This window comes from Canis lupus, chromosome X (assembly GCF_048164855.1).
Source record: "Canis lupus baileyi chromosome X, mCanLup2.hap1, whole genome shotgun sequence".
Taxonomy (NCBI): domain Eukaryota; kingdom Metazoa; phylum Chordata; class Mammalia; order Carnivora; family Canidae; genus Canis; species Canis lupus.
Genome location: NC_132876.1, coordinates 118,418,509 through 118,561,348, shown reverse-complemented (window position 1 = coordinate 118,561,348; position 142,840 = coordinate 118,418,509). Strand labels below are relative to the sequence as shown.

General features: G+C 48.3%; 1 protein-coding gene across 3 annotated transcripts; it reads left to right on the top strand.

The window, feature by feature from the left end:
• The first annotated feature begins 21,725 nt into the window (after positions 1 to 21,725).
• WWC3 (WWC family member 3) lies at positions 21,726 to 142,297 on the top strand. Of its 3 annotated transcripts, XM_072817171.1 has the most exons (23): positions 21,726 to 22,338; positions 61,950 to 62,059; positions 67,401 to 67,604; positions 79,319 to 79,395; positions 80,540 to 80,619; positions 92,284 to 92,413; positions 95,608 to 95,751; positions 100,016 to 100,089; positions 113,261 to 113,503; positions 116,119 to 116,208; positions 117,210 to 117,775; positions 123,243 to 123,363; positions 124,135 to 124,209; positions 125,010 to 125,096; positions 126,138 to 126,330; positions 127,406 to 127,570; positions 127,926 to 128,077; positions 128,580 to 128,745; positions 132,316 to 132,480; positions 135,313 to 135,405; positions 137,124 to 137,351; positions 137,965 to 138,092; positions 139,490 to 142,297. In XM_072817171.1, exons 1-23 carry the CDS (start codon positions 22,055 to 22,057, stop codon positions 139,554 to 139,556), a joined length of 3,642 nt encoding a protein of 1,213 aa, XP_072673272.1. In that variant the 5' UTR covers positions 21,726 to 22,054; the 3' UTR covers positions 139,557 to 142,297. The 3 variants fall into 3 exon arrangements, with proteins under 3 accessions (XP_072673272.1, XP_072673271.1, XP_072673274.1); XM_072817170.1 differs by lacking the exon at positions 139,490 to 142,297 and having other exon boundaries at positions 21,727 to 22,338; positions 137,911 to 138,022; XM_072817173.1 differs by lacking the exons at positions 21,726 to 22,338; positions 61,950 to 62,059; positions 67,401 to 67,604 and adding an exon at positions 74,695 to 74,746.
• Positions 142,298 to 142,840: the final 543 nt, after the last annotated feature.

The following is a 142,840-nucleotide window of genomic DNA, read 5'->3' as shown; positions in this document are numbered from 1 at the left end:
TATTTAATTAATTTATTTATTTTGTCAGTTATTTAAAATGTCTTTTTTTTTTTTTTTTTTAAGATTTGGTTTTTAAGTAATCTCCACACCCTATGTGGGGCTGAACTTACAACCCCGAGATCCAGAGTTGCATGCTCTACCGACTAGGCCAGCCAAGCACCCCTACAATGTCTTATTTTAAATGATCTTTGTTCAGAAACTAAAAGGAAGAACTTATAAATTTTTCTAGGAAATGGTATAAAATCCCAGCACGGGAAAGGAAGGAAGGACAGAAGGAAGGAAGGGAAAGGAAAGAATTATAAAATGACATTTGAGAAAAATAGATTTGCAGCGTACATGACAAAGAGCTGATTTACCTATTTTATGCAGAGCTTGGAATCCAAAGTCAAAGAAAGAAAGATGAAGAAAGCAGATGAAAAGCCCAATAGGAAAAAAATATGAAGTAAACAAAAGGGTACAAAGAAACCTAAGCCACCAAGCAACAGGGAAAAAACGTTTATACTTCTACAGTCATAATAATAAAAGACATGGTAATAAAAGACATGCGAACCAGAACAATAATGGAATAGAATTTCTTACCTTGCAAATTGCCAGAAGTTAATGGAAGACGTTGAGTGATACCAGGTGGTGTGGAGATGGCCGAGCGGGGGAAATGAGTACGCACACCTTGTTGAAAAGCCCAAAGGGATGCATCTTTCTGAAGGACGATTTGACATTATCGATGAAAATGATAAATGCATGTAGCCATCGAACAAGACCCTGTTTGGAATTTACACTATAGAAATATTTACGTTATCTCACCAAGATTACACATATATGATATTTATGGCACCATTTGTTATAGCAAAAAAACCCAAAACAAAAACAGAACTTGAAGCTACCAAAGTATCTGAACGGGGGTCAAATGACTAAATATTTGTAAAAACAGAGAGGCCTGATGATAGGTAAACAGACCAAGAATCAAATACCAAAATCAAGTTCAAGGTGAGCACCCGAGTAGCAGGAAAGTAGACTTTATACTGAGAGACTTAGAGCGCCCTGATCTTTGAATGCCCCCTGCCTGGGGATTCAGAATCCTGAGCCAATGGTGAAGCGAGATTCTGTGTGATTGTTTTCCCTTTCTTTGTAATTTTCTGGGTGCTCTAAATTTTCTGTAATGAGCGTGTATCAATGCTTAATAATAAAGTTATATAGAGTTTATTACTATGTAAAGAACGCTTTGGGATTTTTGTAAATTAATCTGCCTTCATAAGCGTTCTTCCATTTCTCCACGAGAGGGCGGCATAAGCACGCCAAATAGCAAAGGCGCTTTCAAGGTATTTGGTCTGAAATTGAACGCAGCTGTTAATTGCTCAGTTGTGCATTTCGATGTGTTACTTGCACAAATTGTTCATAAAATTGTTTATTTGTTTTTTTGATTGTTTATTTGTATGCTAAAACGACTACGTAGTCACTGTAAAAACTGATATCTGGGAGAAAACGCAAGTCATCCATAGTCACACTCCTCAGATACGGCCCGATTTGACGATCTGACACTTAGCTTCATGTTTATAGATGTGTGATGAAAAGAGGAAGATACCGGTTTGTTTGTTTGTTTGTTTATTTATTTATTTAAGTTCAATTTGCCAACATAGAGCATAACACCCAGTGATACCGGTTTTTAAAATTTATTTATTTATTTGAGTTCAATTTGCCAACATAGAGCATAACACCCAATGCTCATCCCCCCCAAGTGTCCCCCTCAGTGCCCATCACCCAGTCACCGCAATGCCCTGCCCACCTCCCTTCCCACTACCCCTTGTTCGTTTCCCAGAGTTAGGGGTCTCTCCAGGTTTGTCACCCTCACTGATATTTTCACTCATTTTCTCTCCTTTGCCTTTATTCCCTTTCATTAATTTTTATATTCCCCAAATGAACGAGACCATATAATGTTTGTCCTTCTCTGATTGACTTATTTCACTCAGCATAATACCCTCCAGGTCCATCCACGTCAAAGCAAATAGATACCGGTTTTTAAATAAAATGCGCCCACCATACAATTGTTCTGTGATCTCTCCCTTTCACATCAAACGTCTCTTGAGCATCTCCCGGTTCCTCGAAAATCTTTGCTATGGTGATTGTGAAAGGTTGCATGGTGTTCCAGCCTGTGGACACATTGTGCCTTGTTTGACTGACTTAAACTGGCCATTTAGGCTGTTTTAACCATCTTTATGTTTTTTTAATATTTCATTTATTTATTCATGAGAGACACAGACTGAGAGAGAGAGAGAGGCAGAGACACAGGCAGAGGGAGAAGCAGGCTCCATGCAGGGAGCCTGATGTGGGACTTGATTGATCCCGGGACTCCAGGATCACACCCTGGACCGAAGGCAGGCGCTAAACCGCTGAGCCACCCAGGGATCCCCATGTTTTAACCATCTTTAAATTTAAAAAGATCTCCTATGTACAAAATATACATGGAAAAAGAACGGTCACCCAATGAGTCACTGCCCAAAACTGAGACTTGTTAATTTTTGCTATCTTTGCTCCAGATATATTTTTGAACATTTCATTTTAAGTAATCTCTACGTCCAACATGGAGCTCAAACTCACAACTGTGAGATCAAGAGTCTCATGCTCCACCGACTGAGCAGCCGAGGGCCCTGGCTTCAGATATTGCTAAGAAAGAAAAGTTTACAGGTAGAGTTGAAGGTTCCCCTGCCCGGTAAATTTTTATCCTTCCATCCCAATAGTCACTTCAAATGTGAAGTTGGTGTTTATTTTTCCAATCCTTGATCTTACGCTTCAATTACAGAAGTTATGTTTCATAAACCACGTAGTACTGTTCTGAGTTTTAAAATTTTGCACAAAAAACGTAATCATGAGGGCATTTACTCTATTCACTTAGCATGATTTTGAAATTTACTCATGTAAATATAGACCCAGTTCATTTTAACTGCTCTAAGATATTACCATTTATAAATAGAATTAATTAACACGTTTCCCTATTGATAAGCCTTTAAGTTGTTTCTAATAATTGAGGATGGCTGCTTTGAGGGTGGGACAGGTGCACAGGTGTTCCTCGAGGGGCCCAGAAGGCTCGAAGAAACCAAACTGAGGAGTTTGGCATTCCAAGAAGGGTCGGTTCAAAGGGGTGCTCCTAGACAAGATTCCATCAAAATCCTAGAGGAGAACACACGCAACACCGTTTTTGAACTCGGCCACAGTAACTTCTTGCAAGAAACATCCACGAAGGCAAGAGAAACAAAAGCAAAAATGAACTATTGGGACTTCATCCAGATAAGAAGCTTCTGCACAGCAAAGGATACAGTCAACAAAACTCAAAGACAACCTACAGAATGGGAGAAGATACTTGCAAATGACGTATCAGATAAAGGGCTAGTTTCCAAGATCTATAAAGAACTTCTTAAACTCAACAGCAAAGAAACAAACAATCCAATCATGAAATGGGCAAAAGACATGAACAGAAATCTCACAGAGGAAGACATAGACATGGCCAACATGCACACGAGAAAATGCTCTGCATCACTTGCTATCAGGGAAATACAAATCAAAACCACAATGAGATCCCACCTCACACCAGTGAGAATGGGGAACATTAACAAGGCAGGAAACCACACATGTTGGAGAGGATGCGGAGAAAAGGGAACCTTCTTACACTGTTGGTGGGAATGTGAACTGGTGCAGCCACTCTGGAAAACTGTGTGGAGGTTCCTCAAAGAGTTAAAAATAGACCTGCCCTACGACCCAGCAATTGCACTGCTGGGGATTTACCCCAAAGATACAGATGCAGTGAAATGCCGGGACACCTGCACCCCGATGTTTCTAGCAGCAATGGCCACGATAGCCAAGCTGTGGAAGGAGCCTCGGTGTCCATCGAAAGATGATGGATAAAGAAGCTGTGGTCTATGCATACAATGGAATATTCCTCAGCCATTAGAAACGACAAATACCCACCATTTGCTTCGACGTGGATGAACTGGAGGGTATTATGCTGAGTGAAATAAGTCAATCGAAGAACAAACATTATATGGTGTCATTCATTTGGGGAATATAAAAAATAGTAAAAGGGAATCAAGGGGAAAGGAGAAAAAATGAGTGGGAAATATCAGAAAGGGAGACAGAACATGAGAGACTCTTAACTCTGGGAAACGAACTAGGGGTGGTGGAAGGGGAGGTGGGCGGGGGGTGGGGGTGACTGGGTGACGGGCACTGAGGGGGGCACTTGACGGGATGAGCACTGGGTGTCATCTATATGTTGGCAAATTGAACACCAATAAAAAATAAATTTATATATAAAAAAACAAACAAAGGCGTGCTCCTCTTCAGCTCGACACGGTACTGCTGAATCACGCTCCCAAATTACTGCAGTTTCCAGGTCAGCCAGTCTTTTTAAAAATTTTTTGAATTCCTTTAAGTTTATTTATTTATTTGGGTAATCTCTACACCCAGTGTGGGGCTTGAACTCACAACCTCAAGATCAAGACTCGTGCACTCCTCCACCTGAGCCACCTGGGGCCCCAGGTCAGGCAGTTTTGAGCTCTCCTCTGTTCACCTCCTCTGTGTGGTGGGACATGTAGCTTTGAGACTCTTCCAGGTTAAGCATCTTTTCCTGTCATCGGCCAGTAGGTTTTGTCCTTTGCGAATTTCCTACCCAGAGCCTGTGCTCTGGATTGTCTTTTTCTTATGATTCGTGTATGTTTTATACATACTTCTGATTCAGGAGGGGCCTCTCCAAGAAGCCCGTGGCGATGTGGGGGCCCAGTAATTTAAGGAGAACTTACTGGAAGGACTGTTTACAAAAGCCGGGCCAGGTTGGGGCCAGAGATGGGGGGTAGTGCGGCCCACCAGGTGGGCACCAGCGGGCAGCTCCCAGGCCCCTAGCGGTCGGGCGAACGTCGGAGGAGATTTGTCCCCGGGTTTCTGGGGTTTCCACCCAGTCCACAGGGCAGTCCCTGAAGCTTGCTCAAGGATGGTCAGGTGGCAGCCAGCCCTGAGAACTGGAGACAGCCGACGTGATAAAGGCAGAGAAGAACCTCCCCTCCCGGACACATTCCAGGATCCTAAAGCCTTATCCTGCCCTCCGAGACCTTTGCTCACCTCCCGGTGTGGCCCCAGGGGGCTTCTGCTTGCATTCCAGATAGGGTCATCGGGGGGGGGGGGGGGGGGGGGGGGGGCGCCCCGGGCCTGATGCCAGCTGGCTTTCCTAACTCGGATTCCTGCCTTGCCGCGCACCGCCCAGCCCGCCCCACCTGCAGCGAACCTCGCCCCGTGGGAATCGGGGGACCGGCCGGTACCCGCTCGGCGCAGGGCCCTGGTTGCTGCTTTTTGCTGTAATAAAGTCTGTGTCTCTGACCAAGGCCCTGGTGCTTTCCGTCAAGATACATACACGGAGGGACCCCTGGGTGGCTCAGCGGTTTGGCGCCGCCTTCGGCCCAGGCCGTGATCCTGGGGTCCCGGGATCGAGTCCCGCGTCCGGCTCCCCGCAGGGAGCCTGCTTCTCCCTCTGCCTGTGTCTCTGCCTCTCTCTCTCTGTATCTCTCATGAATAAAAAATAAAATCTTTAAAAAAAAGATATATAAGTGGAAAAAATATGTATATGCTATGCAGGAAAGGCATCCAGGGCGGCGAATGGTTTGAGCTTTGCAAACGCCTTCTCCCCAGCTGTGGCTCGTCGTCCCTCCGTGATATGGTCTATTTGATAGCCATAGGTTAGGGAGGTGTCCAGACTTGCTCTGTATCCTCTTACGGTCCGTCTTTGTAACTGTTCCACGCACGCATGGGCTAACTGTGGTGTGCTGGCTTCTGTGCACGCCCCTGCAGCTCAGGGTAAACCACGACAGTAACAGTGACTAGCTGGAGCAGGGTGTATCTGTGGGTTGGTTAAAAAGAAAAAAGTGGAACGACAATACTTGACAATAGCCACATGCAAGAGGGCAGGCGTTCCTGTGAATTAGAATGTTCTGGGCTTCTGTATGTTAGTAAATTGAACACCAATAAAAAATAAATTAAAAAAAAAAAAAGAAGGGCGGTGGGTGGGAGTGAATGGGTGACGGGCCCTGGGGGTTATTCTGTATGTTAGTAAATTGAACACCAATAAAAAATAAATTAAAAAAAAAAAGAATGTTCTGGGCTGCGAGTGTCAGAAACTGTGACTCGGCTGGATCAGACAGTAGGGAGACTTAGAGACCTTTTAGCAAGCCCAGATGTAGCTGTCCTCAACGTTGGTTGAATCTTCAGCTTCGTGATGTCATTATGGACCTAGACTTTTCCATTTCTCTTCCCTACTATCCTTGGTTTAATCAACACGTTGGGAGCAGGACATTTGTAGCAGTTCCAGGTACGTCATCCAAACTCGACAATGTCAAGAGGAAGAGATGAATAATACTGTCCTATGACTCTTTCTTAAAACAAGGGGAGACTTCTCCCAGAAGCCTGCCTACCTGATACATAGCTAGAGTTGGGTCACACTGGTTTTCCTGAAAACAGGACGAACAAGGCAGGAGATAATAATGTTACTCACACTGAGTTGATTCTTGGAGCAAGAGAAGGAGTTGGCTTTCCCTTCAAGAGACTTGCTGTGCAGTTTGGGGGTGGCTGCTGAACAATATTTGGATTCTCTCAGGTAGAAAGGAGAGTAGGTGGATGCTGGGTAGGCAACCCAAAGCTTCCGCTATAGGTGACCAAACTCTCAAATTCACCAGTAAAAGCCAAACAATCCAATTAAAAATTAGGTAAAATCTATGAAGAGGTATTTCACTGAGGAGGATACATAGATGGCACAGATGAGAAAGTGCTCAACACCCCTAGCCATTCGGGAAATACAGATCAAAACCACAGTGAGAAAAAAAAATTAAAAAAAAAAAAACCCACAGTGAGATGTGATTGCACACCCATCAGAAAGCCTGAAATTTTAAAACAGCAACAACACCAAATGCTGACGAGGATGTGGAGAAACCTGATCACTCTTTTTTTTTTTTTTTAACATTTTATTTATGCATTTGAGAGAGAGTGTGTGCTGGGGTGGGGCAGAGGGAGAGAGTGTCTTCATCAGACTCCACACTGGGTATGGAGCCCGACTCAGGACTCGATCTCACGACCTTGGGACCCCCACCTGAGCTGAAACTAAGAGTCTGATGCTTAACCGACTACACCACCAAGGTGCCCCAAACCTGAATGTTCCTATGTTAGCGGTCGGAGTGTAAAATGGTACAGCCACTGGAAAAAACATTTGGGCAGTTTCTTGAAAGGCTAAACATCCACTTAGCCATACGAAATTCAAATTTCAGAGTCAGAAAAAAAAAAAAAAACAAATTTCAGAGTCAGTAAAGGCAGTTAGGGTGCACAGCCACATCCATCCACTGATGTATTACGGGAGTATGTGATGCTGTGGCCACTTTCAAGCTACAGCGGCAGAGACGAGTCGTTGGGACAGACGTACGGCCTGCAGTGACTAAAAGATTTACAGTCTGACCATTTCCAGGAAAGGTTTGCTGACCCTGCCTTAGGTAAAATCAGCCCCCACACAAACACGTGGTGGTTAATCCCGCGATGATGCTCACCATTCCTGAGATCAAATGGGCCACGATGACATCCGACAACAGGAATGAATCCCACAAACATAAAGCTGAGAAAAAGAAACCAGATACCCCAGAATACACATGGTACACAGCCTAGTGACAGAAGACTTCAAAGCAGGCCTGACTGACCCACGCTGAGAGGGCTCAGGAGATGGAGACCCCCCAGGGATGGTTCAGCGAGGGGACGAGGCCAAGACACGTGTGTCTCGAGGGCTGATCCGGTGCCAGGGCAGTGGGTGAGTTCACTCTGTAAACATTCGCTGAGGTTTGCACTTAGGATTTACACACCTCCTTGTAGTAAGTTATGCTTCAGTGAAAATGTTAGGGAGGACACAGGGTTGGGGGTGCCCCTGCTTGGCCACATCTGGGAACGGGTGGTTAAACCAAAGCAGGCCCAAGTTTCTTCTGTATTTGCTCACCTTCTCTCTCTCAGCCCGTCTTTCCTATCTCAGCCTCCATCGGTTCCTCCCTTTTGTCCCCGCTGAGCTAGGGGTGGGGGGACACGGGGACTCCTCTCATGGCAGACCTACTCTGTGAGCAGAAGAAGCAGGTTGCAGGTCTGCGCTTTTGTCCTGGATATTTACCGCCATGCGACAAATCACCTCCAAAATTAATGGCTTAAGCGACAATACTTTATCATTTGTTCATGATTCTGTGGGTCAGGCAGGGCTCAGCTCGGCTCCATGTGGCCTCAGCTGCACTCATGCGCCGGACTGCACAGCCCGCTGACACAGAAGGTTCAGGAAGCCTTAAACTTATCCAGTTGGCTCCCCAGTGTTCCTTGCCACAGAGCTATCCTGGGCTGCCTTGTAGCATAGCGGTCTCGGAGTAATCAGACTCCTTCCACGGTGGCCGGCTTCCGAGAGCAAGACAGCAGAAGGGCCCCTTCTCTCAAGCCTGGGAATGGAAGCCCTAGCACATCACTTCCACCCAGTTACACTGGTCAGAGTGTAAACAGACCCCCTCCTGATATAAGGATCAGAAAGGCATGTGTGACCTTCTTTAATCCACCCAGAACTTTATCTAGGGTGATAGGACTGGAGTTGGCTGGAGCTTAGCACACTTCCTGGAGCCCTCGGGTGCTAGGGCTCCACTGATTAGAGCAGAAACCTCCCAGCCCCTTCCATGTCACGGGAGACTCCTATAGAAACATCACGTTCCAATCACCCAAGCGCCATTTGCCTCAACTCAATCACAAATATACACATAATTGAATGATTTAGAGAGAAAACTTGCAGAAAATTTAAATTTTCATTGAAAACAAATGCTTCTGGGTGACGGGCATGAAGGAGGACATGTGATGTGATGAGCACTGGGTGTTCTATGCAACTGACGAATCACTGACCTCTACCTCTGAAACTAATAATATTCTATATGTTAATTAATTGAGTTTAAATTAAAAAATAATTTTTAAAAATTGAGATTTCACCTTTGGCATCTAAAAAAGAAGAAGAAAGAAGAAGAAGAAGAAGAAGAAGAAGAAGAAGAAGAAGAAGAAGAAGAGAGAAAGAAAACCGAGTGCAAAAAAAAAATAAAACTCGGTACTGTGTACTCCATTGAGCAGCAACTCAAGCAGCAGGATATCACCGTGACAGTGATGAGTGCTGCCCGAATTCTTCTCTAAACTGATGCTTCCTAAACTGTCAGGAGTGTGGGACTTGCTCGGGGATCTTGTTAAGAAGCCGATTCTGATTCTGTAGGTCTGGAATGAGGTGCAATGGTGCTGCCCTGTGCACCCCGGAGTATGACTGTCAGTAAGGTTGGGCACAGTGGAATTCAAACAATCGGAGATCAGGATCTTCCAAAGCACACGGGGGCCGCAAACAGGGTTATTTGGACCCTCCAGCAACACTCCCTAGTTAAAGTAGCACAGAGTTAAGCTGATCCTTTATGAGGAACCTAAACCAGTTGGTTAGGGGTGAAATAATTTATTCAGAAGACAGCCAATCACACACACATACACACACACACACACACACACACACATCTTTAGTGGATGAGCACATGACAAGGGCAGAAAATTAGATTCAGATTATGCAAAAGAACAGAAACATAAGCACCTAAGGAGGAATGCACCTTGACTCATATCAGACCTTATCAGCTCTAAGCAAGATCTGGAGAGCTGTGTAAGGTTACTGAATTTGGGTGGAATTTATTTGGTAAACAATATTGGTATTTGTTCATATTATTGCCATAGGCTTGCAAAGACGGACTTGTGCTTTTTAAAATGTAAGCACAGTAATTTGTACATTGTACAGCTCTTCAGAAGTGGTGATTACAGCCCTCCAATGTGTGTATGTGTGCACGCGAGCAAAAACAGATTTACTCCATTTTACAGATTTAAGAATCAATTTATTTAAGTTACAGGTTCAGGGACGCCTGGGTGGCTCAGGGGTTGAGCACCTGCCTTCAGCTCAGGTCCTGATCCCGGGGTCTTGGGATCAGGTCTGGCATCAGGCCCTGCAGGGAGCCTGCTTCTCCCTCTGCCTGTGTCTCTGCCTCTTTCTCTCTCTGTGTGTCTCTCATGAATAAATAAATAACATCTTTAAAAAAAAGTTAGAGGTTCAAATGCCTTGTTTACCTTAACCTTCTAAGTTCAGGCTAGAAACCTCATTATTCTTTTTCTTAATTCATTTTTAAGTCAGGTAAACAGTAGCAACCATTTTTAAATACTTGATCCTACTTTCAAACTTAGTTAATTAAATACTGTCACGAATTTGCAAGAACATCTAAAACGTAGTGTGGGAAAAAATAAAAAATAAAAAAAATAATAAAACTTAGTGTGGGGCGCCCGCCTGGCTCCATCAGCACAGGGTGCAATTCCTGATCTCAGGGCTGCGAGTTCAAACCCCACGTTGAGTGTAGAGGTTACTTAAAATAAAATCTTAAGAAGACAAAAACCAAAAAGGGCCCAAAACACTCCACACAACTTAGTGTACTGCAGTCAGTTTCCTTTTTAATCACTTCAACCCTCTCAATTAACAAATACATTTCCAAGTATGCAAATAATTTTTAAGTAAAGCTTAAGTTTTTTTAAAAATGTTTCAATACTGAAAAAGAAAAAAAAAGTTCCAATACCGTAGATAAAATTAGTTTTCAACTAAAATCACAAGTTTAGATTATCTAATTATGCATTTTACAGTGGTTTCCAAGGCTCAGGAAAATCCTTGTAATTTTACAAATGCATAAAACATCAAAGAGGTACAGATTCTTTCTTCACCCCAGATATGAATCCTACAGTTTTGATTCTTTTAAATTTCTGTACTTTACCTAGATTCTCGAGCTCAGAGCTTCATCCCCATTACAGACATAATTAGCACCCCAAGACTGAGGTTGCCTACGCAACCAAGATCCGGGCTGGCCCCTGGCTAGATTCTTGTCAGTGACCCTAATGGGACACGTGAAGCCTATTAATGATTGCTTTGTCCACGATGCTGTATTTCATGGGAGGTGGTCCTAAGACCCTGACCCTCAGTTTTTTTCTTCTTTTTTTAAGACTTAATTTTTAAGCCACCTGTACATGCAATTTTGGGCTTGAAGTTACAAGCCCGACATCAGGAGTCATGTGCTCCACCGACTGAGCCAGCCAGGCACCTCCCGTCCCTTGGTTTTAAGCTGTACCCACTTTGGGGTTTGCTGTGCACCCATGGACATTCGTAAGACTGGCAGCTCGATCCCTTGACTGGATGTTACATTTACGTGGTTCTCACAATATGGACTTTTCTCTCCAGCTCCAAAGACCTTTGCACTTGAGGAATCCTGAGATGTGTAAATACCCTTTTATCTGCTAATAAGACCTTGGGAATCTGTGGAATCTTTCTAGAGGCTTTGATCAGACTGGGTTTGGATTTTAGGGCAGGATTGCCTAAGAAGTGGTGGTGTTTTCTTCCCTAGAGGCACATCAAGTCTGGGCACCTCTCTTTTTGTGATTTCAGCAGGAATGCATGCTTTTTTTGGATATTCCAAATTACATTCAATTTTTAATACCTCACATGGCTCTCTCTGAGCTGTGGTCACTAAATCTGGGGTCATTTTACTGATAAGGTGTGATGTCTATGATGAGCAAACTACTTATTTATTCAGTCAACAAATATTTGTCAATGACCTCCTCTCTGTAGATACACAATAGAGAACACAAAGTACTCTTTCCTTCTGTTACTTCTTGCCCAGAGTTTCTCAACCTCTTGTACTATAGTCCGTGGCCTCTACTCACTGGATTCCAGTAGCACCCACCCAGCTCCATGTCTTGACAACCAAAATTGCCAAATATCCCTGGGAAGTAAAATCATCCCTGTTGAGATATGCAGAAAACATCCTAGGGTGTCTCGTTTTTTTTTTTTTAATATTTTATTTATTATTCATGAGACACACACAGAGAGGCAGAGACACAGGCAGAGGGAGAAGCAGGCTCCTAGAGAGGAGCCCGATGTGAGACTCGATCCCAGGACCCCGGGATCACGCCCTGAGCCGAAGGCAGACACTCCACCACTGAGCCACCCAGGCGCCCCCATGTCTCTGGTTTTGAACAAAAAAATGTTAAGTCTTTATCAATGTGCAATACCTGGCCTGAATCACATCCGTGGCCGGCAAAATAATGCCCCCCTCGAAGATGTCCAGACACATCTGAATCCCTCAAATCTACGTTTCTTTACATGGCATATGGGACTTTGCAGATGTGGTTAAATTAAGGATCTCGAGATGGGAAGATAATTCTGGATTTTCCAGGTGAGCCCAATGTAATCACAGAGGTCCTCATATAAAGGAAGCAGGAGGTGAGTGCTGGGGAGGGAGGGGTGAGATGTAAGCTGAGGGTAGAAGAAGGACCCAATTGTTGGAAGGGGCCATGAGGCAAAGAATACAGGCAGCCTCTAGATGCTGGAAAAGGTAAGGAAACAGAACCCCTTGGGAGCCCCCAAAAGGAATGAAGTCCTGCCAACACCTTAATTTTAGCACAATAGACCCATTTCAGACTTCTGATCTCCAGAACCTTAAGAAAATAAATTTCTGTTCTTTCAAGTCACTATGTATTTCCAGTAGTTTGTTACAGCAGCTAGAGAAAACTAATCCAATATCCAAAATTCAGATGCCATTGGCTCAGCTGTTTTTACGAAGTTTGGTGGAATTCAAACATTTTTGTTATTACGGAAATTTTAAGCATATATAAGTGACAGAGAACAGTGTAATGAACCTCCTTGACCCACCACTGGCTTCAACAATTATCAACTCCCAATGACCTTGTTTTAAAACCACTCACTCCTGCTCTCTGTCACCTGTATTATTTTTAAACAAATCTTGGATATATCACATTTCCCATAATTATTTCCAAATGCATTTCTAAAATGTATGGACTCTTAAAAGTAACTGAAATATCATTATCCAACTTAAATAAAAAGATAATAATTCCTTAATACGGTCAACTCTCAAGGAGTGTTCCCATTTCCGGTTGCCTCATAAATATTACAGATGTTTTTTCCAGTTGGCTTATTAATCAGGATTCAAATAGAGCTCACACCATGCTACTGGCCGTTCTGTCTCTTTACTCTCTTTTTCATCCACCGGCTTCCTTTCCATCTCTCTTTTGTTCCCCTCGAAGTGTATTTTTGGAAGAAATAGGCTCATTGGTTGGGTAGAGTTTCCCCAGCTGGGATTTTGCTGGGATAGCATCCCCGAGATGTTAATATATTCCTGTGATGTCTGTATTTTCTGGAAGCTGGTAATCGGGTTTTGATCCGATTCAAGTTTGACTTTTTGGCAAGACTGATCATGGGCGGTGTGTTCTCCCACGGAAGCGAGGCCGGTCTGGCCAGCTATCTTTTTGTGATCTCAGCAGCCATCGAAGCTCAACGCCAGGATGCAGTCAATCCGTGGGGTGGGCAGGGGCTTCATTCAGATTCTGGTTCCATCACTCCTACTGCGGGATTAGCTGAACGTTTTCACAGAGAGGCGCTTCTCGTACGTACAGATCGGACACCCGGTGGCCCAGGGTAGTTCTGAGCTTTGGGCAGCACACGACGGCAAATGCGGACATTCCTGGCTTGCTCCTGGTCCCCACTGGACGTCGGCCACTTCTGTTTATGGGATGGGGTCTTGGAGCTGAGTGTGGCATACCTGGGGCTCCTGGGTTTGGTGGGATTTCGGCGGGCTGTCGTGGTGGGTTTCTGTTTTCTGGGATTTCCTGGCATCGGTCGGGACTCTGTGGACAGAGTTTTATCGATTCTTGTCTCCATGAAGCAAACAGCAGAAGCCTGGGGACAAATTTCTGGGCATATTAATTTTCTGGGGCCGCAGTAACATAGTACCATAGACCGGGTGGCTTAAAATAGCTGAAATTTCTTCTCTCACTGTTCTGGAGGCTAGAAGTCTGCAACCAAGGTGCGGGCAGGACCACACTCCCTCCCTCCGAAGGCTCTGGGGGAGCATCTGTTCGGTGTCTTTCTCCTAGCGTCCGGTGTCGCTGGCAATCTTTGGCATTGATTGGCTTGTAGATGCATCACTCCAATCTCTGCCTCCTTCATCACATGGCCTTCTCCCTGTGTGTCTGTGTCTTTTCTCCTGAGGACACCAGTCATATTGGGTTAAGGGCTCACTCATCGCCGATATGACTTCATCTTAATTTAACTAATTCTATCTGACCCTATTTCCAAATAAGGGCACGTTCACAGGTACCAGGCATAGACTTGAACCTATCTTTGGGGGGACATAATTCAACCCACAACACCAGGGCACCCAGGGCGTAGGAGCAGTGGACGTTCTTCTTGCCAGCAATGTCCTGCTGACCTTGGAGAGGTAATCGGCCTGGCAGAGGAGCCTTGGGGAACAAGTGGTTTGATTTGCAGGGACAGGGTCTCTTTCCCCAAAACAATCTTCTGTGCTATCACTGAAAATTGCTGTCCCTGCAGAATATTCGAAGGACACGGCAACCAGAAGTCAGAGGCTGGACAGGGCCCTGTGCTCCAGAGGACTTGTGCTAGATTTGATGCTCTACTGTCACCATGTTGAAATTCTTCATTTTTTTTTTTTTTTAAAACAAGGCACCTGCTATGGTCTGAATGTTTGTGTGCCTCCCGAATTCAGATGTTGGAATCCTAACCGCTGATGTGATGGCATTAGGAAGGTAGGATGGGAGGTATGTACGTCATGGTGGTGGAGTCTCTTCAATGGGATTGATGTTCTTTTATTTATTTATTTTTTACAAGATTTTATTTATTCATTTGTGAGAGAGTGAGAGAGAGAGAGAGGGAGAGAGAGAGCGAGCACACCAGCAGGGGAGAGGGCCAGAGGGAGAGGGAGAAGCAGACTCCCCGCTGAGCAGGGAGCCCAACTCAGGGCTCGATCCCAAGACCTTGAGATCGTGACCTGAGCGGAAGGCAGACACCTAATAGACTGAGGCACCGGGCGCCCCAGGGTTAATGTTCTTTTAAAAGAGACCTCCCAGAGTCCCCTCACCCCTTCTGCCACAGGAGGAGACAGAGATCCAGAAGAAGGCCCTTCCCCAACCGTGCTGGCTTCCTGATCTTGGACTTCCCAGCCTCCAGAACTGTAAGGAACGAATTTCTGTTGCTTATGAGCCACTCAGTCTGTGGTCTTTTGTGAAAGCAGTCTGAACGGAGTAAGACAGGGTCACGTTCCCAATGCGCACCACAAAACACACACCACAGATCATGTGGCCAGTTCTGGGCAGGGACACCAGGTGAGGAGAGGCATAGGAAGCGAGGCAAAAATCAAACGTTGTTTACAGCGTAATTGGCTTGGGGCTGGCTTTCTGCCCATTTCTTCCTCTGTGCCAGGTAAGTCTGGCTGAACTTCGCGGAGACTCAGTCTGAAGTTGAGTGACAGACCCGGCTCTTAAATGTGCTGATCACGCAGAGCAAGTGTGAACGTGGCTGTGATCATACTTTGCTCAGTGACTGGAGTAGGGCTTGGAACTTTTTATTTTATTTTTTATGTATTTATTTATTTGGGAGAGAAAGGGCAGGGGGGAACAGAGAAAGCACCGCGGCAGAGGCAGAGGCAGAGGCAGAGGGAGAAGCAGACTCCCCTGCTGAGCAGAGAGCCCCGATCCCAGGACCCCGAGACCACGACCTGAGCCGAGGGCCGACTTCACCGACTGAGCCCCCCAGGCATCCCGGGCTTGGCACCTCCTAAATGATAAATAAACCCCTGTTGGTTACGAAGTGAGGAGAACCTTAGATGGCTCTTTGAGTGGACATTCTGAAATGGTTCACCGCCAGCCCCGTGGCGGCCCCCGTCGAGCGTGTCGCCCGGCTGTGGAGGGTCCGGGCTGGGCCTTCCAGCGAGCTCCCGGGGCTTGCCGCCCGGAGACCCCCTCGGGGAGCAGGAAGGGCTGCAGACACACGCAGCGACTGGTTAGAGAGTCGGAAGAGTGACTGGTAATTTATGTGTTGACCTGACCCGACCGTCGGGTGCCCGGATATTCCGTCAAACATTATTCCAGGTGCTTCTGCGAGGTGGCTCCTGGCTGAGATGAACGTTAGAAGCAACAGACTGAGGAAAGCAGCTGTAGGCGGGCCTCATCCGATTCCCCGAAGGCCTGAACAAAGCAGAAAGAGGGACTCCCCGCGAGTAAGAGGAACCCCTCCTGGCTGACGCGTGAGCCAGGGCGTCGCTTTTCCTGCCCTTGCACTCGAGCCGCCCGTCAGCTCTTCCTGAGGCCCGAGCCCCCGGGCCGCGGGTGCCCCCCTGCACACCTTGGGGCTCGTCAGCAGGCTGCTTACGATGACCCTCTCTAGCCACCTTTCTCCTGTCGGTTCTGCGCCTCCGGAGACCCCCGAGGAACACGGAGGTCAGACGGGAAGGCCAGGCCGAGCTTGCACCCGAGGCCCGGGGCTTTCGCGGTGGCCAGATCGCGTCGCACGGGGGCCTCGCAGTCTCGGAGCCTTGGTTTCCCCACCGTGAGATCTAGGCAGCGCCACGTCGGTCGGCCGACGTGACACATGCGCCCCGGGGCTCTCAGACCGAGGGGCGTCCTGTGCACTCTGCGATGCGGGCAGCCTCTCTGGCTTCTGCCCCCTGCGTGCCCGGGGCACCCTCCTCCCAGAGCCGCCCCCGACACTGCCACCTGTCCTCCGAGGGCCAGATCGTCCCTGGCTGAGAGGCGCGGACGCGTAGCAACCACCACGTGCACTTGCAGGATCGCGGCTCCAGGATCCAGCGAGGTTAGCTGCGTTCCAAAGCCGGTCCATCCATGCCACAGAAGACGCTAAGTCGTAACACTAGTGTTGTCAAATGGAAAAATAAATGGTTCACGACCCAGAGGCTGCTCCTTTCCGTGTTGCATAAATCCTCCTTCGTGTTTCTGTAAGCGGGAGACGTCCAAGCTGCTCGGCTTGGCTCATAAGGCAGAGGTCTGCAGTTTAAGAATCTGTTTTTCCAAATACACAGGGGACCGGAGTCCTAATCCTGAACCAGAGAGCCCAGCCAGGAGGACGCATCTTGTAGTATGCTGGCTCAGGGCGGCTGCGTCTTCCGAAAATTGTGGCCTGCCTGGAATACATTTTCGGTTTACTCGTTAGCATTTTGTTGAACATAACCCGTGGGTTGGGAAGGAGAAAAAGTAAAAATGTAGCCTTGGGAGGGGAGACTTGGAGAGGAAGGAAGTGGGTGGTTTGGAGCATTCTAAGTTTGGGAGAGAAATTGGGCTGACGTTTTTTTAAATCTGAATTTTAATAACTCAGGTATGAAAGGAGTCCACCTCCAGCCTGACAGCCACGACCAACTCTGAGAACATTCTGGGAGCTGACACAGGGCAGAAAAATGCGCTCAATTGGACCAGACACAGGCTGCCGGGCTCATCCACGCAGCTGACTTTTCCGGAATACCCTGCATGTTTTTGGAGTGGAAGATGAGGAAATGGGAAAAACCTGAATCTCCAAACCGGCTGCATCGACCCATTTGAGAAAAGCGCTGTCAGGCTCTCAGTCCACACTCAAAATCTAAACAACTTCTGATCACAAGTCAAATAAGTGTCTGAAGTTAAAGACATAAAGCCACAAAGTAAAGCACCAGGGAATAACCCCATCCTGTCCCCATTCCGGTCCCCCGAGCCTGCCGAGGGGTTCCGGGGTAGGGATTTTGGGAATCCTTTCTTCCTTTGCTGTCCTGGAACCGGCAAGACAGGAATTAGCAGGAACTACATCCAATCTCCTCCACAGCTTGTGCATTTGCATTATTTAAATATATGGGAAGTGCCCATAATTGAGTAATTATTCTAGCATTTAAAGAATGCCAAACAATGAGCCATTTCTTCTTCAGACCCAATCTGGCCCACTTCCGGTTTCCTCTCAGTACAATGTGCAGAATTAGCCAATGTGTCATTTCCTAGAACACTTGATTGTTTATACAAGTAAGCAAGACTCCTTTGGCAGTCTTTATTTCTCTCATTTTAGACCCGATGATTGTGGCCTTCATGGTACTCCCTCTTCTAGAAGCTTCTCAAGCATCGAAGATGTATAGATGCAATGTTGTACCTTCTCCTCTAAAATCAAGATTATCCTTTGGGAAGAGGGGTGGTGGGAGAAGGTGGAATGTCACGGGAAGGGTAAAAATCTTCAAACTCTGCGTTTGCTCGTCTGGCATGCAAAGAGTGTGCTGGTTTTGCCCCTTAACAAGCATTTTAAAGAAAATATTCTGCAAGCTATATTGAGGGCATTTTAACCATTTCAGAAAAGGGATTTCCCAGAAGGTCAGCGCAGCGAACAAGTGTTTGTGCCTTCATCACCCAGAGCCTAAGTGGATTTTTCCTGAGCGGTTTTTCCATCCGAAATCTCGGGGAGAGGATAGATCACTGCAATGTTTGTACTTCTGTTGTTGGCAAGGCTGTGGTTTTAATACAGAGGCAAAAAGGAATGCATAATTGTGCATTCAGCTCAGACCAAAGACTTCTTCCGCTACAGTGTCCGGTGTGTGCCTATGTTTTTAGTTCCACATGGAAAGCCCCGCTTGACTGTAAGAAAGACGGGCCTTCTTCTCGCCGACAATTACCACGGGCTACAAGACTTCCCAATTCACCGCGGTGCTGGGGAGGCCGCACTCCCTTCCTCGACCACCCCACCGCCTTCTCTTCGTTGTTTTTTTTTTTTTAAGATGCTATTTATTTATTTATTCATGAGAGACGCAGGAGAGAGGCAGAGACGCAGGCAGAGGGAGAAGCAGGCCCCCCGTGGGGAGCCCCATGTGGGACTCATCCCGGGACTCCAGGCTCCCTCCGGGCTGAAGGTGTCGCTAAACTGCTGAGCCGTCTCACCGCCTTCTCTGCCAACCCAGCTCCCTGCACAGGTCTGCAGGGACGCCCAGAGGCCCGGCAGATCTTCCAAGTCAGAAAGGATTAACGGTGCTGTCAACAGGCCTCAGGCACCCCAAGTTCTGGCCTCTTCCATTAGTTAGCTCATTTTAGGAAGAAAAAGGCAGCAGGCCTGCTGTGCTTCTCTGAGTCAGAGAGGTCCAGGGGCCACGAGTGGGCATGTGGCTAAAGCTTTTTCAGTGAGGGTCTCCCATCTGTCTTCACTGGCACGCCATGTCCCCCTATTTCTGAACTCTCCTCTAATGTGCACACGGAATTAGGAATATCTGCAGACGTTGTCATGATGATCAAATGATTTATATTTGCTCAGTGCTCGGCAGACAGCAAGCGCGGCGGACCCTCATAGGTCAGGCTCCCCAGAAGCAGTGCCAGAGGTGACCATGGTCAAGCGAGTGCCGGACTGGGGGTGTGCTCGCCGAAGGGGGTGTGGAGGCGGGAAGGGTGGGGGGGCAGCTAGCAAAGCCATGGCAGCCCATGGGGAGCTCTGGAGTGTGGCCCACTGGAGTCTGTCCCACAAAGGCAAGAGGACGGGCTGTCCCGCAGCAGAATCAGTCCCTAAGGGGGGGGGCATAATAACCTCTTAGACGTCTGTCAGCCAAGGGTGATCCTCCAAGAAGGCTGTGCGCCCCAGCCAAGGAAATCTGGGTGGGATGCCGCATCTGCTACCAACATCAAGTATTGGGTGCCAGCAGCTCCAGGTGCCAAGGGGACAGGGCTCAGAACTTGGGAACCTGGAGACCTGAGCCTCAGTTTCCTCATCTCAGGTGTCTTCCTTGGAGTCTCACGGGCCTCCTGCATCCTCAATTTGGGGATGAACCTGAGTTTCATTTGTAGACAAATCACAGTCATAAGTGCTTATTTCTTTGTGGCATGGGGGGTGCACAGACTCAGTCCTGCTCTCTGCAGCGTGCCAACACCTCGCACAGCGCTCGTAAGCAGTAGGTCTGTAGCACAGTCCCACTGGGTACCTAAGGTCTCCTGTCCTCAGGGAAAGCCCATCCATGCTTGCCTCTCAGCTCCCACCTGGGTGTGGCCCCCCCACCCCCTACTCTTTACCTGATATTCTCTCTTCTTGCCTTTCCTTGTAGGAGTCCTTTGATGTGTGGGTGTGTTCTCTCTCTGTAGGGGCTGCTTCACTCTAACACACTCCAGCCCCATTCAGGGCAGGTTCCAGCGACAGTACCCAGGTTTGTGAAATTCTGGAAAGACAGGATGCCTGGGAGGGCAGACCCGCAGCTTCAGCCTGGCCATGCTGGGTGGCAAAGTGACTTCGGGGTGTGCAGGAAGAGAGAGGAAAGGCAGCGGCAGCCCCCTTGGCAGTAACGCATGCCAACCAGAAAGGAAAACGTCAGAGCGGGGATACTTGGCACTTGGGCATCCCCTGGAATGTGCGAGATCAGGAAATATTAGCCTTTTTGTTACTCTCCCTACCTTTCCCTGGGACATTTAATAACCATTCACGTTTAACTAAAAGGACTCTAGTGGTGGAATTTCCGGCATATAAGTTTTGGGTGGGGGCAGACACTTGGGGAATAAGGAAGTTCCTGTGTTGTGGTGGGAGGAGGGGAGGAAAGACCTTCCTTAGGTATGTCCCAGTGAGCGGTCTCCAAGAACATTTCCCCCTTATGAGAGTAATATTATCATTTTACGAACAATTTGGAGGGTAAATAATTTTTAAAAAGCCACCTCACTGAAGGAATGCAAACTAGTTTTGGAAGGTTTTCCTTCAGTCTCTTCTCTGTATCTAGATTTGGATCACACTGACTTTTTACTAGCTGTTTTTATATCACCGTAACAGTGTTTTAAAACCTTCCTGATAACTTTCCTGTATTTCCTGGCTTTAAGTCTCGTGGCCAGGGAACTCGAGTAGTTAAGTAGCTGGGACACTTGGAGCAAGAGAGAGCCCCAAAGTTGGGACTTCAGTTTCTCCAGCTTGTGACACGGGTGGAACATAACGTATCATCAGATTTTAGGGGTTGACACAGCTTCCTCCCCAGCAGTGGTCAACTTGAGTCTCTGCTCAAACTATCAGATCCTTCAGTCTGGAAGGTGGAAGAGCTTAAGGCAGGTCAGGGGGCCTGGCCCAGAGCGGGGACTTCGGATCAGCCCTTCTGGGGCTCTCCTGGCGGGGATGCCTAAGTGGCCACCTGTCCAGCTCTCGGTTACAGGTGTGTCGCCCCAGCTCCACGCAAGATGACTGGCCACGGGCTCCCCCTCGGCCTCCCCTCCGGGGCTTTACCCGCCTTCGCGGGACCATCTTGGCTATTCGGGAGACCCAAGGCGCAGTCCCCCCGCCAGTGGGCAGAGGGGCTTTGGAAGTCTGGGGGTGGGTAAAGCGAAGTGACCGCCCTCTCCCCCGGGAATTGTTCGCGTCCCCGGAGTGAGCCCCAGGCGGGCCGCGCCTGCAGCTCGGGTGGGGTGCCGTCTTCCCGGCCCCCCTTCCTCTCCGCGGTGGCCCGGGGGCGGACGGACGCGGCGGCGCCCATCCTGGCCCCCGCGCGGTTTCCCGGCGAGGCCGGAGGAGGGAGGTGATGGAGTGGGAAGAGGGAGGAGCGCGCGGAGCAGGAGCGGGAGGAGGAGCTGCAGCGGCTGGGGGGCGAGGGAGCCTCCGGCCGGGGAGCCGGGGGGCAGCAGCAGGAGGGGGCGGGGGCTAGGGTTGGGGAGACGGTGGCCCGGGAGCCCCGGGGGAGCCTGGAGGCGGAGCAGCGGAGGGCGACGGCGGGCCCGGCGGCGGGAGCCGGCGCCGCAGGCTGGGGGACGGGGCGGAGGGGCGGGGCCGCGGGCGGGGCGGGGCCTGCGTGCGCCCCGCCCCTCCCGACCGGGCCGCGCCGAGGAACGAAGATGGCCGGGCGCGCCGCGGGAATCGAGGGGCCGCCGGCAGCGGCGGCGGCGGCGGCTCCGGGGCTGTGACTCCACGCGTGGCGGCGATCCGAACGACCCGGACGGGCGGGCGGGCAGCGCGGGCGGCGACGCGCAGGGCCGGACGGGCGGCGGGCGGGCGCCGGTGCGCGGGCGCCGGGCGGAGGATGCACCGGGCGCGGCGGGCGGCTCCCCGCGGCCGCCCCCGCGCCCCGGGCGCCGGGCCTTAGTGCTGGCGGAGGACGCGGCGCGCGCGGGGCGGCCGGGCGGCGGCGGCGGCGGGGCCCGAGCGGTCATGCCGTGGTTGAGCGGCGGCCGGCGGCGGCGGCGGGGAGAGCCGCGGGAGGCCCCGCGGGAGCCGCCGCCGCCCGCGCAGCCCCCTCGGGAGCAGCCGCCGTCCGCGCCCCCTGCCGCGGCCCCCGCGCCCCCCGCGCCCTCTGCGCCGCCGCCGCCGCGGGCCCGGGAGAGCGCGGAGCTGCCGCTGCCCGCCGGCTGGGAGGAGGCGCGCGACTACGACGGCCGCGTCTTCTACATCGACCACAATACGCGCCAGACGTCGTGGATCGACCCCCGCGACCGGTAAGAGCGGGGGTGCGGGCCGCGGCCGGGGTCCCGGCGCTCCATCCCTCGGGCTCTCGGAGGGGATCGAGGACGCCGGCAGGCCTCCGGGTCTGGGCGCAGGTCGCGTGTCTTCGGGGGGGCCCCGGGCGAAGATCTGGGCGCTCCACGCCCCCACCCAGGGGCCTTGGACGAGGTTCGAGGCGCCCCGTCTCCGGCCTCGAGCCCCCGGAGTGCGGAGCCCCGGCCGCCTCCCGGCCCCCGCTGCGGGGCCGACACAGTGACTTGGTTCCCTCACGTCACCCGCTGACCGGCGCCTGGAAGCTGGTCGCCTGGAATTTCCTCCCCCGGAGCTGACGGATAGCCCTCTTTTCCTTTTTCCGCCTCGGCCTCGCCCATCCCCGCCGGGCCTCGGCCGCCCACCGCCCCCGGCCCCGCGGTGGCCAGATGAGCTGTCATCTTGGAGCATAAACGTGCGCTCCAGCTTCGTGGTGTGGGTTCCTTGTCTGGCGGGCTCAGCCTACTTTCCATCCAAAGACTGGTGCCAGATGGGCCACTCAGGGATTCCCAGTTCTCTTGGAATCGGGAGACTCTGCTCCCAGACTATGATGGTTGCTCTTTAGCGCCTTAAAAATTGAGTTAAAATTCTGATTGAAGTCGCCTTGTGTACTGCAGCCAGAATGCAACATGATTAGACCCATATGCTTTTGCAGTAAACGAAAAACAAGAGCTGAATTTCAGGTTTCCTTTTTGTGCAAGATGTGAACAGGGCACTAAGTTGTCTTAGTATTTATGTGAATATACCATGGAGTGAAACATGGATTCTTCTAAAAGCACTACCACATTGCATTTGATTAAGTTCATGTAATGATGCTTTTCCTTAACTTTCTGTGTGATTGCTAATTTCAGTGGTTCTGCTCTTTTGGAGAGGTGCTTTTGTGTGTGTGTGTGTGTGTGTGTGTGTGAGTGTCTGTGCACGCACGCACCGCGTAATTGGGAATTCTGTTGAAACTAAGTGTTTCTAGTGGTTACCTGATACCTTGTCCTGTCTGCAGCAACTTCTCTCTGCACTGGGCCGGGGTGCTAGAAAGGAAATACTGCAGGCTTCTCAATGATCTTAAGACTCAGGACAGGCTCAGTGTGATGACATTGCTCCTGCTTCCTCCTTACCTGCACAGGAAAGGCAGTGCTGCATGGCACTGGCGTTTGAAAATAAACTTTGGAGGAGGGAAGCTGTTGCATTATTGTTTGAAAAATCTCTCTGGGTTCAGATAGGGAAAAACAAAACAGCAAAATGAGCGTGTTTCCCTAACATCCTCCCTGAACACAGCAAACTTCTGGACTCAGAAACTTAGGTAAATCCTAGCACACTTTTATGGGTTAAAAAGATGCTTAGTTATTTTGAAAATCAGGTGAGATCATATAATAATTTTACCAAAGGCTAGAGCCACAGCTGTTTGATGAAGTCTTGGATGGTTCTGGAATTGGTGGAACTGCTTGGAATGTAGTGCCCATTTATGCTGTATGTCTGCTAAAAACCCAAACAACTGGAAAATGAACCAATTAAAAATACTGTTTGGCTTAGAAAAGGCTAAGGTTCATTTTATGAGGGTAATATAAAACAGTTGTGGCTACATTGGAGTGGGGTTTCAAGATGAAAAATATAAACGTGCAAATTTCCATTTTAATGGTACGACCCAGGACATAGGTGAGCAGACCCTACAGGAGTCAGCTTGTAGAGTCTTCCTTTCTCTGTGTTTCATATACATTTCCTATGTTCTTTTTTCCAGAAATCTGTTTGTTACTGAATGACATTTTCACCCTTTGCAGGCATCACTTATGTTATAGATTTTTTAAAAGTCCCGTTTCTAGTGCTAAAAGTGTCGATTGAGTGAGTAAAAGTGCATAGTTTACATTTTTTTGTAAAGTAAAAACATGTGTATACTTTTATGAGACATTGTTTTTATAGTGAGTGAAAATTCAGCAGGGGATAGCTTGCACTTCAGCTCCCATAATACCTTGCCCGAAATATGTATGGAATGTTCAGCAAGCCACAAACATTTAAGTGGAGTCTACCGAAGGGTGTAAATGGCGTATGGTGTAATAGCCATTCTTCTTCCTCTTTCAAAACAGAACCCTGCCGTTTTTTATGGGTGACTGATTATCCTTTAAAGTTGTAATTGATTTTTATTATATGGAAAAAAACTTTGTCAGAGTACATTTTCTCCATGTGCATCTGACAGTTAAAGTCCTTTTTGAGTTGTGTTTGATTCGCGCAAGTGGAAGACGGTGTTCAATGATTTTCTCCAAACAGCTTCCAAATAGAGAACTGACAGGATAGTAGCAAATAAATAAATAGGCTTTTAAAGAAAATGAAATTATGAAGGAATAAATGAATGTAGTAGGTGTGGTGAAAATTGATGCTGACTTAAAACATTATTTCACATACAATTTAGTAAAAACTGTCATAGTGTAAGATGAGGCCCTGTAAACACAGTAACTGAGGGCCAAGGGTTGTAGATAATCTCTTCTAGAGTTTTATAGTAATTCCCGTCAATGTTGTGTGTAATAGCATTTGATATTGGCAGCTTCAGGGTGTGTGGGTGAATTACTGTAGTTGTAATTTCTTTTTCAAGTCACAACCAAAAAGTTGCAAGCCTAAGGAAATAATCTTTACAGATGTGGCTACAGATGTATAAAAAAATCTCAATGTTTACAAAATGGAATTTTTTGGTTTGATTTTGAACCCTCCTTAGGCTTAAATTCACTATCTCCGCAGATCAGTATTGTCTGTATAGTTTTCATTCTTTGCTACGGATTGTATCCAAAGACCTTGTTAAAAAATATAAAGTTAATTGATCGTTTCTATGGCTGGCAGTTTCTGTGGGTGAGTCTTGCCTGGTTCACATTGGTCACACGTATGTATTCTACATATATTCACTCAGAGTTCAGTGATCACTCTATAAGAAGATATTTGCTATTTAGGCAGAAAACATGGAAAGAACATTTTTGCTTCCTTTGAAAAAATTTAGTGCCTTCAACAGTGCCTGTGGGTTCTGTTGATGTTGTCTTATATGTGGACTGAGTGAGTGAAACTGCATGTTCTGTTCTTGGAGCTCAGTTGAGATTACAATGCCGGACTGCCAAGGCCGAGCAGCCAGTCCAGAGGATGGTGGACGTATCACATTTGAGATCAAAGCGAATGTGAATAATCCTGATGACGGTGGAAGGCCCAGATTATAGCATGACATAAACTTTTAGGGACCCATTTGTTCACGAGATGGGATTTGACCTGCTCCAATTGGAGAAATTCTGTGGTATATTAAAATTCCTTTGAACAAGCTATTTTATGGAGAAAACAATCCATGGTTTGGGAAATTGCAAGGCCGGAGCCCCGTATAACAGAGTCGGATGACATCATTGCCACCTCCTTGCGACCTTTATTTAGTATTAATTAATAGGAGGTTTACTATATTTACTCCACAGAGTCTATTTCTGGATTATACAAACTTTCTGAAAAACAAGGAATGATTTCTCTATTTTTCATTTTTTAAGATTATAGGTACTGTTTGTATGAACATGGGGGAGCGTCTTTGCTTTTAAGGCCATAAGGGGTGGGCTCCTGGTGGAAGAATCTTTATCCATTTAGATCATCAGCAATCATTTCTTGGTCTATTCTTGGCTTAGTATCGGTCTTTTTCTTTCCTTCCTTCCTTTTTTTTTTTTTTTTTTTTTTTTTTTAAGAAAAGTGAATGGAAAAGTCATTTCTGAAAATAGATCCCGGATGTTTAGAAATCTCTAAGTTTCCTTTTCTCCCTTTTCACTCTGCTCTTGCAAGTGGGAATAATGTATTCCACCTTCTCTGGTAGGTTCTGCTTTAGGAACCCATGGGTCAGGTGACGTGGTAAAAGCCACCTGGCGAGCCTGGTGAGCTTCTTCTAGCCCAGGTCCTTTTGCTGATGTTGGTTGCCTTCCCAATACATTCAATACAATTGATCTGATGGAATAAAGCCGAGTTAGGGCAGCCCCGGTGGCGGCCCAGCGGTTTAGCGCCGCCTGCAGCCTGGGGCGTGATCTTGGAGACCCGGGATCTAGTCCCACGTCGGGCTCCCTGCATGGAGCCTGCTTCTCCCTCTGCCTGTGTCTCTGCCTCTCTCTCTCTGTGTCTCTATGAATAAATAAAAAATAAAAAAATCTTAAAAAAAATAAAGCAGAGTTAAATTCTTCTGAATTCACTTGTTCCTATTTAAATCCAGTAAAGTGAAGAAATATTTACAGAGATTCTTGGCCTCCCGCGTTCTAGTAAGGCGGATGGAGACCGAGTTTTCTGGGAGATGGGAGACAGACACAGAAACGAAGACAGTGGTCACGAGGTGGTGATGGCTTCTGAAAAAAGGAGGGAGGGCTCATTTGAGCTGGGGGCAGGGGGGCGTTGTCTTTATTTTCTTCCATTGAGGGTTTCTGGCGCTTTCTGGGAGCTGGGGAGGAAAGGAAGGAATGTGAGGAAAGTGCCGGAGGCAGGAAGTGCCTGCGGGCTGTTGGAATAAATGAGGTCAATTTCCCTGACCCAGCCTCCGGTGAGGGAGGTGTGACTGGGGCTGGAGCACGCCGAGCTGGGAACCCTCAGCTTGGGAGTTGGAAGTGCTAGTCTTGTGCAAGCTCCTCATTTCGCACTGCAGGGCCACAGCTACGGGGACGGGGGACGTCCTGCTGGCAGTTGGAAGCACAGGGACTTGAGCTGAGTCTTCTGGCCAGGAATCGGTGCCCTTTCTCGGGTGCCACTCAGCTGCCCAAACCCCTCCCACTTTGAAACATCCTGCCCCTGAGTCATTCATTCATTCATTCATTCATTCATTCAAACTGTTGCACAGCCTCTGTGTCTCAGGTGCTCGTGCTCTCCTGTCTGCCTGGATGCTTCCACTGAAAGCCCACAGCGGCCACACAGGGTGTAGGTGGGCAGATGATGAAATAGGACAGGGAGGTTGACTTAGTAACCTCACTGTCCACAGCCAAAGAGGGCTCCAGAGCTCTCTCTGGCTCCAGAGCTGAGCTCAGATCTACTACCTGGGCTTGACCCTCCCTTCACTAGGGTAACTGTGCCCCTTGTACTGTGTCATACCCACCAGTTATTTTTTTTATCTTGCATTCATTGTTAATTGATATTTTGCCCCACCACCTCCTTCATGGAAGGTAGAATAATGGCTCCCCTAAAGATGTCCATGTCCTAGTCTCTAAAACTTGCTAATAAGTGACCTTCCATGGCAAATGACATTTGTCGGTAGGATTAAGTTAAGAATCTTGAGATGAGGTGATTATTCTTGGTTATCTGGGTCTACCCGGTGTAGTCATGGTCCTTATAAGAGGGAAGCAGGAGGGTGGTTTTCCCATTGAAAATGGAAGCATCTGGTCAGCTTGGTGTCTTTGAGAACAATCACAGTAGCTGACATTTGTGGCGTGCTTAGGGGTACCATGCTAATAAGCTTTTCACATCTGTCTTCTCCCTGGCTCCTTACAACAGCCAGGAGTCCTTGTTCCTTGTAGATTTGAGCCGGGGAGCCTCACCTTAGGCGCCAGGTCATCTGATGAGTAGCCAAATATGGGGTGGTGGGCAGGGGTGGATCTCCAAGAGAAGAGACCAGTTGGAAACTCTTGGGAGGTCTTCACGGATGGCGACAGGCCCTGAGCTAGAGAGATGGAGGGCAGTAGGACATTAGAAAAGGCAGGGATGATATCAGAGAAATTGTGAAAGAAATAAGGAGTGCACGGGACTTAGCCAATACTTGAATTACGGCAGGTGGGATGGGGAGCTCTAGAAAGATGTGGTGAGGGCATCTTGCAAGGGTGCTTGTGGAGTGGTGGAATCTCCAGTGTTTTCTATCTGGCGGGTTCTCTTTTTTTTCTTTTTATTTCTTTTTATTCTTTTTATTTTTTCTTTTTATTTCTTTAAAGCTCAAGGGTCTAAGGAAGAGAGGGGGGAGAGGAAGGGAGCAGGTTAGGGCAACCCCTGGGCAAGAAGCCCAGCACTTGGGCAGGTGGGCCAGGGTGCCAGGCGGGAGAGCCTCCGAGCAGCCTTACGTGCCAGCCTCGGCGCCACCAGGAGCTAGAGCACTGCCAAGGTGCCTATGGCCTTTCCAGGCCATGTGGAACTCAGGACAGCAGAGAGCCACTGTGCGAGATGAACTCCTTCTGCCCCTTGGAGCCCTGTCCCATGGAAAGGTGCCCGAAGGTACCTGTCTCCCGCATGGGGGAGGTCTCTGAGCCGGTGGATCACCCTGGATTCACCCTGAAAGTTATCCTCACTTAAAAAATTTGAAAAAAGGGATCCCTGGGTGGCGCAGCGGTTTGGCGCCTGCCTTTGGCCCAGGGCGCGATCCTGGAGATCCGGGATCGAATCCCACGTCAGGCTCCCGGTGCATGGAGCCTGCTTCTCCCTCTGCCTGTGTCTCTGCCTCTCTCTCTCTCTCTCTCTGTGACTATCATAAATAAATAAAAAAAAAAAACGTAAAAAAAAATTTGAAAAAAGATTTCCATACCATCAAATGTACTATTTTAAAGTGCACAGTGTAGTGGTTTTTAGTAAATTTGCGGGATCGTGCCCCCATCACCACTGTGTGATTCCAGGACATTTCCCTCGCCCCAGAAAGACACCCCATACCCACTAGCAATCTCTCCTCGCCTCCCTGAGCCCCTGGCAGCTGCTCATCTGCTTTCCGTGTCTGTAGATCTGTGTGTTCTGGACATTTCATCTAAGTGGAGTCATGCACTCAGTGCCCCCCCCCCCCCCACCAGGCTTATTTTGCTCAGTGCGATCTCCCCGCTGTTCGTGCGCGTTGCCGCATGGATCGGCCCTTCGTGCCTTTTCACTGCCAAGCGCTGCTCCACTGAGCGGCTGGGGCCCAGGTTGTTCACTGCCCCGAAGTGCCCGCCTTGTCCAGGTCCCCTGCAGAATGCCGGAGCTAGCCCAGCGGCAACTCCAGCCGTCGTGCTGGGGGGGTGGGGGGAGGCGGGGAGGCCCACCTGTGCGCATCCCCAGCGGCAGGGCGGGAACACGACCCGTGTGTTGCGGGCCCGCGAGGTCCAGGGCCGCCCGATCGGTGGCGGCGGTGGCTTGCTCTGGCTCCTGGGCCCCGGCCAGCCTCCCCCGCGCTGTGCCCGGCGGCAGCGGGCGTCCTCCGAGTCCCGGCCCCTGCTCGCGGTGCCCAGGGAGCCCCGTGCTGGAGGCCGCGGATCCTGGCCGCTGCCCGTAGCCCCGGCGGCTTCCCGTTTCCAGCGGCGCTGGCGCAGCGTGGAGTGTTCCCACGTGGGCTGCGGTGGCATTTGCAGGTCGGTCCCTGCGCTCGGCCTTCCGGTGTCCTAACGGACCTGCTCATCCCCGCCCTTGTCACAATGTTTTCTTGCCCTTTTTCCCGGTGTCTGTTAATCCAGGGACGTGTCCGTTAGCCCGGGACGGTCGGGCGAGCTCGGATGAAGGCTGTGGGGGCTTGGGACGTGGGTTCGGGGCGTCCTGGCTCAGGACGGCTGGCATCGGCTGCCGGGGCCCCGGGCCCCCAGGTGCAGGTGGGGCCCGGCGCTCGAGGCCGGTGCGGGGACGGCGGGGCGCAGCGGCACACGTGCGGCCCCTGCCCCCCTTCTCCCTCCCTCCCCGGGATCGCCCGTGTGCACCCTGGCCTGCTGCTCAGGGAACACGCACATTTTTAAAGAGGGGCCGATGCTGTCCTGACGGGGGGCCCTTCCGAAGCCCGTGGGACTTGCTGGTGAGGTCTCACGCACTTCATATGACCTATCAACGGACGGATGCAGCCAAAGCCACGGGAAACTCCGTAAAAATTCCTTGTTTGGCATCACGGCGCCTCGCAGTCCTCACTTGGCGCCTCGCTCCCGGCACAGCTGTGCGTGGAACCGACTGGCCGCCCTTCCAAGTGCTCGGGCCCACAGGGACCTGGGCTGTTTTTTCTATTACACGGGGACCCCACTGAAGCATTCTTTTCCTGTGAGAATGAAACAGTGCACAAATATGCAGAACACATGGAAATCCCCACCCGCCCCTTCTCAGAGGGAACCTCCGGGATCAGCCTGTGGTGTGTCCTTCTAGTCCCTTCTCTACACTCTACCCAAATACATGTACATAGGGCTGGACCTTTGTCTTAGGATTTTACATAATTGGGATCATACTGTCACCTTTTTTCCCCTGTGACTTGACACTTTCATTTAATAATAGGTCTGCGTGCTGTTTCCACTACTGGAATACACAGATCCACCACCATCCTTTTAACATCTTTTTTATGGAGGGAACTTTCACATAACAAAGTCACCATTTTAAGTGAGCAGTTCCGTGGCACTTAGCGCAGTTGCGGTGTCGTGCAGCCACCCCCTCTTTCCAGTTCTAAAACCTTTCCTTCACCCCAGAAGGCAACCCCGTCCTGGTAAAGCGGCCCCTCCCCACTTTCCCCTCCCCACAGCCCCCTGCACCCCCCAGGCTGCTTTCCCTCTCTCCGGCTTTGCCACTTCTGGATGATTCCATCTAAATGGAATCGTGTGATATGTGGCTTTTTATGTGGAGCTTCTTTTATCTAGCTTCAAAAACATTTGAGGTTCACCCCCATCATAGGAACCTGGTTTTTTTGCTTCTGCTTTTGTTTTAACACAGGGACATGCCCTCCTGTGATCCTGAGGGCAGCTGTGTGGCCTGCGCCCATGGGAACAGCCAGCACACTTGAAAAAAAACCAATTGACCATCAAAGACAGTTTCGCTTTTCGTTTGTTCCTTACTTTAGCCTTTGATTCATTATGTTGAGAAAGAGAGAAGTATAAAATCTCTCACATGTCTTTTTACCATTGGGGACAGAGAGCCAAAAAATTAAATGCATAGTAAGACTTTTCAGTAATCTAGATGCTGGGATGCCTGGGCGGCTCAGCGGTTGAGTGTCTGCCTTTGGCTCAGGTCGTGATCCCGGAGTCCAGGGTTCGAGTCCCACATTGGGCTCCCTTTAGGGAGCCTGCTTCGCTCCCTGCCTGTGTCTCTGCCTCTCTCTGTATCTCTCATGAATAAATAAATAAAGTCTTAAAAAAATAATCAAGACGCTGCCTCTGTGCGAGGTACCATGGAAAATAACAAATGAACATCATTGAGGACTGGCCCTTTCCCTCAAGGAGTCGAAGATACAGCTGGGGAAGCAGAGAGACCCTCCGGAGTAATAAGCCAGAGTGGAAGCGGTCACCAGCGTGCTGCCAGGGCCGCCCTCGGGTGCGAGGATGCCCAGGCTCTGGGTTAGCTCCTACCACCTGTGCCCTGCTGCCATGCAAGTCCTGGAATTTCCTCGTGCCTGGATTTCCTTACTTGTGCAAGGAGGATGATAATACTTGTTGTTAGTCGATGAACTGATTTAAGTGTAAATTATTTCCCAGACGTCATGGCTGGCCCCGGGAAATCCTAGGACAGGGGTTGGTCATCAGTAGCCTACAGACTGAACCCGGCCCACCACCTGTTTTTATACAGCCTGCAGGTGAAGAATGAGTTTTCCACTTTTAAATGGTTGAGAAAGAGTAATAAGAGTGGTGTTTTGTGAAATTTATGTGAAATTCAAATTTTAGTGTCCACGAATAAAGTTTTGTTGGAGCTTAGTCATGCATGCTGTAGCTGCTTTGGAGCTGTAACTAACTACAAGGACAGAGTTAAATTGCTGGACAGAGACCAGATGGCCCACAGAGCTGAAAATAATACTGTGTGGCACTTTACAGAAAATGTTTGCTGACCCCTGATCTTAGAATACAGGGTTAATTAAGGTAACCATTAGTCAGTGGGCTTGTACGGAGTGGGGCACAGGATGAGACCTGCAGACCCTGGTGGGAAGTCTAACCAACCAAAGGAAAGGAGCTCAGAATCATGAAAGCCAGTGGGGGCCTTTTAGTCAACGAACCCCTCTGTAGAAACTTCTTTTTTATTTCCAAAGATTCTATTTATTTATTCATGAGAGACAGAGACATAGGCAGAGGGAGAAGCAGGCTCCAGAGATAAAGTTAGATGAGAGCATTTAAATAATATGCAAATCAAGATTAAGATGCCTGGAAAATAACCATATTTGGAAAGATTTTCATTAGGGGCATCTATGTGGCTCAGTTGGTTAAGCATCTGGCTCTTGGTTTCGGCTCAGGGCCATGAGATTGAGCCCCGTGGGGGGGTGGGGGGAGGCTGCTTAAAGTTCTCTCTTCCTCTCTTCCCGCTCCCCCCCCACGCGTGTGTGCGCACTCTCTCTCTCTCTCTCAAAAAAAAAAAAAAAGGATTTTCATTAGAAACACACATTTAATTCTGGGGATCTAGTGTACTGCATTATGATTATAGTTAACAGTGCTGTATCCTCAAATCGCTAAGAGAGTAGATCTTAAGTGGTAATTATGTAATGTGATGGAGGTGTTAGCTAATGCCATGGTGATAATCGTATTGCAACATAGAAATATCAAATCATATCATTCACTTTAAACTTACACAATGTTGTATGTCAGTTGTATCTCAATAAAGTTGGAAAAAATAGAGTTAAAAAGCTAAGATTTAAAGGTACAAAAAGCTTTAGTTCTTGGGAGAATTTGAGTAAGGGATTCATTCTTTTGTGCTCCTGGGTAAATGGATCCCCCCCACCTGTACTTTAGGAACTTCAGTGGGTTTTAAAGGCCCATGAAGAGAACTGTGTGTGCGCACACATGTGCTACTTGGAACATGCAGATGCAAAGAAGAAATGCAGCCATTCTCTACCCCTCCACGCCCCGCTCTTGCAGATCAGAAAAAAACCCCTGGGACCAGTGTCATTAGCCTGTTCCTCTTGAGAGCAGACTGAGTGGCAGCCCAACCTCAAACCACCATGTGATTCCAGGCAGCACAACACACAGAAGGAAATGAATGTGAGATTCTGTTTGTAGAGCATTCTCGACATAATAACATTACAGAGATGGAGAACAGATTAGTGGTTGCCAAGGGTTAGGGATGGAGGCTGGGGGACACGTGGCTCTAGAAGTGGCTCGAGGGAGGCTCGGAGTGGCGAGATATTTCTCTGTCGTGATTGTGGTTATGGAAGCTACACATGTGGTAAAATGGCACGGAGCTGGTACATATACACCCAGCCACTGACACACGCAGAGGCACGCCTGCAAACTCAGGATGAGCTGTGCGGCGATTGCAGTGGTGTCAGGTCCGTGCTCTGGCATGGTGCCAGGGCTGGGCAGGATGGGACCCCAGGGGGGACTGAGTGAAAGAAACCCCCCATACATGTCTTTGCAACTTTCTGTGAATCCATGATTATTTCAAATTTTTTTAAAAGATCAGAGAATGAAGGGACCAAGCAGTTAGTCATATATTTTTTTTAAAAATCTAAACCATCTCCTTTCCTTTAACTTATTTAGATTTTCTCTGCTTATTCACAGTACAGAGCACGTAGTGGGTCCTCAGTAAATGTTGAATGCACTTATGCACATAGACATGGGTTTTACTTATTTGTATATTTCAGTATTTCACTTAGTTTTTCTCATATATTCTAGGGTTCTCAAGAGTACCTGTCAGCTGTCAGAGCCCCCATTTTGTTAGAGTGGCCACCCTTGTCTTGACCTAGGGGATGTGTCCCTCTCTCTAGCTCCTGGTGAAGTCCTGCTTGCTCAGAGCCAGTGGGTCTCAACTAGGCATGATTTTGTCATCCCCCCCATTTGGAATGTCTGGAGCCATTTTTGACTTTCACAACTGGGGGCGGGGACGGGGTATCACTGACATTTCAGAGGTAGGGGCCTGCAGTTGGCTGGGGCAGGAGCACATGGCCCCAAGCCATGTGAGCCATGTGCACAGGGGGAGGTGTGAGACGGGCATAGTTGAGGACCAGGCTCTTTGTTCCGATAGACCTATATGAAAGTAACTCCTCCTCCTGCTGCTGGATGTCCTGTCTCCACTCCACTTTGGAACCGGGCAGTTACATTTGCCACAAAACCCAGGAGGGAGCTGGCTGAGAAGCTGCGGGTGGCAGTGGGGAGAGGCTGCATCCTTGGTACGGTGGTTGGTGGCTGATTTAAGGTTCTAGAGCTACCTACTTGCAGCACCTTTTCTTACGTGAAATGTGAACTGACAACGTCCACCTAGCCTTCAAAGCTGGTGGAATTAGGGTTTCTATTATTAGCAACCAGCACAGGTGTCATCACCCCACAGGTGTGGAGCCTGCTTAAGATTTTCTCTGTCCCTCTGACCCCCACTCTGTCTAAAAAAAAAGCAAAAACAAAAACAAAACCCCACAACTTTAAAAAATGTTTTTGCACTCCCCAGGACGTCCTATGTTAGCATCGTCCAGGAGTTTTGCCCACTGTAAGGGGAGAATATAACCTTGAACAACCCGGTAACCGTTACTAGGTTAAAAGATAGATGGTTTTCATGAAGGCAACTACCTCTTTCATTCAGAGGACTTTAGCTTCTGGGACGATTTATTAGCACTGCGGTTTGTTTTAGAATAGTTGATGTGATACCTGATTATGTGGCAGTGTTTGGAGTAAAATGAAGTTGTGGCTAAAGGACCAATTAACAATTGAGCCTTCACATATCAGCATTCTTACCTTTCACACATTTTTGGAAGAACCTCTTAAAATTATAGTACATGCTTTTGTTACTTAGATATATTAAAGTGTGACATTTTCTTGACAGTTAGGGTTTGGATGGGTGAACAGGGGCGTTGGTATGTCCCGGGATGTACTGCTGACCATAGGGACCGCCCAAGTGTGGTTAGCCCCAATTTTGGACTTAGAAGGTCTTGAGTCTGACTCTTGGCTCTGCCATTTGATGTGTGCCCTAAGGCAGTATTTGGGCTCTCTGAGCCTCAGTTTCCTCTTCCATAAAGTGGGGGCACTCAGATCAACGTCTAGTGCATAATAGACACATTTTGATTGTTTTTGTGATCATATTAAATAGTTATTCAGCATTGTGAGTCTTTAGTTCTTTAGTGTCTTTTTTCTTTTGCCCATCAGACTTTGCTCCCGCCGTCATATCACTTTCCTTGTAGCCCTGTGACCCTGGAGGCCCACCAGTGTAAAGACAAGCACTCAGATTTCATGAAAACTATTTTTCTCTCTGCTTGAAGGTGTTCTTTGCATGTTTTTGGTTTTGTGGCTGGTTAAGTTGCTGGTAATGAAATGTTACTAAAGAGTTAACAGATTAAAAAAAAAAAAGTTAACAGATTAGCGTAAAGCCAGCACACTTCTTTGGTAAAGGACTAAATAAGAAGAAATATTTTAGGCTTTATGGGCCACGGGGTCTCTGTTGCAACCACTCAGCTCTGCTGTTGTAGCTCAAGAGCACCCAGAGACAATCCCTAAATGTGGATGGGCCTGGCTGTGCTTCAATAAAGCTTTATTTATAAAGATAAGAAGCAGGCTGGATTTGGCCTACGGGCTCTACTTTGCCAATCCGAGAATGATGTCATGCTTGTTTGTGTACCATGTTAACACATCCAAAGCTTTCACGCGTTTAACTTTCATTATTGTTATGTTAGCTTAGATACAAATCAGAAAATACCTCAAATATGTACAGAATTATTGATTTCCAGGTTTTGGTATCCTCTTGTTCTGGAACTTTGTATTTGTAGCACTCATTGATGTTGGAGACTCTGAAACAATTCACATCATATGATTAGACCTTGCTCCATAGCTAATGTCGGATACTTAGTATTGGACAGGTATTAAGAATAGGAGAAGTTGGTTCAAGGTCAAGATGTTCAGCTACATCTTCTCAGCAACCTTGTGCAATATCTATAAGACAGTTTTCATATGTGTATTAATAGCTTTTGGCTCTACATTTAACAGATGAACGTACTTTGGGGATGAAATTAAGTTTACCCAAATCACCGTGCTGTTTGGGCCTTGAAGGGGACTCTCAGAGCACATGTCCATGTCCATACCAGCACCTCCGGAAAGTCCTCCCTCTTGTGGGGCTCACATGCCAGTGGGGGGAGCTGGGAAAGTGGGTAAAACGGGGCTCCAGGGAGGCAGTGCTAACCATGATCAGTCACTTTAGCAGTTACCTTAGGTATTTTCCTAGCAGCATGTGGCCAGAGCAGTAAAAGGTATTTTCCACCCTTAGATTCACCAATTCCACTAAAACAAAGGCTGTTGGCTGGGGGTGGTTTTGCCCTCCAGAGGACATGTGGCAGTGTCCGGAGACAGTTTTGACTGTCCCAGCTGGCAGGCACGGCTTGGGACTGGCACGTAGCAGGTGGAGGCCGGGGCTGCCGCTCACATCCCACAGCACGTGGAGCCACCCCACAGCGGAGGTGACCCGGCCCGTTCACGTCAGCAGCACTGGGGCCGAGGGCCTGCCCTGGGGGAACGCAGATAAATCCTTCTCAGACACCCTGGCTCCTGTGGGGCTCACACTGCAGTGGTGGCAGGTGGCGATGGCTGACCCCATCGGTACTCACTCGGGAGAGCCCTCCGGCAGGGGCAGGTGGCCGGGGGTGGGGTGGGGGGAGGCCTCGCTGGTACGGGGGCCCTTGCGTGATGCTTGCAGGTGCTGAGGAGGAAGCCTGGCAGTGTCTGGGGGCTGAAGCTTTTGGGGAGAAGGAGTGCAGGTGCCAAGGCACCAGTGATGGGGGGAGTGGTTGGGGCCAGGTGGCTCCTGAAGGGCCTCGTGTGCCCTTGCGGGGACTCTGCCTGTGACTCCCAGCAGGTCAGGGAGCCTTCTGTTGGGGGACTTACCATCCAGTTGGGGTCTCTCTGCCTACTGTGGGGGTACTGAGAGGGAGGGATCTGAAGCAAGAAGACTGACAGGTAGTAGTGAGGGTGCTCCCAGACCTAGGCATGGTTTCTTAAGGACCCGGACCCTGGGTTGCACTTGCCTGTCTGCTGGACTCCGCTCCTGAGGCCCTCCCTCAGAGCCCTTGCAGGCTTGGAGAAGCAGGGTTTGGCCAGAATTGAGAGTGTAGCCGTCACATTTGGATCGGCACAAAGGAGCTGAGCCTTTTGCCTGTGCTGTTCCAGGAGCTTTGCTCCTGGTGGCTACGAGGAATTCCGTGGAACCGGAAATGCACAGCGGATGTATTTCGTTCTTGTTATTTTAGCGGTTGAGCTGTGTGTGGGCTTAAAGAGTATGTCTTAAGAGAAGACTTTAAATATGCTTTTAGAATGCCCCTATCATGTTACAGATACTTGTGTTTAGAATCTGATGTTTTATTATTACTTAAAAAAAAAAAGTGGCGGGTAGTTGCTTTCTAATGGTTGGATGATTTGGGATCTAAAATGATAATGCAAGGGCAGCCCGGGTGGCTCACCGGTTTAGTGCCGCCTTCAGTCCAGGGCCTGATCCTGGAGACCCGGGATCGAGTCCCACGTCGGGCTCCCTGCATGGAGCCTGCTTCTCCCTCTGCCTGTGTCTCTGCCTCTCTCTCTCTCTCTCTCTCTCTCTCGCTCCTCTCTGTGTGTCTCTCATGAATAAATAAAATAAAATCTTAAAAAAAAATAAATAAAAAAATAAAATGATAAGGCACAAGCCCATGGTGGCCAACTCTGCAGAGTATTTTTCCCCACTGTGACTTTTCTTTAGAAGCACTATGGTGCCATTTGTTTGCCGTATGGAAGCTACTTCAGAAGGCATCTCATGTAGATCATTCTGTGATCGATCGGCCTAGGTTAACCCAAGATTGTCATCTCTTTAATCTCAGTATTAAGAGCCGAGACACCAGAAACCAAACCCTTCCTCCTCCGGTATCATAAACCTCCCAAATGTCACCATGCAGATGGCATATTGACAAAAATGTCGAGGATTACCAAGAATAGCTTCTTGCATTCACATGTGTATCTCGGGGAGAAGGACAGAGCAGCATTTCCATTTAAAGTGCCACCGCAGTGGCCAGAACCAATCATTCCTCTTTGAGCAACTCTCAACACTCAGCTCTATCTTGGAGCTTTTGACATGCTTACTTCCAGCTTTTAACTATGAACTTATGCACTTATTGTGCCTTTAAAATTATGAATATTTTTCTTATGCCATATATCACCCAGCTCCTTTAAAAATATGGATCACTCTAGCGTTTGATATAAACACATAACTGATAAAACCACGTTTTCCCTGAGTCATCGTCAGCATCTCATCTGAAATCTAGTGCCAACTCAGTATTTTGGGATCCGAAGTCTGAGTTTCCTTCAGGTGGGCTGATTTTTATCTGGTGTAAAGGGGAGAAGCCTATTGCTTTCTTGCCATCTGTTTTGGGGTGCTTGGTAGCCACTTTTTCATTAGTTGGAGTGGCTGTCATCCCTTTTTTGCACCAGTGAAAATAAAACCCTGTCATGCTACTTTGGGGATGAAGGTTGCTTTTGTCATTTTCAGGGCTATAAAACCATGTGGATTAATCCCAGCCAGGTGGTGGGGAAAGGAGCAAGAGCTAAGCTGGTTCTTCTACCTTCCTGAGCTGTGAGATTAGTTTCTGGAACACTCTCCAAGCTCATGGTAGTTCAAAGACAACTTGGTTTGAACCTAGCACTGGAGCTAGACAGTGTCCTGGTGAGCTCTTCATTGATGGTGCCTCTGAGTCTTTTCTCTTTTTCCTGTGGTCTTTTATTTATTTATTTTAAGATTTTACTTATTTATTTGAGAGAGAGTGTGTGTGTGTGTGTGTGAATGGGAGGAGGAGCAGAGAGAGAGGAACAAGCTGATTCTGCACTGAGCGTGGAGTGGAGCCCAACTCGGGGCTTGATCCCAGGACCTTGAGATTACAACCTGAGCCAAAATCAAGAGTTGGATGCTTAACCGACTGTGCCACCCAGGTGCCCCTCCCGTGGTCTTTTTTATGTTTCACTGGTATTTGGTTGCTTTACCTCTCCACCCAGAGTTAAAGAAGGTGCTTTGGCATATTCTAAACTATGAAAATAAATGAAAATGAAAAATTTTCCATGAAGCTGACCAATGACATAATGGTACCACAGGCATATGAGTTACTGGAATTGGTTTTGTGAAGCAGTTGGCTGGTCATGTTTCCATGTTTGCAAAGCTGGGAGGTGTAAGAAGTGGTTGGGTTTTTTTTTTTTTTTTTTTTTCCTAATCAAAAAGGTAGCCCTGCAGTGAAGTTGATACATTCTTGTATTAATTAATGGGTTTCAAAGAAACTGAAGGGAAGTTCTTTTTTCCTCCTGTGCAAGTAAAGGTGAAACAGGAGTGTGATCTTCAGGCCATCGTTCTTTTGATAGTTAGGTATTACACTTACTAGATAGATAGGATCAAAGTTAGAACTTTCCAGAAGCAAGGAAAATAAAGTGCTGGAGAAAGTGTCAGTTGCAGCGCAGTTTGCTTATAAAGGAGCAAACGAATACAACGTGCAGTGGTCCTTCGTGGTAACTCCCTCCACGCTAGCGGAACTGTGTAATAGGACAATGTCTCACCATCTCCGATCAGTATTAATACGACGAGATTTCTGAAATACGGTGCGTAGAAGTGGAGCGGCATAGGCTTGAAGCCACGAGCTTATTTCTGTTCGAAGCGGCTCTTGCTCCGCAGCCTCCTGCAGGGATCTCAGACTGCGTGTTGCCATCGACAGTCAAGTGGCCAGGTCCTTCCTGCTCGACGCCGTCTCCAGCCACGGGTGGTTAGCCAGCTTGGAGTGAGAGCAGTGTGTCTATGGTTGGGCTGGCCTGGGCCACAGTGTCAGTGTCACCTAACCCCTTTGGTCCTGGTTGGTTCCCATGAGAGCCTGCTAACATTGGCCCTTATTTCACGTTTGTCGTGAGCATGCCATGGTCGGTGCTCCTTGAGGACACCTCCACCGTGCATTCATCTGTGTGGCTGCACTGCGGGTCCTTCCACATACTAGGGACAGGATTTCAAATCCACACTTTCCTGGTTATGTTGCTCTCAAGTGCCTCATAACTGATTTCATCACCGCTTTCTATTTCTGAGTGATACATATCTATATTTTTAAAAACTCACTGATTGGGACGCCTGGGTGGCTCAGTGGTTGAGCGTCTGCCTTTAGCTCAGGGTGTGATCCCGGGGTTCTTGGATCGAGCCCTGGATCGGGCTCCCTGAGGAGCCTGCTTCTCCCTCTGCCTGTGTCTCTGCCTCTCTCTGTGTGTCTCTCATGAACAAATAAATAAAATCTTAAAAAAAACAACTCAGTGATTTTTTTTTTTTCAGAGGCAGGGAGGGACAGCGTGTCATACTCTTTACCCATGATGAGTGTGGCATCGGATAAAACCTTGGGGTCTTAGCCACAGAAAGGCTTTCATTTCTCTTAAGTTGCACATAGACATATACGGTATCCTGACCTGGTCCTTTAAATCCTAGATACCAGATTAACTTAGGGGGCTCTGTGTTTGTGTATATTTGTGTTTACACACGCGCACACGCGCACACACACACGTGCGTGCGCGCAGCCCCACCCCGGGAGATCCCGACCGGCGGGGCCCAGGACGCCCCGTCATCCATCTTTGTCCTGTTGGGAAAGACTGGGGTGAAATTCACAGAACACGAAATTAGCCACTAGCCATTTTCAATGGGTAAGTCCGGGCAGTTAGTACTTTCACGGCGTTGTGCAACCACGATCTCTATCTAGTTCCAAGGTATCTTCACCACCGGAAAGCAAACCTTGTCCCCGTTAAGCAGTCACTCCTCATTCCTTCCTCCTTTCAGGCCCCGGCTGCTTATCTGCGTCTGTTGTTTGCCAGTCCTGGCCATAGCAGAGAAATGGGGTCATGGAATATGTGGTCTTTTGTGTCTAGCGTGATGCTTTTAGGGTTCATCCGTGTTGTAGCACGTGTGGGGGCTTCATTCTTACGGACGCATACCATGTCACTGCGTGGAGGGAGCCCCTCGTGTTTATCCTGTCATTGGTTGCTGGACACTGGGGTTGTTTCCACCTCTTGGCCGTGCTGACCGGTGCTGCTGTGAGCACGCACTACAGGTCTCTGAATACCTGCTTTCAGTATCGTTGGGTATGTAGCGGGGTTGGGTTTGCTGGGCCGTCTGGTGATTCTGTGTTTAACTTTCTGAGGAGCCGCCCCACCATTTTCTATTCCCACCAGTAGTGTAGGAGGGTTCCGGTTCCTCCACATCCACTCCAGTTCTCGTTGTTTTCTGTTTTCTGTGAGCTTGTTTGCTTGCTTTTTTTTAAAAAAAGATTATCGTAGTAGGGATGCAGTGGTATCTGTTGTGGTTTTGATGGGCATTTACCTGATGACTAATGATAGCATCTTTTCATGTGCTTGTTGGCCATTTGTATACCTTGGAGAAATATCTGTTTAAGCCTCTTGCTCATTTTGATGTTGGGTTGTTTGCCTTTTGGTTGTTAAATGTGACGATTTGTTCCTACATTCTGAATACTGGACTCTCATCAGACATGATGATTTGCAACTGGTGTCCATTTTTGAAACGTTCTCCCGGTGGGTTCCAAGAACCATAGATCTGGACCACTTATTCTTTTTTTTAAAACTTTTTTTTAAATATTTTTTATTTATTTATGGTAGTCACAGAGAGAGAGAGAGGCAAAGACACAGGCAGAGGGAGAAGCAGGCTCCATGCACCAGGAGCCCGACGTGGGATTCGATCCCAGGTCTCCAGGATCGCGCCCTGGGCCAAAGGCAGGCGCCAAACCGCTGCGCCACCCAGGGATCCCTGGACCACTTATTCTTGAGGTATCCTACAAGATACCTAGAAAGCTTTCTAAAAACAAATAAAACCCCTCCAAAATGCAACCACCCACCTTTAAGCCACCCTGGGGTTCTGGTAAGCTCCCTCCTTCCCCAAAACACAAATAACTACATGCAAAGCAATAGTTAGAGGTGACTAATGACCTAACTGAATGGACAGGTGTCATTAAAGCAGAGACTCCAGCATTTCCATAGAGAATCAGCTAGCATCAGCTCCCTACTGCCCTTTCTCCAGAATATTCTGTGTAGGGCATTTATTAAATGTGCAGTAAGCTGCCCTTCATCATGCTCACATGCATTCCAGGATGTCCTGGCTCTTCTGAAGCGCCAGCACCAGGACTTGCCATGTTTGGCCTCTCAGGAGGTAACATTTCGTCTGCCTGTTTCTTCTGTGCCCCGGGGGAAGGGCACCTCGGCGTTTGCACATAGGCTGTTGAGCTGGGCACTTAGTATTTCTTTTCACTTTCTTCTGATGGAGAGAGCACTGTTGGTGTTTGCTTGAAACATCATTTTAATCATGTTAATGTGGAATATTGAGGTTTTCCACTCTAAAGGAATATATTATCATCCTGTTTTCTACCATCCTGTTTCCTCTACCTTGTGTACCCTTAATTCCAAAGGATGGCTGAAGGCTTGGCTCAAAACTGAGAAGGTGGGATGGTTGTGGGCCAGTTGATGGAACTTTCTAGTGAAAGAAGGTCTCATCGGACAGGGCATGGGGGTGGAGAGGGTGGGATCCCCAGGGCTCTTGGCTTCGTAGGGATCTCTTAGGAGAAAATACCTTCTGCTGATCTGGCCTTCCTGGTGGGGAGTACCCTTTATCACCCTGGTGGGTCCCTCCTCATTCCTGGGTTCATAGGAGCTGAGAGCCTGCCATGTTCTGCGGACGTGGTTCTTCCTTCCCGTACCTTCTGCTCCCAGTGCCACCTGCCTTGCTCTTTCCATGGCTCCAGCTGGTCTCAAATGCCTTACTTCCGTGCAAACTTTGGGAACTACATGGGAACTCCGAAGAAGACGATTTCAATGGGTGGGAGAGGAAAAGAAAAAGATGCCTTAGGCAGATTCAGTGCCACAGAGCAGCATGTGTTTTATTAAATTCCAAGTTAGGGCACGAGGTAGTTTTGCTGGGTTGTTTTTATAGATTCCTTATGTGCTCCATCATGTCCAACCTCAGAGGAAGAAGGCAACGAAATCTGTTTTGAATAATTGCCTGATCAGCCATACATCTCCTGCTTATTAGCACGTGCTCTCTGCACCAGTTTTAAAAATCCATGACTATTTTAGAACTACTGTCTCCCCCGTGCAAAAGGAGAAGCTGATGCTGGGGTCAGCATTGCATTTTACTGCTTACGCCGTGCAGAGGCCTGTTGGGAAACGTAGGTGGCCCACGCGTTTGGTTGGCACTTTCTTTTCTGTCCTTTGTGCCAGACTGTGTGCTGTCCGGGGCCTGCCTTCGTCTGCTTCCTAGAGCTCTTCCTGCACCTGGCCAGTGACAATGCCATCCTCTGGGTGGGTGAAGAAATCATTATTTGATTTCAGTTCTAAAGATATTTCAAGTGTTCAAGGTGGAATTCTCGGTTCAAAAAGCTTGTGAGAATAATGGATCACGTGCTCCCCAAACATGCTTCCTGACCCTACTCACTGATCATCTTCCCTCTCGGTGGACATGCCACACATGCAAGAGGCAGAGGACTACGTGCCTTTGAGCATCACGGATACGAGGGTCTCAACCCAGATTTTGGGTTACTAAAAGCCGTTGTTCCTCGGGCTTCATCACAAGCCAGTTAAGTCCAGGTTCTTGGGTAAATCCAAATGTCCCTCATGAGTCCCACTGCAGTCCGGGTGCAAAGCCACTTTCTAGTGGGCGCCCTCTTGTTCACAGTCACGAAGGAGTATTTGTTGATGGTTACAACCCCTTTATGAAACTTGGGCTGCTCAGCCCTGATCTTGGAAACTGGAGACGTTGAGGTTTGTCAAAGGGAAAGAAAGGTACGGTAGCTACTGACGCTGTTGTATTATTGTTTTGGAGCAATAATGAGAGGAGGCGAGAGGAGGGAATAAGGACTGGATGTTCTGCTGACCATAAAAATAATTTATGCTCATGTTGAATCGCTTCCTCCTTTAAGTTTCCAGAGCACCCGATGTCCCCAGCATCGCGGGAATTTGTCGGTTCGTGGCCATTGTTATTTATTTGCTCCCGGCTGAGATGGAGTCCTTGAGGAAGCTCCTGGCACCTAGCACCTCAAATAGCTTTCCTGCAGTGAATATTTAAACAAGCAGATAGCACTTGGGATTTCCACGCAGCTTGTCCTAGGGTGTGGGGTCCCCAAGCCCTCTCATCCTTAGCTAGGATGATGCACCTGAGATGGTGAGCATCATTTATACCAAGCTTTGTGCCTGTCCCTGCTTGGCAGGAGCTCTCTGTGTATATAGCCCTTTTGCTGGGCTCTTCTCTGGGAAGGACTTTCCCACCTTTACGCCTCACCTTGGCACACGGATTACAGATGCAGATGCCCACCAGGGCCGGGATCCCCACTTAATGGCCAGATGTCAGAGGTGACAGCGTGTGGCAGGGTCTGTGGCTGGCTAGCTTGTGGCCCCTTCCAAAAGGGATGGCCCTCATTGGTTTTAGTCATTTTTTTTTTTTGTCTTTGGAGACTATGATTCCTGTGTGCCAGTTCTTTGATGTTCAAGAGAGTTAGAAATTCAGGTGTTTGAAATGAGGTCTTCTGAGTTTAAATGTTGGCAGCTCGATGGGGTTTTGGTAGAACACTCTGAGGGCCGGCACTGCAAACCAGACAGGACATGTCTGCAGGCCCGGTTGGCTCCCTGGCAGCTTTGGGATGATGCATTCCCAGCTCTTGCTACCTGGCTTGCCCTCCCCACCCCGGCACAGAAGCAGGAACCCCAGGGGAATGCAGTGGTAGCCACACTTGTCTGTAGGGGATCATGGGAAGAGGAGAGGGGACAGGGCTCTGTTGGATTCTGGGTAAACTCTCCCTTTAAAACAATGATTTATTTGTATAAATGCACCACAGTTCAGTCCAGCCCTCTACCTAAAATTCTGCTGTGGGAGGTGGGCAGGGGGTTGGGGTGACTGGGTGACGGGTACTGAGGGGGCCACTTGATGGGTTGAGCACTGGGTGTTATGCTATATGTTGCCAAATTGAACTCCAATAAAAATAAAATAAAATAAAATAAAATGCAAAAAAAATTCTGCTGTGTTCAGGTGTCTTCTGTAGTCTTTTTTTTTTTTTTTGTAAACAAAGGAACCAAAATGTGATCACATATCAACTAATTTTATAGCCGCCCTTTTCCCCTGACCAATGACCAAAGTACTTATTGAGTACTTGAAATGTGGCTAGTGCAACTGACAGATAAAGTTTTAATTTAATTTAATTTTAATTAATTTTCTTTTTAAAGATTTTATTTATTTATTCATGAGAGACACAGTGAGAGAGAGAGAGAGAGAGAGAGAGAGAGAGGCAGAGACACAGGCAGAGGGAGAAGCAGGCTCCATGTACGGACCCCGAAGCGGGACTTGATCCCGGGTCTCCAGGATCAGACCCTGAGCCAAAGGCGGCGCTAAACTGCTGAGCCACCCGAGCTGCCTTAATTTTAATTTAATATTAAATAGCCACATATGGCTAGTGGCTGCCACAGTGGACAGTGCAGGAAAGCCTCTCTCTTGCACCCCCAAATGGCCCACCCTTTCTCAAAGTGGCCCTGCTGAAAATCAAATCAATAGCAAGTTTTGAGGCAGCTTCTCTGGGATTGGTGTGCGGTTACTGTGGAGTTCGGCTCCGGCTCCCTCTTTCCTTATGTTCCAGCCTCCCAGTGAGGAAAGCCATCTAAAGAAATAAAGCCTGATTAAGATATGAAGGAACTGGACTGCCCTCTGGCCCCCTAAGCCTGCCTGGAATGTGTTTGCCCATAAATCCTGATGGACCTGGTTTGGGAATTCTGGCTTACAGTTCCCCTTAACTCATACTATTTGCTTCCTCCTTTTCAAGAGCTTTCCTTCCCACTGGCCTATATAGATGGCTTCTTCATCTGTCCACCCCTCCCTTTCTTCTCCATCCATCCCTCCATCCTTCTGCCCATCCCTCATCCATCCCTCTGTCCACTCATCTGTCCCTCCACCCCTCTGTCCATCTAACCATCCATCCATCTATCCATCCATCCATATTTCCATTGACCCTCATCTAACTCTTTTTTTAAATTTTTTTTCATTTTTTCATCCAACTCTTATCCATCTGTCCATCCCTCCATCCACCTCTTTGTCTATCCTTCATTCCATCCCTCCATCCTTCCCGCCATCTCTAGCTTTCCCTCTCTCCCTTTGTCCATCTGAGCCTAGTGCACTCCTGTTATAGGGCCAGGCTCTGTGCCAAGTACGAGGGAGGCAAGACCTCTATGACCCTTGACTTTTTGGTAGACCCAGACTAACGGGGGCACCCGAAGACACCTGTCCTTCAGTGAAGATTCAGAACAAAGTACTGGGAACAAGATGGCCTGGGCTTGCAGTGAGGTCGCCTCTCCAGGGAAAGGGGGCTGCAGATGCTCAGAGTCAGAAGATGGGGTAAGGTCATTTTGGGGTTTAGAGCATGGGGATGTTTTTTTTTTTAATAAATTAATTTTTTATTGGTGTTCAATTTACCAACATACAGAATAACACCCAGTGCTCATCCCGTCAAGTGCCCCCCTCAGTGCCCGTCACCCATTCACCCCCACCCCCTGCCCTCCTCCCCTTCCACCCCCCTAGTTCGTTTCCCAGAGTTAGGGGTCTTTATGTTCTGTCTCCCTTTCTGATATTTCCCACACATTTCTTCTCCCTTCCCTTATATTCCCTTTCACTATTATTTATATTCCCCAAATGAATGAGAACATACACTGTTTGTCCTTCTCCAATTGACTTACTTCGCTCAGCATAATACCCTCCAGTTCCATCCACGTAGAAGCAAATGGTGGGTATTTGTCGTTTCTAATGGCTGACGAATATTCCATTGTATGCATAGACCACATCTTCTTTATCCATTCATCTTTCGATGGACACCAAGGCTCCTTCCACAGTTTGGCTATTGTGGACATTGCTGCTAGAAACATCGGGGTGCAGGTGTCCCGGTGTTTCATTGCATCTGAATCTTTGGGGTAAATCCCCAACAGTGCAATTGCTGGGTCGTAGGGCAGGTCTATTTTTTTTTTTTTAAATTTTTATTTATTTATGATAGTCACAGAGAGAGAGAGGCAGAGACATAGGCAGAGGGAGAAGCAGGCTCCATTCACCGGGAGCCCAACGTGGGATTCGAACCCGGGTCTCCAGGATCGCGCCCTGGGCCAAAGGCAGGCGCCAAACCGCTGCGCCACCCAGGGATCCCGGCAGGTCTATTTTTAACTCTTTGAGGAACCTCCACACAGTTTTCCAGAGTGGCTGCACCAGTTCACATTCATGGGGATGGTTTTTGCAAGGATAACAAAGACCAGGGGCCTGTGTCCCTGCAGTGTCATTCTCTGCGATTGCATTGTCGGGCCAATAATGCCAGAAAGCCCCTTGCTCTTCCTTGGTTTCTGGTCCTGGGAACAGCTCCTTCCTTTCCTCGTGTCCCCTCTGACACCACGAAGCTGACCTCAGGCACAAAAGGCTTGCTTGGGTAAAAGACACTGGCCATCGAGCCCTGGTAAGCCTGTCTGGTGCTCAGACGACCTCGGGCTCTGGGTGCTGGCGGCCCGGCCTGGGAGATGTGCGCTGGCAAGTCTGGCAGAACTGGTGTGTTCGGGAGGAGAGCCGGTCACTTGTCCGAAGTGTTGCTGTCTGTTCAGGAGCCACCGGGCGCGCTGCTTCGGTTTCAAGCGGCCGCAGCCTGCCCCGTTCTCCTGGGGGCTCCGGGTGGTACGCGTGTCCGCAGAGACGAGGAACCGGGCGCAGCCACAGAGTCCCCCTGGCCGGGCAGGAGGGACGATCCCGCGGGCTGGGTTTAAGGATGGGAGGAAGCCCCGGAGGGCTGGGAGCCTGGCCCCGGGGAACTGACCCCCCAGCACGCACAGCTGGCCTCGGGGGGGCCTTGCCCGAGCCCCCGGCCTGCACGCATGTCCCCGCGCTGGTGCTCCAGAGACTCGGTGTAGACGTGAAGGGTCTTCTAGAGGCTTTGGGGTCCCAAAGGTTCAGCCAGAGTGGCAGGGGCATGAGAGGAAGATGCAGCGGAGCTGGCGAGCTGGGGTGGGGGATGGGGTGGTGATGTGCCCTGGCTCAGGTCCAATGGGCGTCAGATTTCAAGTTGTTATGATGCAGCGTATTTACTGTGCGCTTCCAGGTGGGAAACTTTAGCTTCTTTTCCATTGTGGAGGAGAATTTGGGGCTTACCGTGAAGCCACTATGTGGGGCTGCTCAAGTATTATTGCTCTCAGTTCTGCTCTGAGGACTTTTTTTTTTTTTTTATACAATTCTTGCACCTTGATATTGAGCAAAATGACAGATTGCCTACTGCAGCGCCTGCTGTTTTGGGAGCAGCTTCTTACCTTACAGGCCATCCTGACTCCAGCCCAGTAACACCCGGGCTGCCTCCTTCATTCACGTGTCTGCTGGGCTGTGCATTGGGCCCCTGCTAGGAATGCTGTGATATCAGGGCAGTAGTGACCTGTTCCTGCCTCTTAGGAGAGTAGCAGGGGGGCCCGGCCTTGTCGAAAGCTTCCCACTGATAACGAATTACCCCGTGGATACGTGTGCACAAAAGACCTCAAACTTAGCACCTCCCTGATGTTCCTTAGAAAGGACACCAGCAGGGTCATAGGAGCGAACGGAAATGGTGACAAAGCAGTGCTGGTGTTCCTATTACTCTCCCTGGGGCACACAGCCTATGTAGGGATGCCCATCTCCCCTGGTCCAGGTCCTGGCCCTGGCCCTGTTCCCATGGCCCCACGCTCCTCCGGCCTCATCACTTTCTGCCCACACCTCCGGTCCCTCCACCTGCTGTCCACTTTCTCTGCAGCCCAAGGGATCTTTCCACACAGCTGATCAGACCATAGCGTGCCCTGCTTCTGCTCCTCAGGACTTCGTACCGCCTCCAAACTGCAGCCCTGCTTGGTCAGGACGGCCCACGCCTTCTTCGGGAAGCTTCCTTTTGCCATACCCCGCCCTCCCTGCATCTGCTGGGGCCAGGGCAGGTCCCCAGTTCCTCTGGGACCCGCTGCATGGCTCTGGCAGCCTCCCGTGCCCTCTGTGGGTAGGTCAGAGGCAGCCTCGGTGCTCCACTCTTGGGCTTTGAACCTACCGCATCAATCCGGCCCTGCCCCCGGGAGCCGCACTCTCTACCTGGTGCCTCTTCCCCTGGGCGGGGAGCCCTGGGAATAGGGATCCTGAAACTGGATTTCCCGGACTGGCAACATTTCACATATACGTGAGGGCAGCGTTTTGGGTGTATGTGTAGGCACATTTTTTAAGGGAGGAGGTCACTGGCTTATCTCAGATTCCCAAGGAGATCTAAGACCTGAAAGACCCGCTGTCCCTGAGAACTTAACTATTCCCTGTATCCTTTCCTGGCCTGTGTTTCTTCATAGGACCTTGATGGATGACAGAAGGTCTTCGATGTTCAGGCACTTCCCCTGTCCTTGTGTTCATGGATTCAGTTGGTGACATGTGCAACGATGCATTTATAAAAAGAATGGAATTCTCACCCCAAAAAGAAAACAGACTGCAGAAAAGTTGGCTGTTTTGGTGTGGGCAGGGGGCGGGGGGAAGAAGTAATTAATACAAAAAAGGTTGCATGATAAAATCCTTTTACTCTGAAAAGCCTGGTGCAGGATTTTTGCAACTGGGAACGGTACAAAGGGGAAAGCTTGATCTGGGCACTATTTGCAAAGCTGAAATTGAGATCACAGCCCAGAGGACTGTGATGTCACCGCTTGTCTGAACTGATGGCCAGGACCCTCCCTGGTCGCCTCCCCCTGTGATGCCATTTCTAAAGAATGTTATTGTTGGGCCTCTCAGCTCTCCTCCGCCTGTGAGGTTTTCCTCTCCCATTTGGGTTGAATTTACTTCTTCCGTCAATTGTTACTATTTGTTCCCTTTTTTCCCCTGCAAATCCTTCCTTAAAACCTCTCCTTTTAATTTTTAAATATCCCCTCCTGTCCGTTGTATTTGGTACTAAGAACCAAACTTTTCTAACATTGTATTTTATTTTATTATTATTATTTTTTTAAGATTTTATTTATTTGATAGAGCGCACACTAAGCAGGTGGAGCTGGAGATGGGGAAGCAGATTCCCCGCTGAGCAGGGAGCCCAATGTGGGGCTCCATCCCGATCCCGGGGCCCTGACCTAGCTGAAGGCAGACCCCGTTAACTGACTGAGCCACCCAGGTACCACACTGTATTTTATTTTTAAAGGAGTAAAGTCCCTCCTCTAGCATTTTGTCCATATGAAAAATAAGGTGGTCCTTAACTTCCATAAGTGTACTCCCTGGTGCGTTTATGCTCACAGGCTCACCTCGGGTTTGGTTCCAGACCACTGCAGTAAAGTGAATATTCCTAATAAAGTGAGCCAAATGAACTTGGTTTCTCAGTGCCTATAAAAGCTATATTTACACTATACTGTAGTTTAGTAAATGTGCAATAGTATGATGTATAACAAAACAGCCTACATACCTTAATCAAAACATACTTTATTTTATTTATTTATTTATCTTAAAGATTTTATCCATTTATTCATGAGAGACACAGAGAGAGAGAGAGGCAGAGGTACAGGCAGAGGGAGAAACAGGCTCCATGCAGGGAGCCCGACGTGGGACTTGATCCTGGGGCTCCAGGATCACGCCCTGGGCTGAAGGTGGCACTAAACTGCTGAGCCACCGGGCTGCCCAGAAAATTTATTTTTTAAAAGATTTTATTTATTCATGAGAGACACACAGAGAGAGGCAGAGACACAGGCAGAGGGAGAAGCAGGCTCCACGCAGGGAGCCCGATGCGGGACTCGATCCCGGGACCCCAGGACCACGCCTGGGCCAAAGGTGGCGCTAAACTGCTGAGCCACCCGGGCTGCCCATAACATACTTTATTGCAAAAAAATATTAGCCATCATCTGAGCTTTCAGCGAGTTGTGATCATGGATCACAGATCACGGTAACAAATAGAATAATAATTAAAAAGTTGGAAATATTGTGAGAATTACCAAGATGTGGGAGAGACATGAAGTGAGCAGATGCTGTTGGAAAAATGGTGCCGACAGACTTACTCTATGAGGGGTTGCCACAAACCTTCAATTTGTAAAAAAACACAGTATTCGCAAAGTGCAATAAAGAAAACCCATATCCTTACAGCATCTTTAGTTCTAGGGTTTTCCCCAGGGATGGTAGCTGCTGCCTGATGGGCTCTCGGCACCCTTTGGGTTTTGCTTGGAGTCCCTCTGAGCTCAGTGGCAGTGTGGGGAGCCAGCCGGTGACCTGTAGGGCCTCTTCCCTCACTGCCCTGGCTGGTCTGGCCGCTTCTCAGGTGCTCAGCCCTGAGTTCAGCTTCCCCCCAGGTGAAGTCGGGGTGATGATAATGGACTCCTCTCTCACGTTGTGCTCACTGAAGGAGATCCTGCCTGTCTGGCCAGAGCACACCTTGGGTTTGCCCTGGGGCTGGCGGGCGTGGCCGCGCACGCGGCGCTGTGTCTGCAGGAGCTGCAGGAGGAGTCCTCCTGCCACCCAAGTGCGCAATGTGTGACTGGGTGCGCTCACGTCTAGGTGTCTCCCCGAGCGTTGCCTTTCCGAGTATTGCTGGCTGCTACGGAAAGGAAGGAGACTATTCTGTATCACACGGACAACAAAAAGGAAAGTTTCAGGACATAGCACGTACCATACAACCCCTGTGAGGCAGGATGTGCTCTAATATATATATTTTTTAAACTAAAACACCGATTGGGACCAACTCAGTGGATTTCACTGCTCACTAGTGGGTTGCGACTGTAGCACGCGTGCCCGATACAGAGTGACGTGATGAAGGAATGTGGAGGATTGGAAGTGGTTGCTTTAGAGAATGTGTCAGCATGTGTCCAGCTCTTTGGAGGGCGTTCTGGGCCCTGGTTGAGCCCTGACTTGGAATTTGGGGATCAGAATCGCCAGATGCATGTAACAACTTAACGTGAGATGACCGTGAGGCTGGCTATGTCCTGTTTCATAGGACCTGGAATCCTGAAGTTGTTTCTTTCCGCTGTAAATGAACTACTTAGGAGGAATCTCAACGCATGTGTGTAGATTTTTTTTAAAGATTTTATTTATTCATGAGAGATATAGAGAGGCAGAGAGAAACAGGCAGAGGGATCAGTAGGCTCCCTGCAGGGAGCCAGACGTGGGACTCTATCCTGGGACTCTAGGATCCCACCCTGGGCTGAAGGCGGAGCTAAACCGTTGAGCCACTGGGGCTGCCCATGTGTGTAGATTTTCAACACACTTTTACTGAGCTGTGATTTATATGCCACAAACTTCACTCGCTGCAGTGTAGTGTGATGACTTTTAGTACGTGTGTACAGCTGTGCAGCCGTCACTGTGAGTTGGTTTTCGGATATCCCCGTCTCCCAGGGTCACCCCCGCCCCAGCATGTGCCTTTTCCTCTTCCCATCCCTCAAAGCCAAAGATCTGCTTCCTGTCTCTGGGTGTATTTTGGAATGCCTGCTTTTCTGGTTCCTCTTTGGAAAAGACAGATTCCACAAGTCAGACTTTCCTGGAAGTTGTCATGTGTTCACCCTCCCTGCTGAGAACTGCAGTGGCTGGGGCTCTCCTGGTGACCAGCAGCCTGGTCTGGAGCCCAGGGAGGAGGACCAGTTTGGGTCTGTGTGCAGGGCGTGGGCACTGAGGGCTGGTCTGTGCGGGCACGGGGTGGAATATGGGAGGACCTGGAGTTGACTTTGGGTCTCCTGGTGAGGGCCCTCAGTCTGCACTGGCTCCCCTCGGTCAGCACTGTGGGTCCCGGATGCCATTTCTAACTTGACAAGCCCGCATTTCCTATTGCACCAGTAAGCAGATCCCAAGCACCTGTCACTCCCTCCCCAAGAGGAAGAGATGCATCCGCCACGCTGCAGCCCACTCCCTTGGATCCAGTCTCTCAAGCCTCAGCTCTGCACACCTGCTCTTGAGCATACTCTGTCGAGACAGAGACATCTAAAAACAGCTCTAGAGGGACACCTGGGTGGCTCAGTGGTTGAGTGCCTGTCTTCGGCCTAGGGCATGATCCTGGAGTCCCAGGATCGAGTCCTGCATTGGGCTCCCTGCATGGAGCCTGCTTCTCTCTCTGCCTCTCTCTCTGTGTCTCTCATGAATAAATAAAATCTTTAAAAAATAAAATAAAAACAGCTCAGGAGCTACCATAGACGTGTATGTGGGGGTGGATACCATTTTCCAATGATTAGGTCAGGTCTGTGGCTCCCTCCGTGTGTGTGCAGCTGTGGCACCTATGGGACACTCCCTGGTGCGCCATGGGGGCAAGTCCCAGTGGCGAGAGATGCTGTTTTTGCCCGGAAGGAACACACTTGGGGGGAGATGCGACATGAGCAAATAACCACGTTCTGCTGGTAGTTTTAGTAGACGTCCCAGGAGGGGAGAGAAGGTGCTGAGGCTGGCCGCAGAAGGGGCAGCTCACCTCCTGCTGGGATGGGGTGGGTCTGGACAGGAGGCGCTGGGGTTTGAATAGGAGGGGGGTGGGAGGGAAGCATGGCAGAGGGAAAGAACCATCCAAGTTTGGGAAAGGCAGTTCTCAAGGGTTGCCGAGAACGTGAGTGGACCGTGGAGAGGCCTGAGGGAAGCAGGGTTTTCTGCATGAGGTGTTGTCTTTGAAACCTTTGAGCTCTTGCAAGATCCCCACTAGGGGCTTGTGGAAGATGGCTTTGCAGGCCGCATGTTTCTTCAGGGCTCGCAGTCTCGGGCTCAGTGGGTGGATTTTGCTGTGACCTCTCGTAGAATCAGATGATGATAGAGCGTGAGAGACCCTCGAGCTGTGCTGTCCAGCCCCGCAGCCACGTGGGTGATTCCTCACGTCTGCCGTAGTGAGCCCGAAGCAAGATGGGCTCTGAGAGTAAAACGTAGACTTTGTAGGAAAAAATGTAAAATATCTGTTTGTAATCTTTTTTTTTTAATTTTTATTTTTTTTTAAAATTTTTATTTATGATAGTCACAGAGAGAGAGAGGCAGAGACACAGGCAGAGGGAGAAGCAGGCTCCATGCACCGGGAGCCCGATGTGGGATTCGATCCCGGGTCTCCAGGATCGCGCCCTGGGCCAAAGGCAGGCGCCAAACCGCTGCGCCACTCAGGGATCCCTGTTTGTAATCTTTACAATCATCACATGTTAAGTTGATGTTTTTCCATATATAGGGTTTAATACAATCTATTATCAGACTTAATTTTACCTGTTTAATCTTTTTACTCTTTGAAGTGTGGCTGCTAGAGATCTTTGAATGAAGTGTGTGGCTCTTGTATTTCTGTTGGATTGTGCCGCCCTAGAGAATTCTTTTTTACCAACTGGCCTGAGGTTTGTGTTTATTTCACTGTAAGTTGTATCATTAGAGCTCACGCGTGGAGGTGAACGGAGCATTTCCAGTGATCCCAGGGCTGTGCACTTGATGGGCCCGGTGAGACGTTCACGGCAGAGGACTGTGCTGGGGGAGGCGCTCACACACATGGCTGGGCTCGGACGCCCCCTGGCTGGGGTTTCCTGGGGCCGGTAAGCTTGTATCTTGGCCTGGGGTCGGTTTGCTCAGCTCTGTGTTCTAGCACCTGAATCCCAGGCTTTTCAACTATGTTCCACTTGTACAGTATTAGGCTGCTAAATCAGAATAATAGTGACATTCTTCCAGTTTTTAGAGGGAAAAAAACTAACATGGAAGGGAAAGGAACATTTATGGAGTCTGTAATAAGTTCCAGAAACCTTGATATTGGTCACAGCCTTGCAGCCTCACCACCCCATTGTAAAGATGAGAAAACCAAGGCCCCGTGAGACAGACATTTGCCCAGATCAGCCTCGCTAACAAGTGCTTAGTGTATAGTTTCCTCAGGTGGAGATTTTCTCTTAGCAAGTTTTAAAAAGTTATTGCAGTCTGTGTCCATGGTCACTATGATTGAATGAAATAAATACTGAGGGACCTTATGCTTATCCACTCACCAGCTCATGGGCTTTTTCAGGTGTTGTGACTTTCGTTCACCAGTGTCTGAACCACTAGAGAACCTGTAGGATCGCTGAGGAGGGAGAGCCTCTGGGAAGTTTGCTGGCCTTCTGAAATACCTCCTAGACTGGCTCGCCTTCAGACAGTGTATTCCTTGCCGAAGGAAAGGATATCTTGCCGAGATCTTGCCCCTGCCTGCTCTGGACTCCCCCTTCCTGGCAGACAGGCCTACACTCAGGAAACCACGGGGTAGGTGAGCCGTTGGCTTGGTCAGTAGAGAATCAGAGTAGAAGGATATGGGAGGTCTTCAGGGACATTTCTTCAAGCTGTGTGGCCTACTGAACTGCCTCTCTTCCTTCTAAGGATGTTTCTAGGAAGAGCTGTCCGAGGAAGGAACGACCCCACAGTGCCTTGGCCTCCTGAGCCCCACTGTTCGTGTAATGGAGGCCTTGTGAGCTCAAATGCTCAGTGCCCTTTTCTCCCTCCTGTCTGTCCTCTTACAATTGTTTCTTGACTGCTGATTGGTTCCATTTTGGTTTTTCTATGGTACCAGTTTCTGAACTGTCCCCATCAGTTTATCAAACCTTCTAATGAAGGCCTGTTGGGTGTGAGGGCTCTGGCTTACAAAGAAGCCAGAATTAGAGAAACAGCACCCTTTCTTTCAAGGAGCTCACAGACCAGTAGGGGAGGTGGCTGTGTGTCCAAGCTGACAGCACTGTTGATAACAGAAATACGGGCACGTGGTCCTTTTTACCCCTTTTCCCTCAAGACTCCATGGTGGGGGAAGGACAGACTATCCAGTCCTCTCCAAATAATGCCTGTGCTTGGCTAACATGGCTTAAATCACTCCTATGACCAAGTGAGATTAAACATGAAGACTTTTCACTGATTCTGATTGTCCTATGTCCAGATCTCCAAATGTGTTAGCCAACTAACTGCTCTAACAGCTCAAAATCTCAGTTGCTTAACAGAATAGAAGTTTTGGGGCATCCAGGTGGCTCAGTTGGTTAAGCATCTGCTTTCAGCTCAGGTCATGGTCCTGGAATGCCGGATCGAGGCCCACAGCAGGCTCCCTGCTCAAGGAGGAGTCAACTTCTCCCTCTGCCCCTCCCCCAGCTCATGCTCTCTCACTCTTGCTTACTCTCTCTCAAAAAAAATAAATAAATAAATAAAATCTATATATTAAAAAAAAAAAAGAATAGAAGTTTCTTGCTTGTGTCAGTTCAGTAGGGGTCATGGGGGTAGAAAGGGGCTTCCCGGACCCTCTGATCCACACAGTCATCCAGGGACCCAGGCTTCTTCCATGGTATGGCTCTCTCAACTTTTCAGGCTTTGTCTTGTTGTCTTAGTTTGTTCACGCTGCTGTAACAAAATATCACAGGCTGGGTTGCGTGCAAACAGCAGAAATGTATTTGTCACAGATCTGGGGGCTGGAAATCTAAGATGAAGGCTCCAGCTTGGTCAGGTTATGGTGAGAGCCTTCTTTCTGTTTAAAGCCAGTGCCTTCTCCCTGTGTCCTCACATGGTGGAAGAGTTTTAAGGAGCTCTCTGGGGTCTTTTTTAGAAGGCACTAATTCATGAGAGCTCCACCCTCATCACGTAAGCACTTTCTAAAGGCCCCGCCTCCAAATACCATCATATGTGGTACATTAGGAATTCCACATGCATTTTCGGGGGGACACAAACATTCACACCATAGCGGCCATCTTCTACTGGGTTGTCTATTTTTGGCTGACGGGCAAAGGAAGAGAGAGGGCATGCAGGGTCTGGCAGGAAGCTTACAGGACAAGCCTGGAAGGTGTGTACGTTACCTGTGCCCACAGCCCATTGGCTAGAGCCCAGTCACATGGCTTTAGCTGCACAGGAGGCTAGGAAATGTGGTCTTTCTATGTGCCTACGAGGAAAACGAAGCAAGGGATTGGTGGAAACAACAGCATCATTGCCTCTCCTTGTCCCTGTTCCAGCAGGCTGGAAAACTTATTGTGAGCCAGGTATGTCAGAAAAGGTGAAGGGAAGTCATTATAATTTCTTGAGGATTGGTTTGGAACTGAAATAAAAACAAACAGTATCTCCTCTGAATAACATATTAAAAACAAGCATGAATTCGAAATAGAAAGATTATCTTGTTCCAGGAGACTGGAAAGTATAGTACAAGTGCGTAGGATCATCCTGGTCTCCTTTTGATAAGGAAAATGTGTGAAGAATCAGTGGTTAAACTTTTCTCTCTGCCTTCACCCTCTGCTGCCCACCTCCACTTCTCTGCATTTTGGTGTGGTTGCTGCCAGAGATTCCAGCCCCCTAAGCATGGCAGGGAAGGAGGGCCTGATCTTTGAGGCACAGGATTGCTACCAACTGCCCTCCCCAGTGGCTGGCAGTGGTTGGCTGAATAATGGCCTCCAAAGATGTCCACGTCCTAATCCCTGGAAACTGTGACTGTGTTATCTGACCTGGCAAGAAGAGACTTTGCAGGTGTGACTGAGTTAGGGATCTTGCAGTGGGGAGATTATCCCAGATATCTGGGTGGGCCCAGTGTCATCACAAGGGTCTCTGTAAGTTGAAGAAGGAAAACCAGAGAGATGGCATCCTGAGAAAGACTCGACTGGCCGTGGCTGAGTTTGAAGACGGGGGAGGTTGAAAAGTCAAGACAACACATTTCCTCCCTAGAGCCTCCGGAAGGGATGCAGCTTGACTGGCACTTTGGTTTGAGTTCTGTGAAACCGAGCTGCACTTCTTTTTTTTTTTTTTTTTTTTTTTAAGATTTTATTTATTTATTCATGAGAGACACACACAGAGAGGCAGAGACACAGGCAGAGGGAGAAGCAGCAGGGAGCCCGATGTGGAACTCGATCCCAGGACTCCAGGATCACACCCTGGGCCAAAGGCAGGCGCTAAACCACTGAGCCACCCAGGCTGCCCCCGAGCTGCGCTTCTGATCTCCACAACAACATTTGTGTTGTTTAAAGCCACCAGGTTTGTCACAATTTGTTACAGCAGCAGAAGGAAACAAATACAGTCCGAAGGGAGGCTGCTGGAGAGCTGAGAGGGAGGCAGGAAGGGGAGTGGATGGAGCTGGTCTCCATGCTGTCACTGGAGAGGCTGCATCTGGCCAGCATGACCCTGCCAGGTTTGTTTGATCATCCCCATTTTGAAGATTGGGAAACTGAGGCCCAGAGAGAAACCAAAGGACTTATCCAGGGTTTCATGGCAATGAAGGGGCTCTCTTGGAACTGGCTTTGACTGAGATGACTGAGATGGCTTCTTAAAGAGCCCTGCAGGATGTGACAGGCAAAAGGGAACACAATGAAACCAGCATCTGTGCCATCCATCGTTCTCTCCCTTCTGGTGGACCGAGTCGGGTAAGATTGGCCAGCAAAATATATTCATTTCCTTTGCTGAGGCCAAGAAGAGCCATTCGTTAATGGGAGGATCTGCAGTGGGAATTTCTCTGGGTAGGGGGTCGAGGGCACCTTTCTGGGCCAGTGTTGCTCAGATAGGGGGATGAGGTGAATGGACCGGTGAGAGCTGGCCAACGTCAGCTCGCTTTGAAGCCTGGGGACGGTGGGTACCCTGCTTCTCAGTTGGTTGCTTACCCTGTTTCCCCATCTCCCCTGTGTTCTGAAAACACTCTTAAACTTAACACTGTACTCCCTACCAACTTGTTCCTTGAAAGTAAAACATGATTGTGCCACACGGGTTTCCTCTGAGTGCTTGAGCAAGTGCATTGAAGATATCCCCAGAGGGTAATGAAAAAGGCCATCTCTTACTTCGCCGGTAGGAGTGTGCTGAGGGTAACACACCTCGGCAGTTCATATCAGGTGCTTCCTGGAGGCTCATTTCGTTATTCACAGTTAAAGAGCAGAAAATTATTCACCTAAAGAGATGACTGGAGGTGCCTGGTAAATGAATTATGCTTTACTGCAAATGATGGAAGATTCTAGCATGACAGACAGTGGTACTGACAAGGAGGTAAGGCCATGAGGAAATAAGCAAATCAGTGTATGACATTGTGGTATGATATTAGCGGTGGAAAAATGAGCTGCAGGACAAAGAAGAGAGGAAAATAAACGAAAACATGAATCCTGGGCTTCTGGGTTTTAGATGATTTTATTTCCTATTCTTAATACTTTACTATGAATGTTCTACGTTGAATTTGAGATATAGAGAAAAGAACTCCATATTCTTCAGCCTTGAAAATTTATTTCTTGGACCTTTTCGAGGAAAAGAATTATAAATACAGATTATGAGCTTTATAATACACATAGATGTTCCTTTCATCATAGTTTTAAAAATTTGGATGTAAATCACATATAGCACAAAACTCACCACTTAAAGGGTACAGTTCATGAGATTTCCATATATTCATGTTGGGCAGCCATCACCACTGTCTCATTTCACAACATTTTTATTACTCCCAACAGAAGCCCCGTACCTATTAGTAGTCACTCCTGTGTCCTCTCCCCCAGCTCCTGGCAACCACTGATCTATGTTCTGTCTCCATGGATTTGCCTGTTCTGGACATTTCTTACAGAGGGATCCATACAACACATGGCCTGTGTCTGGCTTCTTTTACCCAGCACAGTGACTTCAAGGTCCATCCACATTGTAGCATGTGTTGTACTCCGTTCTTTTTTTAATGGTTGTATAATAGGCCATTGAATCGGTAGACCATGTTCTATTTATCACTCGTCAGTTGATAATCCTTAGTTGTTTCCACCGTTTGGCTAAGGTGAGTAATGCCAGTATGGACATTGATTTGTGTGGACATACGTTTTTGTTTCTCTTGGGTATACACCTAGATGTAGAATTGCTGGGTCATATGGAAACTCAGTATTTAACTGTTTTGAGAAATGGCTGCAGTGTTTTCCAAAGCAGTGCTTATGAATATAGTAACAGAAGTTAGGAGATAATGTAGCTGTCAATAGTAGGAGAGTGCTTGGGTGCGTTGTATTAATCCCCTTAGCAAACTGTTGGTAAAAATGCAAGCTCTTTATTCCTAGCTCAGATACTAGGGGTCAAAGGCAATTGAAATGGAATAATTGTTCTCAAGGAGCTAATCTATGATTGTCCTTCTTCAATTGACTTATTTCACTCAGCATAATCCCCTCCAGTTCCATCCACGTTGAAGCAAATGGTGGGCATTCGTCCTAATGGTTGAGTCATATTCCATTGTATATATAGACCACATCTTTATCCATTCATCTGTCGAAGGACACTGAGTCTCCTTCCACAGTTTGGCTATTGGGGACATTGCTGCTATGAACATTGGGGTGCAGGTGTCCCGGCATTTCACTACATCAGTATTAAAATGGTTTTATAACAGTTCTCAATTAAGAAGTGATGTGGGCTTAGTAGTGCTGTAAGGTTAGGTTTCCCACCTCTATCTGTTGATAAAATGAGATCATAGACGTGAACGTGCTCAGAATGCACCTGTGCTTGGGCATTTTTCTCTTAAGCTTACGTGTGACCCTGAAATGGCAGAGATGCGCCCAGGACTCCATATATCTTAAAGCAGCATTGTTTTTATCGTGGTTTGGTTCCATTCGGGACTTGAATCATTCATGTTGCCCTACTGTTACTTGCTTGACTTGGAACACACCACCATCATGCCACTCGTGGCCTGCAAAGGAATCGTGCCACAGACATTGGCGTTGTGGAATGGGACAGTAGGCTCATCCTGAGATGAGATGCTGTGCATTTTCGAGTGCATTGTATTTGGCGGGCTGTCTGCGGTGCAGTTTATTACCTTCTGTATATTTCTGTTTTGATATTGACTCTGACGTCTTAAAAACATGTGTGAAATGAAGACGAATTACAGTATGTGCCATTCTGATGGTGTTTATCGGTTTCTAAATGTTACTGGGAGAGACAGAGCCTTGTTGTCTAACCAGTTTGGGGAAATAACATGTTCAGAATTCATACTGGTCATGTGAGGTTTGGCCGTGGTTGTGGTATCTCGCTTTCCTGGGGCCAGGGACCTGAACAGAAGATGTGGGAGGATTGAGTTAGTGAAATTGAGGTTATCGGATTCCCATGCATACCAGTCAGTGTGCATTTATAGAGACAGCCTAGGAGATAGCTGCCCAGACTCAGACAATTATAAGGCGTGGCCTATTTTATACAACAGCTGTCTTGTCAATCAGTGTGATCATGGGATATGGGGGAGGGGGAGGTTCTCCCTAAAGAAACCCATCTGGAAACCCTTTATCTATGTCAAGCCAAGGTTTCCTTAGTCACATTTACTTCAAGGAGAGAGATCTGTAGACAGTGTGCTTTTGTTTTTCTCCAGAAAACAAAAAGGACCCTTTGCAAATTTCTGACTGTTACAGTATAAGGAACACGGCCAGTGTTTAGTAGGTATGTCCTTGTATTCTTACCAGGCCTGTTGGGCTTTTTGCATTTGGTCGGTGGTTAACGTTTACCTCCTTAACCAATGACCTCTGGTAGGTGAAACCTACCGATACCTTTTAGATAGATTTCAGCTGTGATGTATGGCGACAGCTGAGGTGGGGGGCATTTGTAAGGGAATGAGACCAAAATATAGGTGTTCTATCGTGGAGGTTCCAGTGTCATCACCTCATTAAACATACTGCTTGGAAGAAAATGCTCGTTTTACCTCTTTTGTAACTGTCCATATCTATTTTCACTCTTTAAAGTTGCACGTTGAGATAGGAACGCTTTTAACTGCAAGTGTACTGATATTGTTGCTGATTAGTATTTAGGCAAAGCTGGTGAATTCATTTCCCGACTAAATAGTTGGAGCAAAAGCAGTTAGATGAGATAATATCTAATTCTAGAGTTGATTCAGCAAACTTTAATGAAATTGACCTTTCAAATTTGCTTTCATCATTTTATTTTGCAGGATAACAAAGCCATTGACTTTTGCCGATTGCGTTGGGGATGAACTTCCTTTAGGATGGGAGACCGTATACGATAAACAAATTGGAATTTATTACATGGACCACATAAATAGTAAGTAGACTGCCACATTTGAGTTATTATACTTGAATGACTTTTCATGTTGATCTCAAAGATGCCAAGAACTCATTTTGTAGAGCTGAAACAATCGTTACCACCCACTGCGGTGGTAAGCTGGATTTCATAAATGTCACCTGAAGTTTTAGTTTGTTGAGTTCTTCAAAACATGAGGCAGTTGGGTAGCTCCCTTGCTGTGTGTTGCTCAGGACTGCATGGAATATGTTTAACGGAGGGTTTTATTTTATTTTTTATTTTTTATATTTTTTAAAAATTTTATTTATTTATTCATGAGAGACACACACACACACACGCAGAGGCAGAGACACAGGCAGAGGGAGAAGCAGGCTCCATGCAGGGAGCCTGACGTGGGACTCGATCCCAGGTCTCCAGGATCACACCCTGGGCTGAAGGCGGCGCTAAACCACTGAGCGCTCCGGGCTGCCCCTAACAGAGGGTTTTAATGTCTAATAAAAGGAATAAATTTCCCAGGCAGTCTGGAAATAGAAATACCTTTCATAGTGAGAAGGTTGTTTATTGCAAAGTGGAGCTTACAGGTTCTTGGAACAATAAACGCCCAAGCGATGACCTTAACTTCATTTTGTCTTACACGTTGAATTTTAACTTCCATATACCAAACCTTTCTGAGCTTTGTGAAGGGAGAAAACTGTGTAAAGACTACGGCTAAAATAACAGTGCGTGCTTGAGCAGGCCAAGGCATCGGTTAGAGCCGCGAGCGCCTCTCGACCAGGGCTGGTTTTGCTTCCCGGGACCAGTGGGCAGTGTCCAGAGGCATCTTCGTTGTCACGGGCGGAAGGGTGCTCCTGGCACCTAGTGAGCGGGCCCAGGGTGCTGCCGACCCTCGCACCCGGCTCATGGCTCTGCTCCGGGGGCTCGACGGCCGCTCCCGCTGCCCCAGCGGGGGACCCACTCCTCCGATGGCATCCTGGCTTCCCCGGTGTCTCTGCGGGGCATTACCTTGCGCCCCTGGGGACACGAAGTGCGGCCCCCCTCAGCGTGTGTTCCGTCCGCGTGATTAAGTGAGGGGGAGGCAGGGAGGGCCCGAGGCGGTGGGTGATCGGCGCCCTCGCCTTGCTCCGCCCGCTGACCCCTCGGTGTGGCCCCCGCCCCCGGGCTGGCGTCTCTACCTGGCACTTCCTGGCCAGCCTCGAGTCGGTTCGGAACCTGGACGGCGAGGCTGCCGTCTCGGCCTGGGGCGGCAGAGTTGCTGGCAGCGCAGGGGGCCTCGCGCCTGCCGAGCCCGGGGTGTGAGTGACGGAGGGCTTCCGGGAACCCCACCACCCCGGCAGAGCGCGGTGCGTGGTGAGGCTGCAGCTGAGGCGGCCCTCCCGGGAGCCCCGGCCCACCTGGTGCCCCAGGACTGGGCGTGTTCCAGAGGTCTTGCTGTCCCACCTTGCCTTCCCGGCTGGTGAGGCTGCTCCCGCAGGTGAGGGGCTGCTCCCACAGGTGAGGATGCTCCCGCAGGTGGGGGCTGCTCCCTCAGGTGAAGATGCTCCCGCAGGTGAGGGCTGCTCCCACAGTTGGGGGCCTACTCCCACAGGTGAAGCTGCCCCTGCAGGTGAGGGCCACTCCCACAGTGAGGGTTGCTGCAGTCTGGGCCTGGGCACCTGTGCACCAGGGCTTCCCTGAGCCCAGGTGGTATTACTGAATGGCAGAGGCATCTGTCTTACACAACCTTTCTGGAAAGTCTGCCTGCCACTGAGGTCCTGGACCCGTTCTGGCTCGCCCCTTGTAAACCCAGCTTCCTCATCCCTCCATGCCCCCTTCTGTGGGAACCGTGGGTGCTCCTTGCTCACTTGTTCACTGTCACAGGGAGTGTTCTAGAGCACCTCTCTGTGCTAGTCACTCGGGGCTCTGGGAACTCAAGGAAGTGAGACCCAGTGTCTACCCTCAAGGATTCTACATGATACTAGATGTGGCCATGAACCCAAAAACTGAGTAATCCCCAAGGACTTTCTTCCAGCCACTGTGAGTATAAGTGGGATGACTCAGCGCTGCGGGTGATGAAGACATCAGAGAACCCAACTTTTTTTTTCTTTCAGGAATAAGAAAGGTGATTATTGTTGCATAATTTGTACATGGGGGCCAAACACTGCATTCCAGAAAACTTGCTCCCAAGAACCCAAGTCTTCATAGCACAGCTTTAAAACTCTTTAAAGGCACAGAACCTGAGGAGTCAGGTACTAAATTGGAAATGTGCAGGTTGTTGGTCTGGTGTGAGGGACCAGAGGGTCCCTGGGTTGACCACCTTCAAGGCTCCCAAGAGCCTCAGGTGCACTGTACAGAGTGCAGCCAGTGCCTGCGGGCTGTGGTGGGCTCTGTGCTGCATAGACAGCAGCGACTCCGGCGGCTTACAGCCGTGAGTCTGCCCCGCCCTAGGCCTCCCAAATGTGAACTTCGGGCTAGCTCAGGACCCTGATTTTTGTTGTTTTATTTGGTTTCTTATCTCCTGGTGTGAGCTTTTGGGGCCTGGAGGGGCTTTCCAGTAGGGGCCTGGGGTGGCGTTGTTGGGGGGTAGGGGATGTTGGCGAAAGGTGGTTTCAAGGGAGAACTTCCTTGAGACATCCTAGCAGGCATGTGTGTGTGTGTGTGTCTTTGGTAAAGTAAACATGACATAACATTTACTTTTTCCAATCATTTTGAGATGAAATCCACAGAACATGAAATTAACCATTTTAAAGCGCAGAGGTCAGTGGTATTTGGTGTGTTCTGTGTTGTACAAGCCACCACCTCTGTCTAGTTCCAGAACATTTCTTCACCCCGCAGTCAAACCTGGAGCCCATTAGCAGTCACTCCCCATTCCTCCTCCAGGCTCCCAGCCCCTGGCCACCATGAAACGTCCTTTCTCTCTCTGGATTGCCTCTCCTGGACATTTCATGTAGACGGAATTGTACCCTACGTGGCCTGTTGTATCCGATTCCTTTCACTCAGTATGACGTGTGTGAGGTTCATCCGTATTGTGGCGTGAAGCAGCACCTCATTCCTGTTATGGCGGGATGACCTTCCATTGCACAGAGACACCGTGTTTTATTCATTTATCAGTTGCTGGAATTAAGGTTGTTTCCACCTTTTGGCTGTTGTTACAGTGCTGGCCAAGCACACTTAATTAAATTAATTAACTTATTTATTAAGATGTAATTGGTTTTATTAAACAGTTTGGAAATTAAGTGGCATCCCATCTAGCAAATAGAGGGGAGCTCCCCAGGCACATTTTAAAAGAATTACCTTGCACACTTTATTTACTTTTATTTTTTCAAAATTTTATTTCAATTCTAGGTAGGTAACATACAGCGAATTGGAGATTTACTTAAAATTTGGGTTGGGGGAATGTTGCCAGCACTTCTCTTGTCGGAGCTCGCTCTTATTTTGTTTTGGCTGCCAGCAGCCTGCATGTGTTTACCAATATGTCATCGGTAAAACAGCCACCATCGCCTGGGGTCTCTGAGTTGGGAACAGAGACATGGCTTTGTGTTTTTTACTTTGTTGAGGCAACAACACTTGTGTTGAAATCTCCGTTAGGAGATCTGCTGCAGTGAAGGAGGCTAGCCTTTTCCGAGTCTGGGTGACTTGCCCCGTTTGCTCAGTCTGTATCCTCAGAGCCCGGATCAACTTTCAGGACCTTGGTCTTCTGCCTGTGGAGCACACGGCCCCCTCCATCCTCATCAATGAGCCTGCAGTCGCCAGTTAGCGATGGCTTCTGGCTTTCGGGTGAAGGGAAGGTCCGGAGGATAGAACGCTGGCTGAGGCCGTGTGCCTGTCTGCCTTTGAGGAGCCTGGAGTTTGGTGGGGGCAGATTGGGGGGGCTGGGGACAGAAGCGTGGCAGCACTTGCGTGCCCAGTGGTAAGAACTGCAGTCTTGCCCATTGCAGAGAGGTGGGTGTGCTTGGGGTAGGGGGCAGAGGAGGCTTCAGAAAGGAGGGGCTTTCACAGAGGGACTTGGAAGATGGTCGGGTTTCCTGGTGGGCAGAAAATGACAGAAGTAGCGGTGCTTGGGAAAAAATTGATCCTGTGTAGGGTGTCTGTGGGGGGAAAGGACAGAAACCAGAAACGGAGCTGGTGAGTGAGTTTCGGGACTCCTGATCACGGGGAGGATACTGCTATAAAAGATACTCATGTGCTAAAGAGTCGCAAGCAGAGTTAGGAAGGTGTCTCTGGTGAGTGCACTGAGTGTGGCCTTTGCTGGGATGAGACAGGAAGCCTGCGTGGTTTTGGAGGGGAGTCATGGGGATCTGAGCGAACTTAGGGGAGAGGGAATGAAGGGTATGTCACCAGTCATTATTAATTCTAGGGGCAGGAATCCCCAGTTCTTGATGACCAGTGGATGATTCTGGGTGAGGGAGACGAGCAAGCTTTGTCTGAGGAGGAGTCCCAGGGTGGCCAAGTCGATAGATCCAGGTGCTGCTGCTCACTTCTAGAGGGGAGGCAGGAGGAGAAGCGGGTGATTGTAGGGTCACTGTTCTGGTTCCGGTTCTGGTAGTAAAAGGGCGCTGTGTAGAATGAGATCTGCTTTGGATGACTGACTCAAAATTTCTCTGGGCCCGTCCAGGTAGAGATGCGTCTAGGAGGCAGTTGGAAGAAAAGTGGGAGCCCAGGAGAGAGGCTGGAGCCAGAGGGAGGCATGAGCCTCCCTCGTAGAGTGAGAAAGCCGGAATGGAAAAGGAGGGAATGTATAGGTGGCAGGAGATGAGGAAGCCGGCAGAGAACTCAGAAGGGCTGCAGCTCCGGGGCCGAGGCAAGGGGAAGGGGGCAAGCTGCATCAGAGGGGCGTCCGGGGCCAAAGAAGCCAGCGAGAAGGTTGGAGGTAGCCGTTAGTTTGACTGTGACAAGGGGCGCCTGCGGGCTCAGTGGGTGAAGCGTCTGCCTTTAGCTCAGGTCATGGTCCTGGGATCGAGCCCCACGTCGGGCTCTCCGCTCAGCGGGGGCTGGCTTCGCCCTCTGCCTCTGCCGTTCCCCCTGCATGTGCGCTCGCTCTCTCTCTCTCTCTCTCTCTCTCACATAAAATCTTCAGAAGGTTTGCCTGTGATAAGCCCTCTGGTTTCATCTCCGCCAGTGTTTATTCACAGTAAAAAATTGTGTGGTACCGTCTTCACCCCTCCCACCCCCAGCCCACCATTGCATATCCATAGTTTTTTTCTCACCTCAGCCATGGACACGTGAACAAAAGGTGTTCCACGCGTGGGGAAGCTTCGTTCCGTAGATGCTTCTGGCCCACGCGTCCCGGCAATTCACTGATTTTCGGGTCACTACCTGCCCGACGGCCGGTCACCCTGAAGACGTTACCGTTAAGGCACTTACGTTCTTGGCCTTTCACTTTCAGAGCTTACCCAGCTCGAGGACCCCAGGGAGCAGTGGCGGCGCGAGCAGGAGCGGATGCTCAAGGAGTACCTGGTTGTGGCCCAGGAGGCCCTCAACGCCAAGAAGGAGATCTACCAGGTCAAGCAGCAGCGGTTCGAGCTGGCTCAGGAGGAGTACCAGCAGCTGCACAAGATGTGCGAGGACGACAGCCGCTCCCACGCCAGCTGTGAGTTGCCGCCTCTCCGCTAGGCCGCCTGCGGACGCTGGGCTCGAGTCGGGCGCCATGGCCTCCCTGTGTCTCCCCACACGCGCATTGATTGTGGGACCGTGGAGCCCGCGAAAGCAAGGGCCCCTGCCCTCCGGACCTTACGTTCGTGGGCCAGGGAGGACATAAACACGCACGTTTCAGGTAGCCACACAAAACCACCCCATGTCCTAGTCAGTCTGGAAAAGGGCTCCACCCCGAGATCTCTGCCGCGAACGGTGCTCGTCAGGGGTGATCCTTGGGAAGGCCGCACGGCAGTTTCATTGATCCCGTGTGGAAGGATTCAGGAGCCATCCCCCGTGTCGAGCACCTGTCTCCTTGTAGAATCCTTTCTGGAGCAATCCACTGACTGTGGAGGGACTCCGTGGGAGCCAGAGGGCCGGCCCAGTGAGCTGGGTGCATGCTGATGTTGTCAGAGGGAGTCCCTCTTAGTTGTAGAGGCTGCTGGATGTGAGCCCCCGTTTCATGAGTGCTCAGCAGATGCTCAGCTATTGAAGGAACCGCGTCCAGTCTCAGAAAGCAAAGTGTTCTCTTCCGGACACACTCAGTTACTGCTTGAGCCTGTCCCCTCACAACAGAGTGGTCCCACTTAACAGCCCCCCACAGGTGCACACGGCCGTGATGGCGCTGGGTGCCAGTGAGCTTGCAAAGAAGCTATGAAGGTGCCACTGCTTGGTTTTGTGTTACAACAACCTAAGTCTAGTTGGGACATGGAGAGACTTACCTGTGACATGAGTGCCACGTTGCCAGGTATTTGGCTCTGGTGACACCATTTTGAACGTTAAAGATGCGGGCAGAGCTTTATTCTGTGTTGCAAGGCAAACGGACTTAAGGCCGAGGGGCCATCGGCCTTTCTTACTGCCCCTGCTGTTGAGGGTGAAATCGCCTTACAAGCTGTGGGGAGGACCGAGGTGGGGCATCCCCTCTGGAACAGGAATTTAAGAGGCAAGGTCAGGCCCCGGGTATAATGGTATGCTGTTTCCAGGTCGTCTTATCTCTTGTTCTTCAAATATTGATATCGACTAGATTGATTTAGTCTCTGGTTTTTGTTTAAACTGTCCGTCAGAATGCAGTGGTCAGCTCGGTGCTAATTTTTAGAGGCTGGTTTCTTATCTCCAGAGTTTCTTTTCTCATGTTGTCTTTCTCTGATTTTGGTTATCAGGCCTCACAGAATGAATTGGGAAGTGTTCCCTTCTCCTCTCTTTTCAGAAAGAGTTTGTGTGGGATTGGTATTTGATAGAACTTGAGAGAATTCACCAGAAAAGCTATCTGGACCTTGAGCTCCTTGTGGGAATGTTTGTAACTATAAATTCAGTATCTTTAGTAGATATGCTTTTCAGATGTTTTGTTTCTTCTTGAATCAATTTTGTTATTTTTGTGTTTCAAAGAATTTGTTTCATCTCCTCCAAAAGTCAGTAAATTTTTTTTTAAAATCAAGAGTTCGATAGTAAATACTTTAGGCTTTGTGGACCATATGGTCTCAGTTGCAACTACCCAACCCTGTCTTTATAGTCCAAAAGCAGCCAGAGACAATACATAAACCAATGTGTGTGGCTTGTTCTGATAAAAGTGTAAACACAGGTAAGAGGCTTGATTTGGCCAGCAGGGAACTTGCCGACTGCTGTTCCAAGTTGTCAGGTTATAAAGTTGTTTGTAGAATTCCCTTACCATTTAAAAAAAATATCCAGACACTCTGAGGTGATGTCCTGTCTTTCATTCCTGCTATTAATAATTCCCATCTTATTTTTTTTCTTAATCAGCGTAGCTAGACTTTTATTGATTGTATTTATCTATTACAGTCAATTGGCTTTGGGTTTTTTTTTCCCTTCTCCTGTTGTCTGTTTTTATTTGATCAATTTCTCCTCTTTATTATTTTCTTCCTTCTTAGTTTGGTTTTACCCTCTTCTTCCTTTTCTAGCTTGTCTAAGCTAGAAACTTAGTAGAAAGTAGATCTAATAGAAACTTAGATCAATGGTTTCTGAGCTTTCTTACTTTGCCACATAACCTCTAAAGGCATGACTTCTTCATTATGTGCCGTTTTAACTACATGCCACAAACGTTGGTATTTTTTCAGCCAATTCAAAATGGTTTCTCATGTCTTTTGTAGTTTCTTTTTTGACCCATGGGTTCTTTTAAGTAATTTTTTTTACTTTTAAAAAATACGTATTATAAATTTAAAGTCAGTTAACTAATATATGATGTATTATTGATTTCAGAGGTAGAGGTCAGTGATTCATCAGTCTCATATCACACCCAGGGCTCATTCCATTACGTGCCCTCCTTAGTGCCCGTCATCATCCAGTTACCCCGTCCCCCCACCGCCCCCCTCCAGCCAACCTCAGTTTTTTGGACTCTCTTATGGTTTATCTCCCTCTTTAATTTTGTCATTTGATTTTTCCCTCTCTTCCTCTATGATCCTCTGTTTTGTTTCTTAAATTCTAGATATGAGTGAGATCATATGATAATTTTCTTTCTCTGATTGACTTATTTCCCTTAGCATAAAACCCTCTAGTTTCATCCATGTCATTGCAAATGGCAATATTTCAATTTTTTTTAAAAAAATTGTACTTATTCATGAGAGACATACAGAGAGAGGCAGAGACATAGGCAGAGGGAGAAGCAGGCTCCCTGTGAGGAGCCCCATGTGGGACTCGATCCCAGGACCCCAGAATCATTGCCCAAGCCGAAGGCAGACTCTCAACCACTGAGCCATCCAGGCACCCCAAGATTTTAATTTTTTGATGCCTGAGTAGTATTCCATTGTGTGTGTGTATGTGTGTGTGTGTGTGTATCTATATATCTATATCTATATATATCACATCTTCTTTATCAGTTCATCTGTTGATGGACATCTGGGCTCTTTCCATAGTTTGGCTCATGGGTTATTGGGACTTTTTCAACATGTCATGTTGATTTCGAATTTAATTCCATTGTGGTCAGAAAGTACATTATATAAGATTTCAGTCTTTGGGAATCTATCGAGGTGACTTATGGCCCAGCAACTGGTCTCTCTTAGTGACCTCAGAGGATTAGAAGCCCATGGACTTTGTACCTCGAGGTCGCACCTAGCTGCAGCAGTAGCTTATAACTGTTTTTCAGAGCATATGGGTAGCGATTTTGAGCCTTTTAGAAAGTTAGGATAGAAGCTAGGTTAAACCATATGAAATTGTTAATTTTGTAGCTTAAAAAGGGCTGAACGTTGGCAATTTCATCTGACTCAGTGTGACAGAATGTTTCTTCCCACTCACCTTTATTTATTTTTATTTATTTTTTAAAGATTTTATTTATTCATGAGAGATACAGAGAGACAGAGACACAGGCAGAGGGAGAAGTAGGCTCCATGCAGGGAGCCTGATGTAGGACTCGATCCCGGGACTCCAGGATCACACCCTGGGCCGAAGGCAGGCACTGAACTGCTGAGCCACCCAGGGATCCCCCCCACCACCTTTAGGGACTTTATCTGTCCCGTGATTGGGTTTGGTTAGGTCTCCAAAGGCTCTCCAGTTGGTTTTTGTAAGGATGGAATGGGAGAAAGACATGTCAGAAAATTTTGGTAGGAAGATTCTTGCCAGTGATTGAAACAAAAAAATTGCCTTGAGGGAAGATGTTTCTTACACATGACCTACTACTAGTACTGCTGAGACTTGAGTTGCAGTGCAGGTGGGGGTCGGGACCTGAGCCCTTGCTGATGCAGGGACAGGAGGACCCTCGAGCATCCCATTGGATTCCACACCAGCCCTGAGGGAAGTGAGGGAGGAGGAGTCCCTGGGCAGAGCTGAGCCTGCAGATGGAGAACACCGAGAGCTTGTAGCCCTTTAATGCTGGGATATCCCTCAGCATCAGATTTTTTATTTCCAGGGGCTTTTCTCTCCCCTGACATTGGGGCAAGTAGGGAATTGCACTCACTTATATTCCTTCCTGTGCTCCATAGAATTTAATGAAAACTCAAGATGCTGTCCTGAGCAGTGCATGGGGAAACCTGTAGTAGAGGAAGCAGATGACTCTGGAGTGTTCACTTGAGATTCTGACAAGCTCATCAGAATCCCAACCTGCTAGAAGTCTGTGTAGACGCAGTCTCTGCAACCACTCGTGTATGTGGCCTTAGGGGCCAGATTGGGCCCATCTATTTTCACAGAGGGCTGGAAATACCGGTGGATTTTGCCGGGGCCTATGGGCTCATCTGGGAAAAGACTCTGAATGGAATCTAGGCCTTGATCCAAGTGCTTTACCAGGTTGCTGCTGTCCCTGGGGTTTTGACCGAGCTCTTTCAGCTTGCCATTTAACCTGAACTACCAATTATGATGAGGAAAACTCTGTTGGATAATTCAAAGGAATCCTCTCTGGCCACATGGGTCTCACACAGCCCAGATTGCTGTCAGAGCTAGTCTCTACAGTAGGCAGGTGTCTCCTGGTACTGGGAACAGAATAACATTCAGGACTTATTTCCCATTACTTCCCTCATTGGCAATGACTTGAAGCGAAAGGAGCCAGTATTCAGTGGGCTAGTGTTATGATCTCTGCATTGTCAGGATTGCAACATTCTGAGGTACACGAAGCTGTCTTTGTTGTGCATGTGAGTAACGATATTGGGAAGGCTAACTTACATACCCAGTAAAGGGCTTGAACCGAGATCTGTTTGTGTCTGTGACCTTCCGTGCTTTGTACTGTTTCTAGACATGGAAGAGGCAGCACAAAAGAGCCAATTGTGTTTTTGAAACACCTTGCCCTCTCTGGTGGTTCAAGTTATCTGGAAATAAAGACCGATTGTAAATTGACAAGTTATTTGGCAGTTTTGCAACACTAACAGGGGCAAGCAGACGGTAGAGCACCATCTACTCCTTGGCCTTCTTGTGGCCCATGGTAGGATCGCCAAACTATTCAGTAAGTTTCCAACACATACTTATTTAGCACCTGGTGTTGGTATATACTAAGTGTTGGGGGACAATTTGTCCCTAATGGCCAACTGTAGGGAAAGATAAGGCAACGATAGTGAACAGAGGAATGAACTAAAATAGCCATTTTTAATATTGGAGCAGAAGGGTACAGGGGAGGCTGGGAGGAAGGGGTATGCATTTCTCCCATCCCCTTGACAGATTTCACCCTGAGTTATGGAAATCACCAGAATAAAACTCCATTCACTGGAGAGAAAAGATTTTGTGTCAATATTGGGCCATCTGGAATCTAAGAATATCCAAGCCCTGACCATTTTTTATCCTTGAGCAAAGTAAATTCAGATGCTGGCTGGATTTTAGCATACATGTCCCCAAAACTCAGAACCCTACTCCACTTTATTTCTGGGGGCTGCCTGGTCCCCAGTCCTGTTTTCTGCTCTTGCAGAGCAGGGGTTGGAGCTGCTTGGCAGCGGACGCGCGCTCTGACACGCACCCACTCCTCCTCTGCAGCTCTGTTTTGTAGTTTACTCCTATTTCTTCATGTATCGTGTTGTGTTGTATTGCTGGCAAGGGAGTTTATTAAAATATTTGTAGTGAAGGAATTGATTGCAGCATTCTGGATAGCTACAAACATTGAAAACAGAAAGTACTACCTGAGAATTGGAGACCTTTGTGTTTCTTGACCTGGGGAGTTACATTTGTATTTGCTTTGCATTATTAACTCACTGTTTTGCACACTTTTCTTCATGTGCGTTATCCTCCACCACAAAGTAGAAAGAAAAACCAGGAGGAACTGCAGTAAATTGTCAACGTCGCTCATATCTAGAGGTGGAGAGAGGAAGGCCTTTTTCTGTTTTTAAATTTATTTTAAAGTTTGTCTCAAATTCCATGCATTTATTTTATACAGTGAGCATAATTCTCTCTGGGTGAAGAATGAATTGGTTCCTCATCTAGAAGAAGATGCCCTACCTTCTTCATTGTAGTGTATCCTTCCCTTTGCCTTTTCCACTGAATATGTTTGTTATGTCAGAAGTATTTATTCTGGAGCTAAGTGTTCAGTCTTCCTGAGAAAATTTAGCTTCTTGATGCATTCAGATGAAGTATATGACCATTGCGGGATCTTTTGGAAGGGGTTCTTGCATGGGGTAAATTATAGTCTAAACCACAGTCAGTGGGCAGCCCCAGTGGCACAGCGGTTTAGCGCCGCCTGCAGCCCGGGGCGTGATCCTGGAGACCCGGGATCGACTCCCATGTCAGGCTCCCTGCATGGAGCCTGCTTCTCCCTCTGCCTGCGTCTCTGCTTCTCTCTCTCTCTGTGTGTTTCTCGTGAATAAATAAATAAAATATTAAAAAAAAAACCACAGTCCGCAAATTATGTATGGCCTCTGGGCTGAATCTTGTCCACTCTGGCTGTTTATAAATAAAGTATTAGTGGAACACAGCCACATCCACTCACTTAACCAATTGTCTGTAGTAGCTACCACGGCAGAGTTGAGGATTTGAGAGAGACTATATGGCCCACAAAGCCAAAAGTATTTACTGTCTGGCCCTTTGCAGAAAAAGTTTCCCAACTCCTGGTCTACATCAGTAGTTCTGAACCCTGGCTGCAGGGTATAGTCTCCTGAGGGGCTTTTAAAAACTGCTGCCTGGGCTCCACTCCCAGAGATTTTGATCTAGCTGGCTATGGGTGGGGTCAGACTTTTTTTTTTTTTTTTTTTGTAAAGCTCCCCAGATGATTCCCAGAGGTGAGCATCCACTAGTCTAGATTGACTTGTGATGGTCTCTTCCAGCAGCAGGAATATGACTTTGAAAAAGAAAAAAAAAAAAAAAGAAAAAGAAAAAAAAAAAGGAATATGACTTTGTTATCCTGGCTCCTAGAAACTACCAGAAGTCTGCACCAAAAGTATCTTTGGGTGGTTGAGAGAGTTGGTCTACTCTCCAGTGAGAAAGTGCTGACCCACCCTGAATTCCTGGGTTAGGTGGTGGTGAAGCTTGACCTTATCAGTTATCAGTTTTGCCAACATTCTTTCTGAGGCTTTAAGCCCGTCCCACAAAGACTGTCTTCCATTGGTTATCCACTGTAGAGGGTTTCTCCTCTACTATCTCGCTTAGGATAATGGCCACGGTCCATCCATTCAACCTTTTGTTTTCCTTCATGCAAGCGTGTTGGAGCTGGCAGGAGAAAAATGGATCACGCAGCATTTTTCACAGGTATTAGTTGGCAAGACTCAATCTTGAAGGTGATTGCAGGGCATGCATGTCTGTTGAGAGATAATCTCCCAGTCTGTCCTGGAGAACATTTCTGAGAGATTCTTATTTTGAATTTGGTGGCATCTTGTCTTACTTCTGTAGGTCACCTCTGAGTGGGCTTGATTTTTTTTTCCCTTCTTTTGCTTATGGTGGCTTTAAAAACAAATGTCATGCCCTCCTCCATTGGCCTGGGTTATTTACATGCGTGCTTTTGTCGCTGCTCTGGTAATTAGTACCTGTCAGCATGGGAACTGTCGGGGCTTGCCATCCTTTCTGCCAGAATTCTCTTGGCTTCCTTGAGCAACTCCCTGTAGTGCTGTTGCCTGGAGGTGCACACCTGGTCCTCAGGACCAGTCTGCCCAGAGGAAGTCTTTGGAGAAGGACTTCTGGTCTTTTAAAGCGTGTTATCCCCCTGGGGCGATCTCAGGTTCTCACAGCACAGAGGAGGCCGGTGTGGAATGGAGAAACAGGGAGATAGAGGTGATCTCAGGTTCTCACAGCACAGAGGAGGCCGGTGAGGAATGGAGAAAAAGGGAGATAGAGGCGGACATGCATGTTTTCCCCTTTCAAGACCCCAGAAAATCGAAATCCAGAATAAGTACTGGGGTCTGCAGCATCTTGAGTGCTAAAAACACAGGTCATGGTCACCTATCGGACAGTTGGCACCAGGGAGCCAGAGGTCCATTCCTTCTCCTGATGGAAAAGCTGATCTGATTAAAGAATCTTGGGCTGTAGGCCCACAGGAGCCCAAGTTTCAGACAGAAAGTCCCTTTTTGACTGATGTAGATCAAGTCACTACAAACTTAGTCTTTGTCATGTGGGGATAAGTAATCATCTCTTCAAAGATGTTTTATTTTATTTTAGGGAGAGAGAGCACGAGTGAGCACGGGGGTGGTAGGGGAGAGAGTCAGAGGGAGAGAGAGACAGAGTCCCAAACATGGGGCTTCATCCCACGATCCGAGATCACGACCTGAGCCAAAATCAAGAGTTGAATGCCCAACCGATTGAGTCACTCAGATGCCCCACTCTCACAAAGATTTTATGAGAATAGGTGAAATTAAAGGTAGAAGGCACCTTCTAATAGCAAGGTACAATAGTTTACATTTCTGTGGTCCAGTTAGATCATAACCTTGTTCTCAGATCCCCCATAGTGCTACCATATGCCTGCATGGACTCCTTAAGCTGTTTAATAGCTGTGCCCACTCAAGTCTTCAAGAGAGAAGAAAGCTTTAGAGGTGAAAGTCTGGCATTTATCATAAACCTTGAGATCGGAGATGTGTCTTAACAGAAGATAAGGAAGATAATTCTTTTTTTTTTTTTAGATTTTATTTATTCATGAGAGACACACAGAGAGAGGCAGAGGGGGAAGCAGGCTCCCTGAAGGGAGCTCAATGTGGGACTCGATCTCGGGACCCTGGGATCCCACCCTGAGCCAAAGGCAGACGCTCAGCCGCTGAACCACCCAGGCTTTCCAACAATTCTTTTTTTAAATGTTGTGAAATGTGTGCTGTGAAAAATGGAGTTTGGAGTCCAGAGGTATTCCTTGGACTCTGGAAATGGGTTACATGAGACTTACTGGTAGATGTAAGGAACTAAGAACTATATGAGTTGAATTATATTATTCAAAGTTATGCCGGTGTTCACAACTCTCCTTAGGGTTTGAAGATAAGTGTGCTCGCTGTTTTAGGTAATCGAGTTGCCTGTTCCCTCCTCCCACTCTTGGAATCTTAACATTGTAGGGACTGTAGCAAAGCTGACATGAATGCTATCTACATAAGCCAAACCTATTCCATCATTTAGGACGGTCTCAGCTGTAAGTAACAGAAAAGACTAACTCCCGTGGACCTGGACAAAGGACACCTATTGTCACGCGACAGAGTCCGCCTGTCGTGGGGTGACTCGGCGGCTTGTTGACACTACGGTTTCTCAGGCTCCCCCTCCAGGGTTAGGTACACACCGAGTCTCCCGGGGCACAGGTGCATACCTGACAAGCTCGAGGTCCCGCTAGTTAGGAAGGAGAGAGAACTGGGGGACAGGTTGCTGTGTGTTTGTCCAGCTGCATCCTGTTATTTCAAGTCTCTTTGCTGATTTTCCCTATGAAATTGCACAGGAATTTTGTGGCAACGATTTCAGGCCAGGGTGTGACTGCTGTTTAACATCGCAGTTACCTCCCCTGGACTTTGGTGATGGGGTTACTTTCTACCCCAAAAGGGAACAATCCCAGGTGGTAACTGTTGGCATTGTCTTCCTCAAATGCCAGGTGACGAGTTGACACACGTGGAAGTGAGGAGTCAGCAAGCCCGAGGCTCATGGGCTTATTATCTGGGTCCATGTGGAAATCCCTTCAGCTCAGATCTGGGAAACTTCTAAGTCCCTGGAGTTTAATGTGGAGATTTTATATAAATGATTTCTGACTTTTTAAAAAAGATTTTGTTTATTTATAAGAGACAGAGAGAGGCAGAGACACAGGCAGAGGGAGAAGCAGGCTCCCCGCGGGGAGCCTGATGTGGGGACTTGATCCCAGGACCCTAGGATCACTACCTGAGCCAAAGGCAGACGCTCAGCCACTGAGCTACCCACGTGTCCCTGATTTTTTTTTTAAAGATTACTTATTTTTCATGAGAGACACAGAGAGAGGCAGAGACACAGGGAGAGGGAGAAACAGGCTCCCCATGCGGGACTCGATCCCAGGATCTCGGGATCAGGACCTGAGCTGCAGGCAGACACTCAACTGCTGAGCCACCCAGGCATCCTGGTGTCCCTGATTTTTGATTCTTAAGGGCTTTGTATAAGGTGTCACTCTAGTGCTGATCTTCCATGAAGCCAAAGAGCCAGTCAAGGTGGAAGTTTCTAGGGTTTGGAAATAGATATTTATCTAAGAAAGAATTCTATTTTAAAAATGTTTTACTCCCTGTCTTTGAGATATTACGATTTTTAAAAAAGATTTTATTTATTTATTCATGAGAGACAGAGAGAAGCAGAGACACAGGCAGAGGGAGAAGCAGGCTCCCTGCGGGGGTGCCCGATGTGGGACTTGATCCCAGGACCCCGGGATCACACCCTGGGCCGAAGGGAGGCGCTCAACCACTGAGCCACCCAGGCGTCCCGAGATATTATGATTCTAAATATAAGAGCATTTAAGATAAAGTTGGCAAATGCTTATTAGCTCGTCCGGATAATTATTTCTGGTAGATTCTAATGGTTTGAATTTCTGACTGATAAGGACTTCAGTGGTAAGTATTTTATAGAACTGTTTTTTAAAGAGCTGCCCTCCGAACTGCTCAGATTAACTTCGGGTGTAGTTCTGGTTGGGGCTGTTGAACAATCTTGCTGCGTAAGCCGCTTGATGACTTGGAGCCATCCTTCTCTGATACAAAGTCAGGAAAGGCTTTTGCACTAGCTTCTAGCCGTTGGCACCTAGTTATCTGAATGACAGTCAGCCTTCAGGACCAGGTCAAGGGAGTAAGGGGAGGGTGCTGGCACTGCAGCTGGGTCTCCTGCGCAGGTGGAGTTAATGTCAGTGGCCCGGAAGCAGATCAGACCAGTGTGGGGTGGCCACGGTGCAGACAGGCTAGGGTAGGGCTAGGCCGGGTCCCTGCTGCGCACACGCGACGGCTTCCGAAGCCGAAGAGAAAGGATGCAGGAGCATCAAGAAGAGGCGACGCGGAGAGGTGAACAGGGTGATAGAGGTGAGCAGCAGCCGCAGGCACCGGAGCCGCTGGAAGGCTGGGGGAGGCTCTTCGGCCTGTGCGCCCGCAGAAGTTGGCCGTGCTCAGCCCCCCGGTTCTGGCTGTCGGGCTGCCGGTGCTGTGGCCGGTCGGGGTTTGGGCCCCGTGGGCTGTGCTGCCCAGTCGTGCGGTGGGTTTCAGCCAAACCCGCAGCGAAAGTAGCTGCCGGCGTCCCAGTCGGGGTGCCGCATTGCGGGGTGCCCGGACGTGCTCCTGGGACCAACAGCTTTTTGCAGGCCTGCCGGATACGGACACGTTACTAGAAAGTTGTCTCTTATTTTCGAAATCTCTAGTAGTCGTTTGTTTCTTACATCAAAAATTGTTCACCTGGAGAATATAGATGTGAAGAAAATAGAAATGAAATCTTTGGTGATGAAACCATCGAGAATAACCATTCGTATCCGTCCTTCTAGAGGCATCCATCTGTGTACGTATGCATGTGCAAAGAGTGTCAAAATGGATTCAGGCTGCGGGTACTATTTCTGTAGTAAGAGCAGGTGTCCATACCACAATCACCCCCGCACCCTGCTGAGTGTATCTGTGGTTTTTAAACCTGAGTAAATTTGCAGTCGAAGTGAACAGAGTTTTGACTTACCGACAGCCATGGATTTCCTCATGTGGAATCACCCAGAAAGGCAAGTGAAACATCAAGATTTGAGGATGTGAAATGTTAATCCCTTAGGAGCCAGGGCCAGCTTATAAATCGGAGACTTAGAATTAATGGTTGATTCAGAAGTTCCTGTCTATGTGTATTTACTTATTTTAAAGGATCCATTATAAAATAAAGTATTTTCCTTCTGTTTAGCCTTCTCTGGATATTCAGCAAATACAAAGTACGACCCATACCAAATTAAAGCAGAAATAGCAAGTCGTCGGGATAGGGTGAGTAAAATGAGTGCTTTCATGACTAGAAGCTCCATATGTATTTTTATGTAACATAACTTATCATGGCTCACTTCATGGTGGTCAGTGTGTGTAACACTCGTATCTTGGTAAAATTTTCAATTTCGTGGATTATTATTACATTTGGTTTTACTCTTCACTTTTTTCTAATAGGAGGGGAAAAGTTTCTTTTTGAAACCTCAGCCCATCTATCAAAAAATGGCCTGTATATCCCTCTGTGTTTTTCATAGAGCTGGACTCTTCCCGCCCAATTTGGAAGGATTTGGTGACATTAGGCCCCGATCTCAAAGGACTGCTTCCCTGTATTAGAGGGATGCTAGGTCTGACCCGTGGCAGCTTTAGCACCCGCTGCTCTTCCCTGGTTGCTGTATTCATAGGGAAATCCTTCCTGCAGTGCCATTATGACCAGAAGGTTCTGATGCTCCTTCCCCAGTGACACTGGAATTCGTTATGTGCCACCCTGTCTCATCCTTTCAGCCCCCTGTCTTGGTTGTAGGGGAAGGGGGACGGTTTTGTGGCATTGGCAATGAGGCGTGGGAGACATCTTGGAAATGAAGCCTCCTCTTCTGGTGTCTCGTTCCCGAAACCAGGGTTTCTTTTCTAGTGCAGTGGTTCTCAGAACTTAGTGCACCTGAGAAAAACACCTGGGGAGTTGATTAAACACATAAGCTCCCAGGCCCAGCCCCTGAGTTTTAACACAGGCCTGAAGTGGGTGCTGGAATCTGTTGAACTAAGCACTTCAAGGGATTGACTTTCCCTACTGGGACAGCATGTTTTTAGCAACAGTGTTTCATGCATGGGATCTAAGTAGTAAGTAGAGGGAAGATGAAAAAAAGTATTACATAGTTTGCTACTTGTAATGTATAAATCACTGCCTTGAAAAAGAAAATGGTTGTGGGTTCCACATAGGTAGGAACCTGTCAGTGATCTGGGATTTTTGTATCTAAGCAAGGCGCTTCTTCCAGGCTGGCTGTTTATATATGCCCCGTGGATGGAAGTTCACGGAGAAGATAGATGATCCAGGGGGTTGTAAACTAATCAGGAACTTGGATGACAATGCTAACAACTGTAGAAATCATTTTCATAGCTTTTTTTTGGAAAAAAAAATGTAATTTGTCTTCAGCTTTCCAGATTAAAACGAGAGCTGACCCAGATGAAGCAAGAACTGCAGTACAAGGAGAGAGGGGTGGAGACCCTGCAAGAGTGAGTTGCCTGTGATTATAGAAGGGGCACTTTTTCTGTGATTTCCTCTTGGGCTGACCTGTGTGGTGCCTGGGCATGTGTCCCAAAGCTTCATGGGTGTTCGCTTTTATGCTTTTATTTGTGCTCATCTTTTCCCAGTCCTAAGCCTCAGACTCTTTCTTTTCCTTGAAGATAACTTGGTTCCTTTAAGTGGAAATATGTGAGAAATAAGACCTTTGTTTTCTTTTTATGCATGTTCTCTGTAGCTGCACTGTCCAAGACACATATGGCTGTTTAAATTTGAATTCCAGTTTTACTCGGTTTAGTCTCAACATTTTTTATCCTAAAACTTAAATTAATTAAAATGGAATAAAATTACATATTTAGAATCTCAGTTGCATAGCCACATCTGAAATGCTCAGCAGTCACTTGTGGCTTGTGTAGATTTTTCTCTGCCTTGGCGTGATTGATGTTTTGGACCAAGTAACTCTTTGTGCATCATAGGATGTTTAGCTATGACCCCTTAGATGCCAGTAGTACCCTCTCACCCAGTTGTGACTGCCAAAAATGTCTCTAGACATTGCCAAATGTTCCCTGGAGGGCACACGAGGCCCCGGTTGAGAACCACTGGGCTAGTGGCCACTGCCTTGGATAGCACAGATAATGGAACATTCCCATTGTCCCAGAACATCCTGTTGGACAGTCTGGTCTGTAGGTCTTCTTCCTTTTGGCATCTTTACAGTTAGAACTTTATCCCTACTTAAGAGTTCGGGGTTGAATTCTTTTTATGTGAGCTGTATTAAGTCAGCAAGTTCAGTGAACAAAAGTTATTTTCTAACTGGTGATACTGTTCTTCCAAAAGAATTAATTTTCTTGAGAAAGGGTATTACATGCTTGTCGGTGGGTTGAGAGTCTATTCTCTCTTGATTCAGAGCCTGGCTTGACTTGCTGAACTTGAGCATCTGCTTCATGAAACCTTCTGTGCCTGCTTTTTTCATGGTTCAGTGGGGATGGTTTTAGCACGGGCTGCTATGACAAACTACCACAGACTGGGGGAGTTAACAGCCAACATTTCCTCCTCACAGTTCTGGAGGCTAGAAGGCCAAAGTCAAGGCACTGGCAAAGGTGCTTCCTGCCTTCTTGCCATACCTCTCCATGGTGGTGGTGAGCTCTGGTTTCCAGTGTCTTTTCCTTTTAAGGACACCCAATCCTGGGGGACCCCACTCTCATGACCTCATCTAACTGCCCCTAAGACTCTGTCTCCATATACCATCACATTGGGAGTTAGGGCTTGCCTTGTGAATTTTGGGGGGACATGAATGTTCAATCCAGAGCCATGGTCATTGGGCTGAATTGTCCAGAGGGCGGGACACCTGGGTGGCTCAGTGGTTGAGCATCTGCCTTTGGCTCAGGGCGTGGTCCTGTGGTCTGGGATTGAGTCCCCCAGTAGGCTCCCCGCAGGGAGCCTGCTTCTCCCTCTGCCTCTCTCTGTGTGTCCCTCACGAATAAATAAATAAATAATCTTAAAAAAATTGTCCAGAGGGCAGCACCAGTGCCTGCCATAGTCAACCTTCAGCAAATGGCAGGGATCTGTGTGGTTACTATTCTCGGGAAGGGTGGGCAGCATGCCACTCTCTTGAATCCTGTATGCAGATACAATGACAGTGTGTCACATGTGACCGAAGTATTGCTCTTTACAGGGAAGTGATACAAGAATGTCAGTGTTTGACAAGCATAATTATCTCAGCCCCATATAAAGGGTAATTACTGGGCATGTCAAACCCTGTTGTTTAATACTAGGTTGAGATTCACTTTCTTAATCATCCAGGATTGGTTTGGTTGATGATTTGTTTGCCCATTTCTTTCTTAAGGACATATAATAGGCACCAAGGGAGTCAAAGTAGACAGGTGAGCTGGGTCCTGCCAGGGGGTCTTGGCTTTCTCTGGCCCTGAGACATAATCATGCCCTCTGCAGGTCCCACCACACAGTGGATTTTGATAATCCCATCCACATGCTTACTGTGGCCTGGAGTCATTTAACTTTACTGTCAGCTTTTTGCTTCTCTACCATTATCCAGTGGTGTGTATGCACGCCCACCTTCTCCCCTGATTTCAGTCCATGGTGGTGGTTACTTTAATTAGCCCTGGTCAGTACAGCTTTTACATTTTTTTAAAGGATTTTATTTATTTATTCATGAGAGACCCAGAGAGAGAGACACAGAGACATAGGAAGAGGGGGAGAAGCAGGCTCCCTGCAGGGAGCCCGACATTGGACTCAACCCCAGGATCACGCCCTGAGCCGAAGGAGGATGCTCAACCACTGAGCCCCCGAGGTGTTGCAGTACAGCTTTTTAAAAATTTGCTTAGACAAATCAGTCTTCTTTTGTTGCTCATCTTGTCCATTCCCAACGCACTAGTACAGGTTCTGTTACCTTCTCCTTACTGCCAGCCAGCCTCCAGATGCTCATATGCCTGCTAGGGTGCATTTCTGGGCTGTGGCTGCATTTTCCTGTGTCACTTTCGCTAAAGGGCCAGATAAGAAATAAGCAGAAGCAAACAGTTTAATTTTGGAGGTCTTCTACTAGGCTGTCTGCTTGAATCGGAGATTGAGTTCATTCTTTCATTCGGCCACACGGTAGCTTTCTCTCATTACCAGGGAGAGCTGGGACTTCGCAGTGTGTCTAGGTAATATGCAACTGAATGCTAGGCATTGTGCCACGTGGACGTTGCAGTTAGGTCAATTTTCCCTTGTAGAAGTTCTGGGGAAGGTGATTGAGATTCCAGGTGGGTCAGGATCACTCTGAGGCCACACAGGACCCCCGAGCCTCAGAGGGGAGCCTGGCCCGGCACTCTGCCCCTCCCCCCCTCCCCGGCGGCGCTCTGGCTTCAGTAGTGAGGTTGCCAGGCCCGGGACCCATCCCTTTGGCCCCCGCTGCTCTGGCCATGGCTATTTCCTTGCGAGTACAGGTGCCACTGGCACAACTGTAGGCTGAACACTCGAAAAGCAAAGGTGCCGGGGCTTGGGGCGGGGGTGGGTGGGGAGTGGTTGAGGAAAGCCCTTTCCGTCCGGGGCTCTGGGAAGCCGATTCATCGCTTGGAGTGGAACTAATGTCAAGAAGGGGAAGAGGTGGCCTTGGTTTCTGCGGGTTTATGGGATGGGAAGCAGCCAGCACAGGGAGGGCTGTACTTGACACCAGCAGCCAGAGCAGAGAAGGGCCAGTGCTCTTCGTAGTTGCTTTCTGCTTTCCTTAGCAAGGTCTCACGTTGGGGACTCGCAGGGGTAAATGCATCCCTGCCCAGGGGGCAGTCCTCACTCCCTGCCAGAGTCTGTGGGGATGCCCACCCTCCCCAGTGGAGGCTGAGGCTTGGCATGGGAGAAGGTTCTGGACTCACTGTGGGTCCCGGGGGAGTCACTGCAGCTTTTTGGCTAGCACTGCCTTGAGAGGCAGTGTTTAATTGGCTGCGTTGTCACTGTACATGCTCACTCTGTCCTCTGAGGAGGGAGACAAAGAATGGGCACACATGCCATGCTCAAAATTCTTTGCAAGTGAAAAATAATCTCACAGCCTTCCCCTGAGTTAGGCTGTGTAGGAGACAAAAGCAGCCTCATTTTTCTGGTATTGAAGACTGGCTCTTATGTTTCTATCAACTCAGGTGGATTGGTATTATTATTGAGAAATTTGGAAAACCTTCTGTGAGCATTGATAATGTGATTAACCCTGCCCCTACTATAAAACCCTAACTCCAAGCACAGATGATACACGGGCTGTTGTACATAAATGGGCTTCTTGGATGTTATGACCAATATTGACTTAAGGCAGAGACCCTAGGTTTTCCTCCAGAAAATTTTCTGCTCTTCTTGCTTCCCAGAATATCCAGTATATTCTTTTCCAGAACACCTCGCCAGGAATTTAGCCGCTTATAACATTTTAAACTCTTACTTGTTTATCTTGGTGAGCTTTCCTGGCTAGCAAGGAAATCCATCATTACGCTTGGGTCCAAGTGAAGAAAAAAGAACCTTTTGTATTTTTTTTAGGTCTATGTATGTTGTTAATTTTTGTAAATGGGAACTGGCCATGAGTATAATCTCTGGGTTAATGATAGAATTAGGTACGTGTGTGTGTAAGTGTGTGTGTAATATATATAAACTTTTAATGATGGAAAATGTCAAACATACACAAAAGTAGAGAGAATAGTATCATGGAACCCTCTGTGCCTTTCACCCCACTTCAGCAACTAACCACAAAGGGGCCAGTCTGTTGGCCACCGCATCCCCCAAACCCTTACTGCCTTATTGAAGCAAATCCTAGAATCATAGTTAATCCATAAATAGCTCTCCTAAAGTTAGGGATCCTTTTTGAAAACATAACTATAATGCCTGTACCTCCACTTAATAACATCATCTCTTAACATCACCTCCTTTCCTGCAAGTTTTCCCATCTCCAGTGCGTTCGGGTCCAGCTTCAGAAGAGGCCCATGTGGTACGTTTGGTGGGTGTGTCTCTGAGTCTCTACACCCCATCCTTATTTTTGTTTTTCCTGCCAACAACTTATTTGTTGAAGAAACCAATTTGCTTGTCCTGTAGTATTTTCCTGATTCTGAATTTTGCTGCTTCAGTACTCATGGGATCATTTAACACGTTCCTCCGTCCCCTGCTACTTATGCAAAGTAGTGCAGTTAGTTTGAGAGGCTTGAACTGATTTCAGTTCAAGTTCTTTTTCTATTCCTTTTTGGGGGCGAAGTATGTTTTGTAGCTGGTGGTGAGGGTACTTCCATCGGGAGATGCAGATTCCCCAGTTGTCTTTTTCTGTGATGTGGAGAACGTCACGTACGTCCATTCATAACGTTTCCCATCGACTTTACTCCTGATGCTGTGCACGAGTAGATGTGAAAGAGCTCAGGATAAGTTCCCAAATGTGGATTTGCTGGGCCAAAGGGTAAATGCATAGATTGTATTTAGGAGACGTTGCCAAATCCCCCTCTCTAGGAGTTGTGCCATGTTGCCTTCCCACCACTAACAGATGAGTTTCTGTTCCCACAACTGTGCCAACAGTATGTATTATCAAGCTTTTGCATTTTTGCCAGTCTCAGAGGTGAGAGATAGTATCTCAGTGTAGTTGTAATTTGCATTTCTCTTGAGGCCCTCTTTAAAAGTCTTCAGAAAATAGCAGCATTTATGAGTACAAAAGTCTTTAGAAAAATCGAGCTTTTCCTGTGAAAACGCCGCTGGGCTCCACTGCCCTAGTTTCTGAAGGTTGTTTGGAAAAAGTGTCTTAATGTAACTTGTTAGTGACATCCAGCGAGAAAGGCAGAGGACTCAGGACCAGGATGTGCGCAGTTTTGCAAATGGGTGATGTACTATGATGTGCTGAGTGTGCCAGTATGTGTGGGAGATTTCCCTGTGTAGTTATTCTAGATCTCCTGGAGATACGGAATGTACCTCGTGTTAGATTCCGTTGTCCTGCAGCCAGAAAGCTCATTTGACATTGCTTCACGCTGAGTTTCCCACGCTTACATGCCATCGAGGCCTTTCTCCACCAGGACACCTGTAAGGTCCCCGAGTTATGGCGTGATGGGCCAGGACGCTTTGGGGGGGTGGGCAGGAGCACCGTCCTGCCCGCCTTTTTACCATCCATTCATGGTGTGCTGTTGCCACAGCTGGCACCCATCCCCTTCTCCCAGCTTCTGCTGTGGTCACTGTGACGGCTCACATTTTCATGCCGTAGTCATGGGGACTCGTACAGTGTCTCCTGTGCTTGCGGCTCCTTTGGGCTTTCTCTCTCACTTAGAATACAGTCCCCAGGAATGAATGAGTTGGCCCCTGCCCGGACCGTGTTTCCCCCAGTGTCACCCCCACTCACCTGCATCCACCCCCTGGCCACCCTGTGACTCTCCCCACTGGAATTTGTAGCTCCAGGTGCCAGGAACACCCTTTCTCCCAAATTCCACATGCCCGTTCCCTCCCTACTGTAGCTTTCTGGATAAAGAGTGTCTCACCAGGATCCTTGGTTCACCACTGGATCTGAAAAGGACCCTTTTCTGTCACACACTGTCCTGGAACCTGGCTTCCTTTTCCTTAAAACACGGATGGTTGCCTGCCCTAATTTCTGTGATCTGTTTCCTTGACTAGCATAACGCCACACGAGAAGGACGACTTTGCTTTGTTCCTTGCTTGGTCCTCAGGACTCAGACACTTGCGGCCCAGGGCAGGGCTGAGTGGCCCAAGTGGACCCTGGCCCAGGTGCTGTGCAGAGCAGCTGATGTTGCTGCTCCTGCCCGCCGGGAGCCGATGCTTGGCTCATGTCACTGCTGGACACTGGGACCCTCCGAGTGAGGGCCTGGGCTGCCCGTACCACAGGGGGGCTCTGTGAATTGGCCCCATCATCTTCTTACTAACTGCCCTCTAGTGCTTGCTTCCTTCTCTTCTTCATATTGTGTTCCATTGTGTTTTAAGAAATCCCATTCCTATTCCTGCTGTTCAGATTACAGAAAGGGGTGTTTGGTAGATGTTCCAATAACCAGGTTCCATGTGGCACATTCTTCACTATGAGGTGAACCTTTTTGCTTCGAACCTCGTAGCTGCTTGATGAACTTCTCTTCCCTTTATGGGTGGTATGAATAACACCCGTGTGTCTCCCCTCCCGAGCATTCTGTACTACAATGCCGCACTGTTAGATATCGGAATTAGCATTTTCTGTCTGAGGGGAGTTAGTGTTTTCAGAAAAGAATGGGATTGTTCACAGTTGGGACAGGCTCAGGCCTATAGTATCGCATTAACCTAGCAAGTAAGGTGCGGTCCATGCAGAACCCCCAGCACTGTTGCGATAACTGTGCAGCATACAGCGGTGGGGGTGGAAACAAAAAGAGCATTGTTTCCGGTTGTGGGACAGGTCTGGTGCTCCACACAGGACCTGCTGTTGATAGAAAGCTGCCAGAAGGTGTCTGAAGTGCATTCAAGGCCACCTGCCCAAGCTGGTGATGTAAAAGGTAGAGTTGTGACAAAACTTCTCATTCTTTTGGGTTGTAATGTGTGGTATTAATATGGAATATCTTTCGAGGCCTGGCAGCCCTTTTCTTCATGCTGTGGGTTAAGAAGCCATTTAGTTTGGGGCCCCTGGATGGCTCAGTTGGTTAAGCATCTGACTCTTGATTTTGACTCAGGTCACCATCTCAGGGTCATGGGATCGAGTCCCACATCGTCGGGCTCTGCACTCAGTGGAGAGTCTGCTTTTTCCCCTTTGCTCCCCCACCAACTTGCGTGTGTGTGCTCTCTCTCCCTCTCTCTGTCTCTTTCTAATAAATGGATAAATCTTTATTTAAAAAAAGAAGCCATGTCGTTTTACTCTTGCCAGTAAGTTCTCTTAGCATCCTAAATTGAACAACAAATATGGAAACTGTGGAGCAACGGGAGGCAGGGGTTGAGAAACAACTCTAAGCTGCCTTCTCAACCGCAATTCTGTCATCATGCGAAGCTGCACATTCTTCTCTTCTCTCTAACCATTTCTTTCAAAAGCAGACCATAAAGAGCACCAGTGTACTTTGGGACGACATTTGACGGGCTGTGTGGGTGGCCTTTGGGTTTGACATAGTGTGAGTTTGGAGGCCTTGACTTTGAGTGTATTGCTAACCCAGTGAGGAAGAGGATGAGTGCCAATGTGAGGGGCCTTGGTGTGAACCTCACACTGTGCCCCTTACTGGCTGTGTTACTTCAAGCAAGTCACCTTACCTCCCTGAAGCTGCTGCAAGATGTTGAGAGAAAAGTGAAAACTCTGGTCTGTGTACTAGATTTTTTTTTTTACACTGTGCCTTAGTCCATTTGGTCTGCTATAACAAAATACCACAGACTGGGTGGCTTATACACACTAGAAATTTATTTCTTAAAGTTTTGGAGGCTGGAAGTGCCAGCCTGGTCAGGTTCTGTGTCCAGTGAAAGCCAGCTTCCTGATTCCTAAATAGCCATCTTCTCGCTGTGTCCTCCCATGATGGAAGGGGCAGGGAACCCTGTGGGCTGTTTTATAAGAGCACTGATCCCATTCATGGGGGCTTCTCTCTCATGACCTGATCACCTCCCGAAGGCCCCACCACCTAACACCGTCACCCTGGGAATTATGATCCCAGCATGTGAACAGGGTGGTGGGACATAGACATTCAGATCACAGCACACTGCATAATAACTTAGGTTTTCATTAGTACCACCTTTTGTTGAGTGGGTATTGCTTTTCTATCATTTTTTTCCAGATGTATAAGCACTCTCTTGGGCTCTTAATTAAGATTGAAAAAAGAAAAGACAGTTCTTTGGCAGTCACAGATGTTATGATTTTCTTTATGAAATGGAATATATTGGTATTTTAGAAAACACCAAATCACTGACCACATCCTCTGAGTTTGACCAAAGTTCTAGAGGGAATTTGACCAAAGGGAAAACACTCCCAAAGAAATGAATTTTGCAGATGTAAAGGAAAAGGTTTCCTTCTCTTTGAAGTTTATATTAGATGAGAATTTATCATAGTTGCAAAATTGGAAGTGGTGGGAGTTCTGTGAAACATTGCTTGCCCTTATAAAAGCATATGGGCCCGACCTTGGCCGCCCTGAGCAGGGGCACCCCTGCGGTATCAAGGGGCATCACTGCACTTGGCGATCCAGTGCAGACTTGAGCACTGGGGGACGTGGGTTTGAATCCTGGCAGCTCTCCCAGACCTTCGCTTGTCATCTTGGGCCACTTAGTTTATCTCTCTGAGCCTCATGTGTTTCCTTATAAAATCTGAGAAGGTTATGCTTACCCCATAAAGCTGTTGAGAGGATTCCAGGAGGTGACAAAGGCAAAGCATGCAGCCAGACCCTGGCACCTAGTAGGTGCTTGATACATCGAACTATTTTAATGTACTATGTATATAATTATATAATATAATTGAATAATATGTACTATATAAAATGTTTCTAGGTTAGATTTGCATAATATATAATAATCCTTATGTATAATTATATTCTTATATAATGTAATATATAATATTAATATATGAAATGTATACTTAAACATAGTTACATACTATTATTATATAACAGTATTTGCTCTGAAATACTAGGACTTCAAGATCACGTTCCCTAGTAGCTTTCACACTTTTTAAACATTTTAAACAGTGGAATCTTTTTCCCTTTCCTTTCCTGCAAAGGACATCCTCTATGAAACCAAAATGTCTGAGACAGAGCAAAGGGGAGGTGCTTGCTGAAGCAGGGGTGAGGGTCCCCAAGCCCTAAACAGGCTCTCCCTTTAGTTGCTCCCACTCCCCATGCCAGGGCACCCTCAAAACGGTGGAAACAGCTGTTCTGGGCCACTGTGTGTTCTCTTCAAGGTCTCGAAGCCACTTGGGTCAAACTAAGGCCAGAGCGCATGTCCGTGACCTTGAAGCTGAGCTGTCCTTGTCCTAGGTGCTCTGCAGTGTCCGCTGGCGGGATGAATTATGGGGCTGCGGATCCCTCTTCCTGAGGGGACTTGGGGCCTCCTTTCCTCTCTGTGGCAGCCATTCTCATCGTAGAACTTGGTGCCTTGACAGGCTGCTGGCTCAATCCCTGGGTTTACTGATGGCCACACTTAGCCTTTATTGCTACTAAAAGCCAGAAGGAAATCCCAACACTTCAGTATAAAGCCGGAGCTGACATGAGTAGCGGCTCGCATTACAGCCTTAACACTGGGTATGTGTGTCTGTACTTCTGTGGCTATTTGATTAGCTTTGGTTTTCATGCAATTGAAAACGTTTTGCTCGATGCAGTGGAGTTTCATTTCTCCATATGGGTGTCAGTGTCACATGATGATCAATTTGCTGTACTTTTCATTCTAGAGGAGCAGTAGACCTGGTTAGCAGAGGTGCTGGTCATTGACTGTTCTAGAGAAATCCGATTTCTCTGGCCTTGGGTTTTTTGTCTGAGAATGATGTAAACCTTTTCTATCACCTTCATCAGCCTTTGTGGGTTATTGGTTGTGACATTAAATGAGATGTATTGGAAAGCCTTTTATCAGAAGATGAGTATAGGGAGACATTATTACATAAATAGGTCTAGATTTTTCTCTGCAAGAAAAGTAGGGCTGCTTCTTTGGTCAATGTGAGATGGATGGCCTTCTATTTCTGCCTTCTGTTAGAGACTCCTGGTTCTCTGTAAAACAGCTAAAATGGGAAAACACATGGCCAAGCCATGTTGGGATGTAGGGATGTCACCATTGAGTGTGTGGGGACCTATGATGCGCTCACATCCACTCCATGCTTCGAAGAGGACCCAGGACCAATTTTCATAAATACATCAATTCTAGCTGATGCAAGTCACAGCAGCGCTCTTGAGCCCTGAAGCCTGATTTCAGAGGGAGAGAACGGGTTCCTGCCTGTTTTATTTGTCCTTCTCTTATTCCAAGGCTGCTGATAGCACAGACCGTCTCTGGCTTAAAGTAGTGGAGTTGGTCAATTCTTTACTTTGTCTTCCATGAGTTCGCAGATTCAGCACCGTCCTGATAATAATAATCACTTGCAAACATTACATGCCAGGAGCTCTGGCAAGTAAGCTGTCTCTGAACATTTTCTCAGTAAATGGGGGAAGCATTAAACTGAGGTGTAAAGAGGTGAAGTGCCTTGCCCAGGGTCCTGCTGTCATGCTGGAGTGTCACTGGGACTCACCAGCATGCCAGGATGCTTTCGTGAGTGGAGAATAAAGGGAGTTTGGGCTGGCCGTTAAGGAGCCAGATTTCCCGGTCACATAGGGGAAACCGTTGAGCACCAGGACCTGTGTGATGGAGGATCTGGAATCTGAAAAGCATGCTATTGGCTTTCCAGAGAGGGAGTTCATGCCATTTCTGGACCAAAGTATCCAACCTCTTTAGCTCCGAGGGCTTCTAGGTCTCCAGACCTGGGTAGGGAAGGTAAGACAAAGGGTGTGCTGTAGGAGACTGCCTACTCTGGGAAAGCCAGAGCCAAGCCTTGGCTTGGTCAGTGCTCTGTTTCCAGCACCCAGACCGGGGGTTGTGTGCACGGGGCGGACTGCCCAGCAGGAGAGAAGGAAGGGAGGAGCAGGGGAGGGAGGAAGTTTAGCTAGATGGAAGGAAGGGAGGAAGGACGAATGGATATTTGGATTGCAGGAAAGAATTGAAGAGGTGAGTAGTAGGGAGAGAGAAAGAGAAATTAGAACCAGAATGAGATAAAAGAAAGGTAGAGGAGACATAGAGTTGGCGATTTTATGTAAGGCATCACTATCGCTTCACAATTTTTTGCCCTTTCCCATATGTTCTTGCACACAGGTGTCATTCATGTGTTTATTAATAGACATTTTTGACCACTACCCCAGATGCTGGGGATAAACAAATAAGACACGATCCTCCTCTCAGAGAGGCGTTTAAAATCTCAGGGAATTACTTAAGCCAATGTTTGTTGCCTAATCATTAGTAGAGGTCATGGGAATCCTGACTCGAAAGTCCTCACCTGCATTGGATGTTCCTGGAGCAAAGGAAGTCGTCCAGTGGCCAACTCTCATCTCTGCGTATTTACCACAAGCAGGAAAGGTTTTATGGGATCTTTATTTCTCTTTGCCGAACCAATGAGTTTAACTCTTTTCCACCTTCCTATAAAGCTTCTGAGTTTTTCCTTGTCATTCAGTGAAATGCTTTAATCTTGCATGGAATGACTCTGATTTTTCTTTTTTAACCAGGATTGATCGTAAGATGTCAAGTGCTCACACCAACTACAAACTGGATGAGGCACAGGCTATAATGAGTGAGCTCCGGACCATCAAGAAAGCCATTTGCACAGGCGAGAAAGAGAGGCGGGACCTGATGCAGGTAGGGGCCTGGCACTCTTCGGATCCCATGTCCATTTGCCTGCCTGCCTGCGTGTCCATTTGTCTTTTTTTTTTTTTTTTAAGATTTTATTTATTTATTCATGATAGACGCAGAGAGAGAGAGAGCGAGGCAGAGACACAGGCAGAGGGAGCCTGATGTGGGACTCGATCCCGGGTCCCCAGAATCACGCCCTGGGTCGAAGGCAGCGCTAAACTACTGAGCCACCGGGGATGCCCTCCATTTGTCTTTCTAGTTAAAATTTTAGGAAAATATGTATTTACAATATATATTTGTTATGTATACAATTCATATATATTTTAAAACACATACGTGTCGGGATCCCTGGGTGGCGCAGCGGTTTGGCGCCTGCCTTTGGCCCAGGGCGCGATCCTGGAGACCCGGGATCGAATCCCACATCGGGCTCCCGGTGCATGGGGCCTGCTTCTCCCTCTGCCTGTGTCTCTGCCTCTCTCTCTCTCTTTCTCTCTGTGACTATCATAAATAAATAAAAATTAAAAAAAATATTAAAAAAAAACACATACGTGTCATATACAAATATATGTTCTTTATATGTGTATATATTTCTGTATACTATATATTAAAATACTTAAAAATAAGAGTGTTAGTTTCCTAGAGTTGCCATGACAAAGTACCACACGCTTGTATAGAACAACTGCGATTTGTTCTTTCGGAGTCTGGAGGCCAGGTGTTCAGAATCAAGGTGCCAGCAGGGCCACGCTCTCTCTCTCTCTCTCAAGGCTCTAGGAGAAGACCCTCCCTCACCTCTTCCAGCATCTGGTAGCTGCTGGCAATCCTTGGCATTCTTTGCCTCATAGATGCATGGCTCTGATCTCTGCTTTCATGGTCACATGGTGTTCTCCTTGTGTTTCTGTGTCCAAATTTTCTCTTCTTCCAAGGATGCCAACCATTGGACTAGAACCTGCTCTGATTCACTATGACCTCTCCTTAACTTGATTCCATCTGCAACAGTTCTTTTTCCAAATAAGCTCGGACTCACAGATTCTTAGGTCTTGAACATATCATTTGGGAGGACACAATTTAAGCCATACTGTGATGGGTGATACGTATTGTTCAATAATCAAAATAATGTAAAAAGCCTATGATGAGAAGTCTTGCTATCACCTCATTCTCTCATCTCCCGTAACTACTTCTGTTAGCGTCTTGTATACCCTGCAAGCATTTTTGCGGACACGGGAGATAGTGAACACATGTTCAGCTGTCCCCACAGAAAGCTAGGGCTGTGCCTGCTGCTGTTGTGCCCTGACTTCCTCACGTAACGATAATACCCTGTACCTTTTCCCGTATCTGTACACAATGAGCTGCTTTGTTCCTTGACATGGCTGCATAGTATCCTACTGCGTGGATAGATTTGAATTAAATGGCTGGGATCATTGAGCTTTATACTGCTTTATTTTTTTGTCCCTTGAACATCTGTAGATTTTGTTATTTTTAGAAAAATGTTGAGTTTTTGCAGACGGATGCACGCTGGCCTTTTTGCTTGATCCTAGTGTGCATTCGGATGTTTCTGTTATGGCTTCCATTTTTTGCTCAACACACTGGGTACCTGGTAGTCATTTGTCTAGATTCTGCAGAATGTAAGACCTAGAACGACATGTGAAGCAGAGCCCGGACTCGTGGGCCCAATGAGACAGGTTCACACATAACTGCCTTGCATGCAGTGTTTCCGAAGGTCAAGGATGCAGGAGACTTGTGGAGTGTCCCCACAGTGGCCATTAAGTTGACCATTGCAGAGCCCTCACCCAGGCCTGCTAGATTAGGCTCTGGGGATGTGACCCCCAAATCCGTATTTTCAGATGCCCTCTCCAGGTCATGAGAGGTAAATGGTCAATGGGTAGATTTTCTCCGAGCACTGGTGGCAGGAACAGCTACTGGCGTTTACTGAGGTCCCCGAGCACAGTGTTGGATGGGGTGCTACATGGACATCACCCATCTCATCTAAGCCCAAACCCCAGGGGTGAGCCACATGATATTTCACCCTGGGGGCTTGGAGGCCTTGCCAAATGTGCAGGGCTGGGGCAAGCCACCCAGGTGCCTCAAGTGGTTTGCCCACCATGGAGGCTGGAGATAGAATTTCTGTAAGAAGTTTTAGACCCCAGCATCCTCCCCGAGAAGCTCCTGGGAGAGGCATGGGCAACGTCCTATCTGGGAAAAGCAAAGAAGTTGTTCTGTCTTTCTTTTATGAGCTTAACAATATCGGCCCGTTCCAACATGCCTTTGTTTAGATCCAGAACCAGCTACAGGTGTTACACTGCACCTGCACATTCTGGTGTCTGCAGAAATGTCTGCTGAAGATAAATATATTCAAAAGTCTTCTAAAAAGCTGTTGAAGATCTGATTCCTTTTTGACTTTCACCCAAAGGAGTTACATATACCAGAAGGCATGCTTACTCTAGTTTTTGGCAAACTAACATCCATATGAGATGACTCTTGACCATGTAGAATTACGACTGAAAAATCAGGTTATATAAAATATCTAAACATCATCTGGGAGTGGTTTTCCTTCTGTGTGGTTTATAAAAATCTCAAGTTGGCACCACTCATCTCTGTCAGACTCATTTATTGATACAGGTAGTGCCCCCCGTTTTTATTGAGGTGCGATTGAGAAATAAAATTTTATAAATTTAAGGTATAAGACCTGATGATTTGATATACACATATACTGTGAAACGATTACCACGATAAAGTTAGTTAACACATCCGTCACCTCACATAGATACGTTGCTCACTGTAGTCACCATGCTGTACGTTACGGCCTGGAACGGATTCATCTTATAACCGAGAGTCCTTGCCCTTTGACCCCTCAGCCCCTGGTGACCTACCATTCCAGTCTGTTTCTCTGAGTTTGGCTTTTTCTTGACGGGAGGGTGGGATTGCTTATTTCTTTTCTTTAGAAAACAAAGGTTTAAAAAACAATCAAAATGGTACCACAGTTCTCTACACTCTTGACACGCTGCCAGGAGGACTCGGCCATTCTCTGATGTAGGTGGCCGTGCATTGTATCAAAGGTGCATGAGGTGATGGCCGTGTCTTCTACATCTGGTGGGGCTGGGGGCTGGCGTAGGCCAGGTCTCTGGTACCAACGCAGCTGCCCTGGAGCCAGTGAAACGAAGCATTACCACCTCTGCTCAATAACTCGTTTCCTTCTGTTGCAGAGTCTGGCCAAGCTGAGCGATGGCTTCAGGAATAGCTTTTCTCTTAGCGACCCTCCGCAAGAGCTCCCTCACAACCCAGCTGCGCTTGGCGATTTACCTCAGCAGTTCTGCGATGCTGGGTCTCAGACCGACATCATTGGAGAGGTATGCCAGGAACGGGAAAGAACCGAGTGTGCCCAGGGGAAGGAGAGTTGCTTTCATGTTGCCATCACTCATTTGTTTGACTTTGCCACTTTCTCTTCAGAAATGTTTTGGCTTTTGTGCCATTAAATTTGAAGGAAGAATCCAGCTGTGAAGGTTCCATGGCCTGGAAGGCAATCGGATTGCTTATTACCTCTGTCCTTGTGATTTGGATTTGGCAGAATCCTTTTGAGAGTTCAGTTTAGATGTGTGTGTGTAGTTTTTTTTTTTTTTTAAGACTTATTTATTTGAGAGAGAGAGAGAGAGAGAGAGAGAGAAAATGCAGAGGGGAAGGGGCAGAGGGAGAGGGAGAAACTTAACTCCATGCTGAGCATGGAGCCTGACGCAGGGCTCTATCTCATGACCCTGAGATCACGACCTGAGCCAAAACCAAAAGTGGGACACTTGACCAATGGTGCTACGTAGGCCCCTCAAGTTTAGATAGGTTTTTAACAGACATATGACATTTTATTTTATTTTATTTATTTTTAAAGATTTTACCTGTCATTAGAGAGAGAGTGTGTGAACAGGGGGAGGAGCAGAGGGAGAGAGACAAGCAGTCTCTGCGTTGAGCATGGAGCCCAGTGTGGGACTCAATCCCATGACCCTGAGCTCATGATCTGAGCCGAAATCAAGAGTCGGACGCTTAACTGACTTAGCCACTTAGGCGCCCTGACATATGATAGTTTAGAGCAGGGATCAGCTAACTTTTCCTGTAAAGGTCCACATAGTAAATACTTTAGGCCTTGTAGGCCATGCAGTCTCTGCTATAACTACCTAATTGTGTTGTTATAGTGCAAAGGCAGCCATGGGCAATATGTGAACGAATGGGCAGGGCTGTGTTCCAATAAAACTTTATTTATAAAAACAGGATTTGGCCTGTGGGGCCCATAGTTTAGTGATCTTTGGCTTAGACCAGTGATTTTCAGAGGCTTTGTGGCTGTGTTGCCCTTAGGGTATACTTTGATGCTATTTCTTGTTCTAAAAGAATGTCAGGAAATTGAATCAAAATTAATTTTGCTTGGAATTTGGAAGGATTTTATAATGCCCCTTTTGATAATTAGTGAAGCCTTGAATTAGCCACAAAAACAAAGTTGGCAATCATCATCTGAAGTAGGGTAGTGAATACTTAAAGACATTACTGTTGTAATGTTACTGAGTGAAGTTTATTACAAACAGAAAACAAATGGGAAAAAAAGATGGCTTCTTTTTCTTAGGGCTTATTAAGTAAAGATGAGCCACCAGTGGAATGTGGAATGTCCTCCCCAAAATTAAATAAAGAAAAAGAAAAAGGAGAAAAAAAAGCCATTGACAAAAAACACTGGGTTTTAAATAATTAGTTAATATTTTGAAATTTGAGCAAATAGTAACTCTTTGAGTATAATATGGTAAATAGTGACTCTTTCTGGACGTCCTGAAACAGTCCTATTTTCAGTTTTCCTGTCATTGCTCTCAGAAGTACACTTTGACAGTTTTTTGTTTTGTTTTTTGGTTTTTTACACTTAGACATTTTTGACAAGGCAATTTTGGTTGAAAGAATATGATCACCATCTGTATAACACACAGAGAAGAGTCTGTAGGTCAGAAACATCTTCCACTTTTGCCTAAAGATTTTGACATGTGGGAAGGAAAGAAACAAGTCTCATTGAATTCCATGAATAATTTATTACTTTTATCATAGGTTAGAGTTAGAATTTAGAGATTCAACTAGTTAGAAACAGGTAAGATCAAAGATTCTAATCTCTAATGATCTAGGAAGACTTTCTAAAAATGTCAGGTGCAGAGTGGCTGGTTATGCTGTTGCAGTAACTTGAACAGTAAATTGTCATGTTTGTGAGGTTACTGGGGCCCTGGGTTGACAGCTTCATGGCTGTTGTCTTGTTAGTTGTTTCCATATCCTTTTGATAGATGAGGGGATAGAGGTACCAAGTCACCTAAGGTCATGTAGCCAGGGAGAGGCAGATCTGCTTGGGTTTCAGTCAACATCTCTGATTCCTAAACCCACCCCTGTGCTTTCCACTATATCATGTAGTTATAAAAAAGTATATTGAAAGGCTGTAATGGATTAGTTGGCTCTTGCTGCATAACAGATTACTCCCAAACCTAGCATCTGAAAACAGCACTCTTGTATTATCTCAGACTCATCCTGCTTCTCAGGAGTCTGGGCAGGGTCCTGTATATCAGGGGTTCTCCCGAAACTCCAGGTAGGGTGTCACCCAGGGCTGTGGTCTCATCTGAGGACTTGACTGGGGAAGGGGCCACTCAAGCTCACATGACTGTTGGCAGGATTCACTTGCTCACAGGTTGTTGGATTGAGGGCTCTGCTGCTTTACCATATAGAGTATCCTCTCTGGCACAGTAGCTTGCTTCATCAAAGTGTGCAAACTGAGTCTGCTAGCAAGATGGAAGTCACCATCTTTTGTAAGCTAATCACAGGAATGGCTTCCTATCATCCTTGTTGTATTCTGTTGGTTACAGGCAAATTATGGCTCTAGAGTGCACTCAAGGTGATTTCACTTGGGGCAAATCTGAAGAAGTGGAGACCATTGGGGACCATCTTAGACATCTACATACCTGACTTAGTTAGCACTTTGAGTCATCGGTTTTTTTTTAGGATGGGCCTTGATGTAATTAGACATGCCTTTGCAAACACAAGTGTGTCTGCACCACAGGCCTAACATTGGGATTTAGTGATTGCAGTATGTGCTGTAAGACTACATAGAAACCGTGAAAGGGGAACCTGTTAAATCCATTGGGCCATAGGTTTCTCCTTTTTTTGACTAAGATGTCCTTTTTGTTCTCAAAGAAGAATGCAGAAACAGAGCTTAGAGATCTATAGACAGCATGAAGAAGAGGTTTAAGAAATGACATTTACTGGTCTTGATGAGGGGTCAGCTGCAGGAGTCTCTAACAAGGTGATGAGGTAACCAATAGCTCATTTCCAGTGTAGACAATTTCTAAGAGATGTGATGCTATAGTATCCATATAGTTGTACTGAAGAAACCATAGAGAAGGGGTACCGGATGAGGCTGTTAAAATGTGTAAAATTATTACCCATCCCATCAGAGAATGCTCGCTCAGTCCCCCATAAGGCATTTCTTCATCTCGCCATTCAAGGCAATGAAGATATGAAGAAATTCCTATTAATGTATATCAAAACTGGTATCAATAAATTCGTCACCAATCATTCAAATAGAATATTTTCAAATGTTTGTTGATATGAGATTTAAAAAAAAGACTTAGTGGCTACAATATATGGTCTAGTTAAGGTCAGATCTACAGCAACAATTGATTTAATGAAGTAGTGTTATATATTTCCAAGAATGAACAAAGAAATAACCAAGGTGAGCTACAATTATCTCCATACAGGTCGTTTTTTGTTTTGTTTTAGGAACAAACAGTTCAGTGTGATTGATATGAAAATATTAAGTTCAGCTAGTGATCACACCAGAGCACCACATTTCCATTCTAACTCTGAGGTGATGTGCCCTCAGCGGGCTCTTTCAGACCTTGCTTTCTTTGCTTTTGGCCTTTGGTGCTTTAACATGCCACATAACATTCGAAGGAGGCCTGTAGCCCATACCTCACATAGCTTGTCTATCTCCTTCAGGTCTTGTGACTGCTTAGGAGAACATCATCATGCTGTATTTATTGAAGAACGAGAGAACGTACTGTACAAAATGGGATGAATATTTTTGCCTTTGTATCAACTTTTGCTAGACAATTCTTTATTTTTTTTAATATTTATTTATGATAGAGAGAGAGGCAGAGACACAGGCAGAGGGAGAAGCAGGCTCCATGCACTGGGAGCCCGACGTGGGATTCGATCCCGGGTCTCCAGGATCGCACCCTGAGCCAAAGGCAGGCACTAAACCACTGAGCCACCCAGGGATCCCCAATTCTTTATTTTTTTAAACTTAATTTTTTGTTGTTGTTAGGAATTACACAGTAGATGAATACACTTCCATTGTGGGGAAAAAAAAACAAAAAGCAAAAAACAAATCCACCAGTGTTTGGGAAGCAGCCTTCCCAGCCTCACTCACAGCTCCCACCAACCAGAGGTAGCAACTGAGCATTGTTTAGTGTGTTTCCTTCCAGACCCTTGAAAAATGGAAATTTAAGGACATATTAAGATATTATTCATTGTTGCTGCAAGTTGAAATGAATTTTCTCTTTTAAAAATATGTTTTTAATATGTCCCCCCTTTTTTTTCTTCTGTTCCTGAAAGTTTGTCTTTGATGATAAAACAAGACTTGTAGACCGAGTCAGGCTTAATTGGCAGTATGAGGAAGCAAGAAAGAGGTAAGAAGTTCCTTTTTAAAATCTTGCCTTCTGCTCCCTTTCTTTCTCCCATGGGAAGAGGTTTTGTGGAACGCCAGCGTGGGGCTGTCATCAGAAAGCAGTGTCTGCTTGAATAAAAAAATCCAGGATCTTTCTTTCTGCATAAGCTTCTTAATACCCACACTAAAATTTCATGTGCATTTAAAACGTGAAATTCTCGCTGTTGTGAACAGTTACGAAGACAGGATCTAATAAAGACAGAGACTTTGTCGGCTCCCTTATCGTCAGGTAGCTCAGGACTCCAGCTCTGCGAGCAGCAACAGTCCCTCAGACCGGTTTCAGCATAATTGCCTTATCTTTTACGCATGTCGTTCCTAATTAACCGGAAAAGTCACATATCTTGGTTGAAAAGACAGTTTAATAAGGACTAAGGTCAGCAGGTGACAGCAGTACCTCATGGGCTGGATTTCGATGGAGAGAACGGAAGTATAGCCATTCCTGTTGACCTTCGCTGTAAATCATCTGCCCTTGGAAAATTGAGACTTGACCCTGTCTCTCCGTTTTCAGAATTTGTCTTTCTCTCCCCCCCCAACCCCCCAGCCCTTAACTGTAGGACGAGGGCAGAAATGAGAGGCAGCATGTAATCCTCACCGGCAGGCAGTATTTTTAGCATGTCACGTCCCTCTGCATGTTCGCAGGACCCTGGTTTCGGTATTCTCACCAACCCCCCCCCCCCCCCCCCCAGCTTTCATGGCCTTTTTCTGGAGACTTTCTCTCTTTTGCATCTTCTGAAAAGAGCCTTAAAACCAAATTACTTCCAAATATGTGCTTCAGAAAGCTATGAAGAGTATCTTTTTTTAAAAAGTCTCTTTAGTCACATACGAACTATTTTCTCGGAGGGTGGGGGAGAAGGAGAGGAATGCCAGGTGGGGTAAAGGAATCCTTTCTGGAAGCTAACTGGTCGGGCCTGCTCAATATACTGTATCATTCATGATGTCTGGAAATCCACTTTGTCGCCTTTTTAGAAAATGTAAAAATAGCAACAAAAGCAGATCATATGACTCCCTGCTAGAAGGCCGGCATGCCCTGCACGGGCCTTCTGTTTGCTCAGAGCTTTCATGCCCGCTTCCTCCTGGCTTCTCACCCCGTGTCTGTGGTGGACTTTATGTTTCCAGCCAGACCCCTGCCAAGTCTGTTGGGGCACGCTGCTTATCTCGGCGGTCAGAGTGCCCGTGTGTCATGCGTTCCTTCTGAACGTGGTGCCCGTTTCAGGGGCGGTTGTGCCCTTTGAATATTCCTCTGCTCATTCTTGCATGTTTCTCCTGGGCTGCACTGTGTGGGTGCTGGAATGTGCTATGCTGTATTAAAATGCAGAAAAGGCATGGTTGCTCCCCTATGAACATCACTGTTATGTATTTTGCTGTGACATTTACTGAACATAGCAAGTGATTTCTTTGTTTTCTAGAGATAGTATCGGGACACAATAACCTCTTGAATGTTGAGATAATATGGGCGAAAAGGCAAGTATTTAAGAAAATTATTCAGGAGAAGACACTGCATTTCATCAGTATCTTTTAAATGACAGTGATATCTCAGGATCAGGATTTCCAGGACCTTGTTAGGAAATGCGCTGCAGCTATGTGGGATGGGGCTGGGGGAGCCCTGCCCCCTGCTTCAGCCTTTGTGGGACAGAAACGCCCTTCTGGGCTGCATTGGCAACATTTAAATATCAGACACACGTTGTGAAGACGTCCTGGATTGGCTTGCTCAAGCACTGCCTGTCCTTTTCCCACTAGCACAGTGGTTCCCAACAGAGAGAGTGAGGACTTTACCCCCAGGGGACTTCTGGCTGTGTCTGGAGGCATTTTTGTTTGTCACAACTCCGGGGGACCTGCTATTGGCATCTAGCCGGTAGAGCCCAAGACTGCTGCTCAACATCCTGTGGTGCATAGGCGGGCCCCACAGAGAGAAGGATCCCCCCATATGTCACCAGTGCTGAGGCTGAGAACCCCTGCTCTGTGCTGGAGGACTGTGCTGCCCCAGCGGGCCCGGGCCCATCCCTGTGTGATTTCCTGCTGGCCGGTCTGTGTGGGTGACCCCAGGAGCTTCATCCACACCCCACAGTAGTGGGCAGAGAAGCTGCTGGGAGAGTGGGAGATTGTACTTCTTTCTACCCAGTACCTGCCCTGTTCTGGGCATTTCAGAAAAATTGTGTGGTTTATGCGATGCTATTTTACATGGTCTTTAACCTATTTGGGAGATAAACTCCTCCCCAACTAACAGAAATATATCAGTTTATCAGTGGCTCTGCCTGGGGGCGAGGACCTCTCCCTACCCACACCTGGACAGTATCTGCTGGGGTTGCGTATGTACACGTCTGTACACACATGCCAGAGTCAGAAGCACATGCCTGTGTGTGCTTGTACATACACATAACACATGCATGTTTACAGATGTGCATGCCCACTTGTATTCTCCCCTTTTTAAAAAATTTATCTATGAGAGACACAGAGGGAGGCAGAGACACAGGCCGAGGGAGAAGCAGGCTCCCTGCGGGGAGCCCGATGCGGGACTCGATTCCAGGATCCTGGGATCACTACCTGAGCCAAAGGCAGATGCTCAACCTCTGAGCCACCCAGGCATCCCACTTCTCTTTAATTACAAAAATAGTACACGAATACATTGTTTTTGTCACAGGCACAATCCATAGAGACCACCCTCTTTCCCCTTCTCTCATTGCACTTCCCACAATTAATGGTTTGGTGTGGCATTGGCTTCTATCTAAACATTTAAATAAATTAAGTACAGTGTAGTTAAATGTAGTATGGATGCATAGCTTAGCATCCCTCTGTGGACAGACATCCTACCTAGATGGCTGCAGTTCTTCCTTTCCACAAACAGTGCATATCTTTTAATGGCCTCAGCCTTGAAGAACTGACTGTGTCCTTGGACTGATACTTAGTGAAATGTATGGGTGTAAAAGCACGTACATTGAAAAGTTTTATAGGCGCGCCTGGGTGGATCAGTTGGTTGAGTGTTTGACTCTTAATTTCAGCTCAGGTCTCAATCTCAGGGTCCTGAGTTCGAGCCCTGTGTGGAGCCTACAAAAAAAAAAAAGAAAAGAAAAAGTTTTGATAGATACCCCCAAAATGACTTAGCCACTTTTGCACTGCCACCAATGGTCATGGGGAGCCCCGATTTTCATATTTGCTTAGCGTCATTAAACATCTTCATTCTTTGTAAATTGTACTGGAGTAACAGGCAGAGACCTTCTCTCAGTTGTCCTGTCCTTCTCCCTTGTGTGAATGGTGCATTTCCTGGTGTGGTGCAACATAATTTGTGTGACTTTTGGTTATTTTAATTGCTATGTCTGAATTTTTTTTTTTTTTTTAAGACAAGTGATCCTTTCAGAACATGGTAGGTGCTATCATTCCTCTGTTCCACATTATCTCAATCATTGAAGGAAGCAGCTTCTCCCCGGGGAACATCTGTGGTCCTCCTGACCAGGGACAGGGTGCTGCACCTGGTGGGTGGAGCCCAGGGAGGCTGCTGAACGACCCACAGTGCACAGGGCAACCCCAGAGCAACGACTTAGGTGGCCCGGGGTGTCAGTCCTACCTTCGCTGATAAACCTTATTCTCGGGCTTCTATTTGGCTCTTAAATCCTTCCTGTGTTTAGGCAATGAGGGTCCACAGGAGCAGCTTTCCACGAACTCAGGGCATTAGCCCACTGCCCCGTATTCCTCCCTCTGCCTGTTCCAGGCAGGTCGGCTCCCCGGTATTCCACAGACACGCCAGGTATCAAACCTGCCAGGTGAACTCCGGATTCAGTGCCTGGAGTCAGCAGAATCACGGCCTCCTCGAGGTGTTCACAGCCTCATCCCCCAGCCCTATGGCTGTATTGCCTTCCACAGCAGATGGGACTAAGTTAAGGACCTTGAGATGGGGCGATGATTCTGGGTGATCCGTGTGGGCTCAATGTCATCCCTGGGGTCCTTAGAAGAGGGACAGTCTGGGATAGAGATATGAGGAGGGAAGCAGAGATCAGAGTGGTGTGGGCCACGAGCCGAGGCCTGTGGGCAGCCCCTAGAAACAACAATGCAATGGATTTTTTCCTAGAGCCTCCAGAAGGATCACGGCCCTGTCCTTTTTTTCCTTTTTTTGATTTTTGACTTCTGGAACTGTAAGATGATTATGTGTGCTGTTTTAAGCCACCAAGTCTGTGATCTTTTGTTACAGCTGCAAGAGAAATCTCACGCAGTGCCCTTGGCCTTTGCTGTTTCCTCTGCCTACCGTGGGATGCTTTGTCTCAAATTGTCAGGTGGCTTCTGCTCTCCTCTTGGTCACCTTGTCAGACACGCGTCCCTGATCATACAGAATAAAGTAGCATGCCCCATTCCCGTCCCCATCACCCTGATCCTCCGAGCAAATGTAATCACCTAACCCATTCTCTCTGTACATGTTTTGTTTTGTTTTGTTTTTAATCATTTGTTTTTTTCTCTCCAAGCACATAAACCCCCGACGGGCAGGGATTTTTGTCTGCTTAGGTCAGTGCTATAATTCCAGTAGCTAAATACTCACTGAATATCTATTGAATGAGTAAACGAGGGCTCCAGTTGGTCACATTTGCTATCTGGCCTTTGCTTCTGCTAGTGGGCAAGCAGGAGGAGTCCTGGGGGCCCAGGTCAGCTCTAGGCTGACTGCTTTGCTCCTTGGCTTCCGACCCCCAGGCCCATGTCCTGATGTGAGCCTTGGGATATTTCCTCTTGATCTGAGGAGAAAAAAGGCATCAAGATATGCATGTCTTTAGGGTTCTACCAGAGGCAGGGGTGGTCTTTCCATTTTAAGAACTGTGTTCGCACGGTATGTAATCACACCGAGCTCAGTTTGCCGTTTCTGACCCTTCGTGGACATCTGAAAAGGCTCGTGGTCTTGGGTATTTCTGTAATGAATTATCTTTTTGGGTGCTGGAGAAAACGGCCTTGGAGCTGCACCCTGAAGGATGCTGGGATCCTGGCTGTCTATGCGCCTGGGAAGGACTTCTCAGCCAGAGGGGAGCAGAACAGGGTGGAAAGTTGTGTAATTGCAAGTTTCTTAGGAAGTGTGTGTGTGTGTGTGTGTGTGTGTGTGTGTGTGTGTGTGTGTATGTGGTGGGTGGGGGGATCAGTCTGAGTCAGCCTGGCCCACCTGTAGCTACAGAATGAAGGGGAGTGAGGAGTGGGATGGAGGATGCCATGAGCTGGGAAGCAGGGCCACGTCATGGGGAGCCAGTAGTGCCTTGGAAAGGCGTTGAAATTGCTGGGCATTCTAGGACTTTTGAGTTGGGAGTGTTCAGTGTGAGCCATCCAAATGGTGACATGTCCAGGAGGGCAGCTCGAGGCAGGAGTGTGGGAATCTTGAGCATATAGATGGTGCTTAAGTCGTGGAGTGGCTGAGCTCACCTTGGGACAGAGCATGCGCTGAGAAAGGAAGAGAATTTGGGGCTGGGTCATAAGGAAGTCCCATAGCCGATGACCTAGTGAGAGGGAACTTGGCCAGAGGATGGAAGTCAGAAGTCCAAGAGAATCGAGGTAGGAGTGAGCAGAAAAGAGAAGAGGAAGTAAAGCCTCAGAAGACACTCACCTCCCCGGGACCCACAGAAGAGGAGGAGATGCTGGCAAAGGGCATCGGGAAGGGAACAGAGAAGGAATAGCAGGGGGAGGACAGACAGACTGCTGCCCAAGCACTGCCCCAAGGTGTGTCCCTGGTCCATAGTGCACAGGGCAAAGGAGGGCAGCGACGGATTTGTATCAAGCCGATTGGCTTTTTGTCCATGCGGAGAACTCTTAATCTGATCTTTTTTGTTTGTTTGTTAAGATCTCTTTCTTTTACAAAATAATGATGACAGTGCGAGTAGGTGTCTTCAAAATCTATACTTGGGAAAATAAAAAGTTGGCAGCCCTACATCGGCCTGTCCCCCTTCCTTAAGTCACACTGGCCTGTGCCGAGTGTGACCTCTACTGAGTATGACCTGTGCCAGGTGTGACGTAGATGGCTCCCTGGAACTGAAGGAAGAGAATGGCCCGGAAGAGAGTTCTCTGTGGCTCCCTTCATGGCCGAGGATCATTTTTAAAATTTTTATTTTCTTATTTAAATTCAGTTTGACAACATATATTCACCTAATGCTCTTCCCATCACGTTTCCTCCTCAGTGCCCTTCACCCAGTGACCCCATCCCCCCGCCCACCTCCCCTTGTTCATTTCCCAGGGTTAGGAGTCTCTCATTTTTCTGATTTTTCCCACTCAGTTTTCCCTCCTTTCCCCTATAATCCCTTTTACTATTGTATTCCCTGTATGAGTGAAACCATATGATGATTGTCCTCCTCCGATGGACTTACTTCACTCAGCATAATCCCCTCCTGCTCCATCCACGTCGAAGCAAATGGTGGGCATTTGTCCTTTCTGATGGCTGAGTCATATTCCATTGTGTATATAGACCACATCTTCTTTATCCATTCATCTGTCGAAGGACATCGTGGCTCATTTAAAGGTGGATCTTGAGTTTTGATACTCAGTTTGTGTTTTCATCGGACTTGAAGCTGCTTTAGGATGTCTGTGAAGCATTCCTGTCGGCAGAGCCCCTCAACTCCTGTTCACCAAGCCTGTGATCGTGGTGCCCTCTGTTGGGCACCCAGGGTTCTGGTTCCCTGTGGTGGCTGCAGGGCACATTTCCAGTCCCCATGGAGTCTTTGATTTGGTCTCTAGTTGCTGATGTCAGTTCTTCTAGATCTGCTTTCTGGATCTGGTGAGCAAGTGAGGCCTGACTTGTAACCTCCTCAGCTGTGCATCATATGATGGCCAGCCACACCTGGCCAGGCGCTGGATGGGGACACACTGTGGGACCACGGTCAGGATGGCCTCGCGTCCCTACCCCGCAGTAGATGTGGGAAATGAGGGAGGGTCGGTGTCATCAGGTCCCAGGAGCGGAATCACCCGGAACCACATCAGAGATTTTACTCTGGTTGCCGATTCTGTTTTTTCAGACTGCCTCCAAATGGGACACATGATTAGAACAGTGTAGACGAGGGAGGAGTGCAGTGGCAGGCAGTTCTCCACCAAGAACCAAATCTAGAACTGACATTAACATTTAAGAACCCAAGCAGTGAGGACCACACCCAAAGCACAGTGGCTGTGATGTTTTGTCCGGGGACGTTCCACGTGGCCACGTCCGTGACAGTCCCATGAGTGTCACTGCAGGAGGGTGGCCCCCGTACAGGAAAGCAGTTCACCCACCAATGCGGGGCAAAGTGCATCGCGTCAACTGGCAGCGTTAGCAAAGAATCATGCGTCCTTCCTGCTCTTTCCCTCTGAGGCTGGGAATGGCAGGTGACTTTTTCTTTTGCTGCAGGACTTGAATTATTTGAGTGGTACGGTTCGGCGTTTGGTCTTGTCATTTCTACTGCCTCACCTGTGGACATCACCCCCCCAACCCACCCCCGACCCCGAGAAGTTCAGCCCACCTACCCTCTGCAAAACCTCCTGGGCTTTACCACTTCTGAGTTGGGGGGAGAAGTCTGTGCGAGTGTGTATTTCAGAGAAGTCTTCCCTTGCGTATCTAGATTTGAGATGTTTTCCAGAGTTGGGAAATCATCCAAGTGCAGCGGTTCTAGACAATCAGAAGTAATCGGGATGTAGTCACATTTAAAGGAAGTTTGTGGAAGTGGGACTCATAATTCCAAGTGGTGGCGGGAGTGCTGGAGAATTCCCTGGACCAAACCACAACTATCATGGTGATTAGTTTCATGTTTTCAACTCAGGGTCATGTGAAATGTACCCAAACAACTGCTTCTTTGTTTCCCTTTGGGAACATCACTTTGGATTCTCAAGGCAGATCTTATGATAGGGGTATTTTCACATTATTGGTTAAAAGTTGTAGAATTTTATTTTTCAAAGCCAGCTTGGAGGAACAAGTCTTGAAGTAATTTCAGTGATGCAGACAGTTCCTTATTTTAAACCTAAGAGCTCTTGTTCCAGAACTGTGCACAAACTGTAGCTGTTTCCATAGAAACCCTCACAGCACAGATAGGAACAAAACATTTGGCCCATCCAGTTTCTCTGTGTCTTAGTGTTTGTTGCCGGGATGGGTCCTGCTGTTCGTCTGTTGTCAGGAATCACTGTAGTGTTAGGATTCCAGTCGAATTGGATCAGTCGCTTGGTGTTTTCCTGCATCTCTCCAGTGACTGTGGATCTGGGTTTGGGGGTGAGGCACAGCCTGGGGCAAACACGGGAAAGCATCCTAGGCCCTGTTGCTCCTCCTTCCCCACTCAGGCCAAGAGAAAGAACCCTGCAGGTGTCCTTTTCATTTAAAGAAGTCACTCTCTAAAGCTCTGGATGCTCAAAGGGGACACGGCATGAGGGCAGGGAGAGGTTTGGGGGTGTTAGTAGATCCTGCCTACACCACATATTCTAGATTCAGACTTCTCGAATTTTCCTTTAGGATAGAGAGCTGAGCCAAATGGACACCAGTTTATTGATATTTAATTCAATCAGCTGCAGTGATTTTTATCTATCTGGCCTAGATCTCAGCTGAGATTTTCTTGAACTTTTGCTTTTCACTTACATGGGTTTTTGCAAAAAGAAAACTCAGGAGAGAAAACATACAAAGTATCAAATCTGTAGCTGAGATTAAAATCTGAAGGCACAAGTTTCTAAGCTGACTCCCTGCCCTGGAATGTGGCATTGGGGTCCGTCATGTCCCATAACCAGATGGGACCATGGCTTGCCTGGAGTTTGGTCTCTCTTCCAGAAAACAACCGTATTTTAGGAACTTGCAAAAATATAGTAGGCTGCAGAATTTAGGTATAAATTCCAATAATTAAGGATTATGTTGGATATATAAAATATACCTCAAAAGTGTTATATTAAAAGTGCATTTCTAAAAATAAAAATGCAAATCACATTTAGGATTTCCATGTGAATTGTGAGGGGCGCAGAAGCTTTTGCAGCATAAATGCAGGTTTCCATTCATGGTTTAATGGTGCCTGGTTTATAATAGAAAACGTGTTCAGGGAAAAATAGGGAAAAATAATTCATATTTTATTTCTGTCTGCATTAGACCTGTTCAAGGAACAGAATTTGGAGATCACATAATAAATATGAAACCTGAATGCTTGAATGAGGGTTTGCTCTCATTTCTTCTCTATCCTGAGCACAGGGACATATATTTTAAAGCTTTTAAAGGCATTTGTGAGAGATTATATATCGGCCATAAAATGTATTACCTATCAAAAATTAATATCAATACAGATTAAAGTTGACTAATAGGAAAAAAAAAAAAGCCCTCACCAATTTTAAGTTGCTCTCAGTTTTCTTTAAAAATGACCTTGGGAAAGTTTCTTTTTTGCAAACTTTAATCATGACCTTGCTTTGCTTTCATGTATTTAATTTCACCCAAATGATATTTCAGTGGGCAGTGGGGTGGGGGAGGCTTTCTAGAGATTGTTTTTCTCATATTGTGCAGAATTAGAAAAATAGTACTTGCCAGAGTGGGGCTCCGGCCTTCGGCTCAGCTGTGTGGTGTGGATGTAGAAGAAGGGGCGCTGTACCTCTACGTCTGTGCTTACTTAGCCTTAGGTGCCAAGTCTGTTCCCTCCAGTAAACCTAATGCACGAAGCATACTCCTCGCAGATGGCTTGTTTCTAGGCCAGCAGCACAGTAGACGAGGCATACTGCGTCAGAGGTAAAGCCGTCTTGTCTGTCCCTTGGTGAGTGCACAAGAAATCATCGAAGGAATCCTTCGAGAGCTTTTGGCTTCCAGTGCAGACAGGCGAGACATATGTGCCACACTCTCAACCTGGCTGAGAGCAGGCCCCAGATGTCTGCGTCTGGAGTTTGGATATAGGGGAAAAAATGGCACTTGGCAATATATATCGGTATTCTTCTAGATTCATAGCTAGCTCGGAGATGACCATGCAATCATTTGCATCATTGTGCAATTTAATTATTTTAAAAAGCACTTGTCTTAAGCGTAGACATGCTCGCCTCGTGTTTAGCGCAGCTCAAACAACTTTTCCAGATGGGTCGCATGACGTCAACTTCATCCAGATTTTGTTTCTGCTACAGAGGTTGTCCCTTGCCCTGTGTCTGTGCATGTTTCCCTTGTAAGCTGTACAAAGTCACAGTACTGTGCTTCACTTCGGCCCCAGTACTATTTCTCTTTACCTTTGTTGGACAGACCTTTTGAAGAAGTTTGCCCTTTGCCTCTCTTCCCGCTTTTAATTCTTTCCTTCCTTCATTCTTTTTTCTGATAGTGGATATTACTTGAGATTTGCCTGGATAGAGTAGGATTATCTAGGGTTGGAGCTCCTGCCGCCCTCAGCAACTTGAATGCTTGTAGAGCAGCAGCTGACACACCTGGTCCGCACACATGGAATCTGGATCACCTTCCATGTACACCTCAGAAAACTCAAAGGGAGTGCTTTTTCAAATGTGTGTGCTTGTAGTATATATATATGTGAGAATTAGTATATGTTACCAAGTAATAATGGCTAACTTTATTTTTTTGTATAAAGATTTTATTTATTTATTTATTTTGAGAAAGAGCATGTGAAAGAAAGCATGAGTGGAGGAAGGGGCAGAGGGAGAAGCAGACTCCCCACTGAGCAGGGAGCCTGATGCAGGGCTCAATCCCAGAACCCCGAGATCATGACCTGAGCCGAAGGCAGATGCTTAACCAACCTAGCCACCCAGATGCTCCATATGGCTAACTTTAGCTGGGTTCAGAGAGACTTTCTTGAGGATTGATCAGATAAATTAAATGAAAAATTATGAGGACACAATGGATTTGCTTAGGTTTGTTCATCTCTTTCATATTTATTCCTTACTTTTGGCTTGTCTTGATCTCCAGTAGAATGTTCCAGAAATTTCATTGGGTATAATGTCTGATTTGGCACTAACTTATTTATGGGACGACTTGGAGTATATTTTCCTTGGGCTTCAGTTATATGACTGCCATAAATTTTCATTACACTAATTAGACATAGATGGATGCTTGAGCCTGGTTGGATTCCTAGCCCTGGTCAGCTGCCTCTGCCAGTAGTATTTTTCAGTGACATGATTTGGCACCATTTTCCAACACATTTTCAGGAAATTAGTTTTAAGTTGGGAAAGAACTTGCCTAATAAAGCTACTGACGTTCAGCTATTTTCTTTACCTTCTTAGGGAATTGGACTTGAGTAAAATGTGCATGTTTAAACTATAACTTGTATACTCTTTTTAAAAAAAGATTTTTTTTTTTGAGAGAGAGAGAAAGAGAGAGCACAGGGAGGGAGGAGGGGGGCAGAGGGAAAGAGAGAAGCAGACTCCCTGCTGAGCAGGGAGCCTGATGTGATGTGGGGCTCCATCCCAGGACCCTAAGATCATGACCTGAGCCAAAGGCAGATGTTTGAGCCACCAGACACCCCTACTCTTTTTGTGTGTGTGTATGTGTGTGTGTGTATGTGTGTGTGTGTGTGTGTGTTATTGTTTTTGTTATTGTTTTATTGGTTTGGTATCTGAAGGTGTCTTACCCAGCCCTCCAGCCAGGCTGGGTAGTCCCCAGGCTCATGTCTAGCTCAAGAGGAGCCTGAGCTGGTGCAGGGCTGGCCAACGGGCTTTAACATGAGGACTGACAGCAGTTGATAGGCGGTATCTGCAAGGGAGCACAAGGAAGGATTCTGAGGTCTGGACCTAGCAGGTGGGATGCCAGCTTTGATTAGTTTGTGTGCCCTGGGCAGGGGACAGGGTAGTGTCAGGAGCCCTCCTGCCATTCCTATTTTAGTGAGGATCATTACAGTGGAACCTAATGCAAGCCCCTAAGAGCTGCATGGCCAATTAGGATGCTCCAGACCAGGCTGGGCTGCCTGAAAGCAGAAGGTTTTCAGACTTAAGCATCAGAAGTACCTGGAGGACTTGTTAAAGCCCGGATTGCCCACCCCCATCCCCAGAGTGTCACATGCAACAGCCTTCGGGTGGCACCTGAGGTTTCCATTTGTCACAAAGCTCCCACTAATGCCAAGGCTGCCGCTCAGGGACCCCACTTGGAGAGTCGCTGCCTTAGAGGATACAGGGCCATGTGCCCCTGCCCCTTCGCTGTCTTCACAACTCTCTGTGACCTCAGAGAAGTCTCTGGATTTTATTTTTTGGGCATGTATGCCAACATCTGCCATCCACAGCACCGGGGTCAGGGCGAGTCCAGCATCCCTCGTTTGTCTGAAAACAGATAGCCCTCGTATTTAGCCTCGCTTAAACTTGAGGGGCGGAAATCCTTCTCCTCTGCCTGTGAAAGGGTGCTCTGAAAACATGAGCCACTTCCATCTCATTTCACCTGTGTTCAGCAACAGCTCAGGACGCAAAGCGATGCAGTGTGTGCACCAAGCAAGCACGCGGAGACCTAGGCACGTGGAAAGTGACCCCAGAGCCCGTATTTGACACCTGGAGGATGGTCGTGCTGATACATTTAGCGAGGCTGGCTGGTTTGCACGCCCCTGCTGAGCTCATGCCGCGGGCACGCTTAGCGGAGCCGACTCTCATGCTTTTGTGTATTTGCTGCTGTGTTTGCTCCCAGTTCGTGCGTTTGGCTCTTGCTGAGCGTGTGCTCTCTGCGAGGTGTTCCAAATGTCCCCATGCTCAAGGTCCCTGGTGCCGGAAAGGGCCCACCGAGCTGGAAGACGGGAGCGCCGGACTTGGGGGGGGGGGGTGTCTCTCCCGTCGTGTCCAGGTGGTGTGGGCGGTGAGGCGCGGCAGTGCAGGCGGGAAGCCAGAAGCGTCTCTAGCACATCCAGCACCGTGTTAAGCTACTGACGATGGGAGCCGCAGGGAGAGGAGCTGGTTCCACCTGCCCTGGGGCGGTGCCGTGCAGCAGGGCTCGGGTCTGAGACAGCACAGTGCACGGCCGTGGGAGGATGTCAGCCTTTTCATCAGTGCTTTGACACGAGCATGCCATGCTTCCTGCCCTCCCTGATCTCCTAGGCCAGGGAGGTTATGCAGAGGACCTCCACACTCTCTTTATTACCCGCAATTTCCCAATGCTTTGTTTTTGTCATTTAAGGGTCACTCGGTGCAATAATGTCAGTATTTACTTAGCAGAGTGAGTTTCTAGACTCAGTGTGATGGTGTTGAGAAGGTGTGAAGGTGTATTTTGACCTCACGGACTTTTCTGGGCCCATCTCTTGCAGAGTCTCGACTATCCAGCAGCAGCTGGCCCAGCTTGATAACGAGTCCTGGCCGGGTCTGGCCGAGGCCGACAGGGACCGGCTGCAGCTCATCAAGGAGAAGGAAGCCCTGCTCCAAGAGCTACAGCTCATCATTCAGCAGAGAAGGCCGGTGGAAGACGTGGCCCGGCTGGAGGAGGAGAGGAGGCGCCTGGAGGAGGAGATCCAGCGGGCCCGGGCCACATCTGTGCAGGGCGCCACGGAAAGGTGCGCTGGCTCCCGCGGTTTTGGGAGCATGCAGGCCTCAGCTCCGAGTGAAGAACCAGGTGGAAAAGCCAAATTGGAGAACTTGCACTGGGCAGGATCGGTCCTGAGTGTTGGTACTCAGGGATCTACCGCCTGCTGTGTTTTCTTGCCAAGTAGCGGGAAGGCAGGAGGTGCAGGGAACGTGCTCCCTCTCTTCTGCGGGTGGTGCCAGCTTGGTCCTGGGCTCGTGTTCAGAAGCAGGAGGGGATGAAGGGCGGGAAGATGGGAGCCCCCGGCTCAGCCCCCGCCCCTTCCCACTACCGGAGTGCTTTCCCCTTGTCTGCCCGCCAGCGGCCTGGACAGATGGGGTTTGGCAGCAGGAGGGTGGGAGGCAGGCGCTGGCACGGAGATGGAGCCCCGTGGCTTGCGACTTAGGTTTCCACCAGGAAAATCTACGCTCTCTGTTGCAGCAGGAAGCCGGCAGCCTGGCATGTGGCCGGTCTCAGATGTGCCTCTCCTCAGTCTGTGCTGGGTGCTTTGCTGGCGCCGAGGGTGTGAAGCTGGCCTAGCATCCCGAGCCCTTGTGCTCAGCCCGGTGTGTGCCCGGCTCCAGGCTTCCACTCGCCACGCATGATCAGGGGCTGTGTCGCAGGCTGGGCCGGCTTTGCACATTTCACAGCTGCCAGAAGTTTATCTGTGGGTATCAGCTGAGCTTTGGAAAGCACCCTACTCCCCGGCATTTGATAATCTACTGGACCTTAAAATCCAGTGTGGCTTTTTTTTTTATTTAAAGATTTTATTTATTTATTCATGAGACACACAGAGAGAGAGAGAGAGTCAGAGACACAGGCAGAGGGAGAAGCAGGGTCCATGCAGGGAGCCCGACGCGGGACTCGATCCCGGGTCTCCAGGATCACTCCCTGGGCTAAAGGCGGCACTAAACCGCTGAGCCACCCGGGCTGCCCAAAATCCAGTGTGTTAAAGGACCACACGCTGAATCTGTATGAGCATTCTGTACATACAGTTTAATGGTCACCTGAATTATTTCATCCATACAGATGCCCTGATACCTGTTATCTAATCACCTGTTTGTTCTCAGTATGTGATGGGGGCTATCGATGCTTGATATTCATCGTTAATAGAGGTCTGTGTGGGACATTAGTGGCTGATGTCTGTATTGGCGGGAAGTGGTATTTGCAGAGCCCAGCTCATCGGAATAGGTAGAGTGAATTTTAGTTTGCTTAACATGATCATGTGCCCCGTCACTTCACTCAAACAGGGAGTTTTGAGTCTGAAAGGGGCTGTGAACTGAAGTTTTCATCTGTGCTTCTGTGCCCTTGGTATTCTGTTGTGTGTGTGCTGGGTAGGAGGGGCTGGGAGTTCATTGGGTTGGTTCTCTTAAGGGGGGGTGGAGTCTGTCCCATGAATGCCACCTGCTTCTCAGGACCCCACACTCATGCACCCTTGACTGTTTTTGCCCTCGCCACATGGAAATGCTAGCCCACATGAGTGCTGGGGTCCCAGAATACAAATCTACGGACCCCCACGGAGCTGATGTTACCCTTGATGCCCAGGTTTAGAAACTGGGCCCGCCAGGCTCGTGCAGCTGAGGGAGTCTCTTGTGGGACCAGCCCAGGAGCTGAGTCCTGTGTTGTAGAGCCCTCTCCTGGGACTGATTTGGCCCACGTGTGTCCTCCGGATCTGCCGCTAACCGGCACGGGCCCCTGAGGCAGGAGGCTTTCCCTGGGAAGACTAGGGGGCCTTAGACCCGGTGTGGAGCCAGGACAAAGTGAGGAAGGTCGGTGTCTTAGGACTGAGATGTGCCAGCCGCTTGGCCAGTCTGCCTGTCTTGGCTCAGGGCCCTCGTTGTGAGGTAGGAAGTCTGCGCTGGGGTAGTGAGTGTCACTGGGGGTTGGGACAGCATAAAGCCTTTCCCCTGTCAAAGGACAGAGCACCTGTCTTAAGGGTGCCCACGCAGTCACACAGTAAATGCCATCGTTTGATTTATAAATAAGGACTGTTTTGTTGTGAGGCAAGCATATTCATTCAGTAACTGTTGAGCACATGTAGCGTCGGGCTCTGTTCTACGCAGTGGACTTAGTGCAGTGGAGAAAGTTCATTTCAGAAATAAGAAAGAAGAAAGTGGAAAGAAGAAAAAAAATTACCTTCAACCCTGTGACAGTTGCTGTTTTATTTGTATCTAATCTTAATTCTATGGATTTTAGAATTGCATGCATTTTTGCCCAGAGCAGGGCTTAAGTGAGGGACTCTGATTTGTTCTAAGAAATTCCAGTAGATTGCTGTGTTGCTCTGTGTCTGAGTCCATCTTTTAGTCTAGCCTCTCATCCCTTCTGTCTGTTCACACACCTGTCCTTCCCCCCACCCCATCCGTTCACATCCCCCCATCTGTGGAGCTCCTGTAGTGGCTCAGGCACTGTACAGGGTGCTGGGGGCACAGTTTCAAGCAAGATGAAACAGCCTCTGTTATCTTGGTGTCTGTGACCCAGATGTGGTTATTAGAACTTAGTCGTTGAAACCTAAATCATTTGGGGGAATTTACAGTTGAATTTCTGATTGGGAAGATTATAAACTCACTATTTTTGAAATCCACCAATGGCCTGTTTTCTTACCTACAGGATTCTGCTTCAGGAAAAAAGAAATTGCCTCCTTATGCAGCTGGAAGAAGCCACCCGCCTCGCGTCCTATCTCCAGTCCCAGTTAAAAAGGTGGGTAACTTTCTTTATTTTGATTCTGATTTTGAGGGGAGGAGGGGCAGAGGGAGAGAGAGGATCTCAAGCAGGCTCCGCGATCTCACCACCCTGAGATCAGGACCTGAGCCAAAATCAGGAGTCAGACGCTTAACCCGCTGAGCCATCCGGGCGCCCCTCGGAAGGTAGGTGGCTTTAGAAGAGGAAACTGTACTGAATTACCACGTTATAATGACGTGTCCGTGAACTTCATCATCCCCTTTAGCTTGTTTCCCTCCTCCCGGCACTTAGAGCCCGAAGCGCTGGCACACACAGTGGCAAGGGGCTACGCTGTATTTTTAAGAGGAGCTGCTCATGTGGGATCCGGGGAATGTGAGGAGAACCAGGTTGGCTGCAGAATAACGAGTCTGAAGTCAAGTTTGGCCAATGATTCTGTGATTGAATTAGCAGCTTCCGAAGTGTGTGTATCCATCTCCACATGCACATGGATGGTTCTATTTTGTTGTTTTAAAAAAAAAATGATAGGAACATTTTTAACGGAAGATTGGCATGCTCAATAATAGCTTCTGTTTTCCAGTACTTACTGTATGGTGAAGTGTAATATGAAGGGCTTTCTATGTATTATTTCTTTGTCATTCCTCCTAAAAATGCCTTGAGGTAGAAATGATGGTCTCCCAGCCCCCAGTGACAAAGTGGGGGGGCGGTCCTGAGGACAAATCACTTGACCCAGTGTACTCGCTGGTCCGCGTTTGAGCTGGAACTTGATGTTAGGCACGTTTCCCTGATGTTACCTACCACTCTCTACTGACACTCAGAGGGAAATGAAGGAAATATTAGTGATGGTGCCTTAGAAGTGCTCGTGAGTGGTTAAGGACGTGCTCTGGTTGGTGGCAGGATGAGGCTGGATGTCGTTCCCTCTGGAACAGACCAGGTGCTCAGCTCGGCAGTGGGGGACAGTGGGGCTCCAGCATGGGCCTTCAGGCCACACGTTGAAGAGTGTGGGGTATGTCTCGTTTCAGCCTGTCTGCCAGCACCCTGACCGTGTCTTCGGGGAGCAGTCGTGGGTCCCTGGCCTCCAGCCGGGGCTCGCTGGCCTCCAGCCGGGGGTCCTTGAGCTCAGTCAGCTTCACCGACATCTATGGCCTCCCACAGTACGACAAGCCTGACGCCGAGTGTGGCCAGCTGCTGCGCTTCGATCTCATCCCCTTCGACTCCCTGGGGCGTGATGCCCCCTTCTTGGATCCCCCGGTGCCTTCAGGCTTCCACAAGCAGAGGCGCTCCCTGGACACACCACAGTCCTTGGCATCTCTGTCCTCGCGCTCCTCCCTGTCCTCGCTGTCCCCCCCGAGCTCCCCCTTGGACACGCCTTTCCTTCCGGCCTCCCGCGACTCGCCCTTGACCCAACTGGGGGACACTTTCGAGGTGCCCGGCCTGGGTACCCTTGACAGACTGCGGGCTCAGGCCTCTGCTTTGGGGGATGAAGACTTGCCAGGCACGGTGTCCCTTCAGCCACACGGGTTCCCCGGGGATGGGGAAGGACCTCGCGAGCGGGGACCTCAAGTGACCACTGCTCCCACAGCTGCAAGTAAGTATCGAGAAGTCCTGGGGTTTCCTCCGTCCGGGGAAGAGGAGGCTCTTAGATTCGGGGAAGAGACCGTGGGCCGTTGCACTGAAGTCCGCTGGCTCTTCAGTTCCCTAGTGAGCTTTAGGTTTCAGACTGTCGGCAGGGTGGGGAAGCATGCCCGCCTGTGTGCTGCGTGCTTTCCTCGTGGGGCTTGCACGCTGGGCCCGGAGAGGTCACGGAAATGGCACAGTCGTCTTTTCCCAGGTGTTCGGCCTATTATCCGAACATGCCTAATTGATGAAAACGATGGTGAGAACCGCACTCTCCCCTGGGCAGCAGCTGCTCCCAGAACCTTCCAGGGTGGGGGCCACCCAACAGCAGCACGTGGACGGTGTCTGCCGGTGGAAATCTCTACTTCCTCTGTCCCTGTGACTTCATCTCTTCATCCTGTGTCCTTACAGTTGTCAAAGGTGTAGTTTATCAAACATGGGAATGAAAATAATTGGTGTAATTTCAAAAGACGTGCCGGTAAGCATCCGTCATTTCTACCGAAGCGATTTCTCTGGTGGTCCCCAAATCGAGCAACGTGAACTTTGTCCATCTGGTCAGTGTTAATTCAGCTTCTCCTTGGTGCCAGGCCCTGTCTGGTTGTAGCCCATGTGGAAAATGGAACTCTTGTCCTAAAGAATATTCCAGTTGATGGCTTATGCACAAGGCGGGGCCCGGACCCTAACTCTCCTGGTACCTTGACCTTATGTGATTTCTTGAGCCAAATTGTGGCAACTTTTAACTTCCTTAGGTTCCAGAGAGGATTGAGAGCAAGGTCTCATTCCTGGAGTTCCTGAGCTGTTATTTACAGCAGAAAGGTTTTAGCCATTCTGTGTAGGCAAACACCAGGTATTTGTATAGCTTAGTGGATCTCAACCAGGGGAGCTTTTGAACCCTGGTAGGTGCTTGTCAGTGGCTGGTTGTCACAACTGAAGGCCGCGGTAGGGAGGGGCCCCTGGCCTCTGGTGCGGGTGGGGGGTGGGAGTGCGGGCACCAGGGATGCTGCTCCACATCCTGCAGCCCCACGAGGGCTGACCCAGCCAAAATGGCAGTAGTGCTGAGGCTGAGAAACTCTGCTCATGTGCCGGGGACTCCTTCAGCAGCAGGGGCCAGAGAGAAAACATGAGGACACAGCCAGGGTGGTGTGGTGGAAACGGTGTCAGCCTCGCAGCTTAGAGGCCCAGACTCTGCTGACTGGCTAGCTGTGTGGGCATGAGCACCGCCTGGGACTTGGCTGAGTCTTGGCTTCCCTGCCCGTGAGCAAGGCGCTCTTGATGGCTCTTCCATTCACCCCCGTTCTGTTACCCCGACTTTTCTGTATATAACCACACTGCTTGTCATCTGTATAAGAGAATCTTAGTCCCGTTAGCACCTACATGCTGAACCAGAAATCTGGGAGGCCCTGAGGCAGTCCCGTGGCTTTTTGGCATCTGTTATTTGGGTGTCTCCTGTGTGTTTGTGAACGCACCTTTCATGTTCCCACCTCTGCTGCTTCTGTAATTCACCTGTGCAGGTGCCCTTCGTTCACTTCATTCTTCATGATCACAGGTTCAGTGCCCCCCTGTGTACTCCTTTCATTCAAAAAAGAAAATACAAAATCGGGCCCAAATTACACATCCGTTGTTGCTTAAGCTGATCGTGGTCACTGCCTTGCCTCCCTGCCAGCCTGTCTTCAAAAGGTGAGACCCAAGAGTATCGGTGCCGTGAGGCGGAAAGTCCACACAGGGCCTGGGGGCCTGGGGAAAGGCAGGGTGGGAGGGAGAAGGGCTGACTCGATTTCTGATCCTGATTTCTTTTTTCTTCCCACTCTGGCTGACTGGATAATGGTTCAGACTCCTTCCGCGGGGAGGTATTTGCTTTATGCTGGGTTCAGATACTGCCACCTCGTGGTAAATTCTTGTGTGACGTTGTCCGGTGACTTGGGTCTTTTCTTTTTTTTCTTTTATATATATATGTTTTTATTGGAGTTCGATTTGCCAACATATAGTGTGACACCCAGTGCTCACCGTCAAGTGCCCCCTCGGTGCCCATCTTTTGCAACTCGAAGTCATTAACTCAGTGAATGCGTTGGTCGTGGAGGGTGCTCGCAGAGTGCTGGGTTGGGAAACCAGCCTCAGGCATGGACACAGGGTGACTTCTTGCCTCTCTTGACGTTTGGGGGAACGCTTGAGCCTAGTGTCCTCATAGCTTCACAAGCTGGCACAGATCCTTCTAGTCCTTATGTTACTCCACCCCCCGCTTATGATGCCTGCTGTCATGTAGTTCCCTCTGACTTTCTAGTTTCCTGAGGAAGAGGACAGTTCAGGTATGACCTCTGGAGAGTTTTAGAAAGATGACATTTGGGATCCCTGGGTGGCTCAGCGGTTTAGCGCCTGCCTTTGGCCCGGGGCATGATCTTGGAGTCCCGGGATTGAGTCCTGCGTCGGGCTCCTCCCGGTGTGGGACCTGCTTCTCCCTCTGCCTGTCTCTTTCTCTCTGTGTCTATCATGAATAAATAAATAAAATTAAAAAAAAAAAGAAAGATGACATTTTACTAAGATAAGATTCAAGATTGCCCAAACCTACAAAGCCAGCTCTAGGAATAATTCCTTCCATTGTGTGTTAAATCAATCCGAGGACGCAGACAGTGGGAGGGGAGAGTGGGAAAATACACTCTAACCTTGAACATTTTGAATATTTTCTATACTTTTATCTTTCTGGGATTTTATTTATTTATTTTTTGAAGATTTTGTTTACTTATGAAAGACACAGAGAGGCAGAGACACAGAGGGAGAAGCAGGCTCCCTGCAGGGAGCCCGACGTAGGATCCGGGATCACACCCTGAGAGGAATGTAGACAGTCAATCTCCGAACCACCCAGGTGCCCCTCTTTCTGGGATTTTAAAAACCAAATGTGTCAGGATGCCTGGTTGGCTCAGTCGGTGGAGCGTGCGACTCTTGATCTCGGGGCTGTGAATTCGAGCCCCACGTTGGGTGTAGAGGTTACTTAAAAATAAAATCTTAAAAAAAAAAAAAAAAGTCAAATGTGTCATGATTTGAAATCTTTTCCTATTTTCATTTCCCATCAGTACTCACTAATCTAAATCTGGGAAAACCTTGATTTTGTTCATCTGTTTACTGATACTTTTATTATACTCTGTTTAAAATTGTTGGCTTAAATTCTGCAGTTTTTTCACTTTGTGCTTTTCTTTTATCTCTTTTCTCATGCGGCTCGACAGAAACGTTCACTGTAAGTGACCTTGGAATCCTTCACCTCGTTGGTCAGGCAGCAGGCACGTCTTTGTGCAATGAATCAGTGTGTTTAGGATGGGGGGGTGTGGCCGAGAAGGGCAGACCGCATAGTTGTACTTTAACGTAGCTCACTAGTTACTATTATTATTAATTCAATATTAATGTTTATTCTGGCTACTAAAGTTGTATAAGAACTTTTCTAAAAGTTTGCAGTACTTATTCCTCTGTATTTTTTCCCAGACTTCAGTGGCTTTCATTATTTTAGTGTATGCCAGCTGGCAGCTTTGCCCCAAATGTGACTTTCATTATATTTTTTTCCGTCAAGCAGTGTTGATGTCCTTAGGTCTCAGCGTGTGTATATCTGTCTGTCGTGATGGAAAGGCCAGAGATTTTTAAAATGCAGGTTTGGAAGATTGTTTATTCCTGCCTTCACTGGCATTGGTCCCTGTGCTCCGTCTCACCTCGAAGCCCGAGAGCAGACGGCGGGGGGATGTAGTGTGGGATCTGCTGTGCGCTTTTCTTCACCCAGGACGACTGTTCATCATACTCCCTTCCAACAACTGCTTCCAGTTGCTCCGTGAGCGCGGGGACTAAGCCTGGGAGCAGTGAGGATTCATTCCTTCATTTCCTTTTTCTCCTCGTGGACTGCCATTGCAATGAGAGAGACATTCTGTGCGGGTTGTACCGTCGGGTGAACCAGAAGTGCTTAGGGTCACTGCTTGGTGTTATTTCCTTGAGAGAATGCAAGGCTGTGCCCAGGAGCCGTGCTGAGCAGCAGGGCCAGGGCCGGAGATGGGGAGCAGCTTTGTTTGCTAGAGATCCACGCAACGAACAGTTCCACCTGCAGTCCCCAGCTGGGGGAGTTGGGGCCTCCCTTGTGGCAGGAGTGACAAGAAGAGCTGGGCTTTGAGAGTCCCTGCCTCCGGCCACCCTAGACTGGAGCCAGCTTTGGTCCCTGACCCTCAGGGAGATGCCTGTAGCTGCCCAGGCTTGGCATTGCAGACCTTTGGAAGGTCAGCTTTTGTCTACAGTTGAGGTGGTTAAGACCGAAGACCACAGCCCTGTATGCTGTTTAGTGTGTTCGGATTTAACTGTTGTGTGTGAATAATGGTTTAGTTGAGCGAGCTGGTCATCATTGGACTGGACATTTCCCTCAACATAGGTATGCAGAGATGCCCAGGTTTTCACGTTCAGAACTTAGATGGCTAAAGAGAAGTGCAAAGTGGCCAGAGGGACCTGCGCTGTTAACGGGAGGCATGGCGATGTCAGAGTAAGGCTCAGTTCGGGGCTCCGTGTTAAATTTCTGTATTCGAACCAAGCCTGCCGCTCTGGAAAGCGTTGAGACGCCTGTGCGCACCTTCACGCTTAGCACGGGAGGATTGTATGCCTGCATTTATTGGCTTTGTGGGAAGGAACTTGTGCGGGGAAGAACAGAGACAGTTGATGAAATGCTGAAAGGAAGAATGTTGATGCTTATTTTCAGTTCTTGATCAGAAGGGATACAAGGCAAAAATAAGCTGCCTAGTAACAGTAGCTTGCTAACCCCTGGAAAGCAATTTTGGAAGCCAGTCTGGCCCCAGGGCTGCTGCGGAGGATACCACCATCATAGGAGCGTTTCCAAAGGCTGAGTCTGGGGTCAGCTGGGTCCTCTGACTTGAAAGTCACTGTGTCTTGTTAGGGTTTATTTGGATAATTAAAAAAAATGTTTTTTTCTGATAAAATATATAGTATATGTTTAGTGTATGAAATACAGGAAATTCTAAGCAGCATAAAGAAGGAAATGAAAAATGCCCCATGCCCCACTCGCATACATTTAGGTAACCGGCACTGTCCACATTCGGGGTAACATCTCTTCCCCGTCTTTCCTGTGTGATGGTCTCTTTCAAAGTGTGATACAAATGGGCATCCCCCCTTCATATTCTGTTCTGTGTGCTCATTAAGGAGGTGAAGAGAGATTTGTGACTGTTCAAAGAGCTTTTAAAGAAGTAGCCAGAAGTCTATTTCATCAGTTTTTCAATATTCAAAAAGATTTTGAGTGCAACATATTCAAACATATGCATGCATATATGATGGATGCATATATAATGGCATGTCCCTGAAACACTTAGTAACTTGTATGTGGCCTAACTTAGAGGTTCATTTCTTAGCATCATGGTCCCCGGCCTCCTGTGCTGTCACCTCCTGACCCCAGGTGTGTCTCTTGTTTGTAGCAGTGACCCTTCGAGAAGATAGCGCCAAGAGGTTGGAGAGGAGAGCACGGCGAGTGTCTGCATGCCTGTCGGATTATTCGCTCGCGAGCGATAGCGGGGTATTTGAGCCTCCAACTAAAAGGTTAGATCTTACCCCTAAGCCCACTTTCCACAGTGTTACTGTTAAGCGCAAAACGTATGCATCCTGGGACTTCTGCATGTTGAAGGTTTGTGTGTGTCACCAAGGCTAGAATCTTTTCCCGACTTCTCTCAACTCTGGTAGGTCAGACCTCAGCAACCCACGAAGAAAAGTCCTCTGGCTTCTGTGTGACGTCTGGAGGTTGGCCCTCCTCCTGTGGTTCGAGGATGACTTCCTCCAGGCAGGCCCTGGGCAGTTGAAGGCCTAAGCCCATGAGAGCTGGGGAAGGAGAGCCGGTGTACAAGAGAGACCTGCCTTTTTAGAAAGGGCATTCATTAGAAATGAGGTTCTCCCTCCTTCTCTTCTTTCCTAAGCTAGAGGAATCCGTTTGTAACAATAAAACGCTTTTGGGATTCTGGACTTTATCTTGATTTGATATGTTTGATGTCATTGTTTCCTTCCAGGTGTCTGTCAGACATTTCACTTAGCACAGATGGTTTAAAAGTTAGTTTGGAACCTTGCCCTGAATAGCACATGTGATTTTGAAAAGTATCCCAAGTTATTTTCTCAAAAACAAGAGCACTTTGTAGGCAGGTGCCCACTGAGGTATGACGGGCCTGCTTTGTCCTTTTAGTCACATAAACTATTTATTTGTGTCACAACTTAAGAAAGCCCTTCTCGGTAAGAAGCGCCCCTAACACGAGAGAGCTTCTGCTAAAGCTGCAGTGACCGGTTCCCTGTGGAATAACCCCGGTGGCTTTCTGGTTTGTTCAGGAGTGAAGATACTGAAGAGTCTACACACGGAGACATTTGTGGTAATGAAGGGCCCCAGATCCACGTTGGATTTTTGTGAGTATAAGAGAGCCCTACCCTGTTGTTACTAGAGATGACCTCTAGATTGGGCCCACCCAGTGACTCACACTTCCAGGCTGGGAGAGATGCAGGGACCCCTGTGGTCTGGGTGCTGCTCTGGGCCTGGACACCCCCAGACCACTTCAGGGTCTCCTGTGAGGGGACACAGGTGGCAGGAAGGAGAGATGAGGATGAGCAGCTCCACTGCTGTCCTCCAACACTGAGCATCACAGCTCCCTAGGAGCTGTGACGTCATGGAGGTGGGGGGCACAGAAAGCCCTGGGCAGTTACCACACATTCCACCTGGAGTCGCCTGTGTCCGCCACTGCACAGAGCAGGAGGCTGGTCCCCTCCTGCCCAGAGTGAGGAACCAGGTGGGCTGCCACACAAAGCTTTTTGGGTTCTGATCATAGTTTCGGTGAAAAGCAGTAATCAGTAGTGTCCAGACTGGCACGGCAGGATGCTTGTGTCCCCACGACTTTGTTTTGCTCACTTATCACTCCAGTCGAGGTGGCACCATTGCCATCTGGGACTGGCTCCTCCTTCGCTTTGGGGGCTGACCTATGCGCTGGAGGATGTCGAGCAGCATCCCTGGCTGCCGCTCAGTAGGCGCTAGTAACACCTGGCCTCCCGCCTGCACCCAGTCCCGACATCAGAAGTGCCTCCAGATGTGCGCGTGTCTGGGGGGAGGGTGCACAGGCACCCCCAGTGGAGGGCCACCGCTGGGGGTCGGCGGCGAGGAGCCTTCCGCCCTGGGGCACGTGCAGCGTGTGGACCGCCTCCTCCTCCTTCTCTAGGCTCGACAGTGCCAGCGAATGTCTTCTCGTGAACGTGCTCCAGCTGAAGAACTTTGCGGGGCTGGTCCTGAAGGAAGACTGCAAAGTGTAAGCTCGCTTGCCGGCAGCGTTTCCCTTCGGGGCCCCGGGGGGCACCCCCAGCCCACGACGGCAGCTCCTGGGCCGCCTGCCCGGCAGCTCGGGGACAGAAAAGATGGTTTTGGAACCCGACTTCCAAAGTTTATTCGTAATAAAATACCAGGGAATGTCTGAAATAGAAAGGATTATTACACGTTTTAAGAGAGAGCAGTTATTATTTGAGGCAGACGAAGTTCACACACCCGGGCTGCGTAGGTGCCGCAGCCACGCTGAGCAGCAGCGCTCGGTTTAGACCCTGGGCCGTGGCGCCGGCTCTGCTCCTGCGCACCGGAGGGAAGGGCTCCCGGTGGGACCGGGCCGTGGTTGGAGTGAAGGAGGAGCACGTGTCAGTGCCCTGGGAGGCGCGACCCCCGCGAGCCCCGCAGCCCGGACGGCTGCCCGGGGGGTCCCGCTGAGCGGGCGGCGGAGCGCCCGGCGACGGGCCCTTCAAGGCCAAGGGTGCTCCCCTTGGCGAGTCTTGGCGAACTCGGCTTCTAAAGCCCTGGGAGCAACCCGCTCGTGAGTGGCTGAGGGCTCCGCCGGGGACTTTGCTCCCCCCGATGGTGTACTTTGCAGCATTCACCGGTGTTTGAGCTTCTCGTTGGTCTTGGGGGGCCGAGGGTGGATGGGGCAGGCACCCCAGGCTGGTGCGCACAGTCTTGGAGGTGAGGCAGGCGGAGCTTGAAGAGGGAGCCAAAGGCCGTGGGGAGGTCAGTGCAGGTGGCTCCCCGACAGGCTGCTGGAAGCGGGACCTCTGAGTCCTTCCGAAGTCCTAACGACTGACTTTTAAGCCTCTCTCTGTGAGTGCTCCCACCCCCCAGTCTCCAGGGGCATGTAAATTGTTTGGGCTTCCTCTTAGTTGAGAAAAGGACCTTTCTTTGGAATAAAAGACTTTAAAATTCTGCCCACGGACGTCCGAACAGGGAAACCCACGTGTGTGTATGCATGTGTGTGGTTCGTGTGTGTCATCGTGTCACCTCTCTGTCTTTTCCCCCTTCTTTCTGGTTCCAGTCACATCCGCGTTTATTTGCCGCCCATCGACTCTGGCACACCGAACACTTACTGCTCTAAGGCTCTGGAATTCCAGGCTCCCCTGGTGTTTAATGAAATGTTCCGAATCCCTGTGCATTCGAGCATGTTGACGTTGAAGTCGCTTCAGTTATATGTATGTTCCGTGAATCAGCAGCTGCAAGAAGAACTGCTGGTATGTCCCCCACCTACCCCCCCATTTCCTGTCCCTCCTTCCTTTCTTTGTGTTCCCCTCAGTCTTTGTCTCTCCCACCCCTTCTGGTCTTTCTTTGTTTTTCATTCTTGTCACTCCATCTTTTGTCCTTCTTTCATTCTTTGTTTTTGCCTTGTCTTTCTGCCTGTCTCTTCTCTCTCTCCCTCCCTTCCTTCTTTCCCCTCCTCCCTCCCTCTTCTCCCTTCTTCCCCCTTCCTCCCTTCCTTTTTCCTATGATAGGCTGCTTAGAAATTGTCATCATGTTAGGTGATCTTTGTAGCAGGGAATACAGAAGAGGATTTGTCTTGCCAGGCATGTTATACTTTAAATATATTATCTCGACTAATACTTGTAAGACTTCTATATCTCCCCCATTTTCAGGTGAGGGAACTAAGTAGGATTGAGAAATTGGGCAAATAAAAATGTAAGGTAGTCAATTAAATGTGAATTTCAAAAAAAAATCTATGGATTCTTTTTAAATATAAGTATCAATAAATAATAATATATGTCCCATGCAATATTTGGGACATACTTATACTTCCAATCACTGGCTGCTCTGTATTTTATCTGGTACCCCTAGAACTAAGAGCATGAGCAGCTTGTGTTCAGTGCGCCCACCCATGCACTGTCCGGGGCCATGACTTGGCAGCCAGAATAGTCTTTTTGCACAGTTGGAGTTTTGTCCCTTGGTCTCCCCCCTCAGCAGCAGAATTCGATTGTGGAGTTCAGCAAGCCCTAGAAATCTCAGAGCGAATCTGCAGCTTGTCACTTGGCAGACCCGAGCCTGCCCCCCTCCCACAGGTTGTCAATCTCTGCCCCTGTGTCCCTCCTGGCACTTTCCTGCTGGGCTGAACCAGCAGTCGCAGAGCTTCCCTCAGTAAGATCCTCTGCTACCACTTTCACTTTACTGCGGTCCTTTGAATAGCAGTGGCACATTCTCCCTGTCTGGTTAAGATTGGAGGGTGACCTGGTGTTCGACAAAGTTCCTGTTGGTCATTAAGGTGGAATCATTCAGTGCCTGTTCTGCTTTTTTTTTTTTTTTTTAACACTCGTGCAGGGCATTGCTCAGATCAACTTGGCCGACTATGATGGGTCCAGCGAAATGCAGCTGCGTTGGTACACGGTGCAGGTGTTCGGCAGCTGCGGGCCGCCCAGAGCGAGGGAGAGTGAGCGGGCGGGGGGTGCCGCCGGGGACCCTGCACAGGCCGCCGCCGGGAAGACGGTACGTGCACAGCGCCACTGCCCTCCTGACACCGACGCCCGCTGTCACTGGGGCTTCAGCTGTCCCGAGCGCCTCTGCACACTTGATGTTGGGTACAGCGGTGCCCAAGAGGCGGTTTCAAGGGAAGGCAAGGAAGTGGGAGGTTTTGAGGTATGTGGGCATCACAACAATGGTTTTAATGCAGACGAGCTAGTGATCGGCAGTGACACATTGATGGTTTTAAAATTTGAACCCCTGGAGCTGCACAAAGTGGCCAGGCTATGTCCTGCTGGCACGCAGTGTGTGCGCTTCTTGCCACTGGAGAGCAGCGGCGGGTGGCCAGACCCAGCTCAGGAGCACCCCTGTCCCCCCGCAGGATGCGGTGACAGCGCTGCTGGCCAGAACCACAGCCCAGCTGCAGGCCGTGGAGCGTGAGCTGGCTGAGGAGCGGGTGAAGCTGGAGTACACAGAGGACGAGATCCTGGAGATGGAGCGGAAGGAGGAGCTGGCCGAGGCCGTGTCTGAGAGGTAGGGCGAGGCCCTTCTGCACATCGGGGACACAGAGCGCACTTTCTGGGGCCGTTGCAGCCCAGTGCTGGGCAGCTGGAGTCCTGGCGGAAGACTTCAGTGCAAGTGGCTTTTCTCGCCCACACCTCTGTGGAACATGCTGGGCACGCTCGAGGCCACCCAGAAGGCAGGATGCTCACGGAGAGTGTGTTTTATTATCGTGACACCAGAGTTCTGGCAAGGGGTTTTTACCAAAGTCAGCAGGGGTTACACAGAACATTCATGTACAGGATGAGGAGTGAAAGGAACCGTCCACAAAAGGAAAAACAGAAATGAAATCCTGGAGAGCTGTTAGCACCTGTTCCACTCCACACTAGTAAGATTCACTTAAGAATTCCTGATAAGGAACAGAAGACAGGGTGGGCAGGGGAAGCTGGGGAGGAAATGTTGGGGAAGAAGAGGTGAAGGGCCAGAAGACCACCTTGACACACATGTTGTGGGCTTCGGCAATGTCTGCCCGTAGGAGTTGGCAAGCCGACTCGGTCGACAGTGGCTGCAGCAGCTGCGCCCAGACCAGCCCCCCACACCCAGAGCCCTGCTGCGTCGGCGTTGACCCCCTCCATGGACATGCGTTTGCTGGCCAGGCAGATCCTTACAGCCTCGAGAAACTTCAGCCTCCACCTCTTAAGGTAAGTGGAACGGTCAGGGGACTTACGGGGGCCCCCAACGTTCTGCCGCACGACAATGGGCACTGCCCTGGAGGGGGGGGCGTGTGTGCCCATATCCCCTACGCGAACCACACGGGGATTGGTGGGGACACGGATGAGAAAAAACTGAAGCTGACAGGCTCAAGTGCAGGGGTAGGACAGTGTGACTTAGTGCAGACACTCCCCGCGACCATGGCCGTGGGCAAGGTGCAGTGCACGACAGACGGTGCTGTGGGGCCGGGGGCCATCGCCTCGACGGTATTTCATGGAGAACCCAGGGAAAGAAGTGAAGAAACCACTTAAAATGGGCACAGCAGGTGCCATAGAAATGTCTGTCAACTCTCAACGGAACAGAAAGGATAGCTGCAGCTTGAAGGTGTAGACGTATCCTCCGTGTCGTGCGGTGATGACCCACTCCCGTCTGTAGGGCCCCGTACAGCTCAGGATGGTTCACTTGTCATCACCCGGACACTTGTAATCTCTTTTCTCCCTTTGTGACGGTGAGTACTATGAAGTGCCCCTTTGCTCCCTTCCATTCACCTGATCTTAGCTGTGCTCATGGCTGTACCCTCGGTGAGGAAATCAGTCACGTTTGCCATGACACGTGCCTAAGGAAGCCCGTGAGGTCTGGAGACACTGAATCAATGCTCTATGGAACCTTTTGTCCCAAAACTGCTCAACTCTTTGAAACGTGCACTCACCATGGTCCCTGCTGTCCCCCCACAGCACGGGTCCTGAGAGAGGTGGCATCAGCTGCCCATGCTGCACACATGCAGCCCCTCTAGGGGAGCTGTTCTGTGGACCAGGCCACCAGTGTCTGCTGTTGGCCAGCATTTTAAGACCTTTAAAAGCGTGGGCTCAAACGGGGGAGGGAACTGTGGGAGGCTAGATCGATGTGTGGTCGTCATCCCCACCCCCTGATTTTAATTTCAAAACACTTCTAATCTACAGACAAGTTGCTAGACTAATAGAACAATTACCCACATGCCCTTCACCTGAGTTCCCCAGCTGTTCATTCTTGGCCATGTTTGCATTCTCTCTCTGCATGGGCGGGGGTGAGGGGGGGTGGAGGGGTGCTAGGCATTGCAGATGCAACAGTGATGAAAGCGAATGGGAAATCTGGCCGTCCAGGGGGAGGCAGGTCACAGCATCGCTCAGGAAAGTTCAGGAGTGCCTGAGAAGAGGGGCTGCTGGAGGATCAGGTGGTAGGGAAGTGGGGTTTGCGTTTTTAGAAAGATTTATTATTTTAGATGGGGTTTACATCTAGAGAGCTAGATTTGCCCTTATATTTTAGAAAGATCGGGATTGTAAACTGGTGCAATCTCCATGGATAACAGTAAGGAGGTTCCTCAAACACTTAAAGATAGAACTGCCATATGATCCAGCAGTCCCACTTCTGGATCTAGGTCCAAAAGAATTGACATCAGGGTCTCCAAGAGAGATTTGCACACCCATGTTCACAGCAGCACTATTCATGATCACCTAGAGGTAGAAGCAACCCAAGTGTCCCATCGTCAGATGAATGGATAAGGAAACTGCGGTCTATCCATACAATGGAATATCACTGAGCCTTAAAAAAGGAAATTGCCTTACATACTACAGCATAGACAAACCTTAACGACATTGTGCTAAGTGAAATCAGCCAGCCACAGAAGAGCGAATACTGGATGATTCCACGTACGGGAGGTCGCTAGAGTATCCAAATTCATATGGACAGGAAGTACAGAGGTGGTCTCCAGGGGCTAGGGGGCGGGAGGATGGGGAGTTGTGTAATGTGGACAGAGTCAGTTTGGGAAGATGATAAAAGTTCTAGAGCTCTGTTTCACAACAACGTGAATATATTTAACACTACTGAACTCTACACTGAAAAAATGGTTAATGTAAGTTTTTTTTTTTTAATTTTATTTATTTATGATAGTCACACAGAGAGAGAGAGAGAGGCCGAGACACAGGCAGAGGGAGAAGCAGGTTCCATGCACCGGGAGCCTGACATGGGATTCGATCCCGGGTCTCCAGGATTGCGCCCTGGGCCAAAGGCAGGCGCCAAACCGCTGCGCCACCCAGGGATCCCTTTTTTTTTTTTTTTACAACAAAAAAGAACAAAAGGTCATGGAAGCCTCATCGAGAAGGCAGTTTTTGAGCAGAGGCCTTAAGGCAGGAGTGTCAGGAGCCATGTGCGGGGCTGGGGAAGAACATTCTGGTACAGGGAGCTGTAAGTGCAGGCCCCCAGGTGGGGTTGTGGGGGCTGATGAGAGAACAGCAGTGGGACCAGCATAGGGCAAGGGGTTTGTCAGAGCCAAGGACAGAAGGAAGAGAAAGGACCAGATCATATAGGGCTCACTCCAGACTCTCCCTTTTCTCTGAGAGGATTGAGAAAGTGGTGGGTGGTCTTGAGGTCTGGTTGACATGATCTGACTTAAAGTTTTCATTGATTCCTCCCTCCCTCCCTTAGCATGCAAGTGTTGGTGGGGCGGGGCGGGGGGAGAGAATCCCAAGCAGATTCCGTACTGAGTGCAGAGTCTGACATAGGGCTTGATCTCACAACCCTGAGATCATGACCTGAGCTGAAGTCAAGGGTTGGACTCTTAATCGACTGAGTCACCCAGGTGCCCCATGATTTTTCTTTTTCTCAAAAAATTTTTTGACATGAAGTATGCAGAGTGAACAGTTCAGAGGCATTTAGCATATTCACAATGTGGGCAACCACCACTCTATCTAGTTCCAAAACCTCTCCATCGCCTCCCAAATAAAGCCTTGTACCTATTGAGACTGTCACTCCCCAACCCCGCTCCCCCAGCCCCTGGCAACCAGCCATCTGCTTTCTGCCTAGGAGGTTGCCCATTCTGGAAACTTCACTCTGTTTCACGGCTGAGTAGTATTCCCTTGATTGGCCTGCTGCCCTTTGTATCCATCCATCCATCCATCTGTCCGTCCATGCATGGACATTTGGGCTGCTTTTACCATTTGGGCTACGTGAATAATATGTTGTGAATGTTTGCATGGAAGTATTTGTTTGAATACCTGTTTTCATTGTTCTGGAGTGAATGTCTAGGAATGGGATTGCTCGGTCTAACTTCAGCTTTACCAGGATCTTCCTGGTTGCTGAGTTGAGAGATTAAAGGGGGGAAGGAGGTGTGGAATCGGGGAGACCGGTCAGAAGCCTACTGTACCAATTGGGCATGAGATGATGGTCACCCAAATGGAAGGTTGGTGACAAGTGGTCAAAACATGCTTCTTCATAAACCCGGAACCAGTAGGATTTGATCTCGAACTGGATATGGTATCTATGAAAGAGAGTAGAATCCAGGGTGACGTGAAGGTTTTTTTTTTTTTTTTTTTTTTTTTTTTTTTTAGCATGAACAACTGGGAAGTAAGAGATTCTTATAGGAGGAGAGATGCATGTGTGTTGGGAGGAGGAGTATCAAAACTTGTTTTGGACATAAGGGTGAATCCCAGCTAGAACTCCAAGGGAGAAGAAGGTTAGGATGGCTCATGTGAAGCTTATTGCTCATATTCTAGAACAAACAATGGTAATAATGAACTACTCTCTAGGTTGATAAAGAAACCAACACTGAAGATGTCTTTCCAGAAGAAGTAGCGAGTCTTCCGAAGGAGAGGCCCAGCCGCAGGGCCCGCGGGTCACCTTTCGTCCGGAGTAGCACGATTGTCCGTTCACAGACCTTCTCTCCTGGAGCACGAAGCCAGTATGTTTGCAGAGTAAGTTGAAATTCCTTTGCCACTTGTCTGGAGCATTTTCTTTTTTTTCCTCCCCTCTTTGTCCTGTTTTATTTTTACTGTTCACGCTAGAAGACCTTTGTGTTCTCACAAGTAGTGATAATGAGCACCACACGTGTGGATATGCAGTCAGGTTTGTGGCTCCGACTCCTCCGCACCCACGCATATCTAACTCTGGATCTCTTCAAGATTCTAATACATCTCTCCCTAGATTTTTCAGTGTGTATGTGCCCCAACTCATGGTCGGCAAGCAGGGCGGGTCGTTTCCACATCAGTCTGAGGGCTAACAAATTGGAACAGGGAGTATCTATCCTCAATTGAGTTGAGATTGGGAAGTCAGCCCACTGAGTGGTTGGAAGTCTTGCAGTGTAGCTGTAGCAGGGTCCCAGGGCGATGGCAGCCTTGAAGGCTCGGGGCACTGAGGCAGGGTTCTGACTGCCACCCCTCACATAAATTATCACCCCGAGGGTGAAGGCAGGAGACACCGGTGGTTCTCAGCCTTGGCCGCACTGCACAATGGAGTCAAGTCAGCACGGTGTGGGGTGGAGGGGTGAGGGCTTCACAAAATGCTGGTGCCCGGGTTCCACCCCCGAGATTCATCATTGGTCATGGTGGAGCCTGGACATCAGAGCATATGGAAGCATCCAGATGATTCTGATGTTGAGAACCCCGAGAGAGGTAGAGAGGGAGACCCAATCCTCTGGGTCCTTGAGGGTAGGACAGCATGTCGGAGGTTGGCTGGCTGTGGTGGTGTGACAGGGACAACACAGATTAGGAAGGAGAAGGGAATTTGGAGGATGAATGGTCACGGCACAGTGGCCTGATGGGGCTGTTTGGATGGAGGAGACCTTTGACCCTTCCCACCTCTGAACTGGGCTTATTGAAGTAAAGCACCTTCTGCTGAAGGGGATGACCAAAGAGCTGGCTCTGCTTGGGCAAAGCTGAAGTTCAGTCATTGGAGAGAGAGAAACGGCGTGAGACTTGTGCAGGAGACATTGGGAGAATGGTTCAGGGGTCCCCGAGCCCATGCTCAGGTTCAGTGACTTGCTAGGACTCACGGAACTCAGCAAAGCCACTATATTCACAGTTGTGGTTTATTACAGTGAAAGGACACAGACCAGGGTCAGCAGAGGGAAGAGGCATGCAGGGCAGCATTCAGGAGAGACCTGGCACAAGTTCTCTCCCTGTGGAGTTGTGCAGATGGCTCTTCTCTTGTCACTTGTCACTGCTGGGAGAGGCTGCGTGCACGGAGGGTTGCCAACCGGGTGTTCTTTGGGAGGTTGGTCGCAGTGGCAGAGCTGATTGCCTGCGTGGCTGACCTTAGTCTCCAGCCCCTCCAGAAGTCAAGCTGACGGCCTAAGGCCCCCACTAGGAATCACATTGTTAGCAGAGAATGTGCCGCCTGGCGCAAGGTCCCCAGGTAAACAGAGACACTTAGGCAGGACATTCCAGGGGTTTACAGGGCACTTCCTAGCAGCTGGGCAAGGACCAAACCTTCTTTGGAGCAGAGCTAACCCTTCACCCTACAGAGGGCAGGGGGGGTGGGGGCAGTGAACAGCAGGATGCTGGGGCCCGGTGGCCCAAGCTGCCCCTGTGCCACTTGCAACACCTGCTGCGCTTCTTCCCACAGAAGCAAGATGTCCAGTTGTAGCTACCCTGGGTCACACGGGGTCAGGCTCGGCCACTCTGCCCCATCAGGCTGCAGCCCCATGGGGGCTTATGCTTAACCAGACGCTTAGAGGTACTAGATCGAAGGCGTCCCTCACGGCCCTTCCTTAGGCTGTGGCCAAACCACCGCAGAGTGGGCTCAGGTCTGCTCGGTGAGAAGGGTGTGGTGAAGGAGGAAATCCTTTCCTTCCCCAAAGAAAGGTTTCCAGCTCCTGTGCCGTGTTCTGTGCCCTGCATAAGAGCACGCGTTTACAGATGATGCTTTTAGAGGCTTCTTTGTTCTTATCTGTCTGTAACGATCGAGTGGGGGACATACACACTGCCGTGCCACGGCATTTCCTGGGCATTTGGGGTTAACTGGCATGGAAAAGGAGGCCACGAAGGCAAGGAAGGACTTCGGCTTTCACACAGATCAACTTTGATCCTGAAGCAAGAACCCGCCACGAAATGTCTCTGCTCCCATAAAGAAGGTGCTGCTACTTTTTTTTTTTTTAAGATTTTATTTATTTATTCATGAGAGATACAGAGAGAGAGAGAGAGAGAGGCAGAGACCAGGCAGAGGGAGAAGCAGGCTCCATGCAGGGAGCCTGGCGTATTTTTCATTTTAAAAGCAGACCCTTTCTCTTGACTGGCAGAGGGGATGTAAGTGGTGTTGTCTCGTCCTACTACCAGGAACGAGTCTCTTTTTGGAAAGCCATTTTTTTCTCAGGTCTTGGCAAAGCCAGAAATAGAGCAAATGACAATCAGCGAGAGCAGGCAAGAGGCGCTGAGGTCAGTGCTGGCTTTGTGAGAGCTGCACGCGACGATTCCCAGTCGGTGTTAGTAGGGCGGGAATTTGTTGACTCTGTCCCCCTGGAAACTTCACACGGTTTGGGTGGTGTGTAACATGGAGGAGGGTGGGGGGTTGGTTTGCTTATTTGATTTGTTCTTATTGGTCTTTAATTTTACTTGACACTTGCGTCAGTTTTGTCTTCACAGAGACCAGAAGGCTTGGTAAAAGTACCAGCCATCATCAGTGGGTTCGGGTACCCGTGAAGGAAAATGAAATAATGCAGTTCAGATACATGGAGAGAATGAATATTGAATTTTTGAGAAAGTGTTTCTGAACATTATTATTATTATTATTTTTTTTTTTTTTTGGCACAGCTTTATCGTAGTGACAGCGACAGTTCAACGCTGCCCCGGAAATCCCCCTTTGTCCGAAACACCTTGGAAAGACGGACCCTTCGCTATAAGCAGGTACGTGCCATGTCAACTAATGTGGAGTCTACTCACCCCGGGAGTCATTTTTACAGAACTTAAAAGGCAATATTTTAGGTAACAGTAATTAAAAGTAACATTTTTTTTTATAAAAAGGTAATGTATTTCCTTTTTAACTTAAGTATAAGTTTTAGGAGCCTATATGATATCAGAATATTACCAATATTTCTTAATTTCCTGGGATAACATCATGATCTAAAATAATTCATGATCTTCACGTTTTTAAATATGGTAATATAGAATCAACCAATCTGTACGAAAGATTCTTTTTTCTTTTTTGACAAGAGAGTGTGTATAGTTGAGAAAATCTGCCTTTTTTGGCATCAAGCATTCTACATAGGCCTGTTCTGCTTTAATTTACTTTACCCACCATGTTTTTTTCTCCATATCACATCAGTTTACAGAGTTTGTTGCTTTCTGTTCTAAGCGGGTAGTTCCTTGTCTTTTTCAGGATAAGACTGTATTAAAGAAATAATAATAAAACCCAGATTTCCTTGCGGTGGCTGTACATAGAGCAGCTGCCAACTGGGAACAAGAAGAAAAGACCCAATTCAGCTATAAAAGTGTTTCTCAGCAGCCACGCTGTTGACATTTCGCACTGGGGCCCGGTCCTGGGGACTGGCCTGGGTGCTGGAGGGCACAGAGCTGCATCCCTAGTTGCCAGTAGGCGGCCTCCCACCCCCACCCCAACTTGTGACAACCTGAAATGTCTCCAGACACTGTCCAGTGGCCCCTGGAGGGCCAAGTCATCCCTGGTTGAGAACCACTGAGCTCTACCATGAATTGAGTAATTTTAAATGAACTTGTGTTTATGAAATCTTGTCCTATATTTGCATTCACATTCCACATGTGTGCAGAATAGTGTTATGTGCGTGTAAGAAGCCTGCAGTTATTCAGCCCACCAAACGGCGCTGCTGGGTGTTACAGTAATTGCCGTTCCTACGGGCGTTTCCCATCCAATGGGAAGTACTGTTCTCAGCGCCACACACAAAAATTCTCCTCTCATCTTAGGACTTCTCTCGAACGTGGCAGGTTTGCTTATTTGAGGCTTATATGGGGAGGAAAGGTTTTGACAGCTTGCGTGTGTGGGTGTATAATCTTTTAAACAAAAAGCATTCCTATGGTTTATGACATGCTTTTCCCCCTTTATACGATGGATCATTTAAGATTTTCCAATATATTTTTTTCTGCTTTTTACAGTGGCTGTGTTTTATGCTGGCCTTGTAACTGACTTAATCCATTTTGTCTTGTTATATGTTTAGGTTTTCTGTGTCATAAACTTTAACTGGATCACTTTTGCATGTCATGAGTTGTGCCTTTCAAAAGCAGGTCAAAGTGAAATTTCAGAACCAAAGAAGTGCACGTTTTGTGCCTTGACATGTACTGTCAAGTAGGCCTTCAGGAAGGTGATGCCCATTTTTGACCCCACCAGCTCCATATGAGAGGGTCTGTTTCTCCATGCTTTTGCAGATGCGTAGGTCACCATTAAAGCAGACAACTTGGTGTTGAGCTGGAGATTCAAATTAATCTGGCCCCAGTCAGTGTTCCTGTCGGCCGTGCACAGAGAACCACCCCTCGGGGAGCTCTGATCCCCGGTCCCCTTTCTCGGTGGACGAGCAGGGCTGGGGGTCTGGGCCGCTGGCCGCGTGGTGCCCAGTAACAGCTTAGCACGCGCTCACAGCCGCCGTGTCCCGCAGCCCTGCAGGTCGTCCCTGGCCGAGCTCATGGCCCGCACCTCCCTGGACCTGGAGCTGGACCTCCAGGCCTCGAGGACGCGGCAGAGGCAGCTGAACGAGGAGATCTGCGCCCTGCGGGAGCTGAGGCAGCGGTTGGAAGACGCGCAGCTCCGAGGCCAGACCGACCTCCCGCACTGGGTGCTGCGGGACGAGCGGTTCCGGAGCCTGCTGAAGGAGGCAGAGAGGCAGGTGAGAGGCCGCGGCCCTGCGCCCAGGGGCCCGCCTGGCCCTGACGAGGACGCTGCACGTCGGCGCCGCACGGGCCGGGCTGCAGGAGCTGGCTGTCTCCCTCCGTGGGCCCCGCGGCTGGTGCTCCTGGGCGCACGGACACCTGCCTTCTGCGGCTGCCTCAGGTGGCAATGGGGTGGGGAGGAGGGTGCTGCCGGCGGGCATCACCACTCTCCTCTTCGTGGTGGAATATTCTGGGCCTGCCGTCTGCAAGGCATGATCCCAAGGATCCCAGTAGCTCCTGGGAGGATTCCCTGTGGTGGGGCTGTGTGAGGACGAGGCAGGCCTTTCTCCCCTCCAGGACCCCAGAGCTGGGAGTGGCTTTCCTCATTCTTCCTTAAAACCAGAAGTAAAAGGGGCACCTGTGTGGCTCAGTGGTTGAACGTCTGCCTTTGGCTCGGGTCATGATCCTGGGATTGAGTCCTGCCCATGTCAGGCTCCCTGCAGGGAGCCTGCTTCTCCCTCTGCCTGTGTCTCTGCCTCTTTCTGTGTCTCTCAAATGAATAAATCTTTAAAACAGAAACAAAAAAACTAGAAGTAAAAGGGCCCTGTTCCTCCAATGTTGCCGTTCCAGACAAGACAGACCAAACTTGACTTCCATCAGGAACAGGCAGCTGAGAAGATGCTGAAGAAGGCCTCCAGAGGGGTGTGCGAGCTGCGCGGACGGAGCCACAAAGAGCCCATCCAAGTGCAGACCTTCAGGTAGAGAAGGCCGTGGGTCCTGCCTCCTTGCTGGCTTTATACTGTCGTACCTTCGTCATCATAAAAAATAGAGAGCATTAAAAAACAACCCACGGGCAGTTAAGGATAAAACCAGAATCCCCACTGCTGTTATTAGTATTTTGATGTTTTCTTTTCCTGATCCTTTTTGGTTAGGCGCTGGGTTTTTTTATGTTGCTTGTCATCATGATGTGGGTTCGAGTTTGCATTTAGCTTTTTTTTTTTTTTAATGAATATATCCTGTGTTGCCACATAATCTGCTCTCTTTTGGCTGTAATGTTTCATCTAAGATATAATTTGCCCATTTTATAAACCTCTTTCCAAATATTTGCTGTTGGGAACACACACAGTGGCTTATGTATATGTACACATGTGGCACCTTTGCCTTTTTACTTTTTATTGAGGCATAATACACATGCAGGGAGGCGTGCATTCTGTCGGTATGAAGTAGTTCGGTGAGTCGTCACAACTCTGTGTGGCCAGACTCAAGCCCTCTGGGCACCCCGTCCCTAATTTCTCACACCAGAATAACGACCGTCTTGAATTTGAATAGTACACGTTAGTTTTCCCTGTTTTTCTTTTTCATATGAGGAGAGTTACAGTTACATCCATATTATTTTGTGTCTGGATTTTTAAAAAATAGGCAAAATTCACATAGCATGAAAGTTACCATTTTAAATGAGCAGTTCTGTGGAACTTAGCGCAGTTGTGGTGTCGTGCAGCCACCCCCTCCGTCCAGTTCCAAAACCTTCCCTTCACCCCAGAAGGCAGCCCTGTCCCGGTAAAGCGGCCCCTCCCCGCTTCCCCCTCCCCACGGCCCCCTGCACCCCCCAGGCTGCTTTCGCTCTCTCTGGCTTTGCCACTTCTGGAGTTCCGTGTAAGTGGACTCATACACTCTGTGATCTTTCGTGCTTGGCTGCTCTTAGGATAATGAGTTCGAAGTGCATCTGTATTGTAGCGTGTGTTAGAACCTCATTCCTTTTTATGGCTCAACAATTAGCCTTAATTTTTTTATACCCTGGATTTTCCCACTCCCACCAGAAAGGAACCTAAAACACGGTAACTGTCTTCCTTCAACCGTGATTTAGGACTCCTTCATTTGTATAGCTTTTCATTTATTCATTCATTTACTAAAAAGCAAATATTTGCAGAGCACCTACTATAGACCAGGCACTGTTCTAGGCACTGGAGATAAACCCTCGTCCTCGTGGGGTTTCATAACTTCCATTAAAATTTAGAGAATCCATATACAAACCAATGTTGTTAGGAGTTTAAGTTCAACTGTTTCTGTAAGAAGAGCTGTCACTGATAAGAGAGCCTCCCACCAGCTTACATTGCATTCATGTCCACTTCTAACCTGTAATTCTTTCCAATCCCAGGGAGAAGATAGCCTTTTTTACAAGACCAAGGATCAACGTACCTCCTCTGCCTGCCGACGATGTCTGATACAGTACTTCGTACACTTGAAGTATTTATCTGCCTGTTTTATTTTCATGAAGTTCTTAGACTAGCTAAATTTGTCCTTAAAATATTTGTGCAAAGCTATTAATATACACACTTTGTAAAAAAACACACATATATCTATACATATATATTTTATAATAGTGACGGCAACAGGGCTTGGTTTTTCCTTGTTGTGAAATTGACATCTCTGAAGACAGGTTATTTTATAAAAGATCAACTATCTTGTTAAGAGTGTACAGTTTTTACGCTGTTTTATTTGACTTAAAGGCTGGAAGACAGAAACAAAGTGAGTTCAGGCAAATTCACTGTATTGTAATTTATTTATAGTACTTTTTTTTTTTCCTTGAAGGAAAATACTGACTTTAAGATGTATTTTAAGACTAAAATTTTGTGCTTCAGTATTTGTCATGCAGTAGAATGGAACTTTGGGGCCGGTTTTATTTCTGACACCCAAAATGCAAAAACACCACTAAATTCGTCACTTGTATCAGTTACTTATATGTGTATTTAGCACGTATATCGTACCCTCCGCACTCGTGTTAAGATACGGACTGCGGTGGCTCAGGGCTAGTTCACATGCCGTGCGTGCGGTGCCCGACTGCGCACTGACGGCCTCTCATCCTGTTGTCGTCTTGTGCGCACTCGTGTGCGGGCTGCTGGCCCCTGGCATCCCGGCCTTTAGCCTGCCTGCCCGTGGTGGCTGTCCACACCGCCTGCCTTCGCCAGAGCAGCTCCACCTTTGAGTCTGCTCCATCTGATCGTGACCAACAAGGCAGCGTGGACCTCTTGCGCTACGACTCCGTCTGTCATGAAGGGAAGGGATGAGAACCAGGAGCGCGCATCTTCAGAGTCCGTGGACCCATGGACAGATGTAGCGCTTATGATGTGGACGTGATGGCCTTTGAAGGCGATTTTTCGTGGAAGGAAGCAAGCATGCGTGGGTAACGACAGTTACCCAGTGAGTCACTTACAGGAGAGTATTTGATTTAAATCAAAATCTGTCCCCCCCCTCCCCCATATTGGAGTCTACCCAGTATTTCTTTAAAAATCTTAGAAGTAGTTCATGAGGGGGGAAAATTTTTTTAATGCAATAAAACTATACCAATGTCCTTTGAAAATGTCAAATGATCTAAATATTTTGCCGAATGCATATTTATTGTATCTGAAATGTACTCTCCTTTCCGAGGCCTCAGACAAGTAAATGAGATGGGTCGTGTGAACCGTAGAAGAAGCCAGAACTCTCTTCCAGATCTTTCTGCCCCTCCCTGGGAAGTGGCCCCCTTGAATCAGTGTCTCCCCCCCACACACACTTTAATCTGTAATCGCCCCCCTGTATAACCTGCCGACCTCTTTACATTTGTTAAAAATGAATTTTGTAAAAGCATTTCATCGACATGAGACCTACCACGGCCGGTGGAGTGGGCAGGTGCTGCGGGCTGAGGACGTCAGGCTTTCACGGCGCAGCCCTGGCGCTCTACTGCTGCCTCTGGTCGCGCTTCTGTCGTCATTGTCATCCTCGGCGTCCCGCTGATTTCTCTGTGTACATAACCCACAATGGAGGTAGAGACGCGCCCACTGTGAGCCCCTGCCAGAGCCGCCCCACGGCAGACGGCATTGCCAAGCAGGCGATGACAACGGCAGGCCCTCTGTGCCCCCAGCTGCCGAAACTTTGAACTCCAGCGAAGAAGCTATCTGCAGCCAGACCGAGTGTGCAAGGGGCAGAGCGTGTGCGTGTCAGGCGCAGAGCTCGCCGGCTGCGGAGACGGCCGTGGGAGCACAAAGACCTCTTTCCTGGGCTCGGGGCCTTGAGGCCGCTCCCCGCCAGCCTCTCTCAGGCAGCGGCGTGGGGAAGGCCCCCTGTGCCCATGCGGGGGCCCCGGCCCCGGTGCACGCAAGCTTCTGTTTGGAGCGCCCCCACCCCCCCCGCCCCGCAGCTTTTAGTGTTCTGTGTTTCTGTTGCTGGGGTTTTTCATTGTTGTCAGTTGTTTTGTTTTGTTTTGTTTTTATTTTTTTTTAACTCTGCCCCACCAGAAACCAATGCAGTCCCTCTTGCGGTGTCATCCAAGGAGCACTTGGATTTGCCACCTCTCTAATTGACATCTCCCGCCTCCCTGCAAGGATCTGCCTTTGCACCCTAGTGGGACCAGAGTGAGCAGGAGAGAAAAGCCAGCAAGTGGAGGAGGTGGACGGTGATGGGTTCTGTGCCGCTTGCCGGCCGGGCCGACGGGGCCCGCGGACAGGGACAGGCTCGCCGAGCAGGCGGGAGGACAGGAGGCACCCGGCTGGCCTCTCTCTCCTGACCTGGTTTTGCAGCTTCTTTTTGGTGAAGACAGCCCCCCCTCCCCGAGAACACCCCACATGTCAGAAAAGTGAAGTCCCATTGTTTGCAGGGGCGTTTTCATCTTCTGGGTAAATTTGTCCGTAACCACGCTTTGGGATAGGAAAGCTGCCGCGCTTTATCAGCAGCTCTGGTCCAGAGACCGTCCAAATTGAAGTCTGCCCACTCGGATTCTCTAGAAACAGTGCAGCCAGTGAAAGGGAATTTGGTCTTCACGTCTTCTGATCACTAAATTGTCACTGCTGAAATAAATCACCTTCTGTCGAGGGATTAAGTTATAATCAGTATTCATCTCTGTTTTTGTCACTGTTCCCAAATTGTGTCATTTGTATTGTTTGAAAATATTCCTTCTATGAAATTAAACTAACCTGCCTTAAGAACAGAATGGAAATGTGTGTTTTTTTTTTTAAAGAAAAATGTAATTACGTGGACTTACATATAGGAGTATACTAATTTAGGTGGGGGGAGCCCCTAATTGGCTCAGAGTCGGTTAGGCATCCAACTCTTGGTTTCAGCTCAGGATTCTCTCTCCCTCTGTGTCACCCCACCCCACACCCTGACCCCCATGCACACAATCTCTCTAAATAAAATCTTTTGTTAAAAAAATACTCGGGATCCCTGGGTGGCGCAGTGGTTTGGCGCCTGCCTTTGGCCCAGGGCGCGATCCTGGAGACCCGGGATCGAATCCCATATCGGGCTCCTGGTGCATGGAGCCTGCTTCTCCCTCTGCCTGTGTCTCCGCCTCTCTCTCTCTCTCTCTCTCTGTGACTATCATAAATAAATAAAAATAAAAAAAAAACTCATTTTTTCAACATAAAAACAGATATAAATGTAGAATAGTAAAATGAACACATATGCAGCCCTCCCCTCTCTGAATTTTGGTTCAGTCATGGCCAGCTTGTTTTGTCTATACCTTTACCTGTCTCAC

Bases quoted from the DNA above. Each gene is read 5' to 3' on its own strand.
- WWC3 (XM_072817171.1), top strand. From the start codon at position 22,055: ATGCCGTGGTTGAGCGGCGGCCGGCGGCGGCGGCGGGGAGAGCCGCGG. The intron at 95,752-100,015 runs GTATGCCAGGAA...TGTTCCTGAAAG, and splicing joins AGACCGACATCATTGGAGAG to TTTGTCTTTGATGATAAAAC. The intron at 113,504-116,118 runs GTGCGCTGGCTC...TCTTACCTACAG, and splicing joins GTGCAGGGCGCCACGGAAAG to GATTCTGCTTCAGGAAAAAA.